Source organism: Saccopteryx bilineata, chromosome 1 (assembly GCF_036850765.1).
Source record: "Saccopteryx bilineata isolate mSacBil1 chromosome 1, mSacBil1_pri_phased_curated, whole genome shotgun sequence".
Classification (NCBI taxonomy): domain Eukaryota; kingdom Metazoa; phylum Chordata; class Mammalia; order Chiroptera; family Emballonuridae; genus Saccopteryx; species Saccopteryx bilineata.
Genome location: NC_089490.1, coordinates 333,892,902 through 334,019,291, shown reverse-complemented (window position 1 = coordinate 334,019,291; position 126,390 = coordinate 333,892,902). Strand labels below are relative to the sequence as shown.

Sequence of the window (126,390 nt, the reverse complement as noted above, 5' to 3'; positions counted from 1 at the left end):
GGCGCAGTGGATAGAGCGTTGGACTGGGATGCGGAAGGACCTAGGTTTGAGACCCCGAGGTCGCCAGCTTGAGCGCGGCTCATCTGGTGTGAGCAGGAGGCTCACCAGCTTGGATCTAAGGTCGCTGACTCCAGCAAGGGGTTACTCAGTCTGCTGAAGGCCCACAGTCAAGGCACATATGAGAAGGCAGTCGATGAACAGCTAAGGTGTCGCAACGAGAGACTGATGATTGATGCTTCTCATCTCTCTTCGTTCCTGTCTGTCTGTCCCTATCTATTCCTCTCTCTGATTCTCGCGCTGTCTCTGAAATTTAAAAAAACAAAAACAAAAAAAACCCCCCAAAAAACCAGGTGGATGCTTTATTCACTGAGGTCAACACAGTCAAGATTTTTGTTTTCAAAGATTTTATTTATTGATTTTAGAGAGAGAGAAAGAGGGAGGGAGGAGCGGGAAGCATCAAATCATGTGGTAGTTCCTTCTTGTATGTGCCTTGACCAGACAAGCCCAGGGTTTTTACTTGTTTATTTATTTATTTACTTTTGTACTCTTCCGAAACTAGAAGCCAGGAGGCAGTCAGTTAGACTCCTGCAAGAACCCAACTGACCAGGATTCACCCAGCAAGCCCACCAGGAGGCGATGCTCCGTCCATCAGGGATGTCGCACCCATTACGGCTGGAGCCACTCTAGCGCCTGAGGCGGAGGCCATGGAGTTGTCCTCAGCGCCGTAGATCAGGGTTTTGAACTGATGACCTCAGCTTTCCAGGTTCATGCTTTATCCACGGCACCACACAGGTTAAGCAAAACTTAAGATTTTTAATAGGTAATTAGGCTTTTCTATTTATTAAATTAGTACCATAAAGATAGCACTCTAAATAGAAAACCTGTGCTATTACATATGTTAAATTAGTGACAAAGTTGTACATATACTAAACTTGGAACAATACAGAGTAGATTAGCATGGCCCCTGCACAAGAATGACACAAAAATTCATGAAGCATTCCATAGTTTAAAGAAAACTAGGGCCTGACCAGGCAGTGGTTTGAAACTCCGAGGTCACCTGCTTGAGTGCGGGCTCATCTGGTTTCAGCAAGGCTCACCAGCTTGAGCCCAAGGTCACTGGCTTGATGAGCAAGGGGTCACTTGGTCTGTTGTAGCTCCCCGGTCAAGGCACATATGAGAAAGCAATCAATGAATAACTAAGGTGCCACAATGAAGAATTGATGCTTCTTATCTCTCTCCCTTCCTGTCTTTTTGTCTCTATCTGTCCCTCTCTCTGTGTCTCTCTGTCTCTATCACACACAAAAAAATAGGGACAAAGATTTGCCGGGGTACCGCCCCGGGGTAGATCCAGGGGTCCCACAGGAATGGACAGTGTCAGCACGAAACGAGTTAGAGAGCCAAATTCTTTTTTTTTTTTAATTTTTATTTATTTATTTATTTATTTATTTTTTATAGAGACAGAGAGTGAGTCAGAGAGAGGGATAGACAGGGACAGACAGATAGAAACAAAGAGAGATGAGAAGCATCAATCATTAGTTTTTCACTGCATGTTGCAACACCTTAGTTGTTCATTGATTGCCTTCTCAAATGTGCCTTGACCGCAGGCCTTCAGCAGACCGAGTAACCTCTTGCTGGAGCAAGTGATCTTGGGTTCAAGCTGGTGGGCTTTTGCTCAAACCATATGAGCCCGCGCTCAAGCTGGCGACCTCGGGTTTCGAACCTGGGTCCTCTGCATCCCAATCTGATACTCTATCCACTGTGCCACCACCTGGTCAGGCGAGAGCCGAATTTTTTTTAGCTCATCAACCAAGCATCTGTGCCAATGGCTAGTATAGCTTTATTTTTATACACTTAGTTATAATTACATGGTATGCAGAATACATTGAAATTATAATCATATGGTATGCGGAATATATTGATTAACACTTATTTTTGCTTTAATATGAGTAAATATTCCAGGAAAGGGTTAGTACATTTCTTTAAGCTATGAATCAGGTGGTAAGTCATTAAATACAGTTTTACAATAACTTGAGCAGCAGCAACAATATTGGCGCAAGCTTCTAAAAAGACCCTGTTGATTTTGTCTTACTTAGCAACCTATTGTCTAGTAAAAATTATGTTTGTCTACTATTTTCATCTATTAGTAATCCCAACTATTATTCCCAGAACGTTCCACTACCTGAAGGCTAGGTATGTGAGAGGCATGGGAAGTTTTTCTATTCTTCTATAATGTGTAAAGGACTAGGGGGTAAAGCAATAGAATAGGTAAAGGCTGAAAGGTGCTTTTGTGTTTAGTCTCTGTTTCCTATGAGTCACAATCTATACTTCCCTAATATAATTTTTAGGAGGGAGATTTTCTACAATCTAGCCCCTTAAGGGGATATCATAGCCAGCCTCTTATGTCTACAGGCCTAGGTAAGGGGGTTTATAGGTTTTTCTGTGGAATTCACACCCTCTGTCTCATTTCCAGCGAAATTACTGTGAATCTGCAGGGAAAGCACGATGCTATTATCCCTGTGCCATAAATGAAAGCACACACCCCCAGAAACAGGGAGGAAGAATAACCAATTGAATCCAAGAAGTTAAAAAGGGGGAAGTATCGTTGCACCTCTTCTTCTTTGCTATGACTGTGTCAATCAGCAGATGTTGATCTTCTTTGCTGTGACTGTGTCAATCAGCAGCTGTTGATCGGCTTTCAACAAAGATTCTTCTTGAACAAACTTTAGTCAGGCTCCCCTGAGCCCCCCTCTATATTAGGTCTTGTCCTTGAGTCTAGTTATAGCAAGAATTCTGCTAAGTCAGTTTAGAGAGAATCCTCTACCCTTGATAACTGATCACACTTGATATCTGATCAAATTCCTTATTCCCCACCCTTGATCTATATGATGACTCTGGCAAATGTTGGGTTAGGAAGAATTCCTCCTATCCTGGATGTCTCCTTTGGTAAGTTTTCATCCAGCAACATAGGGGAGTAAAGACATCCCTCTATCCTCCTTATTTATTTATGTATTTTCTTTGTAATAGAGACACAGAGAGACAGACAGACAGGAAGGGAGAGAGATGAGAAGCGTCAATTCTTCGTTGCAGCACCTTAATTGTTCATTAATTGCTTTCTCACATGTGCTTTGACCAGGGGGCTATAGCAGACCGAGTGACCTCTTGCTCAAGCCAGCGACCTTGTGCTCAAGCTGGTGAGCCTTGCTCAAATCAGATGAATCTGCGCTCAAGCCGGCGACCTCGGGGTTTTGAATCTGGGTCCTACACGTCCCAGGCTGATGCTCTATCCACTGTGTCATTGCCTAGTAAGGCTACCCTCCTAGTTTTAATAGCTGCATCTATGAAATAAACTGCAAACAGGCAGGTTAACAAGAGAAAAGGTATACAAATTTATTAAATTTTTATATTACATATACAGGGGCATCACATGGGGAAAAAGTGAATACCCAAAAGAAATAGTGAGATCTGAGACATCATACCATCTCAATAGGGGAAGGAGAAGAATGAATGTATGCCACATAGAGGAGAGCAAATGATATTTTTGAAAAATAAATGGACCCTTAGAATAGATGAGAGACAAAACAAACAAAAAGTAATAGGAGATAGATTATGACAAATTTTGGGTGTGGTGTGGAGTTCTCATCTCCCCTTGTTTTTAAAAAGTTTTTACAGATATTTATTTATTTATTTATTTGAGAGGGTGAGAGAGAGAGAAACATTGATTTGTTATGCATTCATTTGTTGATTCTTGTATACACACTGACCGGGGATTGGATGTGCAACCTCAGTGTATTGCAGTGGTTCTCAAACTTTTTGAAGTTGAGGCGCACTTAAAATCCTACAAATAATTGTAGGTGAACTATATACAGACTTCTGAGAAATATGTTATAATAATTAAGTCAAATATTAAAGGAAAAGAATATCAAGTCCAAGTGTGCTTTTATGGTAATTAAACAAAATAAATATGACAAAATTAAATTAATTCTGACATTAAAAAAGTTTTATGTTGGCCTGACCTGTGGTGGTGCAGTGAATAAAGCATCGACCTGGAAATGCTGAGGTCGCTGGTTCGAAACCCTGGGCTTGCCTGGTCAAGGCACATATGGGAGTTGATGCTTCTAGCTCCTCCCCCCCTTCTCTCTCTCTCTCTCCCTCTCTCTCTCCTCTCTAAAAATGAATAAATAAAATTAAAAAAAATTTTTAAAAAAAGTTTTATGTTACATTTTTGAGTTATGCTTTTTAAAATTCGTACAAAAGAGGGGTTAAAAAATAAAAAAACAACAAAAAAGTTATCTTTTTATATATATAGATACATTCTTAGTAAGATTTAGTAAATTTGGCTGGTCCCAGTGTGAATGTGTTAAGTTTTTTCATTCTTGCATTTATGAGAAACATGAGCCTGATGTGTCCTAGCCATTTCTTCAATGTTTGGGCATATATTTAAAAGGCAAACTCTCATTTCCTCGTCAATACATTAAAGAATTCCACTCTTTTTACTCTTAATTGTATTGAGTACAGAAAACCCCCACCATACATATTATCTTAACTTTACACCAAACAAAGGATAGAAGAAACTTGCCTCTAGTCTTTCTGGGGAACATGGGGATTAATGTAAACAATCCAGCACCACAGCTTTACAGCCTTTTGCAACCTAATCAGGCAAGTGAGGTGGGGGGGTTGGGCAGACTCTCAGCTTATAGCCAATTCCCCACCCCTCTGTCCTGCAAAAATCTAAACTCCAAAAACCCTGTTGGTTTTTTTTTTAATTTTATTTATTTATTTTTAGAGAGGAGAGAGAGACAGAGAGGGAGAGAGAGGAGAGACAGAGAGAGAGAAGGGGGGAGGAGCAGGAAGCATCAACTCCCATATGTGCCTTGACCAGGCAAGCCCAGGGTTTCGAACTGGCGACCTCAGCATTTCCAGGTCGAAGCTTTATCCACTGCGCCACCACAGGTCAGGCCTTGTTGGTTTTTTGGTCCCCAACAGGCACATATTTCTCTGGAATACTGTAGGGTGCACCTGGAAATCTAGGGTGCGCCAGTGCGCCCTGGCACACACTTTAAGAACCACTGGTGTATTGGGGCGATACTCGACCTATCTGAGCTACCTGGCCAGGAAATAATCTCCTTTTTTGTGATGAGAGTCAGTCTTTCCCTGGTGATGAAACTCCTAGAAAGAGGATTCATGACAGTTGAGTTCCTTTTGGAGGATCTGTCTTTAAGCAGATAAAGGGAAACTCATAGAGAACTTCAGCTCAAAACAACTAATATACCCAAGCAGCATATTGTGGATGGCATGTCCTGAACACATTTGCTCCCACTCTGCTACTTGATTATAAATCACCTCCTGTCCTTGCTGTATTCAGAGTTGAGCCCTATTTCCTACTTTATCTTTTTTTTTTTTTTTTTTTGTATTTTTTCGAAGCTGGAAATGGGGAGACAGTCAGACAGACTCCTGCATGCGCCCGACCGGGATCCACCCGGTATGCCCACCAGGGGGCGATGCTCTGCCCATCTGGGGCGTTGCTCTGTCGCAACCAGAGCCATTCCAGCACCTGAGGCAGAGGCCATGGAACGATCCTCAGCGCCCGGGCCAACTCTGCTCCAATGGAGCCTTGGCTGTGGGAGGGGAAGAGAGAGACAGAGAGGAAAGAGATGGAGAGGGGTGGAGAAGCAAATGGGTGCTTCTCCTGTGTGCCCTGGCCAGGAATCGATCCCGGGACTCCTGCATGCCAGGCCAATGCTCTACCACTGAGCCAACCGGCCAGGGCTTATCAATCCTCTTGACATGTATTACAATAGCCTTGAATAAAATTCCTACTGTTTCAACGGGTGTCAGAATTTTTTTTTTTTTTTACAGAGAGAGGGATAGACAGGGACAGACAGACAGGAATGGAGAGAGATGAGAAGCATCAATCATTAGTTTTTCGTTGCACATTGCGATACCTTAGTTGTTCATTGATTGCTTTCTCATATGTGCCTTGACCGCGGGCCTTCAGCAGACCGAGTAACTCCTTGCTCGAGCCAGCGACCTTGGGTCCAAGCTGGTGAGCTTTTGCTCAAACCAGATGAATCCACACTCAAGCTGGCGACCTCAGCATCCCAGTCCGATGCTCTATCCATTGCGCCACCGCCTGGTCAGGCAGAAAATTTTTTTATTGATTGGTTTTAGAGAGACAGAAAGAGAACAGAGGGAGGGAGAGAGAGAAACAGTCATTTTTTTAAAAAATTAAGTTTTTATTCTTTTTATTTTTTGCAAGAGAGACAGAGAGAAGGACAGAAAGAGAAACAGAATGGGATAGACAGATGGGAAAGAGAGAGGAGAAGCATCAATCCTTTTTTTTTTTTTTTTCTGTACCCTTGTGGAACTTATATTCTGGTGACTAGATGCTAAGCCTTTTTCTGGGGAACTTATTTACAATCATTAAATTCTTGTGGCAAAAAACCATATGACATAGCTACTATGACAATCTCCATTACCGGTGAGGAATGCTAGGGCTCAGGGAGGCCTCATTATGTGCCGGAGTTCACAGAGCAAGGGAAGGGCCACAGCTTGAACCCCAGCGACTGACTCTAGGGACCAAGCACTTAACAATAATGCTCATGGTTTCTAAACTGTGTGCCAAGGTACCCCAGAAGGCCACTGTGAACTAAAACCCACTGCAGGAGCTTTTAATTTTTGAGGAAAACACAGAGACACATATCAGATACCACATAAACTCCCGCTAGTAAGTTGTTCGGAACTAAACTAATAAATCGAGCCTGTAGGTGTTTCTTTTCATGCAGCAGCATGGTGAAATAAGACTAATATTTCTAGCAAATATTGTGCTAAAGGCAGTGTGAACTGAGACAGCTTGGGAATTTCTGTTCAATGCCTCTCTAGGCCATATGCTCTTACAGGCAGCATGGCACATAGTAGGCACACCAAAATGTTCGTGGAATGGATGAATGAAGAGTAAAACATAAGTAAATGGGAGATGTACATGTGGCTCAGAGCCAAGATATAGGTCAGTGGCAGGGACAACGGAGAGAGAAGATGGCAGAAGAGGGTATAACACTTGGGGGAGAGAAGTGAGGGGGATATCACACGGAGGCAGTAGAGTGAAGTAGTAAAGCCTGTGTTCTCTGAAGCCAGACTACCTGGCTTTGAATCCCAGCTCTGCCACAGACTAAGTGCGGTCTTGGACAAGTTACTTCACTTCCCTGGGCCTCAGTTTTCTCATCCATGAAATGGAGTTAAAGTAAAATTGTTGGCACAGCTCAAATGAGTCTACATGAATAGACTCCTTAGAATAGTGTCTAAGCACATAGTATTTGTTATATATGGGCTGTCTGCTATTATTATTATTTGGGTTCTATTCAACCAGGTTTATTTTTTCTAAGAGAGAAGATTAGTAGTCCAGTTGGTGGCAGCTAGGGTGACACATTGCCCTAGTTTGCCTGAGATGGAAAGGTGTCCCTGGAGAAGAGTCTTGCAGTGCTAAAACTGGGGGAAGTCCTGGGCAAACTGGGACAAGCTGGTCAGCCTGGTAGCAGCTCATCTCTTTATTCCCCCTGGAAGTTTGACTGTAGGCTTGTTCCTGGTGCAGGACAGGTCACTTCCCTGGCAAGTCCAGAGGAGGTAACAGTGAAGGAGTCAGGTTGGTTTGTTTATTTTTCTTTCTTTTTTTCAGGGACAGAGAGAGAGAGAGAGTTAGAGAGAGGGATAGATAGGGACAGACAGGAATGGAGAGAGATGAGAAGAATCAATCATTAGTTTTTTGTTGCGACACCTTAGTTGTTCATTGATTACTTTCTCATACGTGCCTTGACCATGGGGCTATAGCCGACTGAGTAACCCCTTGCTCAAGCCAGTGACCCTTGGGTCCAAGCTGGTGAGCTTTGCTCAAACCAGATGAGCCCGCGCTCAAGCTTGTGACCCCGTGGTCTCACACCTGGGTCCTCCGCATCCCTGTCCTATGCTATATCCACTGCGCCACCGCCTGGTTAGGCATCTCTCCAAGTTTTAATAAAAGTCTTTAACAATATTTTTGCTTTGTTACAGATAGCACGCATGCTGAAAAACATTATATTTCCTGTGTCTTTTATGTAAATGTTCAGCACTTTTCTAATGTTATGACTAGTAGTTGATGCCTTCACCCAGCTCCCACAGATCCCAGACATGTAGTTTAATTTGGTTTGGAAATGCTTTAGTTGAATATCCTTTATTTGTAAGGTGATATATATATATTTGTTTGTTTGTTTTGTTTTTCTGAGAAGCAAGGAGGCAGAGAGACAGACTCCAGCATGCTCTGAACCAGGATTCACCTGGCATGCCCACTAGAGGGCGATGCTCTGCCCATCAAGGGTGTTGCTCTGTTGCAACCAGAGCCATTCTAGCACCTGAGGCGGAGGCCATGGAGCCATCATTAGCGCCCAGCTAACTTTGCTCCAATGTAGCCTTGGCTGCAGGAGGAGAAGAGAGAGATAGAAAGGAGAGGGGGAAGGGTGGAGAGGCAGATGGGAGCCTCTCCTGTGTGCCCTGACTGGGGATCGAATCTGGGACTTCCACACACCAGGCCAATGCTCTACCACTGAGTCAACTGGCCAGGGCTGTAAGGAGATATTTCACAAATATCTTCAACAGAAAAGGGAAGTATGTTTATCTCTGCCCGTGAAAATGTCATACCAAAGCACATCTTACTTTCTCAGTAGCTAATGCCATACTAGTCTCATATCTCTGTCACCAACTAAAGAGTACTTAGCATGCCTGGCACATTAGAAGAGTTCAACAAATAACTGCCAATTAATATTAAGACCTGAACTATAATTTTCCGGCTTTTTTTCCTTTAATTTATTAATATTAGAGAGAAAAGAAGGGAGACACACACACAGAGAAAGAGAGAGAGAGCGAGAGAGAGAGAGAGAGAGAGAGATTTGTTTTTCCACTTGTTTATGCAGTCATTCGTTGATTCTTGTATGTGTCCTAACCTTGGACTGAAACCTACAGCCTTTGCATACTGGGATGATGCTAACCAACGGGACTATCTGGCCAGGGCTTATTTTTCTTGAATCTTCATGGCAAAAACTAGTTATTTTGTCCTACCTTTGCTTTATCTTAATTTTCTTATTCTTTTTTTTCTCATAGTTCCGTTAAAGCATCTTCTTGATAACCAATGAATGCACAAATAAATCGGTCAACAAATCAATGTTTCTCTTTCTCTTTCCATTCCTCTAAAATCAATAAATAAAAATTAGAAAAAAGAGTGACTTGCAATCTGCAGATAATGAAAGAATAACATTCTCTTTTTTATTTTTATTTTTATTTTTTCTTTTCTTTTTTTTTCATTTTTCTGAAGCTGGAAACAGGGAGAGACAGTCAGACAGACTCCTGCATGCGCCCGACCGGGATCCACCCGGCACGCCCTTTTAAAAAGTTCTTTATTCATTTTGGAGAAAGAAAGAGGGAGGGAGAGAAACATTGATTTGTTGTTCCATTTATTTGTGCATTCTTTGGTTGATTCTTTTTTTTTTAAGTTAGGTATTTTTTAAATTTTTTATTTTTTACAGAGACTGAGAGTGAGTCAGAGAGAGGGATAGACAAGAGACAGACAGACAGGAACGGAGAGAGATGAGAAGCATCAATCATTAGTTTTTCATTGCGCATTGCAACACCTTAGTTGTTCATTGATTGCCCTCTCATATGTGCCTTGACGGCGGGCCTTCAGCAAACCGAGTAACCCCTTGCTGGAACCAGCGACCTTGGGCTCAAGCTGGTGGAATTTTGCTCAAACCAGATGAGCCCGCGCTCAAGCTGGCGACCTCAGGGTCTTGTACCTGGGTCCTCGGCATCTGAGTCTGTCGCTCTACCTACTGTGCCACCACCTGATCAAGCTTATTCTTGTATGTATCCTGATGGGGGATCGAACTTGGCAACCTTTGTGTGTTGGGACCACGCACTAACCGAGTGAGCTGGCCAGGGCAATATTCTTCTTGTTAAGGTATCATGCAACAGTAATTCTGTATACAACTTTACGGAAGGGATACTGGTTATCCACTAGGTGATATATTTGGTTTAAAAGAGAAAAATTATGTATCTAATAGGCCTTTAAGAAATTGTATGTGTTGACCAGGCAGTGCTGAATGAATAGAGCACCATCTAGGATTCTGAGGACTCATGTTTGAAACCTCAAAGTTGCTGGCTTGAACATGGGTTCACCAGCCTGACACAGGGTCATCTGCCTGAGCTTGGGATCACAGACAAGACCCAGAGGTCGCCGTCTTGAGCCCAAAGTTTGCTGGCTTGCTTGAGCAAGGAGTCACTGGCTCAGCTGCAGCCACAGGGTGAAGGTACATAGGAGAAACAATGAATTAAGGTGCCACAATGAAGAACTGATGCTTCTCATCTCTCTTCCAGTCTGTCTCTCTATACATACAGTGCTAAAAATAAAAAAAATTGTATGTCCTTTCCAAGCTCATTTTTACAGATGAGGACGAGACCTCAAAAAATAAGTACTCACCACCAAGCTCTAACAGTTAAAAAGAGCACTTTGGGCTGTAACTCCTTGGGAGTCTAAAATCATTATAATTTTAGTCTATTCCTACTTCATTCAACCTTACCCAATATTAGCACCAACTGGGTTGGGATAATCATTCACAACAATAAATATTCATCAAGAATTCACTATGATCGTCCACAACCGGACTTGGAAGCGCTTTTAACTCCACCCGGAGCTAAGATACCCGAAGAAGTCTACCTGGTTCAACAAACAAGACTTCGAAGAGGAGGGGTTTGAAGGAGGCGGATCCAGAAAACCCAGCGCGAGAATAACCCCGGCGCATGCGTACTTCTTAGCCGGTAACTTCCATTTGTTAAATGGGGGAGGCAAGTGAAAAGCAGTCTACAGTTTTTGAACTTCTGCTGTTAAGCAAAAATTAAATTGTGACCAGTTTCATACATAACTTGAGAGCCTTATTCCCCGAGTTCAAAATTAAGGACATTTGGCATACACCACTAGCGTAAGAAGTTACTTCTCGTATCTTCCCCGTCCCCTGGGACACTGGTGGTCTAGTCCATCCACAGACTTTCGAGTCCTTTCAGCGGGTCGGTGATCGAAGGATTCGGCCAATTGCGACTGAAACGTCTTTGGAAGGAGGAAGGGGGTGAGGGAGCATCCCTTTGCGTTCCGCCTCTCCTTTTTCGAGGCGGTAGTTGGGAAGGGACACCTACGAAATACTGCCGTCGAAAGCCAACGGTTCACATCTCGCCGTGGAAACTGCCCGGAGGGCGGCGGGAAAAGGGCAAGACGGGAGCAGGGGAGAGGGAAGGAGCCAGGAAGCCGCGCGGGAGGGTGCGCGCGCGCGCGCGCCCCTTTTTCAGCAGTGTGGCGGGGTCGCACGCACGCCCGCCACGGCGGCTGGGCGCGGTTTGCGACGGTGGGGGAAGCGGTGGAGGTGGCGGCGGCAGTGGCAACTTTGCGGCAAGCTCTGGCCGGGCTTGCTTGACGGCGGTGTGGCGGAGGCCCCGCCCTAGGCGGCAGGAACCTGGAGGGAGGCGGAGGAATATGTCCGAGAGGGAAGTGTCGACAGCCCCGGCGGGAACAGACATGCCTGCTGCCAAGAAGCAGAAGCTGAGCAGCGACGAGAACAGCAACCCGGACCTGTCTGGAGACGAGAATGTGAGTGGAACCCTGAGCAGTCCCCACGGGACTCTGGGGTGGAAGTTTTAAATTCTTTTTAAACTGTAGGGGCGGGGGCGGGCGGGCGGCTGTTGGGGGAGGGAGAGGTGTCACTCTCTGGTCGGGAAACGCGGGCGTGGAAGAGAAAATCTCTACGGGGATTTTGAGCTGGGGCGGTGAGCCAGCAGAAACTTGGCGGAGAGTGGTTTAAGGGAGCGCGGTGGGCGGAAGGTCTGCTCAGGATCCTTTTGCGTGGATGGAGCGTGTTTGGGCCTTTAGGAGATTTGAGGGTAGTGCGGAGCTGAGATTCTAGTAATTTAAAAGGCAAGTGAGAGGTTTTCCTGAGAAAGTCGGAAGGAGAGGCCAACGTGTGTTATGGACATTTACAGGAATTTAGGGACCGTGCCACTCCTAGACCTTTCCAGGCTGCTGAATGGTAAGAGTAGATACTAACTTAAGGGGTTTCGGTGACTCTCTTCAAGGGGGTTTTGTGTCTGCCACTCGTCCTGTCCTTGGAGACGGGGTGCGCTGGACCGTCAGTCTTGTTTTTCTTGAGCCGAATTGAGAGGATCATCTTTTGACTTGGAGGGGAAAACCACCCTTGAGGACGGAATGAGAGAATGAACGTTTACTTTTTTGAAAGTTTTTACTGAGATGAGGGGGACAACCGGGAAGATTTTAGGTAACTGTGGTAAAGATAGCTTTCTTTAGGTGTGGACTCATAACCTCGCAAGTGTTGGATGTTTTGAAATTAAATTAAAACAAAAAACAAACTGAAATGGGTCTTGCTAATCATCTATTCCCGACTATGTTTAGGTGAAATGCCATTAATAACCGAATTGACATTTTCTTTTTTTTTTAAATTTAAACATTTGATTTTTTTAAATTAAACATCAGATAAGCAAACGACAAGTCAAAGAAAGTTCAATTTTTTTTCTTTTTTCTTTTTTTTTTAAGATTTTATTTATTCATTATAGAGGGGAGAGAGAGAGAGAAGGGGGGAGGAGCAGGAAGCATCAACTCCCATATGTGCCTTGACCAGGCAAGCCCCGGGTTTTGAACCGGCAACCTCAGTGTTTCCAGGTTGACGCTTTATCCACTGAGCCACCACAGGTTAGGCACATTTTCAGTTTTGTGTTTTATTATATCCAATGAGGTCAGCAAAATGTTTGGATAGTTAAAGGTTATTACTTCAAAATGTGAACCCCTTTCATACTATATAGCAGTAATAGCTGAATATGTTTTTTTGTGTTTTTTTTTTACAGAGAGAGGGATAGACAGGGACAGACAGACAGGAATGGAGAGATGAGAAGCATCAATCATTAGTTTTTCGTTGTGGGTTGCAACACCTTAGTTGTTCATTGATTATTTTCTCATATGTGCCTTGACCGCGGGCCTTCAGCAGATCGAGTAACCCCTTGCTTGAGCCAGCGACCTTGGGTTCAAGCTGGTGAGCTTTTGTTCAAACCAGATGAGCCAGCACTCAAGCTGGCGACCTAGGGGTCTCGAACCTGAGTCTTGCGCATGCATCCCAGTTGGACGCTCTATCCACTGCGCCACCGCCTGGTCAGGCCTGAGTATCTTTTTTTTTTTTTTAATTTTTTAAATTTTTTATTTATTCATTTTTTAGAGAGGAGAGGGAGAGACAGAGAGAGAGAGAGAGAGGAGAGACAGAGAGAGAGAAGGGGGGGAGGAGCTGGAAGCATCAACTCCCATATGTGCCTTGACCAGGCAAGCCCAGGGGTTTTGAACGGGCGACCTCAGCATTTCCAGATCAATGCTTTATCCACTGCGCCACCACAGGTCAGGCCTGAGTATCTTTTTTAAATCTTTAAAATGTTATGGGAGGGTAGTGTAAGTTCTTCATTTTCTCATTTGCCTAGTTTTAGGAATAAATATAACATCTTACGCACCCAGTTCTTAAATTCTACATCTCACTGCATCAGTGATTGAAGCATATATATGGCATGGTATCATGACCAAAATTTTCACCCAAGAGATGGGAAAATAACTCTTGGAGATAGAAGAAAGATTTAGGAGATTGTCAGTTTATGAGATTTGGACTTGAAATTTCTTGAAAGTTTAGGTGTTGAATGTTACTTTAAATTTTTTTTTCCTATTTGTTCATCCCAACCTTATTGCAAGTATACTGTGTAAATTAACATTTTTGACTTTTCATTCTATTCCTTTTAGTCTATTTTATTTCTGCTTTTTCTAAAATTTTCTTTGGGCAGATTAAGTTACTAATAAGAGCACAAACTGGATCCGAATGTTAGGTTTAAGTCTTCACTGTACCTTACCGGTTCCTTGACCTTGAGCAAGGTTTTTGACCTAAATTGCCTCATCTTATCTTAGAAAAGGAGATATTAATTGTGTTTACCTGTCTTTGTAACATTCATAAGGATTAAGTGAAGTAGTTGTATAGGTAAAGTGCTTAAAAGAATGCCTGCCTCATAGTAGATGTAACTATTCAAATGTTAATTGTTGGAATCCACGGGAGTCCGAAAGACCAGAGTAACAGGCTTTATTGAAAGGAAGAAAGGAACCCTGCGGGGTGGGCACTTCTCCTGGGGGAGAAAAGCACCGGTTACAGATTAGGGGCGAGTTATATAGTGTTTGGGAGAGCCTGAGGGGATACTGAGGCAAAAGTCCTGGTATGTCCAGAATGCTCCTCCTTGGGGGCTTGGAGCATGGGGGTGTTGAATCAAAAGTCCTGGTGTGTCCGGAGCCCCTCCTTGGGGCGGCTTCTCAGCTTTTTGGAATTCCTCTGTCTCAGGGGCAATAGTCCTGTAAGGATGAGGTCTGACAGATAAGCGGAACATCAAGAGGGCAGTTTGGAATTCACGTATCTATCATTTATAACAGGGGTCTCCAAACTACGGCCCCGCGGTCCACATGCGGCCCCCAGAGGCCATTTATCCGGCCCCCCGCCGCACTTCCAGAAGGGGCACCTCTTTCATTGGTGGTCAGTGAGAGGAGCATAGTTCCCATTGAAATACTGGTCAGTTTGTTGATTTAAATTTACTTGTTCTTTATTTTAAATATTGTATTTGTTACCGTTTTGTTTTTTTACTTTAAAATAAGATATGTGCAGTGTGCATAGGGATTTGTTGATGGTTTTTTTTATAGTCCGGCCCTCCAATGGTCTGAGGGACAGTGAACTGGCCCCCTGTGTAAAAAGTTTGGGGACCCCTGATTTATAACTATTATATTTTGATCACGTAGCCTGTGTTTCTGACCCTTCCACATACTAAATAACCAGACAGAAATATAATGAGAAATATCAGTAATTTATTTAGAATGAGATTTTCAGGGGACCAAATAAACAGAAAGCTTCTTTTTGCAGACTCTTAAAAGGGAATACATTTGTGCATGACAAAGCTATTCACAACCAGATGATTGGATTAAACCCTTTTGGTTCCTCCAACTTTTTGTTGTCTTGGACGCCTTAATGAATTGTGTGAAGTCTTCTCAGAATAACATTTTTTTTTTTTTTTTCATTTTTTTTTCTGAAGCTGGAAACAGGGAGAGACAGCCAGACAGACTCCTGCATGCGCCGACCGGGATCCACCCGGCACGCCCACCAGGGGCGACGCTCTGCCCACCAGGGGGCGATGCTCTGCCCATCCTGGGCGTCGCCATGTTGCGACCAGAGCCACTCTAGCGCCTGGGGCAGAGGCCACAGAGCCATCCCCAGCGCCCGGGCCATCTTTGCTCCAACGGAGCCTCGGCTGCGGGAGGGGAAGAGAGAGACAGAGAGGGAAAGCGCGGCAGAGGGGTGGAGAAGCAAATGGGCGCTTCTCCTGTGTGCCCTGGCCGGAATCGAACCCGGGTCCTCCGCACGCTAGGCCGACACTCTACCGCTGAGCCATCCGGCCAGGGCCTCAGAATAACATTTTTAAATGTATAAAGTATAGTGAAAAGGTTACAAGATTGATAAATTCTAAAACATTGTAAGATATTTTGAAGATTTGAGATTTGTTTCAATAAAGTACTTTTTAAAGTGTTTAAATAAGTGCTTCTTCATTAACACCTGAAGCGACTAGATCTAGCAGCAAGTCTGAATAATGGGCATAGAGAATTTTTTGAGATCTACAATCTTAATGTGATATAACAATAAATACCTGATTTCCATTGGTGAGAGTTACAGCTACAGTAACACCAACATGTATATTACCTGTCTGTAGTAGAAGGAAGTATTAAATTTCAGATAAAGATGGTGAAAATTAAAATGCCTATTTTGGGGGGGAGGAGCATTTCAATCATAGGCCCCCTGAATTCATCCAAGGACTCTAGACAAGGTCATAGGTAGGAAAGCAGTAAGGGAAGGGAATAGAGAGAGCCTTGTTTAAAAATGAGTTTAGAAAAAGCGAAGGACGGCAGTGGTTTTATGCTCAAGGGAATGACAAAAAGGCCAAAAGCAGGTGGGGAAAGAATGGTGTTTTTGAGTACAGGTTAAGGAAACCTGATTTGTTACTGTTAAGTGAATCAAAAATTTGAACATATTTGCCTGACTGGGCGATGGCACAGTGGATGGAGCGTCGGACTGGGATGTGGAAGACCCAGGTTCGAGACCCTGAGGTCGCCAGCTTGAGCGCGGACTCAACTGGTTTGAGCAAAAGCTCACCAGCTTGAGCCCAAGGTTGCTGGCTCAAGCAAGGGGTTACCTGGTCTGCTGAAGGCCCACAGTCAAGGCACATATGAGAAAGCAATCAATGAACAATTAAAGTGTTGCAACACCCAACGAAAAACTAATGATTGATGCTTCTCATCTCTCCATTCCTGTCTGTCTATCCCTCTCTCTGACTCTCTCTCTGTCTCTGAAAAAAAAAAAAAATGAACATATTTACAGTTTTTAAAATTTATTTTTTGAGGAGTACTTGATAACATTAACTTCAGATATACAACATAATGATATGATCCTTTATACATTGTGAAATAATCATCACAATAAGTCTAGTTAACATCCTACATTTTTAAAAAGGCTTTATTTATTGATTTTAGAAAGGAGAGACAGAAAGCAGGGTTGAGGTGAGGACCAGAAAGTGTTAACTGGTAGGTGCTGCTTCTTGTATGTCTTGACCAGGCAAGCTTGGGGATTTGAACCAGCACACTCAGCATTCTAGGTCCATGCTTTACCCACTGTGCAAGCACAGATCAGGCAACATTTAACATTTCATTTTACATGTATCTTGTTGAACATTTTTTAAGAGAGACAGGGACAGGAAGAGAAAGAGTTCAGAAGCATCAACTTAGTTGCAGCACTCTTAGTTCATTGATTGCTTCCTTGAAGAGGGGGGCAGACCTCCAGCTGAGCCAGTGACCCCTGCTTAAGTTAGCGACCTTAGTTAGGCTTCAAGGCAGATCCCAAGCTCAAGCTGACAACCCTGCAACCCCGTACTCAAGCTGGTGGCCTTGGGGTTTCAAACCTGGGACCTCAGCGCCCAGGTCAACATTCTATCCACTGTGCCACCACCTGATCAGGAGCATTTTTTTTTTTTTTTTTTTTTTTTTTTTTTTTTTTACAGAGGCAGAGACAGGAACGGAGAGAGATGAGAAGCATCAATCATTAGTTTTTTGTTGCGCGTTGCGACTTCTTAGTTGTTCATTGATTGCTTTCTCATGTGCCTTGACCGCGGGCCTTCAGCAGGCCGAGTAACCCCTTGCTGGAGCCAGCAACCTTGGGTCCAAGCTGGTGAACTTTTTGCTTAAACCAGATGAGCACTCGCTCAAGCTGGCGATCTCGGGGTCTCGAACCTGAGTCCTTCTGCATCCCAGTCCAATGCTCTATCCACTGCGCCACCACCTGGTCAGGCTGATCAGGAGCATTTGGTTGAACTTTTTAAGCTCTTATGACTGTTTCCCAAAAAAGGTCATGTGACTATAGAGTACTTAGCTTCTGGAAGAGAACTAATGGTTGCCTGATAAAATCCGAGGACTGAATCTGGAGACTTGTCTTTTGCTTAAGTAACCTGTGGCAAGATCAAAGGACAAATTATTTTCTTTCCTTGTTGGGCAAATGAAGATGGTAGTGCCATATCTGCTGCACAGTATTCATACTAGGAGGAAGGGCCTAGGTAGAAACCAGACCTCTATACTTTAATTTTAGACACTCAGTAGAGGTTTGATTTTAGTACCTTGCCAGTGGCTCAGTATGTAGAGTGCTGGTCTGGCATATGCATGTTCCCTGTTTGATTCCTGGTCAGGGCACACAGCAGAAGTGACCATCTGCTTCTCTTCCCCTCACTCTTCCCCCTTCTCTCCTTTTCCCCCTCATAGAGCCAGTGGCTCAATTGGTCCAAGCCCCAGGTGTTGAGGATAGCTCAGTTGGTTTGAGCATGTCAGCCTCTGGCACTAAAGATAGCTCAATACTTGAGCACTGGACCTAGACCAGGTTGCCAGGTGGGTCCGGTCTGGGTGCATGCTCAAGTCTGCCTCACCATCTCCCTTCCTCACACCTAAGGGGGAGAAAAAAGGTTTGATTTTAACTTAAAGATAAAATGAGTCTGGCCTCTGGTGGCACAGTGGATAGAGTGTCGACTTGGAACACTGAGGTCACTGGTTCAAAACCTTGGGTTGCCCTGTCAAGGAACATATGACAACCAATGAACAGCTAGAGTTTGAAGCAGTTATTTCTTGTTCTCCCCACCCCCATAATGTTAATAATAATAAAAAAAAAAGATAAAATCAAAAGGTTGCATTTCCATTTGATTCCATCTTGATTTGCCTGTGGGGCAGAAAGGTAAATTAAGTGGTCAAAAGTAAAGGAAGAGTAAATTGCTACAACCATTTTTGAAAAACTATGTGTTTAAGATATTACTTTAAAAAATCAAGTACAAAAATATTTTTAAGTATGTCTTCAAGATGTTAGGGGAAGAAATATTACTGGTTTTGGTGTTCCATATAAAGCTAAATGTGAGAATCATTAATGCAAATTGTGTGATTACATTTTAATGATACATTTGGTATATTAAGCTAAAAAACAGTGGAGGGGGGAGTAAAAAAAATGCAGTGTGTGCTGTTGACAGTGTTTTGTGATGCTTCTTATTTTATTTTATTTTATTTTATTTTTTACAGAGCCAGAGAGAGGGAGAGACAGGGAGAGACAGACAGACAGGAACAGAGAGATGAGAAGCATCAATCATCAGTTTTTTGTTGCGCATTGCGACACCTTAGTTGTTCATTGATTGCTTTCTCATATGTGCCTTGACCGCGGGCCTTCAGCAGACTGATAGTAACCCCTTGCTTGAGCCAGAGACCTTAGGTCCAAGCTGGTGAGCTTTTGCTCAAACCAGATGAGCCCGCGCTCAAGCTGGCAACCTCGGAATCTCGAACCTGGGTCCTTCCGCATCCCAGTCCGACGCTTTATCCACTATGCCACCGCCTGGTCAGGCGTGATGCTTCTTTTTTTAAAATTTTATTTATTTATTCATTTTAGAGGGAAGAGAGAGTTAGAGAGTGTGTGTGTGTGTGAGAGAGAGAGAGAGAAGGGGGGGAGGAGCAGGAAGCATCAAATCCCATATGTGCCTTGACCAGGCAAGCCCAGGATTTTGAACTGGTGACCTCAGCATTCAGGTCAACGCTTTATTCACTGCACCACCACAGGTCAGGCTGTGATGCTTCTTGATTAGCAGTTGAATGCGAGAATATAAAGAAGCTGGTGAATAAATGTGTACTAGTTTTCTTATTTCATTTCTCTAGTGTTAAAAGATAATCTTAAGAAAAAGGTAAGTTAAAAATTTTACTCATGTGAGGGAACCAGGCAAGTGTAAGTGAAACAGTACAGATTTATGAGGATTAAAGGGATGTAGAGGTGAAATTGCGGATAGAAACAAAAACTTTTTTTTAGTGTGGAAAGGAAGACATTTTGAACCTCTACCTTTAGGGACAGAAATTGCACTGCTAAATTATCCACATCTTGAGAAAGAGATACAGGGGTTTTCAAAGGCAACTAAGAGGTCTGTAATCTGAGAACATGGAAGAATGTGCTGTAGATCAGTGGATTTTACCTTAAATTGTTTCTGGTGCACCAGAAATTTCGTGCTGGTCCATGAAGGAGTTAACCATTTTGATGTTGTATGAAGATTATAGACTCTATATATAATCTATAATCTACATAATCTATAATCTTTCACAGACTGCCAGTTGAAAACCTCTGCTATAGATAATGCATAGTTTTCCATTGAAACCCAAAATTGTTTTCTGTGCTAGATTTTAACTGTGTAAATACAACTGAAAGGTGGAGAAAAATTGGGAGAGCGAAAAACAGTGATTTCAGCTTTACAACTGAACTTAATATTTTACATTTTTATATCTATGAAGGCTGATTACATTTACATCAAATGACAATTCAGGGTTTTTTGTTTGTTTGCTTTAGTTTTTATTTATTGATTTTAGCAAGAAAGGAAGTGGGAGAGAGACAGAGACAGGAACGTTGATCTGTTCTTTTATGTGCCCTGATTGGGGATTGAACCAGCAACCTTGGCACTTTGGGATGCTGCTCCAACAAACTGAGCACCTGCTGTGTGCCATCTTTCTACCTTTTTTTCTTACCCCCCAGATAATCAGAGTATTCCAGAATAATTGTGTATTTCTTTAAAAGGCATGCCATTTTGCTAAGTACTGCTTGCATTTTTGAAAACCATCCACTGTATTATGCCTTTTTAAAAAATTTTATTTATTGATTTTAGAGAGGAAGGGAAACATGAATCTGTTCCTGTATATGCCCTGACCAGGGATTGAACGCACAACCTTTGTGTATTGGGATGATGTTCTAACCAACCCGAGTATCTGGCCAGGGCCCATATAATGTTTTGTTTTTTTTTTCTGAAGTTGGAAATGGGGAGGCAGTCAGACAGACGCCCGCATGCGCCCAACCAGGATCCACCTGGCATGCACACCAGGGGGCGATGCTCTGCCCATCTGGGGTGTGCTCTGTTGCGACCAGAGCCATTCTAGCACCTGAGGCAGAGGCCATGGAGCCAACCTCAGCACCCGGGCCAACTTTGCTCCAATGGAGCCTTGGCTGCAGGAGGGGAAGAGAGAGACAGAGAGGAAGGAGGGGGGGTGTGTGTGGAGAAGCAAATGGGTGCTTCTCCTGTGTGCCCTGGACAGGAATCGAACCCGGGACTCCTGCATGCCAGGCCAATGCTCTACCACTGAGCCAACTGGCCAGGGCAGTTTTTAAAAATATATGTACTGATTGATTTTAGAGACAGGAAGGGGGAGAGAGAGACAGAAACATCGATCTGTTCCTGTATATACCCTGACTAGGGATTGAACCCACAGCCTTTGCGTATGGAGGCAACACTAACCAACCAAACTCTCCAGTCAGGGCAGTGTGTGTGTTTGTGTGTGTTAAAGACTTTATTGATTTGTTTGTGAGAGAGAGGTCAAGATCATAGTTGCTTCACTTGAATTATTCATTGATTGCTTTTCATGAGCCTTGACCAGGATTTCCAACCTGTGACTTCAGTATTCCATCCAGGTCAATGCTTTATCCACTGTGCCACCACAGGTTGGATTTTGTTTTTAAGTAAATTTTTTTTAATATACTTTGTGCCACTCTAGTTCATTTTATTTATTATTTTGACAGAGAGAGAGAGAGAGTCAGGGAGAGGGACAGATAGGGACAGACAGGATGGGAGATGAGAAGCATCAATTCTTTGTTGTGGCACCTTAGTTGTTCACTGATTGATTTCTCCTATGTGCCTTGACCCAGGGCTACAGCAGAACAGGTGACCCCTTGCTCAAGTCAGTGTCCTTTGGGCTCAAGCTGGTGACACTGGGGTCATGTCTGTGAGTTCACGCTTAAGCTGGTGACCTTAGGGTTTCAAACCTGGGTCCTCAGCATCACAGGTTGATGCTATATTCACTGTGCCACTGCCTGGTCTGGCTACTTAGGCTTTTAAAAAAATTTTATTTTATTTTTGTATTTTTCTTCTATTTCCTACTTAGGCTCTCTTATACTTCTTATCTAACAATACCTTCTGGAGAGAGCTATAAAGGACCAATGTGTTGCCTGACCAGGCGGTGGCGCAGTGGATAGTGCGTCGGACTGGGATGCAGAGGACCCAGGTTCTAGTCCCCGAGGTTGTCAGCTTGAGCATGGGCTCATCTGGTTTGAGCAAAAGGCCCACCAGCTTGAACCCAAGGTCACTGGCTCCAGCAAGGGGTTGCTCGGTCTGCTGAAGGCCTGCGGTCAGGGCACATATGAGAAAGCAATCAATGAACAACTAAGGTGTTGCAATGAGCAATGAAAAACTAATGATTGATGCTTCTCATCTCTCTCCGTTCCTGTCTGTCTGTCCCTATCTATCCTTCTGACTCACTGTCTCTGTAAAAAATAAATAAATATGTCTTTAAAAAAAAAAAAAAAAGAAAAGGAGCAATGTGTTGTTATTTAAAGGCTATGTTGTTATTACCATTTTACTGATTAGGTTTTTGTTATATTTTTGCTGCAATATCAGATTTCCACAAATCCTAATATGTAGATTTTGGTTTTCATCCTTTGGAGATAGGAATAAAATTTCCTGCCCTGACTGTGCTTGTTCAGTTGATTAGAGTGTCATCTGCATATGCCAAGATTGCTGGTTTGAAACTAGTCAGGGCACATACAGGAATCAACTAATGGCCTTGCCTGTGGTGGTGCGGTGAATCAAATGTCGACCTGGGACGCTGAGGTCGCAAGGTTGGTTCATAATCTGAGGTTGCCCCATCAAAGCACATATGAGAAGAAGGTATAAGTGGATGCTTCCTGCTTCCCCTCCTCACCTTTCTGTCCTCTCTAAAATGAATAAAATTAAAAAAAAATTGAATCAGCCAATGAATACGTAATGAGTGGAACAACAGATTGATGCTTCTCTCTCTCAAATCAGCCAATAAATAGAATTAAAATTTTTCTCCCATTACTGCAGGATTTATTAGTTATTTCTTTAGGTCCTTCAGTAACTGATCAGTAAAAAGTCATTTGCTACTTAAGTACAATGTTGCTGTTTTATGTAATTTTTTTCTAACTTACTGCTTACAGGATGATGCTGTCAGCATAGAAAGTGGTACAAACACTGAACGCCCTGACACACCTACAAATACACCAAATGCGCCTGGAAGGAAAAGTTGGGGAAAAGGAAAATGGAAGTCAAAGAAATGCAAATATTCTTTCAAATGTGTAAATAGTCTCAAGGTATGTGCAGAAAGACGAATCCTATTGGCTGTTAGGCAGCAGAATTATTTCTCATTTTATGCTCAAGATACTCTGTCAAGTTATTTTCAAATGACAGTACTTTGAAATTTTGTTTTTGTAGTGAAGGCTGCATAATTATAATCCATTCCACATTTGTTTAGCTTTTTCTGTTTTGTCTTAATGGGTAATTCCTAGTACTGCAGGTTGTTTTTTATTTTTATATTCAAATGTAAGGTTTTGGAAAATGTTACTCTTCATATTTTTTTTTTTTTTTTTTTTTTTTTTTTTTTTTTTACAGGGACAGAGAGAGAGTCAGAGAGAGGGATAGAGAGAGACAGACAGACAGGAACAGAGAGAGATGAGAAGCATCAATTATCAGTTTTTCGTTGCGAGATCTTAGTTGTTCATTGATTGCTCTCTCACACGTGCCTTGACCGCAGGCCTTCAGCAGACAGAGTAACCCCTTGCTCAAGCCAGCGACCTTGGGGTCTTGAACCTGGATCCTCCGCATCCCAGTCCAACACTCTATCCACTGCGCCACCGCCTGGTCAGGCACTCTTCATATTTTGATAAAACTTAAAAATACAAGCCACTTCTGAGTACCGTAATGTTACTAAAAAGAATTGAAGGTGACTCATTAACCTTGAGCCAGCATAAATTGAAACAGATGTCTTTCTTAGTTTCTGCCATTTTAAAAATATTGAACTCTTCAAAAAAAAAAAAAAAAGCCTAAGAAAAAAATAAATAAAAAATTTCTCTTATATTTTGTTTTATTTGTAATTGTTTTCAAAGAAAATGTATAAATTACTATGGCTATGTGGAAATTATTTTTCTGTGTAACAAAATTCAGATTATACTGTTAAAGGAATATATATATATTTTGTTTCCAGTTTTTTAGAGAGACAGGGATAGATAGACTGAAGGGAGAGAGATGAGAAGCATCAACTCATACTTGTGGCACCTTAGTTGTACAGTGATTGCTTTCTCATATGTGCCTTGACTGGGGGGCTCCAGCCAAGCTAGTGACCCCTTGGTCAAGCCAGCGACCTTGGGCTCAAGCCAGAGACTTTGGGGTTTTGAACCTGGGTCCTTAGCATCCCAGACTGACACTCTATCCTCTGTGCTACCACCAGGTCAGGCCTCAGTATGTATTTTTTAAAAAGGTATTGCCCATTGTAGTTTCATGTTAATGTATAGTTACATCAACCTATTTTTAGATAGTGTATTGGGAAGGTTGTTTTAATTGTCAGTTAAATATTTTGATTAGCCTGACCTGGTGGTGGTGCAGTGGATAGAGCGTCGGACTGGGACGTGGAAGACCCAGGTTTAAGACCCCGAGGTCACCAGCCTGAGCCCAAGGTCACTGGCTCAAGCAAGGAGTCACTTGGTCTGCTGTAGCCCCCTGATCAAGGCACATAAGAGAAAACAATGAACAACTAAGGTGCTGCAACGAAGAATTGATACTTCTTATCTCTCCCCCTTCCTGTCTCTGTCCCTCTGTGTGTGTGCGTGGGGGTAAATAAATAAATAAATATTTTGATGAAATATTTCAAAGCTTAAAGCTATGGATTTTCAAAAGGTATGAATTGGAAGTTGTTAGACTTTACAAGTGAAAAACAGTGACTTAAAGTGAATATAAAAGTTATTCAATCCAAGAGATTGCCAGTAAAATCCTGAGACTGAAAAAATAACTTGGTTAACAAAAGTTAATATTTGTTATAATCAGTCTTGTAGTAAATGAGTTTAGTTTATGGACTCTCCTGGCCCACCATTGTTAATTGCCCCCCCCCCCTTTTTTTTAAGGAGAGAGACACAGATAAGGACAGATAGGAAAGGAGAGAGGAGAAACGTCAATTCTTCTTTGTGGCACCTTAGTTTTTTTATTGATTGCTTTCTCATATGTTCCATGACTACGTGGCTGCAGCTGAGCTAGTGACCCCTTGCTCAAGCCAATGATTATGCAGTCATGTCTGTGAGCCTATGCTCAAGCCAGATGAGCCTGTGCTCAAGCCAGTGACCGAGTGAGAAGTCAGTTTATGTGTGATAATTACAAAATAATGGCTTTCATTTTGGAAAAATGTTATAAGGGGGATGCCCAGTTTACCATTTTGGGTTTCTAAAATATATTTTTCTTATGATTATTTTATAGGAAGATCATAATCAACCATTGTTTGGAGTTCAGTTTAACTGGCACAGTAAAGAAGGGGATCCACTAGTGTTTGCAACTGTAGGAAGTAACAGAGTAAGTGTTAAGGGATCTGTTTGCTATTTTGGTTTGATTATTAGAGTCTGATTTTAAGATAATATGTGTAATGATTTTGATATAAATTTTGTATAGCCAATTTGACATAATTCCTTTATGTAAAAATGAAGCATTATAGATTTCACTTATTAACCTCCAATTGTTCATGAAACAGGTATCTGTTAATATTTTGTTTTAATTTGTTTTGAGTGGTTGAAAGAATTTATTTATATGTTGCTCCTTTGGAAGTGATTTTAGTTTATCATTCTAATTTGGACAAGAAGTTTGTGATTTCTTAAAAATAAATATAGTTCCGTGGACAAGGCCCACCAGGGGTGAGGACAGTGAAGACGCAGAGACCCGACTCCGGGGACCAGGTTCAGTGACGCAGATCCGTTTTATTCAGGAAGTAAGCTAGCTTATATACATGGGTTCAGCCTATAGGGTGTTACAGCATGTTCCTCAAAGCCAGTGGCTGAAAGGTTAGGAGCTGCCTGGTTGGCGCTGAGTTACTTCCTTACAGTGGGCGAGCTCCCTCCTGGGTGTGCCTAGGAGGGTTTCAGGAGCTGGAGTGTTCTCACAGCATTGCATCAGCCACAGCTGCTAGGAATGTGCTCTGCGCTCTACCTACATAGTTCCTCTCTACAAATGCAAAGCATAAATCCAGTGGACATATATATAATTATTGATAGTATTTTAATTATTTGCAGTAAACATTTGGTTTTGTTTAAGGAAGTGAAGAGTATCTTGAATTGAGAAAGTGCATGGATAAAACCATGCTGGGCACATAAGTGGAAAACAGGAAAATTTCCTTGTGCTTCCTAGAAAATCTCAGGAGTTTGTTAAATTGAAATCACTTCAGGGAAAAAATGTTCCTCTGAGTCTTAATCGGTAACATTCTGGGTATTCATTAGTACTGTAGTAGGAGTTAGGAAGAATAATCCAGAAATAGATTGGTATGTTCAGAGTTTTTTTTAAGCGAGAGGAGAGGAAATGGACAAGAGTTCCAAATGCGCCTATCCGGGGTCCATGTTCCCGTCTGGGGCCAGTGCTCAAATTAGCTGAGCTATCCTCAGAGCCTGAGACTGATGCTGGGACCAGCTGAGCTATCCTCCGCGGCTGGGGCTGTCTCTCAAACCAGTGGAACCACTGGCTGTGAGAGGAGGAAAGGGAGGGGAAGAGAAGATGGTCGCTTCTCATGTGCTCTGACTGGGGATCTAACTCTGGACATCCCCATACAGGGCTGATGCTATATCCACTGAGCCATCTGGCTAGGGTTTTTCTTTTTGGGGGGGTGCAAAAGGGAGAGACAGACACAGAGATAGGAAAGGAGAGAGATGAGAAGTATTAACACGTAATTGTTGCAATTTTATTATTCATTGATTGCTTCTCAGACTGTGCCTTGATGGGGCAGCGGGCAGGGCACTCCAGCTGAGCCAGGGACCTTTGGCCTCAAGCCAGAGACCATGGGATCATATTGATGATCCCGTGCCCAACCTGGGAACTCAATGCCCCAGGTGAATGCTCTAACCACTGGACAACCACAGAATATAACAATTTATTATAGGGTAATTTACTTTGGAACAATTATGTCTAAGTAGATAGACTGCACAGTAGTTTTGTATAAACTCTCCACTAAAGACTCCTGATTCTATATTGTTTTTATAATATAACTCAGGTACTATTGATTGACAAGACAAAGGGACAAAGAATATAGCAGTACCAGGGATCATACTTCCTGGTGGTCAGTGCTGTCATCAGTTTGATGTTCATAGTGGACATTACTAACAAAAGTATTACGGTTACATTTTAGGGAACACAGATAATCATTAACTATAAGGCTTTTATATGCTTACTATAAGAACGGTGAGGTTGGTCGAAGGTCATAGCATGAAAGGATGCAAAGATGAAGGAGGTTTTTGTTCACATCTATAACTATTCAGTTATATTTGTTTTTTGTATCTTAGTGCTGGCATTCTGTTCTCTGTCAAAATTAACTTGAAAACAAGGGGGGTTAGTATTATAATATTTAATATATTCTGGAAATTATGTAATGCCTTAGACTTTATAATGGCTTCCTTAAAGGAGCTATTTTGAAACAATGGTTTTTATAGCTACAGTTCTCACAAAAATATGTTGAAAAGCAGAAGTATGCCTGTCTGTATTTGAGATAAAATGTATTTTGTTTTCATTAGGTTACTTTATATGAATGTCACTCACAAGGAGAAATCCGGCTATTGCAGTCCTATGTGGATGCTGATGTATCCTTTCCTGAGTTTTCACTATTTTGGGCTAAAGGAACTGACTTTCAATAAATACACTGGAAAACATTTCTAAATTAATTTGTTCCCTAAAGTTATATTGTTCTTACCTTAACCAATGCTATTTCTTCACAACTACCCAAGAGATTTCTGGTATCTAATTGTCTAGTTTTTCTAGTCCCTAGAAATCAGTTGTAGGGTGGACATAAGGGAAGGTGATACAGTTGTCTGGAGAGGAGTACTGGAAATCCAATAATAGAAGTGATGAATAGCTAAAACCTGCTGCTATATTACTGATGAACTTGAGTTGATCTGAAGCTAGGATTGGAAGTCATACTAAAAGTATTTTATCAACAAAGCCTATAGGGAAAAATACACATGTTCATTTAGCAAAGAAAATACTGCAAAACAGGGATTTATAAAGAAGATTTATTTAAAAAGCCAAAGAGTTAGATAGGAAAGCTTGGTACAGCCTCTGGGCCTGGCCTTCTCTGTTTGTTTTTGCCTTTTTTATTGAGGTAATGGGTCATTCAGCTGTTTTTGTAAAGTTATTTGGACACAACCATGCCCATCATTTACATATTATCTGGCTGCTTTCAAAACAGTTAAGGTATGCAAACAGCTAAAGAGTAATCAAACTTGAGTGGAAGGACTAGTTTTGTTTGATCCTTTGGTATAGATTTTAGACCTAAAAATCTTCATTATTTAAATTTGGTAAAGAAAAATAGGAACTTCTATGTCAAAAGCTTAAGCAGTCTTCTAGAGGTTTCTATGTAGTGTATTGTAATTGTTGACATGTTTACTTTTCAAAAAAACATTACTTTTCTTAACCACCATTTTGTAGGCTGATGAAAACTTTTACACTTGTGCATGGACCTATGATAGCAATACAAGCCATCCTCTGCTGGCTGTGGCTGGATCTAGAGGCATTATTAGGATAATTAATCCCATAACAATGCAGTGCATAAAGGTGGGTTTTCTGGTTATATTGTAGATCTGATTTCTTTTGAATTCACAGCTGTGAAAACTTGTCATGTTGAATTTAAAACTAAAGGAATCAGTGCCTACAATTTCCAATTTGATTTGTATTTTGCTTATTTCATCATTTAGACAAGTCTTTTGAGAACTTTGTTACATTTGGATAATGCAAATTAAGGAATAAACGGGATATTTTTATTATTTGCAATGTTATTTTTTCTTCTGTCTTGCCTTATTCCGAGAGGCTCTAAATGAACAGAAGAAAAGTGTGTCCCTTTTTCAGCACACCCTAAGCGGTATAGAGGCAAGGGCATTTTGTAGAGGACTGAAACTTGAAGCCTTGGAAGTTGATGCTAAGTTTTATAAATCATGATAGAAGTTTTTAACACTTTGGGCGCAGTAGAATCACCCGAAAATCTTTCAAATCTCTTGCCCCTGCTAATCCAATCAAATCCAATTAACCGCAGGTGAGACTTCGGCATCTTTTTTTTTAATTTAGAAATTAAATTTAATGGGCGACATTCATCAATTAGAATGCATAAGTTTTAGATAAACATTCCTATAGCATTTGAACTATTGATTGCGTTGTGTGCCCATCACCCAAAGTCAAATCATTTTCCATCACCATATGTTTGTCCTTCTTTAGAGCATTTTTAAAATTTATTTACTTATTTATGTATTGATTTTAGCCAGAGAAGAAGGGAGGGAGAGAGACAGGCACACCGAGCTGTTCCTGTGTGTGCTCATTTAGCAATTGACCGGGAATCGAACCTGCAGCCTCCACTTTGGGCTGATGCTCTAACCAGTGGAGCTATCTGGCAGGGCTAGAGCATTTTTTTTTTTAAGTGAAACTAGTTTTCCATTAAGAATATTGAATAATAATTTGTATTTTCTTAGTAAAATTTATTCTGATCAAATAGTTTACAATAGAATTTATTTTTATATGAAAGGTCATGTTTTAAATTTATTGTAGCACTATGTTGGCCATGGAAATGCAATCAATGAGCTGAAATTTCACCCAAGAGATCCAAATCTTCTCCTGTCAGTGAGTAAAGGTAAGAAAGGGAAATGATTATATTTTAAGGGACAAACTGTTCTAAGGAAAAAAGCCAAATTTAAAAAAGAATTTATAATAGTAAGTTTTGTTAGGAAATTGTCACAGGCTACATTAGCATCCCCAAATCAAGAATTGGGGAAAGGGAACATGAAATGTACTGTTACATCAAACAGAAGTAAAACAATTGGTACTATTAGTTATATTACTATTGTTTACCATATTGCATTATGATAGTTCTAGAACTTGATCCTCAGCTGAAGTATATTTTAAATTTTATTAATTTTAAGTGGCACACCATCAATTGTATGTTTAAGAGTTAAGATTTGCAACTATTACTCTGTACAGTCATGTAATAAGAAATAATGCATCTGAAAGTCCATGTTGCCTTTTATATGAAAGCTTTTATTTTATAATCATGTGCAACTATTACTCTGTTCAGTCATGTAATAAGAAATAATGCATCTGAAAGTCCATGTTGCCTTTTATATGAAAGCTTTTATTTTATAATCATGCCCTATAGAATTCCTTAAAATGCAGTTGTCTTCTGCATAAGCTGTTTGGTTTATTTTCCATACCTCTTTTAGCATTGCCTTGCTCTGTATGCCTATATCAGCAGCATACTTTTATTCTGGTTCAGACAGGCCTCTGAATCATTTCTGACAGCTCTGAAATGATGAGTCGTTCTTAATTGCTACATTCTGTTCTTGATTGTCCTTACTTTTTTCACTTCTACATTATAATCAAATTTATTTTCTTGTCAAATATATACCCCCCCAATCTGCTCATATTAAACCTCTTATGGAAAACTATTTATTTATATATAGATGTATTTTTTTTTTTTTTTTTTTTTGAAATTGACACCTAAGCACTGATAGCTTTTTCTTTATAACAGTAGTTGGGCTCAGGTATTCTTTTACAAGTAACAGAGGCCATAATGCCTTACTTGTTCTAAATATTCATAACTTTTTAACTCTGCTCTTCCCCCATTGTGTCAGAAAGAGGTTTTTTTTCATTTGTTTTTTTTTTGGTGAGAGAGAGAGAGGGACAAATAGGAAGGGAGAGAGATGAGAAGCCTCAATTCTTTGTTGCAGTGGCAGGGTGCTGCAGCTGAGCCAGTGACCCTTTGCTCAAACCAGCAACCTTTTGGGCTTAAGACAGTGACCACTGGGTCATGTCTATGATTTCATGTTCAAGCCAGTGACCCCACGCTCAGGCTGGTGACCTCAGGGTTTCGAACCTGGGTCCTCTGCATCATAGGCTGATGCTCTGTTCAATGCGCCACTTCCTGGTCAGGCTATTTATTTATTTAGGACAGAGACAGAGTTAGAGAGGGTCAGATAGGGATAGACAGACAGGAAGGGAGAGATGAGAAACATCAATTCTTTGTTTTGGCATCTTAGTTGTCCATTGATTGCTTTCTCAAATGTGCCTTGATGGGGGCCAGGGCAACAGCAGAGTGAGTGACCCCTAGCTGACGCTAGTGACCTTGAGCTCAAGGCAGCAACCATGGGGTCATGGCTATAATTCCACGCTCAAGTCTGACCTCATGCTCAAGCTAGTGAGCCTGCACAGATGAGTCTGCACTCAAGCTGGTGACCTCGGGGTTCCGAACCTGGGTCTTCTGCATCCCAGTACAATGCTCTATCCACTGCGTCACCTGGTCAGGCAAAATCAAGTCATTTTTATGACAATAATCTACTATATACCAACATAATGTATTAGTGTAATATAGTATGTACATTGTAAACAATAATAAGTACATGTAATCAATGTAGTGTGTTAATATTCATGTACAGTGTGAACATTGTTATAGTTCATTTTACATGGCATTTATATTGTTGTACATTATTTTGTTGCTGATATTTAGTGGAAAAAGATTGCTTGAATTACAGTTATAATTTTTAAAAGGTCTGTAATACTGTAAAATTATGTCGAGATATGTAGGTTTATTATTGGTTTTACTGTAGAAATCTTCTAAATCTGCTCACTCCTCTTTCACATATAAATGGATACAGTGGAATTATGTCAAAGACCTGTGTTGTTTTTTTGTGACAGAGGGACAAACAGGAAGGGAGAGAGATAAGAAGCATCAGTTCTTTGTTGCGACTCCTTAGTTGTTCATTGATTGCTTTCTTATATGTGCCTTGACCAAGGGTGGGGGGGGGGGCTATAGCAGAGTGAGTGACTCCTTGCTCAAGTCAGTGACCTTGGTCTCAAGCCAGCTACCATAGGCTCAAACCAGCAACCATCGGGTCATGTCTATGATACCACGCTTAAGCCAGCGACCCCACACTCAAGCCAGATGTGCCTGCGCTTGAGCCTGAGACCTCAGGGTTTGTAACCTGGGTCCTCTGCATCCCAGTCCAACACTCTATCCACTGCGCCATCTGGTCAGGCTGTATTTTCTTATCTCAAAACATATCTTTATCAAAAAGGATATTATTTAAAGGAAATTGGGTAAATAAGTTAAAAAAAATTTTAAGATCATAAATATTTTTATTTCCTAAAAGTTTGTGCTAGCCCTGGCTGGTTGGCTCAGTGGCATCGGCCTGTAGTGTGGAAGTCCCCAATTTGATTCCCAGCCAGGGCAGGCAGGAGAGGCACCCATCTGTTTCTCTACCCTTCTCCCTCTCCTTTCTTTCTTTCTCTTCCCCTCCTGTAGCTAAGCCTCCATTAGAGCAAAGTTGGCCTGGGTGCTGAGGATGGCTCCATGGCTTCCACTTCAGGTGCTAGAATGGCTCCAGTTGCAATGGAGTAATGCCACAGATGGGCAAAGCATTGCCTCCTGGTGGGCTGGCCAAGTGGATCCCGGTTCAGCACAAGTGGAAGTCTGTCTCTCTGTGTCCCTGTTTCTCACTTCAGAAAAAATACCAAAAAAAAGTTTGTACTATACCTAGGCAAATCTGTTTGTGACGTAAATATAGAAGTGATACGGATCTATTCTTTACTTTGAATAAGTCCAAACTTGTAATTTTTATTTCTTTAAAGAGGTTTTGAACATCCACAGTAAATGAGTGATAAAAAATTCATCTTAGTTTTTTTGTCTGTACTAGATCATGCTTTACGACTATGGAATATCCAAACGGACACTCTGGTGGCAATATTTGGAGGTGTCGAAGGGCACAGAGATGAAGTTCTAAGCGCTGTAAGTTGAAAGCTGCAGGGCAGTGACTTCCAGGTGGACATAACTATGAGCAATCTGCCTGGTACTCTTTCCTTACGAGAAAGCATGTGTTTTTTTCCCCATATAGCCTGACAGGCAGTCATTTCATTTACATGTGATATGCAGGGTTTTTATGTTACAGGTGAAGAAATAAAGCAAGTAGGGCTCTTTATGTTTTACTTGTTCACAAGCATTGGTTTGTACCAGTGCCTGGATCTCATGAAAGAATACTATGAACTTGTTTTTTCTGTTTCCTTTATTGATCTAAACTCACCAACTTAACATTTGTTTTGCCGTTTCTTGGTATTAAAGGGTAAACTAGTTAGCCATGGCCTAGCCAGGTAGCTCAGTTGCTTAGAGTGTCATCCTGATACTCCAAAGTTACGGGTTCAATCCCTAGTCAGGGCACATACAAGAAGCAGCCAATAAATGCATAAATATACTGCTCACAAAAATTAGGGGGTATTTCAAAATGAATATGAAGCGATTAAATATCCCCTGATTTTTGTGAGCAGTAGAAATGGAACAGATTGATGTTTTTTTTTCTCTTTAAAATAAAGGGAAAAACCTAGTTAGCAATTAAGAAACTGTCTTTTATTTGCACTTGAAATATGTTATTTTTAGAAAGTGTTTTATTGTACTTAAACTGAGTTTTAGATAACTTTTTAAGGGTATGTTGTTACATTTACAATTTTATTTTTTTATATTTACTCATTTCAGAGAGGAAAGGGGAGCGAGAGAAACATCCATTTCTTCCACCATTGATTTATGCATTCATAGGTTGATTCTTTATATAACTATTGATTGATTGATTGATTTGAGAGAGAGAGAGAGAGAGAGAAACATGGATTTGTTGTTCCACTTACTTACACATTCATTGGCTGACTTGTATACGCCCTGACTGGGTTTCAGACAAGCAACCTTGGTGTATTGTGAGGATGCTCGAACCACCTGAGCTACTCAGCCAGAGCCATATGGTCTCTTATGATGATACGTGTTTTTACTTATTTACTTTTAAATTTTATTTATTGAGTCTAGAGAGAGAGAGAGAAACATTGATTTGTTTTTCTACCCATTCATGCATTCATTGGTTGATTCATGCATGTGCCCCAAAGGGGATCGAACCTGCAAACTTGATGTGTTAAGGTGATGCTCTAGCCAACCAATCTGTCCACAGCGTGAAGATAATAAATGTTTTCAGTTTGGTTTCAGATTTTTACATTTTGTAGCTTTATTTATGTTTTATTTGTAGGTTATCTAATTGTTTTACAGCTATTCAGTTCTTTTTCGTTAAGCTATGTAAAGGGGCATATTTTAAAGCATATAGCATTTTAATTGGAGTTACTAAATACTCCTATAGTTGCAGCTGGTATGATTTTGTGAAAACCTTAAGATACTCTGCCAACTTGGAGTTTCTAGGACTTGCAGTAGCATTCTCCTTTTGGTTTTATGTGTGAAAAAGCCAAGAATACTATTTATTAAGAATTCTAATTTAGAGCTACTGGCTTTAATAGTTGACTATTATAAGGTAATTAGGAAAAGTAGCAACATCTAGATTTGTGAATTCATTAAATACCAAACCTAGAGCTCTTAGACTCTTATAAAACAGTGCTCATGATTAATTCAGAGTTGGATTAACATATACTTTACTTACTAGGTTAGTAAGGAAAGTTTCTTTTTTTTTCTTTTTTTCTTTTTATTTTTTATTTTATTTTATTTTTTTTACAGGGACAGAGAGAGTCAGATAGAGGGATAGATAGGGACAGATAGACAGGAACGGAGAGAGATGAGAAGCATCGATCATCAGTTTTTCGTTGTGACACCTTAGTTGTTCATTGATTACTTTCTCATATGTGCCTTGACCGCGGGCCTTCAGCAGACTGAGTAACCCCTTGCTCAAGCCAGTGACCTTGGGTCCATGCTAGTGAACTTTTTGCTCAAGCTAGATGAGCCCGCGCTCAAGCTGGCAACCTTGGGGTCTCGAACCTGGGTCCTTCCGCATCCCAGTCCAACGCTCTATCCACTGCGCCACCGCCTGGTCAGGCAGGAAAGTTTCTTAAGTATTCTCTATTCTGGTTTCTTAAAATGAAAACAGATAACAGTCTGTATTTCTTCTCTATAATATGGTAGTTCACTATTAGAAGGATTGATATGTGAGATTTTTATTAACTCATGAACCTCGCGCTAAATTAAATAGCATCTTTGTGCTAGTGTCTCAATCATGAGGTAAGGTGGAATAAGGTTGTTACAATAGATCATTTGTTAGGTGCCAATTAACAATAGTAAACAGCAAGTGATAAACTTTATAAACTTATTTTCTTTTTAAGACATTTAAAAAATGTATTTCAAAAGGGAGCGCTAAGACCAATATGACTAAAGTTTTTGACTTAGGTTTACAGATAAAGTATCAGTTGTCTAAGGACTCATGGTAGCTTCACATATATTTTCATTGCTTTATTAGGTCAGTTTCATTGCATTATTAGGGTTAGACAAAAGCAATACAACTATTCAGGTATTTGTCATATCTCAGCATTTAATTTACCTTCAAAATCAAGCAAAGGAAATATTTTAAAGGTTATTTTCAACATGGGTAAGTGAAACTCAAAATGTTAGTGTGGGTGGTTTGAAATATACAATTTTTACAATGCTGTGCATTAGGTGAAAACTGAATAGTATAATTTGGAAAAATATTTAATTTAAGCTTTTTTGTTTTACATACAGGATTATGATCTTTTGGGTGAAAAAATAATGTCCTGTGGTATGGATCACTCTCTTAAACTTTGGAGGATTAATTCAAAGAGAATGATTAATGCAATTAAGGAATCTTATGATTATAACCCAAATAAAACTAACAGGTAACGTTTGTGGCATATAAAACAAGTATATATATCATGCTGTTGAAAAGATGAGTTTTACTTTTTCAAAATTGTTGTATAAGTTCCTAACACTAAGTTTAGAAGCCCCTCTTTAAAAACTTTGTATACCATAAAAATTACTTTCAGTGGAGGCTATTTATTTATTTATTTTCCTTTTATTGAATTTCTGGGGGTGACACTGGTTAATAAAATTATACAGGTTTTAGGTGCACAATTCTACAGCACATCATCTGTAAAGTATTGTGTGTTCCCCACCCTAAATTAATCTGCATCCATCAACAACCCCCACACCCTCCTCCACCTACCGGAAGTCATTTATTATATTTAATCCAGTGTATTTGTGGTTCATTTTCCAAAATTCCCTTTAATCGTGTTTTCACTAACTTAGTAGCACATTTCACTTATTTTTATTTAGGCATGCATATGGTGGGGCTTTTCATTTATAAAAATTTTAAGCCTCATAAACTTACTGTGGAATAGAGCAAAGGACCCTTCAGAAAAATGTTACTGGCATAATTAGTCAACAGTGCAAATTTTAATTCAAGATAGTAAATCTTGTCATTTAAATAGGGTTCCTAGCTTTAATTCATGTTAATAATATAATGCTTCCTCCTAATTGCTACTCATTTCATTAAATAGAGAAAATTACAAAGTGGAGCCTTGCTCCTTTGGGACTAAGAGGTGGGAACCCTGTAGTTTTCTCAGTATAATTGAAATGCCTCAGTTCTTTCTTTATGTCTCTGTATGTTAACTTTATTTGCACTTATTTTCAGCAAAGAGCTAGAATTTATTTTATGCTTATCAAGCCAGACTAATAATAATAGTTAGTTAAATTCGTACCTATCACTAAATGTTTCAACACACATTCTTCAAACCTCAGTGGCCTCGAAGGATTAGTACAACTTTCAGATTTATATTTTAAAACACTAAGAGCTAGTACAGTGCTAAATTTATGTTTTTATATTTTTAGTAGCTCTGGAATACATAGAAATTATATTTCATAGTTTATAGATAATAACAGTGAGTTATGCTGGTCACTCCTCTCTCCTTGAGAGGTTTATCCAAAGGATTAATAATGTATATTTGATTTAAAAGCGATTAACATAATTATAGCAGAGTTAAGAATTTATATCAGATCATTAATATTTTAATAGTGATCCCAGAATTTGTATTGGAAGGAATATTAGAAAAGATTCAGCCCAACACCCTCCTTTTTTTTTTTAATTAAATGAGAAGAGGGGAAGAGAGGAGATAGTCCCCTACATGTGCCTTGTCCAGGATCCACCACCCAGTAACCCCATCTGGGGCCATACTCAAGTACCGAGCTATTTTTAGCGCCTGAGGCTGATAGGCTCAGACCCACCAAGCTATCTTCATATGCTTAGTGTATGGGGAAGAGAAGGGAGAGAGGTAGAGAAGCATATGGTTGCTTCCCTTGTGTGCCAGGACCTTTTTAAGTGAATGAGAGAGAGACAGACAGAAAGGGAGATGAGAAGCACTGACTTGTAGTTGCATCATCAGTTGTTCACTGATTGTTTCTCATGCATGCCATCACAAGGTGGGGGAGGGGTGTCCAGCCACGCCAATGACCCCTTGCTCAAGCTAGCGATTTGGGGCTCAAGTCAGCAATTATGGGATCATTTTGATGATCTCACGCTCAAGCCGGCAACCTTAGGGGTTTCTCACCTGGGATTCAGCATCCCAAGTCAACACCAGTCAGGCCAACCTGACATCCTTTTTGCATATGTGAGAAAAGTAGAGAGTAGGTGTGATTTGCCCAAGACATAACTAATTCATGGCATATCAAACTTCTACACAGTTATTTTAGTACACAAAGTGAATCATTCTAAATTAGAAACGTTAGGTATACTTTTAATTAACTGCAGAGTTGGTAGCAACTTCTAGTTTATGGTCTTCACAGAATCATTTTTAAGGAAAAAAATGGCACCGTATTTTACTCCTAAATGCAGGAAAACTCTAGCTAGTGTCAGATTCCTATCAGGTACCATTTTCAGAAATTTTTGCTCAAGGCAAACTCACATGTAATCTCTTTAGCAGCCTTTGGAATGATGTGTCATTGTTCCTAGAAAAATGACTATCTTTTGAAATAACCCTGATGTGTTGACTTTCATAGACTTAATATTTTAAAGGCTTGAAGATGTAGCTTTGTATTTTCTATGAAAAACTTTCAGCTCTGTAATCAGATGTTTTTGCTTATTATTGGTTAGGCTAGCCAGAATTAGTTAAATCTGGCCTATATATAGTATAGTAAGGTAGGAAACTGCAATTTTTATAAATGAAATTTCATAGGAGAAATACAAAATTGAATTGAGAGCCGATAATGAAAAAAAATAATGAAACAAAAATGGCATAAGACTTTAGCTATTCATAGTTGGACAAGAAGGTATTCAGTTTTTCTAGGAACAAAAAAACCCCAAACAAACCAATAGTCATATTTTATTTTTCAAAGTTTTATAAATCCAAAAATAAAAATTAGTGTGAATCTACTATACTTTTTTCTCTTAACTTTTGACATTTCCATTTCAGGCCATTTATTTCTCAGAAAATTCACTTTCCTGACTTTTCTACCAGAGACATACATAGGAATTATGTTGATTGTGTGCGATGGTTAGGTGATTTGATACTTTCCAAGGTATGGTAACTGCTGTTAAGCTGTACTTCCATTGTTTGTGTGAGATGGATCTTTTTAGGGAGTACGGTTTTTTAATGCAGTTTGGTTAATTGGATGGCAGATGGGAAGTTTTTGGTTTTTTTTATTTTGTTTTTATTTTTAAGTCTTAAGATACTTTGATAGGTTTGCAAACTTGTTATAGGCATAAAACATCCCGATGAATTATCATTTGTGTTTCAATAAAAAAAATGTTAATTTGTAAGATATGGTGATTTCCAGTGTTATTGTTAAATAACCAATATCTAAAGCCAGTAGTAGCTTTATTTTGTTTGTGTCCATTTCAGTTAAACTTACATATAGAAACAGCTGGAGTTGGCTCATGGGCTGTAGTTTGCCAACCCCTCTTCTAGCATGTTGATTTATATATATTTATATATTTTTTTGCTGATAATTTAGAGAAGTTGTTGGTGATGTCATCTTGAACATTTAGGATTGTCAATTTTGGAGAAATTGCTATCCAGTTTCTTTTCTTGTGTGGATTTCAGGGCATTTCACGTTTTCTTGGGCAGAGCCTGATTTATTTTTTTCTTGACCTTGTAGATAGTTTTACCTTTTTAAAAAAACTTTTGATCTTGAAATTAGATTCACAAGAAGCTTAAATACAGTACAGAGAGGCCCCAAATTGCCCGTCACCCAGTTTCCCCCAATGGTTACATAACAATACAATATCAGATATAGGAAATTGATATTGTACAATGTGTGTGTGTCATTTTATCACGTGATTTTGTCATTTCAAGAATGTTACAGTGTGGGGGCCTTTTACGATTGGCTTTTTTCACTCATAATGCCATCCACGTGTGTGTATCAGTACTTTCCCTTTTTATTGCTTAGTAGTATTCCATGGTATGGGATGCATCAGTTTATTTAGTCATCCATCTATTGTTGGATATTTTGGTCCTTTCCAGATTGGGGCTATTACAAATAAAGCTGCTAATAAACAATCGTGTACAGGTTTTGTGTGGACTTACTTAAGTTTCATTTCTCTGGGATAAATGCCTAGAAGGGCAATTGCTGGGTCATGGTTAAGTTTGTTTAGTTTTTTAAGAAACTGCCAAACTATTTTCCAGAGTGGCCGTGCCATTTTACATTCCCACCAGAAATGTAGGAGAGATCGAGTGTCTCGGAATCTTCGCCGGCATTTGGTATTGTCACTATTTTTTATTTTAGCTGTTCTGATAGGTGTGTAGTGATATCTCATCGTGGTCTTAATTTGCATTTCCCTGATGGCTAGTGATGTTGAACATCTTTCATGTGCTTATTTACCATCCATATATCCTTTCCTATGATGTCTCTTCATATCTTTTGCTCATTTTCTAATTGGATTGGTTTTTTTTTATTTTTACTGTTGAGATTTGAGAATTCTTAATATATTCTAAATATGAATCCTGTGTCAGATATATAGTGTGCAAATATTTTCTTCCACTCTGTAGCTTTTCATCTTCTTAACAAGGTCTTTTCAGAGCAAATGTTTCTAATTTTGCTTAAGTTCAATTTATTTTTTAAAAGAAAATTTTTATGGATCATGCTTTTGATGTTTAAATTCGCTTTACCAAGCCCATAGATCCTAAAGATTATCTCCTGTGCTTTCTTCAAAAAGTCTTATACTGTGTTTTATATTAAATATATGATCCATTTAAAGTTAATTTTTGTATGAGGTTTTAGGTAGTTTATTTTTGCATATAGTCAGTCAATTGTTTTGGTACCATTTATTGAAAGATTATTCTTTTTCTTTTGAATTGCTTTTGCACCGTTGTCAGAAATTATTTGGCCCTACTTGTGTGAGGCTGTTTCTCATTTTTCTTTTCCATTCCAGTACTCCACCACTGCTACATACAAACTTTTGGTTACTCTAGCTCTGTAGTAAGTCTTAGAATAGGTACAATGATTTCTTCCATTTTATATTCTTTTTCAAAATTATTTTAGTTATTCTAGTTACTTTGCCTTTTCATATAAACTAGAATAATCTTGTCTACATTTATAAAAAAGTCTTACAGGCATTATTTTGGGGGGAGGGAGGATTTTCCTCAGATATGTGTTAAATTTATGTCAGCTTGGTGGCAAATTACTATCTTTACTCTGGTTAGTCTTCTAATCCATGAATATGGTATCTCCATTTATTTAGGTCTTTGATTTTTATGACTAGCATTTTGTGGTTTTTAGCATACAAGTTCTGTATCTGCTTTATTAGATTTAGATCTTAATATTTCACTTTTTTTTGAGTGAATACAATTGGTATTTCTAATATCTGTGTGTTCATTGCTAGTATGTAGAAATAGTTGATTTTTGCATATTAATCTTGCTTGAATCCTGTAACCTATCAGATGTTACTCTAGGAGTGCTTTTTATTAATTACTTGGGATTTTCTACATAGACCATCTTGTCGACTGCAAATAAGGACAGTTTTATAGCTTTCTTTGTGATGTGGATGCTTTATATTTCCTTTTCTTGACTATTACACTGGCAAACTTCCTATACTGTGTTGATTAGCAGTGTTCAGAGCATCCTTGACCTATTTCTGATATTAAGGGGGAAAATATTTTAGTTTTTTACAAGTATGCATATTAGCTATGTTTTTTGTAGATATTCTTATCAAGTTGAGAATTGCCCACTTTTCCTTTTTTTTTTTTTGCATGAGAGAGGGACAGAATAGGGACAGACAGGAAGGGAGAGAGATGAGAAACATCAATTCTTCATTGCACCACCTTAGTTGTTCATTAATTGCTTTCTCATATGTGCCTTGACCCCCGGGGGCTCCAGCAGAGTGAGTGACTCCTTGCTCAAGCCAGAGACCTTTGGGCTCAAGCCAGTGACCATGGGGTCATATCTAGGATCCCACACTCAAGCCAGTGATCCCATGGCTCACGCTGGTGAACCCACGTTCAAGCTGGTGACCTCAGGTTTTGAACCTGCGTCTTCTGCGTCCCAGTCGGATGCTCTATCCGCTGCGCCACCTCCTGATCAGGCTTCCTAATTTTTTTGAGGTTTATTATGAATGGGTGTTAAATTTTGTTTAATAGCCTATTAATGTAGTAGGTTGCGTTGCTTGGTCATTGATTATTGATATAGCCTTGTATTTCTGGAATACATTTATTTGGTCATGCTGTATAATTCTTTTAGAAGTTGCTGAATTCTCTGCTAATATTTTGTTAAAGATTTTTGTGCCTGTATTCATAAGGTATGATACTGATCTGAAGTTGGGAGTCTGCCCTCCTATTTTCTTGAAGAGATATATGGAATTGCTGTCAGTTCTTTGATTTAATTCTCCAGTTAAATCATCTGGGCCTAGAATATTTTGAGGGGGAATTTTTTTTCTTTTTCTTTTCTTTTTTTTTACAGAGACAGAGAGAGAGTCTATCTCAGAAAGAGGATAGATAGGGACAGACAGACAGGAACGGAGAGAGATGAGAAGCATCAATCATTAGTTTTTCGTTGAGACACCTTAGTTGTTCATTGATTGCTTTCTCATATGTGCCTTGACCGTGGGGCTACAGCAGACCAAGTAACCCCTTGCTCGAGCCAGTGACCCTGGGTCCAAGCTGGTGAGCCTTGCTCAAACCAGATGAGCCCGCGCTCAAGCTGGCGACCTCTGGGGTTTTGAACCTGGGTCCTCCGCATCACAGTCCGACGCTCTAGCCACTGCGCCACTGCCTGGTCAGGCTTGAGGGGGAATTTTAAAATAAAAAATTTAATTTCTTTAATAGTTAAAGGTCTACTCAAATCAACTATTTCATATTGGTGAGTTGTGGTAGTCTTTGCTGTTTGAGGAATTGGTCCATCCCATTTAGTGTAAAATATGTGTATGGGGTTGTTTGTAGTATTCCTTTATTGTACTTTTGTTATCCACGAGGTTTTTAGTGAATAGCCTGCGTTTCATTCCTGAAATTGGTAATGTATGTCTTCTTTTTGTCAGTCCTGCCAGCATTTTGCAGAAAGAAAGGCTCGTTTCTTTTCTTCTGTTTGCTGTGGGTATATTTTATTCTTTTACTAGTTTCTTTTTTTTTTTTTTAAGATTTTATTTATTGAGAAGAGAGAGAAAGGGGGGAGTGGGAAGCATTAGCTTGTAGTAGTTGCTTTTTGTGTGCACGTTCACCAGGTGAGCCTGGGGTTTCAAACTGGCAACCTCAGCATCCCAGGTCAACACTATATCCACTGTGCCACCACCAGTCAGGCTACTAGTTTCTTTAGGGATCTTAGATTGGTGACTTGAGGCCTTTCTTAGGTTATTCATTTGAGACTTTTAAAAAATTTTACTTAACTGATTGATTTCAGAGAGAGCAGTACATCAATTTGTTCCACTTATTTATGCATTTATTTGTTAATTTTTATATGTGCCCCGACTGGGGATTGAACCCACACTCCCACACTTTGACCAACTGAGCTACCTGGCAAAGGCTTTGATTTCTACCTCGATTCTATTGCCAGAACATACTCTTTATGATTTTGATTTTTTATAATTTTTAAACAAGGTTTGATTTATTGATTTTACTTTTTTTTTTTTTTTTTTGTATTTTTTTTTTGTATTTTTCTGAAGCTGGAAACGGGGAGAGACAGTCAGACAGACTCCGGCATGCGCCCGACCGGGATCCACCCGGCACGCCCACCGGGGGCGACGCTCTGCCCCTCCGGGGCGTCGCTCTGTTGCGACCAGAGCCACTCTAGTGCTTGGGGCAGAGGCCAAGGAGCCATCCCCAGCGCCCGGGCCATCTTTACTCCAATGGAGCCTCGGCTGCGGGAGGGGAAGAGAGAGACAGAGAGGAAGAAGAGGGGGAGGGGTGGAGAAGCAGATGGGTGCTTCTCCTGTGTGCCCTGGCCGGGAATCGAACCCGGGACTTCTGCACGCCAGGCTGACGCTCTAACCACTGAACCAACCAGCCAGGGCCGATTTATTTATTTTACAAGTGAGGGCAGGGAGCAAGAAGTATCAACTTATAGTTGCTTCACTTTAGCTGTTCTTTAGTTGCTTCCCATATGTGCTTTGACTGATAAGCCCAGGGTTTCAAACAGGCGGCCTCAGCATTTCAGGTTGATGTTTTATACACTGTGCCACCACAGTCTAGCTTTTTGGGTGTTTTTTTTTTTGTTTGTTTGTTTTTAATGATGTATTGATTTTAGAGAGAGAGAGAGATGGGGGTGGAGGAGCAGGAAGCATCAATTTATAGTACGTAGTTGATTCTCATACGTGCCTTGACTGGGTGAGCCCGGGGTTTTGAACCGGCAATCTCAGCATTCCAGGTCGATGCTTTATCCACTGCGCCACCAGGTGAGGTGATTTTATTACAATTTTTTGAGATTTGTTTTATCCTATTTTGGGTGTGTTTCATGGGAGCTTGAAAAGAATGTATTCTGTTGGGTGGAATGTTTTGTAAATATCACTTAGATCCTTTTGGCTGATGGTGTAGATGTATTTGTTTATATCTTTGTTTATTTTTCTACTTGTTTTATTATTGAGAGATGGATATTGAAGTCTCCAGCTATAATTGTGGATTTTCCCCTTTCAGTTCTACAATTTCTTGCAGCTCTTTTGGTTGGTGCTATACACTTACCATTGCCATGTGTTGGTGGCTTGACCCTTTATCCATCTCTGTCTGTAGTAATTTTTGTTTTGAATTTTCCTTTATCTGGTTGTAACTTAGTCATTTTTCCTTCTCTTTGATTTTTTGCATGGTATATCCTTTTTTAAGATTCTTTTATTTATTTATTTATTTACAGACACAGAGTGAGTCAGAGAGAGGGATAGACAGGGACAGACAGAAACAGAGAGAGATGAGAAGCATCAATCATTAGTTTTTCATTGCACGTTGCAACACCTTAGTTGTTCATTGATTGCTTTCTCATATGTGCCTTGACCGCGGGCCTTCAGCAGAGTAACCCCTTGCTTGAGCCAGTGACCTTGGGTTCAAGCTGGTGGGCTATTGCTCAAACCAGATGAGCCCGCGCTCAAGCTGGCAACCTCAGGGTCTTAAACCTGGGTCCTCTGCCTCCCACTCCAACACTATCCACTGCGCCACCGCCTGGTCAGGCTCTAACTTTTTACTTTTAATCTACATATTATATCTGAAGTGAGTTTTTTCTTGTAGGTGGCATATATTTGGGTCATTTTTTTAAACCCACGCTGTCAAACTTTTAGTTGGTATTTTTAGACCATTTATATTTGAGCCTTAACATATCAATTATTATAAGATGTCTGCCATTTAATTTATTTTCATGTTTTATTTTCTGGAATTTTTTCTGCTAACTTCCTATAGGTTATATGAACATAGTTTAGAAATTCATTTTGATTTGCTTATAGTATTTTTGAATATATTTCTTTGTATAGATTTTTTTGGTGTATGGGCTAGATGTTACTCTATATATGATGTATAAGTTATACACATTGAACAATATGGTGGTAAAGGATTCTGGCCCCCCACACAGTCAGAACTCTGTATAACTACAGTTGGTCTTCTGAATATGCGGATTCCCAACTGCAGATCCCTTCTTTTATCATTTCCTTTCTGTTCATAAGACTTCCTGTAGACATTCTTTTAGGGTAGGTCTGCTGGTGACAAATTATCTTAGTTTTTCATAGTCTGAGAACACCCTCATTTCCCCCTTCATTCCCTCTAGGTCAGCGGTTCTCAACCTGTGAGTCGCAACCCCGGCAGGGGTCGAACCACCAAAACATAGGGTCGCCTAAAGCCATCGGAAAATACATATTTATTATTATACAGTACATTTTTAAATAAAATATGTATTTCTGATGGCTTTAGGCGGCCCCTGTGTTTTGGTCGTTCTACCCCCGTCGGGGTCGCCGACCCACAGGTTGAGAACCGCTGCTCTAGGTATAGTCACTATATATAGGATTTTGTGTTGCATTTCTTAATTTATTTGTTTGTTTATTTATTTATTTATTTATTTATTATTAAGCCAGAGAGGGGGGTGAAACTGGAAGACAGACAGGAAGGGCGAGAGATGAAAAGCATCAATTCTTGGTTGTAGCACCTTAGTTGTTAATTGTTTTCCATTATGTGCCTTGACTGTAGGGGTGTGTGTGGGGGGGGTGACTCCAGCAGAGTGGATGACCTCTTGCACAAGCCAGCAACCATGGGGGTCATGTCCATGATCACACGCTCCATCCAGCGATCCTGTGCTCAAGCCAGATCAGCCTGCTCTTGAGCCGGTGACCATGGGGCCTGGAAGCTGGGTTCTCTGCTTCCCAGGCTGTCACTCCATCCACTGCACCACCAACTGGTCAGGCGAAGCATTTTTATGATGGCTGCTTTAAAATCTTTGAGCTAACATTTATGCCATCTTTTGTTGGCATCTGTTTTCTCATTGAAGTTGAGATTATTATGTTTTTTGGTATGACATTCTGAACTCTGGATCTTATTTAGATCTCCTATAGCAGGCTTCCTCTGATAAATTTTCAGCTGGGGAAGGGGAGTGCTGCCTCATAACTGGCAAGTAGCGAGGGAAGTTCCTGTTCCCTACTCTTGTTGACTTGGTGATGGTGTTTTAGTACTGCTGGGAGGGAGTTCAGGCTTTCCACTGCACCTCAGGTGGCACTACCCTAGCTGAAGAGACTGACAGGAATCATTACTGCTGCTCAGGTCGGTTCCACCTGACACTGCAGGGGGTAGGTGTCTCTTCTTGGCTTCCTCTAATACCACTCCAGACAGAGAGAAGGAGGGGTCACCTTATTACCATAAAGGGCAGAGGGAATCAGGTTATTACATACTGAGATGCTTAGTTACCACCTGAGAAGCGTTTCCCCACAGGCCTTTGCTGGTTCATATGGGGGCAGGTCCATAGTTTTTTCTATAGTATTTGGCTATAGTAGAACATTTGTCTGAAAAATTTCTCTCTTGCTAGGTTGCCATTTCCTGGTCTCTTGTAGAGAGCAGAACTTTGGGGGTGAGAGGTTGGGTTATTTTGTTGTTGTTATTTCTGTGTTTGTCTTCACCCATTAGAGTTGTTAAATTGCTGACTTTCCCAACATCTAGCCGGAGATACATAAATGAGGGAAAAGAAAACCAGGCAATTCAATTTCCTGCATGTCCCAGGATTCCTAATCAGTTTGCTTCCTCTCTTCCTTTCATACTTTCAAGTTGTACTTAGTGGGACAAATAGAGAAAAATATATCTTCTGTTATTTTGCAAGTAAACTGTAAAGTTTTTGCTCTTAGAACTTAATCAAATATAGGAAAGGATTCCTGGGAAGCTGAAATGAATGAACTATTATATGGGTGGTCTCAAATCTGGCTCTGGATCAGAATCATTGGGAGAACATTGTAAAAAATAGATTCCTAGACCTTACCCCACAGATTCTAAATCTGGTACAAGGACCTAGGAATGTAATTTTGAAAAGATCTTTTAAGTTATTTCGAGTGCAGCCATTAGTATGGATAAATTCTTTTTATTTCCCTTTGCTTTAATTCTCCATGATGGGATTACTAGGATCTTTTACCATTAGTCAGTTAGAAGCACTTGAACATCTATTTTACACTTCTGCTTCTTCCTTTTATCGCAGAGAATCCAAATCTCAGAGATTCTGACTGAGTAGGGCTGGGGCCAAGATGAGTTGAGAAAACTGCAGGCTATCAGCTCATTGTGCGCTTAGTTAAGAGTCATCAGACTAGGTGATATCTAAGATACTTCAAAGAACTTGTAAACATACAGCCCTAGGATTTTACATAAAATAAAAAAGGCAGAGAAAAAAAAATTGTGTTGTTCCCTCCCTAATCTTACCTTTGGCCCTGCTGTTAAACTGTTTTAAGTGCCAGTTAACACCACAGGGTGGCCTGTGAAACATACCAGCCACTCTTCACAGACACCTGGAATTTTCAGCCCTGGCTGCTCTTGAGGTTCACTGTAAGGTGTTCAGCAGCATCTCTGGCCTGTATTCAGTAGAGGCCAGAGACATTGCAAGATGTCCCTTAACTGGCAAACCATGGACCTACACAGTGATCTGAATAATGCCCACTATTTTGCAAATTTTCTCCCATTTATTCTTTACCACTTGCTGCTTAAATAAAATGTGTGGAAAGATTCAAAGTTAGAGGATAAGGGAAGTTATAACTTGGCCTGTTTCAATCGCATCCCCATATCAGTGTCTTAACACTAAACTGCTTTTATGCCTTGTATATAATCTGATCTCTAAGGCCCTTTCTATGAATTCATTAGCTTTCATATGACATCTGTTGAGTACCTACCATGTTGCACAAACACTGGGGATAAAGGATTCATAGTTAACCAGGTAAAGGGAACCACATGGGGTTAGCACTGAAATCAGCAGTTGGGAATAAGCAGGAGCCTTATTGAAGAACCATGCATTCTCATACAGTATTTGTAAATTTTACCTTAGCTATAAGGTAGACTTGAAGTCTCTGGATACTAAAGTATCTAGAGCTGAATTTAGTTTGGTAGGGAAGAGAAATTGTGACTTCCAAAATGAATTGTCTCCAGTGTGATACTTTTTTATTGTTAAAATCTGTTGATAGACTTCTTGTCCTCAAATGTGCACATATTTATATAAATATAAATATAAATGAATGTATGTCACTATACTTAATGGATAGATAACCAGGTTCTATGAGCTGTTGATTCTAAAATTATTATATAGAGAAAAGGCTTTGTTTCAATACTTAAAATTCAGTTCTACAAGTAATATTTCTTTCATCTCTCTTTTTTAAAGTCTTGTGAAAACGCCATTGTGTGCTGGAAACCTGGCAAAATGGAAGATGATATAGATAAAATTAAGCCCAGTGAGTCTAATGTGACTATTCTTGGGCGATTTGATTACAGCCAGTGTGACATTTGGTACATGAGATTTTCTATGGATTTCTGGCAAAAGGTAGAAACATTTTTACATTTTGAAATTATTTGACTTAAACCTATGTTAATTTTAGTTTTCTCTGTTGTGCATCTGCACTGTTTCCTTTAAGAATCTATACCTTGATGTTCTGTATTATTGCTTTGGCCTTTGATATTTATTCTATCCTTGTGGCTCTGAACACCATCTGCATTGGTTTTTATAAATGAAATTGACAGGTGGCAGTGGTGGCAGTTAGGTGTTTTTCACATCTCATGTTTTGGTGATAAGTTATTTTTATGTGGCTTTTTCTCAGAAAAAGTTCAAAAAAACCCAACATTGGAGATAGAGACAAAATACTAGTTATCTAAAATTTTAAAGAAATTTAGTGTTAGGATTTTGTGGTAATGAATAATCTGAGCAATTCACAAGAAAGCTTTTGAAAGAGCTTTCTGTAGCTTTTGCTCCATTTCTTTAAGGCAGAATAAAGAGTACGTGTGTATAGTGTAAACTAGAGCATGCCTTCTTAATTTATTCAAGACACCTCTGTGAAGTGTTAGTTGCTCATATCCCCACTTTCAAATCAGAAATATAAGGTACAAAGAAGTAATCAAGAGCTTAACTAGAGGCTAGAGCTGAGGTTTTTCAAAAATATGAAAGATGTTTTAGCATTGCTTGAAATCTTTTAAAGTATTTTAATAATTTGGTGTTTTTAAAAATATATTTATACAGATGCTTGCATTGGGTAATCAAGTTGGCAAACTTTATGTTTGGGATTTAGAAGTAGAAGATCCTCATAAAGCAAAGTAAGTATTTGGAAAGTTTTATTTATCATTTCTGCCTTCATATTTATAATGTTATGCCAAAAATAGAGGAGGTAATTTATACTTGAAACGACATTTTCAAGTCATTTGTGCCATTTACACGTCTCTGAGTATTTTAAAATATTTTTTAGTCTTAATGATTGTTTTTTTATAAGTACCTTGACAACAAGTTATTACTTCTTTTTATATATTATTTGGTGCCTCTTTAATTGATAACCAAATTTTATGAAATTCAAGATTGAGGTCTTAGTGAAGTATATTTTGGTTTCAAACGCTTTCTGTATGATTTGGAACATCTATTCATTTTCTAATTCATTGCTTTAAGTTAGATACTGACAATATTATCTATCTATGATATTTAACTTGTCCTGTTTTCTCTCTAGATGTACAACACTGACTCATCAGAAATGTAGTGCTGCTATTCGACAAACCAGTTTTAGCAGGGATAGCAGCATTCTTATAGCTGTTTGTGATGATGCCAGTATTTGGCGATGGGACCGACTTCGATAAAATACTTTTACTAATTGAATTAGAATGTGTTTTCTGTGTATAGTAGAATCAAATGTATCTTGCTAGTAAGGGCACAATAGTTAGAATTGTCTTTCAGCATACAATCAGGCTGAGCTGAATGTAGTGATGTTTACATTGTTTACACTCTTTGTACTGTCTCCTGCTCAGACTCTACTGCTTTTAATAAAAATTTATTTTTATAAAGCCACGTGTTATTTTAGTTTATTTTCATCGTGATGAATAGAAATATTGGAATAAAATGCCTTATCTTTTTGTAATGATAATTTGTTTACTTAACTGGAGAAAGCTATATAATGTAATAATAAGTAGTAGTTATGTTTAAAATTTTGTAGAGTTGTAATGGTACTGTTTTAATAACTTATCTTTATGGTTAAAAGCTATTATTGCCATTCAGCCCTGGCCAGATAGCTCAGTTGGTTGGAGTATCATCCTGAAGCACAGAGGTTGACAGTTTGATTCCTGGTCAGGGCACATACAGAAACAGATTGATGTTCCTGTCTCTCTTTCCCCCTTCCTTGTTTGCTCACATAAATAAATAAAAAAATTAAAAAAAAACAAAAGATAATATTTATTGCCATGCAGTTTACAACTTGGCCATTAGTAATCTTAGTGGACATATTACTAGAGCAAGGTAGGGCAGGACATAGAAGGTCAAACGTAGTAGGTTGAAAGTGAAAGAAATGGGGAGTATGTTTGTATAGTGAGTTACTGTTCCCTCTTCTAGAAGGATATTTATTGGATAAGAGAAATAAATAGATTGACAAGGTCTTAGGGTTGAGGGTAGTTGGTTGTTTTGTTTATGTTTTGCTTATGATTATGGACAAGAAATAGTAGCAAGAAATAGCCTAGTACACAAATCTGTACCTCTGATTATTTCCTTAGGCTTATTTATCAGAATTAGTTACTGAATGAAACGGTATTTTTATTAAGGTTGTAACTATTCATTTGCTCCAGCATTATATGTTAGTGCCCATTGCAGTTTAGTTTTTAGTTCCTGTGTATATCTCTGTGTAGCTCAGAGGACAGCAAAAGTTTTCTGTAAACAGCCAGATAGTGAATATTTTAGGGTATGTGAGCCATACAGTCTGTCATGTCAACTCTTGCTGCTGTAGTGGGAAAGCAGCCTCAATGTGGAAAGGAATGAGCCTGGCTGTGTTCCAATAAATTATAAAAACAAGGATATTAGTTATTAAAATGGAGAACCTTTAATGAGGTCCTAATGTTGAAAATTTAGGCCAACCAAATAGCTCACAAAGATAAACAATGAAACAGCCTGCTCTGTTAGTTGAAGCAATGCACAATATACAGAGACCACCAAAGACTTCAGATTTTGTAATTATCAGAGACTAAAAGAGCCTCATTTAAAAATGTTCTCTGCTCATTCCTTGCAACCATTTCAGTTATCACCTAATATACTGTAAAATTTACTTGTTTGTTGCATTTCTGTCCCACTTTGATGTAGGCTTTATGAGGGTATAGTTTTTTTCTTTTTTGAGAAAGTGAGAAACATCAACTCATAGTTGCTTCACTTTAGTTGTGCATTGATTGTTCTTGCATGTGCTTTGACTGGGGATCAGACCAGACCTTGAGCCCAAGTTGAGCCAGTGACTTCTTGCTCAAGCTGGTAACCTCAGCATTCCAGCTTGATGCTTCATCCGCTGCGCCACCACTGGTCAGGCAATGATGTAGTTTTGTTTCACATGTGTAACTCTAGCACCTAGAACATGGTCTTGTACATATTTTTTTTTTTTAATTTTTTTTTTTTATTTATTCATTTTTAGAGAGGAGAAAGAGAGAGAGAGAGAGGAGAGAGAGACAGTGAGAGAGAAGGGGGAGGAGCTGGAAGCATCAACTCCCATATGTGCCTTGACCAGGCAAGCCCAGGGTTTCCAACAGGCGACCTCAGCATTTCCAGGTCGACGCTTTATCCACTGCGCCACCACAGGTCAGGCGGTCTTGTACATATTAGGTGCTCAGTGAATATTTGTTGGATGAAACACTTAAAAAATAAAACATGGCAATCACAAAAATGAAGAAGCAATAAGAGGCTCTCAAGACCAAAAGATTTGGAAAAGAGGCCTTGACCAGTTGGCTCAGTGGTTGAATATCAACCTGGCATGTGGAAGTCCTGGGTTCAGTTCCCAGTCAGCACATGGGAGTAGTGACCATCTGCTTCTCCCCTGCTCCCCCTTCTCTCTCTCTCTCACCCCTACCCCACAGCCATGGCTTGATTGGTTTGAACTCATCAGCCCCGGACTGAGGATGGCTCCCTACACCCTCCATCTTAAGCTAAAAACCGCTGGGTTGTGAACATGGCCCCAGTTGAGGGTTGCCGGGTGGATCAGGTCAGGGTGCATGTGGAACTCTTACTTTCCTCCTCTCACTTAAATTTAAGAAAAAAAGATTTGGAAAACTTATTTTTTAAATTAATTTTTAGAGAAAGGACGGTAGAAACATCAATTTGTTGTTCCACTTACTTATGCATTCTTTGATTCTTGTATGTGTCCTGACCAGGGATTGAACCTGCAACCTTGGTATACTGGGGCAGTGCTCTAACCAACTGAACTTATCCTCCTGTGCCTGGAAACAACTTTTGGAAATGAAAAAGTAAATTGGTGAACTAAACTCAGTGGATGGGTTAGTTGATTAGATACAGTGCATAGAGATAAGTGAACTGGAAGACCTACTAAGAAATTATTAAGAGTGTGGCAGAGAACCAAATGGAGAATAGGAGGAGTTAGAACTATAGAGGATAATATGAAAAGGTCTAATGATATATTTGGAGATTCAGAAAGAAAAAGGCAATATTGGAGAATTATTTTACTTTATGCCATAACTAAGAATGTCATGCGGGCATGTATGATAGAACCAGGAGGTAGTTGGTGGTTTTAGCATCTTCCTTAACTAAAGTCATGTCAACTCCCACCTTCCATTGCAACCATAATCACTAATGTGCCAGTCGCTTAAGTCTCTACCAAGCCCAGACCTGCTCCCTGATATGTTACGTCCCGAGAAAAAGTCTCCACAGTTTATTTCAAGTTGGACTAAAGGCCAACTGATGCCATATCCCTATTGTACCTTTTGTGGTCATGTAAGGTGCTCACCAGGACAGCAGAATTTCCCCAAGTTGCCTACAGCACAAATTGTAGGACAAAATGTGTAAATCTCTGGATGGTTTTGTTTCCTGAACAAGGGAAACCAAGGATTGGTATCCCTGTACTGTGGGTCTCCCCAGGGGCTAATGATCTAAACTCCCTCTGCCAGTCATTTACCGTGACTATTCCAGTGCTTTGATGAGCCATGAGTTCTCCCATTTAATTACATGTGACGGAGTCCCCTTTTTTTCCCTGGGATTGTAATTGCACTTCGGAGAGTGAAGACACTTGATTGTGCAGTTAGCTTGCCAGGACCTCCAGCCAAAGTGGACAACAAACCCTGTTCAGCTGAAGTGTTAAAGCATTGTGACATTTGTTCTAGTGCTAAAGACGAGCTTTATTAATTTGCCAGGGCCCCAAGCCTCTTGTTTAAAAAGCAGGAAATGGGTGGCATCAAAAGTACTGAAAAAAAGCTTTTTCCTCTGATTTCTTTTGCAGAGTACAGGGGACCCTGTACTGGCCCTGCCTGAGGCTGACCTGAGGTCCTGTGCCTTTTTCCAGCTGCCCCATCTGACATGGGATCTTCGTTGACAGATTCTCAGTTCTAAATTATTTAGTCTTAGTCAAGACTAAATAATTAGTCTTGGTTTCTTTGGTCCATTTAAGTAAAATGAATAGAGCAATTTTGCATCTTCCACATTTTCCCCCCAAAGGAATATAATTTTTTTTTTAATTTTTTTTAACTTTTATTAACTTTTAGAGAGGAGAGAGAATGAGAGAGAGAGAGAAAGAGGGAGAAGGGGGAGGGAGGAGCAGGAAGCATCAACTCCCATATGTGCCTTGACCAGGCAAGCCCAGGGTTTTGAACCGGCAACCTCAGCATTCCAGGTCGATGCTTTATCCACTGCACCACCACAGGTCAGGCAAAGGAATATAATTTAGTGTTTGTTTCAACAACAGTTAATAAGGGAGATGCTGGGAGCCACGGTGCTCTATGGGGAGGGGACCTAAGTCTGAAGATTTTGAGGCAGAGAAAATAGATGGTTGCTGTTGCAGAGCAAACAATGGGCTAAGAAAGGGCTGGGATGTGGCTTGGTGGTTTTGGAAAAGGACTGGATAGAAATTAGATGATTTTGAAGTTGCTTTTTTAAGCTAATGCCTGAGAAGGGCAGAGGTCTAAAAAATTAATGGTTACCTTGTCCAGAAATGCTTAAAGAATTAAAATGCTAATTGAAGCAAAGGGGGGAATCAGTTGGCTTAACTGCATCTTCAAGCTTGGATAAGGTATCTTCTAGGACAGTAATTTAAAATATTTTTTTTCTGAGAGGGAAAAATCCTCCCATCAATTTGTTGTTCCACCTATTCATGCATTCATTGGTTGTTTGTATGTACCCTGACTGGGTATTGAACCCTCTTTGGTGTATTGGGATGATGCTCTAGCTAACTGAGCTACTTGGCCAGGACCTAGGACAGTAACTTTTTCTCTCTCAAGATTTTATTTATTGATTTTAGAGAGAGAAAGAGGGTGGGGAGGATTGGGAATCATCAACTTGTTGCTGCTTGTATGTGCCTTGACTGGGCAAGCTTGGGGTTTTGAACCAGCGACCTCAGCATTCCAGGTCTATGCTTCATCCACTGCACCACCACAGGTCAGGATAAGACAGTAATTTTTAAACTTAAAAAAAAAAAAATGCAATCCAAAGTAGGAAATAGACTACATATATTACATGCCAGTCTCACACAAAGTGTTCTATGAAACAAATTACTTACATTAGATGTAATCTGAAATTTTCTTTTTTTGACAGAGACAGAGACAGGGACAGACAGGAAGGGAGAGAGATGAGAAGCATCAATTCTTCATTTTGGCATGTTAGTTGTTCATTGATTGCTTTCTCATATGTGCCTTGACCTGGGAGCTACAGCAGAGCGAATGACCCCTTGCTCAAGCCAGCAACCTTGGGTATCAAGCCAATGACCTTTGGGTTCAAGCCAGTGACCATAGGTCATGTCTATGATCCCTTGCTCAAGCTTGAGCCCGTGCTCAAGCCGGCAACCTTGGGTTCAAACCTGGGTCCTCTGCATCCTACTTCGATGCTCTATTCACTGTGCCACCGCCTGGTCAGGCTTCTTCCTTTTTCTCTTTGATTTTTTTTTAATGCAATGTAACTCACTAAATCGATTTCAGAACCCAATAATGAATCTCAACCATTTGAAACACACTGATCTAGGGAAAATGAGTCTAGATGGCTTTTACCAAGGACTCACACTGTCTGATATACAAGTATATGTAAAAAGTGCTACATGGGCCTGACCAGGCGGTGGCGCAGTGGATGGAGTGTGGGACTGGGATGTGGAGGACCCAGGTTCAAGACCCTGAGGTCGCCAGCTTGAGCGCGGGCTCATCTGGTTTGAACAAGGCTCACCAGCTTGAGCCCAAAGTCCCTGGCTTCAGCAAGGGGTCACGTGGACTGCTGTAGGTTCCCCAGCCCCGCCCCGTCAAGGCACATGAGAAAGCAATCAATGAACAACTAAGGAACCGCAACGAAGAATTGATTCTCATCTCTCTCCCTTCCTGTCTGTCTGTCCCTATCTGTCTCTCTCTCTCTGTCTCTCCCACAAGAAAAAAAAAATGCTACATGGTTTCTAACCACAGAACATAGCTCTAACACTATTACTTTGTTTACTTTCATTTATCACCTGTGGATTTCCCCTGCTGTGATTTGTAGAAAATTACTATCATTTTGGAATTGAACTGGTAGATTTAAAAAAGATTCTTGGTATTTTGTGGTTATTTTCTGATGCAGAGCAGTGCTTCAGATGAATAAAAGCAGACTCATTTCACCTTTTGTTTCGTTTTATGCCAGGCTGACGTGAAGTATAAAAAGTTGTGTGATTTGTCACATTTTGTGTAATGAGTGAGGGAGGGTGTATATATGTTTAATTCTAAAATTATTGAATTGAGTTTCAGAAAATCACTGGTTGTGAGAAATATATAGGACTGCATTAGCCATTATTTAATTTAAAAAAAATGTGATGCAAAATTGCTTTTGAAACTGCTAAAATTTTGTATTAAAAATGTTTTGGTGCTATGGTCTAGTGGCTCAGTGGAAAAGCATTGTCCTGGCGCACAGAGGTTGCAGGTTTCCTTGTTTTGCTTTGTTTTTGAGAGAGACAGGAAGGAAGAGAGATGAGAAGCAGCAACTTGTAGTTGTGGCATTTTAGTTGTTCACTGATTGATTCTCATACATGCCTTGACCAGGGGGCTCTAGCCGAGCCACTGACCTCTTGCTCAAGCCAGCTACCTTGGGCTTCAAGTCAGTGACCTTTGGGCTTAAGCCGGCAACCATGGGAGCATTTCACTAATCCCATGCTGAAGCCAGAAACCCACTCAGGCTAGCAACACCACACAGGCCAGAGAAGCCTGTGCTCAAGACAGCGACTTCAGCGTTTCATACCTGGGACCTCATTGTCCCAGGTAGATGTTACATCCTTTGTGCCACCACTGGTTAGGTTTCTTTTTATTTTTCTAAGAATTTATCTATTGATTTAAGAGAGGAGAGAGAGACAGAGGAGTTGGGGGAGAGCAAAACACATCGACTCATAGTTGCTTTTCTTATGTGCCCCGGCAAGCCCAGGCTTTCAAACCAGCAACCTCAGCATTCCAGGTCGACCCTTTATGCACTGTGCCACCACAGGTCAGACAAGGCTGCAGATTTGATCCCCAGTCAGGGCACATATGAGAAGCAGTCACTGAGTACACAACAAAGTGGACCAGTAAGTTGATGCTTCTCTCTCCCTTCTCCCTCTGAAATCAGTGGAGAAAAAAAGGTTTGGTTGGTTGTGCTGGCTTTTTTCTCAGGCTGTTCTCTTTGAAGTCTCAAGATGGTTGCTACAACTCCAGGTGTCATTTTCAGGTATGTCAATGTACAAAGAGAGAAAGTGATCATCTCTTCATGTGACTTTCTTAAGACCAAGAAACCTTCCCCAGAAGTCCCCAGCAGACTTCCACTCATTGACTAGAATTGGGTTATAAGGCTGATTCTAAACCAATCATTGCAAAGGGAATGAAAAGTTTTTAAAAATATACTTTTAAAATTTATTGATTTTTAGAGAGGTAGAGGGAGAGACAGGCAGGCAAGCAGACATCGATTTTTTTTCCATTTATTTATGCATTCATTAGTTGATTACTACATGTGCCCTGACTGGGCATCATGTAACCTAAAACCTTGGCTTATCAGGACAACTGCTCTAACCCACTGAGCTACTCGGCCAGGGCAATGCCAGTTGTTTTGGCTGTTTTTTATTTCCTATGAAAATTCACATAGAAAAAATATATTTTAATAAAACTCCCGTTAATTAAGCACTGCCAGGTTCTTAAGCGTTTTGTGTATATACTAATTCATTTAAGTCTCACATCAACCCTAGGAGAGAGGCACAAAAAGTTTTACTTTACAAATAGAGACAATAAAGCCCAAATATATATAACTTGGTCACACTTTTGCAGCAAGTTAAGTGGGGGAACTAGATGAAGCTGGAAAAAACTACAAAAATGTTGATAGAAAGTTCAAAACAGTCGATTAAACATTAGTACTGAGCTACTGCGTAGCAGAAATAAACCCGATTTGGATTCGGGCTATAACTAATACTGCTGTGTAAAGATTTGGGGCTGGTCACTCTGGGTAGTTTCCTCGCCAAGAAAATGAAGACAACAATGCCTACCTTACTGGGTTTTTGTAAGGATCTAGTCAAGTGATGATTGCAAAAGCACACTGTGAGAAACATCCCTCAGCATTGGATTCGGAAACTTGGGGTCCTGACCATCAATCCAAACATGTAAAAAAGGCTCCTGGCGCTTTTCCCGGAAACCCGCGCAGGGCCCTCTGGGACTCGTAGTCTTGTATTGGCTCTGGTCCACCTTTCTCTCTTATTGGGGCGGCTGGATGTAAGCCCCGGAAGTACTTGTGACCTAAGACAGTCCTGATTAGGAAGAAGAGGTCAGAGGTCGCGGCGCGGAAGGTGTTCCCGCCGCTGGCAAAATCGCTATGTAGTGGCGGTACTGGAGCCCTCCTGTGTGTTCTGGAAGGTTCTTGGCCTCCACTTTTATAGCAGACCCTGGACTTGTAGTCGTGGCTTCGGGTCCCTGTCGGCTGAGTGGAGTCGCTGCTGCCGCCATGTTTGGCTGCTTGGTGGCGGGGAGGCTGGTGAGGATGGGGCCGGGACCCATCAGTCAGGGGGCTGGACACTGATGGCAAAGCTTTGGGAAGGGCTAGGCGTGCGGGTTGGAAGGGTGCGGGGGAAACCCCTCTTGTCTACTTTGCAGCTGAGCATGGGGAGTTGGACGCTGGGTGTTGGTTCTGTTCTGTCCGTAGTCATTTGAGTAGTCGCACATGAGCTGCCGTGTGTGGAGCCGGCATTACAAACTGGGGAGTGCACGCCTTTTGTCCGTTTCTCGTCATTTCAGCCTTTTGTCTAGCGCCTCTTGGCAACTCAGTCTTAACCCTCACAACTTGTGAGGTAGTTATTAACAGTTGACCCATTTTGCAGTCGAGGGAAGCTCAGGCGGCAGAGTACGCACTCGCCTAACCTCGTAGAGTGAGTTCGATGTAGTTCGGCATTTGAATCTAGGCTGAAGCGTCCTGTTTATCAAAAGATTAAGGTGCTCGGGCAGTGTTTATGTGCTGGGACTTTTTGGAAGGGCTCTAGTAAAAATAGACTTAAAGTAATTGTAAGTTGGCTCTTAGACACTTAAGTGTGAGCCAGATCAGAGGTGACTCTGGGAAGATGTGAGCCGCTTGTGTCCTTATAAGGTCGGAAGCGATAATAACCTCACTTGCTGGAATATTAGAATTAAATGAGATCAGCACCTGGAATTGTTCAGGAATAACCTGGAAGGGGTATTTTTGCTTGCCTCATCAAAAGCACATAGTCATTTCAGATTTGACTCCATTCACTCGGATTTCTTAACTTTTTTTTTTCCGCTCTGCTTTGTTAAATGTTGCAGCCCCTCTGTTGAATGTTAAGTTTTTCCTGAGTTTTTGATAATATATTGTATTTTGTACACAGTTCTAAGGAATCACAGAGATAAATTGGAGACAACTGGCCTCAGAAAATTTTTTGTTTGTGTTTGGATTGATTGGGAGGCCTATTTGGTGATGGTGCTAATTGGTAATACTGGTGAGATAACTTGATTCCCTGCTCATGATAGGAAAAATGGAAGGACCAGCCTGGGATGAGTGTGGGACAGGGATGAATAAGTGTTTATTTATGTTCTTCTTATGTTTCCTAATGTTGGTCAGATAAGTTTGTAAATATGATGTATATGTTTGCTCACTTATAGTTTTGCATTGAGGGCTGGTCAACGCCAGATATAGTGGTCTGAGAGGTTGCAGTTGCCTTCCTGATTGGGAGGGGCCATTGTCTTGCTAATGGTTTACTGGAAGAGAGATTCTGCCCGACCACTGAGAAGTGCAGGAGGATTTCTTTTTTTTTCTCCTCTCCCTGATCCCTTGCCCTCCGTGGGAAAAGCAGGTTTTTCTGCGTTTCCCTTGGCTTTTCTTGTGGCTTGCCTGTCTTGGTGAGACACCAGTAAGCAGAATGGCCCACCATCCTCCGACTCCGCCATTTCTTTACCATCTGCCCGAATCTCATGAGAACCTGCATGTGAATGGCCAAGATAGAGGCACGGCCCCTGGCCATAACCTCTTTTTCCATTTTTTTTAAGTGTTTGTTTTACTGATTTTAGAGAGAGAGAGACAGGAACATCTACCTGTTCCTGCATGTGCCCTCTCTGGGAATGGAATCAGCAACCTCTGTGCTCTGCTTCAACCTATAGAGCTATCTGGTCAGGGCTGCTTCTCTATATTTAAACAGGGTTTTTAATTGTTGGAAATCTTCAGCAGAGGGAATCGGAGCTTGACATTAAGAACACATCCCTGAGTAGGACACTTGAAAACCATGTCAACACAAATTAAAAATGAAAGTAATAATTAAAAAAGAACACTCATCCCTTGTATTGTAGAATTGTGAGCCTGAAACCTGTATAATTTTATTAACCAATGTCACCCCAATAAATTCAGTAAAATAAAGAAAAAAAAGGGAATACATATGCTTGGTCTCTTGGGAACAAATTTAGGGCAATTGATATTACTTTATCACTGACACATAGATGCAATTACATAACAGCATATTTTTTCTTAAGTGTCTTTGTAGTAGTACATAGAATATTACAGAGGAAAAGGGTGAGCATTTTAGTAATAACCAGCAAATATTAGGAAAACAAAAGGTGCATTCTAGGTAATGACAATTGACTAGAGTCTTTGGAACTACTGGTAATAATTCAGATTTGGTGGTTTGATGAATGGAAAGGCAATAGCAATTTGAAAAAACCATCCTGGCCTGTGGTGGTGCAGTGGGTAGAGTGTCACCCTGGAACACCGAGGTTGGTTCGAAATCTGGTCGAGGCACATACAACAAGCAACCAATGAACAGCTAAAGTGAAGCAACTCTGAGTAGATAACTTTTGTTCCTTCTCATTCTCTCTCTCTTCTCTGTAAAGTCTTAAAATCTTAAAAAATATATATATAAAAAGTAAAAGTCAGCCTATTGACCAGAGTGACTCAAAATTTTGATACTTCTTTTTGCTAATGGATGTGGTATAGGAATTATCAATAATTTTATTAAAAATTGTGTATAAAATGAATTTTCTTTGTGAAAGATTTCTTAGACTTCAAAATAAGACCATATTTTATATATATATACAGTGGTACCTTGAGATGCAAATAGACCAACATACGAATTTTTTAAGATGCAAGCTGCGACTCGGTCTGTATTTTTATTTGAGATCTGAGCGAAATTCCGAGATACGAGTCATGATTCTGGGAGCTGCCGCTAGTTGGCGCCTTGGCTCATGGGTCCAGTATTGGCAGTTTGATTTACGAGTTGACTGACTTACGAGCTTGGTTACAGAACGAATTAAATTTGTTTCTCAAGGTACCACTGTATATATATGTATACACACACACACACACACGCGCGCGCACACATATATACATACATATAATTAGTGAGAGAAAGAGAGACAGGAAGGGAGAAAGATGAGAAGCATCAATTCTTCATTGTGGCTACTTTGTTCACTGATTGTTTCTCATATGTGCCTTTATGGGTCAGTGGGAGGAGGGCTCCAGCCCAGCCAGTGATCCCATGCTCAGGCCAGTAACGCTGCACTCAATCTGGTGAGCCTGCACTCAAGTTGGCAACCTTGGGGTTTCAAACCTGGGACCTCAGCATCCCAGGTTGACACTTATCTACTGCGCCACCACCAGTCTGGCTCTTATTCTATAAATTGATGTTCAATTCTAGAACAGAAAATTAGATTATGAAATGAGTTGAGGAAACTTAGAAGTTCCCACTTAGCACATTCAAGGTAGGACTTTTACATTTTTTAAATTTTTTTAGATTTTATTTATTGATTTTTGGAGGTGGAGAGAGATAGAAAGAGAGGGAGAGTGAGAAAGTGGGGAGAAGCAGAAAGGATCTGCTTGTACTAGTTTATGTGCCTTGACTGGGCAAGCCCAGGTATTTGAACCGGCAACCTCAGTGGTCCAGGTTGACACTTTATCCACTTCATCACCACAGGTCCGGTGGATTTTTACATTTTATATATACAGTCTCTTCTCATTAGTTGGAGTAGTTGTGTTCTATAAAGTCACTATAAACACTGAATTGGTAAATACTAAATCATCACCCCTAGGGGAATTTTAGGATCCTGCAAGCATGTGATCACAACTTTTTTTTATTTTTTATTTTTATTAAGTGAGAGGAGGGAGGCAGAGAGACAGGTTCCTGCATGCGCCCAGACCAGGATCCACCCAGCAAACCCTTTACAACAGCGGTTCTCAACCTGTGGGTCGCGACCCCAGCGGGGTCGCCTAAAGCCATCGGAAAATACATAATGCATATCAGGTATTTACATTCCAAATCATAACTAGCAAAATTACAGTATGAAGTAGCCACCAAAATTATTTTTTGGTTTGGGGTCACCGCAACATGAGGAACTGTATTGCGGGGTCACGGCATTAGAAAGGTTGAGAACCACTGCCTTACGAGGTGATGCTTTGCCCATTTGGGGCAGTTGCTCTGTTGCTCAGCAACTGGGATATTTCAGTGCCTGAGGTGAGGCCATGGAGCCATTGCCTAGGACCAACTTGCTCGAACCATTTCCAAAAGAGTGGGTGTGGGAGAGTAAGAGAGAAGGGAGGGGGAGAGGTGGAGAAGCAGATGGTCATTTCTGTGTTCCCTGACTGGGAATCAAACTTGGGACTTCCACACGCCTGGCTGATGCTCAACTGCCGAGCCAGCTGGCCTGGGTGCAGCTGGTCACAATTTTATCGGTCTTGTTTTATGTGTATTTCTGTATAAAGACATTTAGTATGTAATGTTGATTTGGTAACATTGGACTTAACCAACAGCACTCTTAACTCATGTCTGAATGAAAATTAGTTAACACCTATTTGCTCAGTAAGGCACCTAACAGCCTTCTTGGGCTTTAGGAATGCTATTTCAGGTGGGCCTTTTTAAACAGTCAAATCAAACCTGTGGTGGCCCAGTGGATAAAGCATCTACCTGGAATGCTGAGATTGCTGGTTCAAGACCCCAGGCTTGCCCAATCAAGGCACATACAGGAAGCAACTATTACCAGTTGATGCTTCCCACTCCTCCCCCCTTCTCTCTCTAAACAGTCAAATCACCAACAAAAATATAAACAAACAGGGTACTAAATAGACTCTGAAAAGTACACTTGTTCCCAGTATGAGAGCTGAAACCAGAAAGCACAGTGTAGTTTTGTTCTGCAGCTGGGAACATGTGCATCAGGCAACTCAAATTTTTTGCTGCTTTGAAAGTGCAACGTGCTTGATCTGTGGTGGAGCAGTGGATAAAGCATTGAGGTTGCTGTTTCAAATCCTTGGGCTTAACCTATTCAAGGCAGGTCCAAGAAGGAACTACTACAAGTTGATACTCTGGCTCTCCCCTACTTTCTTTCTCTCTCTCCTCTCTAAAAATAAAATAAAATCTTTTTTTTAAGTGCAACAAAGAATGATTTGGGAGTTATAAATATATTTCAGTGAGGAGACAAATGAGCAAGTATGGAATCTGCAAATAATGATTCACTACTGGTTTGCTTACCATTTTATTTTATTTTTTAGAAGATTTTACTGATTTTTAAGAGAGGAAAGAGAGAGAGGCAGGGGGAGGAGCAGGCAGCATTCACTGGTGGTTGCTTTGTGTATGTGTCGTGAAGGGGCAAGCTGGAGATTTCATGCTGGTAACCTCAGCGTTCCAGGTTGATGCTTATACACTGCTCCACCACAGGTCAGGCTTGCAGAGGCTGTTTACATCTAATTGAGAAGATTGAAGTTTGGTGGTGTGTTTTGAACAATTTTTCATTTTTTAAATAACATTCTGAAGCTATTGTGACTTACTTTTGTAAGTAAAATACTTTCAGGGGACCTCTGAAATAATTATATTTTTAAAAGATTAATGAAATCATTTTAAGGCTTAAGTATTTAGGTTGCAAGTTTGATCCCCAGTCAGGGCACACCCAAGAATCAATCAATGAATGCATAAATAAGTGGGACACCAAATCAATATCTACCTCCCTTCCCTTTCTCTCTAAAACCAATTTATAAAATAAAAAATTTCTTTTAATTAGCGAATCCTATCAAAAATAGGATGTAACACCTGACCAGGTGGTGGTGCACTGGACAGAGTGTCGGACTGGGATGCAGAGGACCCAGGTTCGAAACCCCGAGGTCGCCAGCTTGAGCACAGGCTCATCTGGTTCGATCAAGGCTCCCCGAGGTTGCTGGCTTGAGCAAGGGATCACTCGCTCTGCTGTAGCGCCCCCCCCCCCACCGTCAAGGCACATGAGAAAGCAATCAATGAACAACTAAGGTGTCGCAATGAAAAACTGATGATTGATGCTTCTCATCTCTCTCCCTTCCTGTCTTTCTGACCCTATATGTCCCTCCCCCCCCTTTAAAAAAAAATTTTTTTTTTTAATTTTTCTGAAGTGTGAAGCAGGGAGGCAGAGAGACAGACTCCCACGTGTGCCTGATCGGGGATCCTGTTAGCCCACTAGGGGGCGATGCTCTGCCCATCTGGGGCGTTGTTCCGTTGCAACCAGAGTCATTCTAGCGCCTGAGGTGGAGGCCACAGAGCCATCCTCAGCGCCCAGGCCAACTTTGTTCCAATGGAGTGTTGGCTGTGGGAGGGTAAGAGAGAGATAGAGAGAAAAGAGGGGGGGGGGAGGGTGGAGAAGCAGATGGGTGCTTCTCCTGTGTGCCCTGGCCAGGAATCGAACCTGGGACTTCATACACCAGGCCTACGCTCTACCTCTGAGCTAACCTGCCAGAGCCAAGGCTAAGTATTTTTTGATTCCCTATTTTTAATATTTTTAAGTTTTCAATTACAGTTGACCTACAACATAGTGAAATCATATATAGCTATTACAGTATTGACTGTATTTCCTTTGTTGTGCTTTATGAAAGGCAGAAAATGCTGGATGAACCAAAAATATGAGGCTAGTGTGTTCCAAAAGAAAAGTTTATTTTAAAAGTGTCTGGATCCTAGATACAAGTGAGCTGAGACCAGCAAAAGAGTGTCAGACTAGCTGTAGAAAAGCATTAGATACAGTGGTTTACTGCAGGCACTTGGACATTCTTAGATTAGCATATCCAGGTTGGTTATGGTTACCTTGGTTATAGACTGTCTCCTTTTCCTAACCCTCAGGCCCCTCATGATGGCCTTGTCTCAAGGATACTTTTCAGAACCTCCCCAGGGTGGAGTGAGTTGCTTAAGGAGAGGGGGAGGTTGGGTGAGGGAAGTGTTAACTGAAAAAAGTTGCCTTAGTGGAAGTTAGGTGAGGGAAATTTGAGTTTTAAAGGAGCCAATTTAACGCTAACACCTTACATCCCTTTTTTTTTCTTTTTTTGGTGACGGAAACAGAGAGAAGGTGGGGAGGGACAGATAGGGTAAGAAAGACATGAAGGAATAGAGATGAGAAGCATCAATTCTTCACTGAGGCACCCTAGTTCATTGATTGCTTTCTCATATGTGCCTTGATGGGGGGGGGGGCGCTACAGCAGAGCGAGTGATCCCTTGCTCAAGCCAGCAACCTTGGGGAGCCTTGATCAAACCAGATGAGCCTGTGCTCAAGCTGGCAACCTCGGGGTTTCGAACCTGGGTCCTCTGCATTTCAGTCCGACGCTCTTGTCCAGTGCACCACCACCTGGTCAGGTGTTACATCCTATTTTTGATAGGATTCGCTATTTTTTTTTTTTTTTTTTTTTGTATTTTTCTGAAGCTGGAAACGGGGAGAGACAGTCAGACAGACTCCTGCATGCGCCCGACCGGTATCCACCCGGCACGCCCACCAGGGGGCGATGCTCTGCCCCTCCGGGGCGTCGCTCTGCCTCAACCAGAGCCACTCTAGCGCCTGGGGCAGAGGCCAAGGGGCCATCCCCAGCGCCCGGGCCATCTTTGCTCCAATGGAGCCTTGGTTGCGGGAGGGGAAGAGAGAGACAGAGAGGAAGGGGGGATGGAGAAGCAAATGGGCGCTTCCCCTATGTGCCCTGGCCGGGAATCGAACCCGGGTCCCCCGCAGGCCAGGCCGACGCTCTACCGCTGAGCCAACCGGCCAGGGCCAAGAAATTTTTTTTTATAAATTGGTTTTAGAGAGAAAGGGAAGGGAGGTAGATATTGATTTGGTGTCCCACTTATTTGTGCATTCATTGATTGATTCTTGGGTGTGCCCTGACTGTGGATCAAACCAGCAACCTTGGCATATTGGGATGATGCTCTGACCAGCTAAGCTACTCAACCAGGGTGGGATTTACTATTAATATTAGCATTCTATCTGATATATTTGGTAATTCTATAATTAGAATCTCATTAATTCAGCATTATACTTGGTATAATGACTATAGTTGACTAAACTTGGTAACAGCTTATAGCAATACTATAAGGGCTATAAAAACTCATCAAACTATTGAACTAAGACGAGTTTCTTATTTTTTAGGTGCAAACAGCTGCACAACAAGTGGCAGAAGATAAATTTGTTTTTGACTTGCCTGATTATGAAAATATCAACCATGTTGTGGTTTTTATGCTGGGGACAGTCCCATTTCCTGAGGGAATGGGAGGATCTGTCTACTTTTCCTATCCTGATTCAAATGGAATGCCGGTATGGCAACTCCTAGGATTTGTTACCAATGGGAAACCAAGTGCCATCTTCAAAATTTCAGGTCTTAAATCTGGTAAGAATAATATACTGCAATAGTTTCATAATTAAATTGTTTTCTTTATTGGAATAACATAGAATATGGCTTTATAAAATTTTTATTATACCTTTTCTGGTTGCTAAGGTAATATATAATACATATATTTTTAATTAGGAGACTGTGAAACATTTGAAAAATAGTAAGCAGAAGACCTTAGCTTGTCACTCTCCTATATTCTGCTCCTGGAGAGAACCACACACTGTTCTCTTTGTAGGGTATATACCATTGTAAAGGGATTTCTCTGAATTAGTGGGTATTTAGTAAATAATAAGAGGAATCTTGTCATAATTTGTAATATGCACATCTGTGTTTTAAATAAACAGGTACTATGTAGACTCATAAAGGAAATGAAATGGGAGTCATTTTTTTCTGTGAAGACATTTGAATGCTTAGATTTGATTACTCCTTCAGTGTTCTTCTCTTGGTTGTATTGGCGTTGCAGATTTTAGACCTTAGTGGGACAGAGTCCTTGCTTGGATGCTTTTGAGTTATTTTGTGAAGAAATGTGAGAATAAAACTAGATACCATTTACTCCCGTTGAATCTCTGGTTCCCTTGAAAATCTAGAGAAAACAGACATGGAAATTCTCAGAATATAAATATACATTCTAGAGATTGTCTGTCGAGTCCAAGGAAAAAAGTGTATTTAGGAAACATATTTATGTATTTAATAAACATTTGGGTATCTGCTGTGTGGATTTAAAGGTAATTTAAATTCTTGCCTGATATAGCTCACATTCTTATAAAGGAAGATAGTTCTGTATACCAGTAATTAGTAGGGTGTAAAGTTGTAGTGGATGTTTGTACACAGTGCTGAGAGAGAATAGGGAAAAGAGCAATTAACTCTTAAATAGATTAGGAAAGGCTTCCTAGAGGAGGTGATATTGGATCTCTTGGGAACATAAGTAGAAGTTGATCAAGCTGACAAGAGGCCTATTGGGCGTTGTTTTCTAGATGGAGGAAATATGGACATAATGATGAAAGCTTGTGGTGTGCTCAGAATGGCACAGGCAGGATGTATAAAGATAGGAATAGGCAGGCACAGATCATGAGAAGCTTTAAGTATCAACTGCATCATTTGAATTTAATAGGTCAGCAGTTTTAAACATGCTTATATTACAAACTTATTTGATAGTATTATAAAAAGTGTGTGTAATATAATAGAAACATTAAAATTTTTTATGATTGATTTTAGAAAGGAAGGGAGAGAGAGAGACAGAAACAGACAGAAACATTGTTCTGTACCTGTATGTGCCTGACCAGGGATTGAACCCACAACCTGTTTTTCGGGAAGATGTTCTAACCAATTGAGCTATCCTGCCAGGGTGAAACAGTAAAGTTTTTGCAAGTACTCTAAGCCCATTCATGTATCTCTCTCCTGTAGTATAGAAGAGCCAGTGAACAGCTTTAGGCAGGGGAATGATATGATCAGATTTAGATTTAATCTGAGGATTGTGTGCATTACTGTTAGCTGGAGCTGTTCTGTTCAGATGATGGGCTGTTAGCTGCTATTATTTTATGTAGTTGAAATTGTACAGGAAGAAACTGGAGAGAGTAATATATGAAGCTAAAAACTGTTTAGAATTGATGACAGATACTAATCTCTAGATTTCAGATACAGGACAAATCCCTAGAGTCCTTCTCAGTGAGTGTTCTGTGAGATAATTATCCTTAGTCTCTAAGGCAGTTGTTCTTAAAGCCTGACTCTAATCAACAGCATCAACATTAGCAGTGCCTGGGAACTTATTGAAAATGTACATTTTTGGTCGAACTCCAGATATACTGAATCAGAAACTAGATAGAATCTAGTTGTCCGTATTTTAAGAAGTTTCCTAGGTGTTTGTGGTGCATGCTCAAGTTTGAGGACCACTGTTAGGGCATCCACTGCATGTACGGCTAGTGCTCGACTTACGACCACGATTGGTTCTGACAGACTGGTCATAACACAATTTGGTTGTAACTTGAGTAGGCTATATGTACAGTACTGTGAAGTGATGTTATAAAAATCGTTGTCATTTTATCATAATTTTCTTTCATTATTATATTTCATAATTTTCTTTGTTCATTTTATGCCATTTGTATCATCTCTACACCATTTTGTTTCTTATTTTTACATTCGTCAGGTTTAAGTAAAACACTATACTACCAGTACAACTGGTTTAATATTTGCAAAGACAGTTTCCTCTTGGTAGATAGACATCTTGGGAGGGGTTTGATGAAAAATATCCGAGACACAAAACACAATTTGCTGTACCAAGTCTGGGATAACAGTTGAACTGGTGCACGCGGAGATGGTAGTGCTGTGGGAAGCTGGTCCGCACTGTCATACGCCCAGCTGGGCAACGCTTGCACTGCCAGACACGGAGCAGTCATGGCTAGCAATTGTGGTCTTAAAGTCAAATGGTTGTAAGTTGCATAGGTCGTAAGTCGATCAATATTTGTATTAAATTACTGCCTCTTTTATATACTGCATGGTATTAGTTCTAAACAATCTGTGGAAGAGTTAAGAAAATAGTCAGTCTTGCCTTGGCCTGATAGCTTAGTTGGTTGGAGTGTCATCTGTAAAGCCAGTGGCCATGGCCATTATTATAGTCACCTGGCCCATGCAGGTTTGCATTAGATTCGGACGGATGGTAATGAAACAGTGGAGCCAAGAACTGGTGGGCCATTAGCTTTAATCCTAGTTTGCACCTGGCAGGTGAGAAATACACACAGTGTGTGTGAGAAAACACTTCCCTTTCCATTCAGAGCACCCAAAGCCACTGACTTAACCGAGTTTCCTAGAATCAAAGGTTCCTGCCTCACCAGCCTTCTTCACTCCTGTTCCCCATCTCCTTCTCTCTGCACAAACTCTGCACAAACTGGCTTCTCCTTCAGCACTCCGCCATTTTGGCTGCTTCTCCTCTCCTCCACGTGGCCTTTCTCTGCTTTCTTCCTGCATGGGCTCCTCTGCCCCATTTTATAGTGTAGAAATCAAAACCTTTAATCCAATATACAAACAAGGAAATCTCTGATACAAAGTCACTTATCTGAGGCATGATGGGATTTCTCATGAGACTGCACCACCCCCTATCATGCAACAGTCAAGGGCGTGGGGAAAAGCTTAGTCTTAAAACTAAGCCTTAGACTATAATGACTCTGCATGCTTATAGCCTGTCCCCCACACCCAATGCAAACTATAAGCAAACAAACATATATATATATATTTATAAACTCATTTGACCAACAGTCATCCCAATATGCAAAGGTTATGGGTTCGATCCCTGGTCAGGGCACATGTAGGAACAAATGGATGTTTCTGGCTTGTCTGTCTCCCCCCACCTCTAAAAAAATTAATAAGTAAATTAAAAAAAAATAAAAAATATTCAATCACAAATCACTTTTTTCTTCTGTGGCTGTGCCTAAAAATACTAGACAGTCTATAAATAGAAAACATAGACAATTGTAAAACCAGTAGCCACGGCCACCAACACAGCCGGTGCAGGTTCGCATTTGATTTGAACAGACGGTAATTAAACAACAAAGTCGAGAACTGGTGGGCCATTAGCTTTAATCCTAGCTTGCACCCAGCGGGCAAGAAATACACACAGTGGGAAAGTACTTCCCTTTCCATTCAGGGCTCCCAAGGCCACTGACTTATCCGAGTTTCCTAGAATCAAAGGTTTCTAGCTCACCAGCCCCATTCACCTCTGTTCCCCATCTCCTCTCTGCACAAACTGGATTCTCCTTCAGCACTTTGCCATCTTGGCTGCTTCTTCTCTCCCCCATGTGGCTTATCCTCTGACATCATGTAAGCCCCCTACTTGTTCCCCCAACCTGTATGTGATCAAGTGTATGTAACTAGCCTCAGAGCTATATTCGAGGCTACACGATTTGGGTTAGCTATACCCTGTGTAAGTCATATGCAGCCGGCTTATTAATAAATCTTCTCTTAAAAATTTTTCTTATCCTGCCTTGGTATTTCTACATAACTCGTGGAATTAAGGTGTGCTACTTTACAATTAAATTACAGAAGAAAAAAATACCTGCTTGTGTTGTTAAAACTTTGTTGTAGATCTCATTCCTCAAGTAAATATTGAGCATCTATTTCAATCAGTATATAATTTTCAGATTGACGACTGTTCTCAGTGGGATCTTCTTATATGTGTGTGTGAATGTTAAAATCACTTCAAGACAGTGTTAAAAGGAAACATTAGCCTGACCTGTGGTGGCGCAGTGGGTAAAAGCATCGACCTGGAACACTGAGGTTGCCAGTTCAAAACCCCAGGCTTGCCTGGTGAAGGCACATGTGGGAGTTGATGCTTCCTGCTCCTCCCTCTGTTCTATCTCTTTCCTCTCTCTGTGTCTCCTCTCTCTAAAAAAATGAATAAATAAAATGTAAAAAATAAATAAATTGTAAAATGAAACATTACAGCTGAGATAACTGAAAATGGCTCTGAAATATTAGACTGGAACATGAATTTGAAGTGTGAATATTTATACTTCATAGGGTGGGATGAAAGTGGGAGGATGGAAATTGCATTTGCAGATGATTAAAATCATAAAAATATGCATTGCATCTTCAAGGGACAGTGAGGAGGAGACTTAAAGGTGGCATGTTAGTCTTTCGTTTGGGAGATAAGGGGATGGGGAAAGGTTTTAAGGCCTAAAAGGAAAAGTGGAGCTGTTGTGTGATGGTCGGTCATGCTGTGTGGGGTTTAATTCTTTTTTCTTCTGGTAGGCAAGTGTTTGAGCAAGAGAATAATATTAAAAATGTTGTTTTAGGAAAATCATTTCTGGGATGGCTTGGAGAGTCTTGTGGAGATTAGAGCCAGAGAAGTCAGTTAGGAAGATTTTATAATGATTAAAGAATGTGCAGTGCACTGTGCTAGGCTTTCACTTGTATTTTTAATCTTTTGTTTTGTTTTGTTTTTGTTTTTGTATTTTTCCAAAGTTGGAAATGGGGAGGCAGTCAGACAGACTCCCACATGTGCCTGACCTGGATCCACCCGGCATGCCCACTAGGGGCGATGCTCTGTTCCCCCTCCCCCCCCACCTCCCACCCCCGCATGCCCACCAGGGGGCAGTGCTCTGCCCATCTGGGGCTTTGCTTTGTCACAACCAAAGCCATTCTAGCGCCTGAGGCAGAGGCCATGGAGCCATCCTCAGGGCCTGGGCCAACTTTGCTCCAATGGAGCCTTGGCTGCGGGAGGAGAAGAGAGAGACAGAGAGGAAGGAGAGGGGGAGGGGTGGAAAAGCAGATGGGCACCTCTCCTGTGTGCCTGGCCGGGAATTGAACCCGGAACTCCTGCATGCCAGGCTGATATTCTACCACTGAGCCAACGGCCGGGGCCTGTATTTTTAATCTTTAACAATAACATTTCGAAGTGGGTATTATCAGCCTGTGGTTTTCAAAAGGTTAGATGTCAGAGAAATTTAATATTTTGTTCAGAGAAGAACGTTTGTTAACTTTTAGGCAGTATGTGTATCTGCCTCTTTCAATTGTTTGGTAATACCATAATTTATTTAACAAATATCTCTTAATGGAAATTTGGGTTGTTTGTATATTTTTTATTGTTTTATTAGAAATGCTACAATAAATATTCTTACACATATCTTTGTACATATTTTCTAGCACTGTATTTCTGTAGAAGAAACTCCTAGAAGTGGAACTGAATTCCCAGAGTAATATGGCCTTTAAAACAAATGGTATAGGAGGCCTGGAGTTTAAAGGGTACTGAATGTGGATAGGTTGATTTTCGTGGCAGTTTTTAGGAAGTTATAATAAAGGTACAGTGTTCTTGGTACTACATACATAAAAAAACTAATAGACTATATTCTTGCCAAGTAAGTATATACAGAGTAAGCCATGAAATATTAGAATGGAAGGCCCTAAAAATCATTTAGTCTAATCCTTATTTTACTGTTGAGACTCATAAGATCTGGAAAGGTTTGAGTATTCCTAAATTAGAGCAGAAATTAAGTCTAGAGTCTAGATACTCATTTTTAGTTTAGTATTGTAAGTTCTTAGGTGTTTTCCTTTCTCAAAGTAAGTATAAGGAGAAAACTACAATCAAATTCCTTTCCAAAGCCCTGGCCAGTTGGCTCAGTGGTAGAGTGTCAGCCTGGCGTGCAGGAGTCCCAGGTTCGATTCCTGGCCAGGGCACACAGGAGAAGCGCCCATCTGCTTCTCCACCCCTCCCCCTCTCCTTCCCCTCTGTCTCTCTCTTCCCCTTCCGCAGCCAAGGCTCCATTAGAGCAAAGTTGGCCTGGGCGCTGAGGATGGCTCCATGGCCTCTGCCTCAGGCGCTAGAATGGCTCTGGTTGAGACAGAGCAAGGCCCCAGATGGGCAGAGCATCGCCCCCTGGTGGGCATGTCGGGTGGATCCCGGTCGGGCACATGCGGGAGTCTGTCTGACTGCCTCCCTGTTTCCAACTTCAGAAAAATACAAAAAAAAAAAATTCCTTTCCACCTGACCAGGTAATGGTGGTGTAGTGCAGGGGTCCCCAAGCTTTTTATACAGGGGGCCAGTATACTGTCCCTCAGACCGCTGGAGAGCCGGACTATAAAAAAAACTATGAACAAATCCCTATGCACACTGCACATATTTTAAAGTAAAACAAACGGGAACAAATACAATATTTAAAATAAAGAACAAGTAAATTTAAATCAACAAACTGACCAGTATGTCACTGGGAATTATGGGCCTGCTTTTGGCTAATGAGATGGTCAATGTCTGGTTCCATATTTGTCACTGCTGGCCGTAACAACTGATACTACGGGCTTCCGGAACCGTGACGCGTGTGTCCCGCGTCACCGGAAATAGTACTATACGTGAGTGGTGAGTGACGCAGCGCTTTGCGGCACCACCACATACAGTACTCTTACTGACCACCAATGAAAGAGGTGCCTCTTCCGGAAGTGCGGTGGGGGCCAGATAAATGGCCTCAGGGGGCCGCCGTTTGGGGACCCCTGGTGTAGTGGATAGAGCATTGGACTAGGATGTGGAAGAAGACCCAGGTTTGACACCCCGAGTCAGTGGCTTGAGCGTGGGGTTGCTGGCTTAAGTCCAGAGGTCGCTGGCTTGAGCAAGGGGTCACTCATTCTGCTGTCGTGTCCCGTCACACCACTTCCACCATCCCGTTCAAGGCACATATGAGAAAGCAATCAGTGAATAACTAAAGTGCCGCAAAAGAATTGATGCTTCTCATCTCTCTCCCTTCCTGTCTCTCTCTGTCTCAAAAATAAAATTTCTTTCCATTGTTTAAGGGATATATATGGTTCATATTGTAACAGCTGTTTTCTGCCATTTTTATTTGATATTATTTCATATGGGTTATGAAATTTTAATGTATTCAAAAAGTATTAAATGTTTTCCCTGCCTTCCCCCCCCCCTTTCCTTTACTGTTAACTAAGTAAAGTGAGAAACAGACATTTTCATCTTCAGATGGGCTGGAGTGGGAACAGAATATGAGCTATTTGTTTATTTATTTTAGATTTTATATATTGATTTTACAGAGAGGGGAGCAGGGAGGTCACGAGAAGTATCAACTCACAGCTGCTTCACTTTAGTTGTTTATTGACTGTCATATGTGCCTTGACCTGGCAAGCCCAGGGTTTAGAACTGGCGACCTCAGCATTCCAGGACGGCGCTTTATCCACTGCACCACCACAGGTCAGGAAAGATTTTTATTTTTATTTAAAAGGAAAATGTGACATGAGTTTCAGAAACCCTGATATAGAGATACTGTCCTTCTTTCTACTAGTACTGTATAGTATTTTGTTGGTAAACTACAGCTTGATTACCTATTCCTTGTCAGGCCTTTTGGCCCCCCCACCCACCCACCCAAATCTCTGAAGATACTTTATATTTGCAGTTGTTTGTTGCTAATATGTAGATGTACAATTGATTTAAGAATTTTTTTTTTATTATTTAAGATTTTATTTATATTGCCTGACCAGGTAATGGTGCAGTGGATAGAGCATCAGATTGGGATGCAGAGGACCAAGATTTGAAACTCTGAGGTCGCCAGCTTAATTTTTTTTTTTTTTTTTTTTTTTTTTTTTATTTATTCATTTTAGAGAGGAAAGGGAGAGACAGAGGGAGAGAGAGAGGAGAGATAGAGAGAAGGGGGGAGGAGCTGGAAGCATCAACTCCCATATGTGCCTTGACCAGGCAAGCCCAGGGTTTCGAACCGGCGACCTCAGCATTTCCAGGTCGACGCTTTTATCCACTGCGCCACCACAGGTCAGGCTGAGGTCGCCAGCTTAAGCACGGGTAGCCAGCTTGAGTGTGGGATCATAGACATGACCTCCTGGTCGCTTACTTGAGCCCAAAAGTTGCTGACTTGAACCCAAGGTCGCTAGTTTGAGCAAGGGGTCACTCGGTCTGCTGTAGCCCCGTGGTCAAGGCACATATGAGAAAGCAATCAATGAACAACTAAAGTGCCGCAATGAAGAATTGATGTTTCTCATCTCTCTCTTTCTGTCTGTCCTTCTCTCTGTTTCTCTCTCTGTCACTGTCATACACACACACACACACACACACACAAAGGATTTTTATGTATTGATTTTACAAAGATAGGAGAGAGGGGCGGGGAGCGAGAAGTATGGTTACTTCACTTTATTTGTTCATTGCTTGCTTGTTGCTTCTCATATATGTCTTGACTGGGCAAGCCCTGGGCTTTGAAATGGCAACCTTAACAGTTCAGGTCTGCACTCTTATCTACTGCGCCACCACAGGCCAAGCAATAATTTAATTTTTGTTAGGGCAGTTTTAAGTTTACAACAAAATTGAGAGGAGGGTACATAGGTTTCCTGTATACCTCTGCCCCCACACATGCATCGCCTTTCTCATTATCAACATCATTTATCACAGTGGTACATTTTTTTTATTACAAAGGATCAATCTACATTGATACATAATTACCCAAAGTCCACAGTTGTACATTCTGTGAGTTTAACAAATGTATAATGACATAAATAAATATAATATCTAAGAATATTTTCACTGCCTTCAAAGCCCTCTGTGCTCTGCCTGTTCACTTTCCCACCCTGTCCTTACTCCCAGCAACCACTAATTTTTTTTTCCTTTGACGTCATAGTTTTGCCTTTTCCAGAATGTCAGATACAGAAAGATTGGTTTCTTTCAGTTAGTCATATGCATTTAAGGTTCTTTCATGTCTTTTCATGGCTTGATAACTCATTTCCTTTTAGTGCTGAATAATATTCCCTGTCTGAATGTACCACAGTTTATCCACTCACCTACTGAAGGAGGTCTGGGTTGCTTTTAAGTTTTGTCAGTTATGAATGAAGCTGCTATAAAAATCCATATGTAGGTTTTTGTGTGCGCAGAAGTTTTTTAGCTTCTTAGGCTAAAAACCAAGGAATAAAATTGCCAGTTTTTGGTGTTGTCAAATAATTGATTTTTATATACTGACTGTATCCTGAAGGATGAAGGAAAGGTAACACATGAGTGGGCAAAACTGTTTATTGTGAGTGTGTGAAACTGTTTATTCTTGTATTATTATTTATTAATTACATATTTTTTCATATGAACAACTGTAAATCTACTTTTGCATACCCCTGTATATAAACTATCTTGCTAGCAGCTTCCTAGGGTTGTTTATATAGATGATAATATCTGTGGAAAATACATTTTACTTCTTTCTGTCCAATTTTTATGCCTTTTATTTTTTTTTATTGTTTTATTATATTACCTCAGTCTTCTTTGAGCATCATGTTGAATACAGTGGTACCTTGAGATACAAATTTAATTCGTTCTGTAACCGAGCTCGTATGTCAGTCAATCCATATATCAGACTGCCGATACTGGACCCTTGTGCCAATGTGCCAACTAGCAGCAGCTTCCCGAATCAGGACTCATATCTCAGAATTTCGCTTGGATTTCAAACAAAAATATGGACCGAGTTGCAGCTCACATCTTAAAAAATTTGTATGTTGGCCTGTTCGTATCTTAAGGTACTACTGTACAAGTAATAGAAGGCATAGGAATTATTCTCTCTTCCTGTATTTTATAAGTTGGTAAAATTGATGAATTGGCCTTCTCATCAATATGAAATGCTCTTTATCTCTGATAATGTTCCTGACTTGAAGTCTACTTTGTCTAAAATGTATATAGTTCTTCCAGCTTTCTTATGATTAGTGTTCATGTGCTATATTTTTTCTATATTTTTACTTTTGACATAAATCTATGTGTCTCTCTCTCTCTCTCTCTCTTTTTTTTTGTGACAGAGACAGGGAGAGAGGCAGAGGGATAAACAGACAGGAAGGGAGAGAGATGAGAAGCATCAACTGTTCATTGTGGCTCCTTATCTCCTTAGTTTATTGATTGCTATCTCATATGTGCCTTGACCAGGGGGCTACAGCAGAGCAAGTGACCCCTTGCTCAAGCCAGCAACCTTGGGCTTCAAGTCAGTGACCTTGGGCTTCAAGTCAGTGACCCCACGCTTAAGCCAGTGATCCTGCACTCAAGCTGAATGAGCCTGCACTCAAGCCAGTGACCTCGGGGCTTTGAACCTGGGTCCCAGTGCCCCAATTTGATGCTGTATCTACTGCACCACCATCTGGTCAGGCTATGTATCTCTTGTAAACAATAAATAGGTGCTGCCCTGGTCGGTTGGCTCAGTGGTAGAGCGTCGGCCTGGCGTGCGGAAGTCCCGGGTTCAATTCCCGTCCAGGCACACAGGAGAGGCGCCCATCTGCTTCTCTACCCCTCCCCCTCTCCTTCCTCTCTGTCTCTCTCTTCCCCTCCTGCAGCCAAGGCTTCATTGGAGCAAAAGATGGCCCGGGCACTGGGGATGGCTCCTTGGCCTCTGCCCCAGGCGCTAGAGTGGCTCTGGTCGAGACAGAACGATGCCCCAGATGGGCAGAGCATCGCCCCCTGGTGGGTGTGCCGGGTGGATCCCCGTAGGGCGCATGCGGGAGTCTGTCTGACTGCCTCCCCGTTTCCAGCTTCAGAAAAATACACAAAAAAATAATAATAATAATTAAATAAATAAATAAATAGGTGCTGCCTCCTTTTTTTTAATCCCTTTTTATAGTTTGCCTTTTAGATGAAGTGTTTAGCACATAAATATTTAATGTTATTGATATGGTTATTTTAAAATTTTTCTTAAAATTTTTTTTAAATTAAATATTTTTAATTTTTTTTCCCTTTTGAGGGGATCCTTCATTTGGATTGAGTATTTTTTAATTCTTATTTCTTCTGTTGGTTTTAGTTACTTATATTTATATTAGTTTTTAGTGGTCCCACTGGGTATTATAGATTATAATACATAGTTCACTTTTCACAATGTTCTATGATTAGTATTTGTGGCAGACCAGCGTGGCTCATAATTCCAGGTCTTGAGGGAGAACGGTACGGAATTAAGAAAAGAGACTCATTAAGAAAAAAGGATGGGATTGGGAGGCCTCTTCAATGCTGATGGCAATATCTGAGTGCTCCATAACCCCCAGTTTGCTTTATTATATAGCCATATTCAAAACAAGGAAGTCCTTGTTACAAAGTTACACATCTGAGGCAAAAACAAGAACTCTCCCAAGGCATAAACAGGAGTCTCCCCATCATGCATAAGTGAAATCAACCAACTTCTGAACAAAGAGTGAGAGGAAGGGCATGTAAATTGCTTCCAGCAACTTAAGGAAGCAAGTGAAGTGGGTGCAAATACTCAGCATCATAGCCAGTATGGAGGTGGAGGGGGGAGAATTTAGCCTTTTGCTAAGCCTCGAATTTACAAGGCTTTTTGCCACTTGCAGTCTACAACAAATATTAACAAATATTTATGTTTGACAATTATGACCCCGGATTTGGTCATTTTTAAAGGACTGCATCTTCACTTTTCCTTGCTATGTCAATCTACTCCTCAGTGAAATTCTGAATATAATGATAAAAACCTTAGGGCAAAAATCACATCTTAGTGATTTATTTTAGGTTAAAGATATTCATCTCCATTCTCATCATCTTTGTACGAAAGTTCAGCATTAGTAACTCTTAATAGAATGTGAGAGAGAGATGTATAATAGGAAGCCAAACGGACTATTATAAAAACTTAGCATATATTCCTCAAAGTTAAGAATTTTACTCTCTTCAAGAGCAGAGGCAAGAATTATTTACTCACCTTTGTTTTGACTTTATCTGGTCTAAAGACGTATTTCATGATCAGATTCAGGTTGTACTGGGAATTTTCTCAACGGATTTGATCTTTAACTTTCTCAGAGAAGTCTTCTGGGTGATAGGTTGCTTTTTGATGTTTGTCCATCTCTTTAACACAGAAGGTACCTGTAGTTAGAATTAGGTATCAATTTTCCGCCTACATTTAAATAGTCCTAGTTCTATGATATTAGTATTGTTAGATATTACAGTACTTTTCATATTTTTATCTTCAGATATCTTACCTGACTTCTGAAAGTGGTATCTATTTTTAATAGTATCATTAAACTGTCTGTAAGATATAGTAGTAGGTCAACTGAGTTCTGGTGTCTACTTATAATCACTTAAATATGTATATGTGATAAAACCTGTAATAACCATGAATTATGATATGTTATATAATATTACCTTTAAGAAGTTTTGGTTCATGATATACAAGAAACATAAGTACAACATATTTTGAATTACGTTTAAATTTTTGGTTCTGAAATTGAGAGGTAGAAGCAGCTACTTACCAAAAATATGTAACCGAAAGAATTTAAATTATACATATTTATGCGTGTTTGTATGCAAAGTTAAATATTTGTAGAGTTCATATACAATTTGAAGAGCTTGTTAAAGCCTCATCTACTTATTTTTTATATACACAGAGTTCAACTTAAAACCTTCCTTTTCTCTGTAGGTTAACTAATTGTAAAGTGTTTCGAGAGGCAATGAGACAATGAATGGCTCAATGTCAGTCAGGGAGAATTCCAGTGACATCTGCAGTAGAGAATTATGTGGAAGTGGGAGACAGAAGAGGCCAAGATTGGAAGAGCAGGTGGGGGAGTAGGACATTAGGTCAGATATAATAAAAACATTTATGTGGAATTTAACAAATATTCTTACTGTGTTTATAGTACTTTAATATGTGGTTGTATTTAATAGAAGGAAAAGAGATAGTTGATTAAATTGCCTATGATCTAAAGAAGAGGATTATATACTAGATATTCATGTGAATAATGTAGAATGATGAATGTGGTAGAGCTTTGTAGAATATTCTTTTTTTTTTTTTTTTTAAGTGAGTGGCAGGGAGGCAGAGACAAACTCCCGCATGAGCCCGACTGGGATCCACCCAGCAAGCCCCCTACCTGGCAATGCTCTGCCTGGCTGGTCCACTGCTCCATTGCTCGGCAGCCAAGCTATTTAAGCACCTAAAGCAGGCCATGCAGACATCCTCAGCGCCAACGAGGCTCAAACCATTCAAGCCATGGCTGCAGGAGGGAAAGAGAGAGAGAGAGAGAGACAGATATGGGTGGTGGGGGTGGAGAAGCAGATGATCACTACTCTTGTCTGCCCCGCCCAGGAATTAAACCCTGGACTTCCACACACCAGGCCAGCGCTCTACCACTGAGGCAACCAGCTAGGGCCTAGAATATTGTTATGAGAAAAGACTAGTTAGTATTTTATGTTTCAGGCCTTCAGAGTAAATGAAGCATTTTTTGTGGTAGGGTTTTACCTTATATTTTTGGCCAAGTCCCTACTGTAAGGTTGTGTTAGTTTGAAATGAAATTCTAAAATTTTTTTGCATTAGGGATTTAAAACATTATTTTGAAATAATTTTATAATTAGAAAAACTTATATGAATAGTATAAAGAATTTCTTACATTCTTCTCCCATATTCATCAGTTTTGCTGTTATTTATCATTATTTGGAGATTTATATATGTATGTATGTATGCATATAAATTTTTTCCCCTAAAACTTTTGAAAATAACTTGTAGATATCATGCCCCTTTACTCTTTTTTTTAAATTATTTTTTGTATTTTTCTGAAGTTGGAAATGGGGACGCAGTCAGACAGACTCCCACATGCGCCTGACCGGGATCCACCCAGCATGCCCACCAGGGGGCGATGCTCTGCCCATCTGTGGTGTTGCTCTGCCGCAACCAGAGCCATTCTAGCGCCTGAGGCAGAGGCCAAGGAGCCATCCCCAGTGCCCGGGCCAACTTTGCTCCAATAGAGCCTTCGTTGCGGGAGGAGAAGAGAGAGACAAAGAGGAAGGAGAGGGGGAGGGGTGGAGAAGCAGATGGGCGCTTCTCCTGTGTGCCCTGGCTGGGAATCGAACCCGGGACTCCTGCACGCCAGGCCGACGCTCTACCATTGAGTCACCCGGCCAGGGCCCCATGCCCCTTTACTCTTAAATACATCAGCATGTATTTTCTAGAACAAAGATATTTTCTTTTATAATAGTCTAATTTTCATATTCAGCAAATTTAATACAATATTCTTGTCTAATATACAATCTGCATTAAAGTATTGCCAGTTTTTCCAGTAATGGCTTTTATAACAATTCCCCCTCTCCCTTCATCTAGAATCCAGTCAGGATTGTGAATTGCATGTCGTTTTATTTTAGTCTTCACTTTGCCACAGTTGCTCAGCCTTTCTTTGTCTTCCATGATATTGATAGTAAAAATACTCATGAAAAAACACGTAGCACCAAAGAAGTATTTCTAAGAAATGTTAAAATTATAGTTTTTCATAATCATCGTATGAATTTCTTTTTTATAATTCTGCTCTTTTCATTTTGGACATGGTGCCATGTTTTAATGCCATTGCTTTGGCTTGCTTTACATATGAATATTGTGGTCTCCTTTCATTTCATTTAGCTTTAGTTGCCAGGAAGATCCTTTTAAACTTATTCGAGTTTTCATTTTAAATATGGGTTGAGCTTGTCAAGAGGATTAGAAAGGACAAAACATGCTCAAGATGTTACTATTATTCTGTTGACGTGAAGTGCAGCTAGTGAGCCAAATGGGAACCTTTTACTTCCTGACATTTTTTTTTTTTTTTTTGTATTTTTCTGAAGCTGGAAACGGGGAGAGACAGTCAGACTCCCGCATGCGCCTGACCGGGATCCACCAGGGGCGGACGCTCTGCCCCCCAGGGGGGGTGCTCTGCCCCTCCGGAGGGTCGCTCTGCCACGACCAGAGCCACTCTAGCGCCTGGGGCAGAGGCCAAGGAGCCATCCCCAGCGCCCGGGCCATCTTTGCTCCAATGGAGCCTTGGCTGCGGGAGGGGAAGAGAGAGACAGAGAGGAAGGAGGGGGAGGGGGTGGAGAAGCAAATGGGTGCTTCTCCTATGTGCCCTGGCCGGGAATTGAACCCGGGTCCCCCGCACGCCAGGCCGACGCTCTACCGCTGAGCCAACTGGCCAGGGCCTACTTCCTGACATTTCTTGACTTGCTTTCTTGAAAGATGTATTTTGAAGTAACTAGTGGATTAAACTCAGTTAAGAGTTCTTTCATACTATAGAATTTGTTATAAACAAGTAGGATAATTAACTGTAATGAGCATCAGCTTTGGGGCTTGATAGACCTGTTTTGAATCCTGGTGATACTTGTTACTAGCTCGGTAGTTTTGTGTTTTTGTGTTTTGTTTCTTTTTTTTTGTGACAGAGACAGAGAGAGGGACAGATAGGGACAGACAGACAGGAAGGGAGAGAGATGAGAAGCATCAATTCTTTGTTGTGGCACCTTAGTTCAGTGATTCCTTTCTCATATGTGCCTTGACCAGGGGGCTACAGCAGAGCCTGTTGTTACCCCTTGCTGAAGCCAGCGACCTTGGGCTCAAGTTGATGAGCTGTACTCAAACCAGATGACCCCGTGCTCAAGCTGGCGACCTCAGGGTTTTGAGCCTGGGTCCTTTGTAACCCAGTCTGACACTCTATCCACTGTGCCACCACCTGGTCAAGTTGGCTGGGTAGTCTTGACTCAGTTATTTTTACCTTAGAGGAGAATTCAGGTAAAATGTACTTACAGTGCAGGTGTTTCTTTGAGCATTAGATAATGAATGCAAAATGCAGAATGGTACCTGGTGCATAGTTGATGCTCAAGAAAAGGTTACGTCTGACAAGGCAGTTGCCCAGTGCATAGAGCATTGACCTGGGACACTGAGGATCCAGGTTTGAAACCCCAAGGTCGCCAGCTTGAGCACTGGCCTATTCATCTTGGGTACAGTCTCACCAGCCTGAGTGCAGGGTCGCCACCTAGAGCATGAGATCATAGACATGAGCCCAAGGTCGCTGGTTTGAGCTGGGTGTCACTGGCTTAGCTGGAGCCCCCTGGTCAAGGTACAGTATGAGAAAGCAATCAATGAACAACTAAAGTGCCATAACAAGCTGATGCTTCTCATCTCTCTCCCTTCCAAAAAGGAGAAAAAGAAATCAGTTATTATGTTTTTATAAAATTATAGAAAGACAGCTTTAGGAAGGGATCTTAAAAATCACCCAGATAATGAAAATTGCAGGAAAGCTAAGAGACTGTTACTGCCCCATTTAGGGTATAAGTTCCTTGAGAGTAGGGACTATTTGTATCTTTTATATTCTGAGTGTATGGAACACAGTGATGGACTTTAGATGCTTTCCAAAATATGGCTTGTTTAAATATATTTCAGATATCCAAATTCTAGACATGCTACAATGTCAAGTTCATCATTTTATGTGGTTTAAAATATTATTGATAAACTTTTGAGAGTTACATAGCTCTTATAATATAAAAAAATATAATTTTACACTTATCAGGTTTTTAGTAGAAATAAGCAAAGAGGTTTTAGAAAAGGTGAGGGAAAAGTAGGTTTACAGTTGTGAGTATGTGAAAGTTTATTCTTGTATTATTTATTTATTTACTTTTATTTTAGAGAGGAGAGGGAGAGAGAGAGAGAAAGAAAAGTGGTGGGGGAGGAGGAGCAGGTATGTGCTTGACCCGGCAAGCCCAGGGATTTGAACAGATGATCTCAGCGTTCCAGGTCAGTGCTTTATCCACTGCGCCACCACAGGTCAGACATAATATTATTTATTAACTATTGTGTTTTCTTTTTCTTCCCTCCCTCCCTTCCTCCCTCCTTTTCTTCCTTTTAAGCGAGAGAGATAGAGAAACAAGGACAAACAGACAGGAAGGGAGAGAGATGAGAAGCATCAACTCATAGTCAACGGCACCTTAGTTGTTCATTGATTGATTGCTTTTTTATATGTGCCTTGATCTAGGGGGGGAGCTCCAGCTGAGCCAGTGACCCCTTGCTCAAGCCAACCACCATGGGCTCAAGCCAATGACCATGGGGTTATGTCTATGATCCCATGCTCAAGCTGGTGACCCTGCACTCAAGCTGATAAGCCCACACTCAAGCCAGGTGACCTTGGGGTTTTGATCCTGGGTCATCAGTGTCCCAGGCCAATGCTCTATCTGATGCTCTATCTACTGCACCACTGCCTGGTCAGGTTAATCATTGTGTTTTTCATATGAACAACTATAAACCTAATTTTGCCCTACCCCATATATATAATTTCTAAATATTTATATTCAATATTAAGAATGTTTTCTTTTTTATTTTTTTTAAGTGAGAGAGGAGGGGAGGTTATGAAACAGACTCCCGCCTATACCCTATCCTGGGTCCACCTGCCAACCCCTATCTAGGGCTGATGCTGGAAACAACCAAGCTATTTTTAGTACCCGAGGTTGACATGCTGGTATCATCCGAGCCATCCTCAGCGCCCAGGACAGATGCTTGAACTAGTTGAGCCACTGGCTGTGAGAGGGGAAGGGAAAGAGAAGGAGAAAAGGGAGGGGAAGAGAAGCAGATGGTCATTTCTCATGTGTGCCCTGTCTGGGGATTGAACCCAGGACGTCTGCACTCTGGGCCAACACTCTATCCACTGAGCCAATTGGCCAAGGCCTAAACAGTCATGTTTAGTGAGGTGTGTGTGTGTGTGTGTGTGTGTGTGTGTGTGTGTGTGTGTGTAATGAAGCACAGTAAATAAGTTTTTATTGATATGCTTGGAAATTTAAGAAGAGTTTTGGTACTTGCATTGAGTATTCTATTTATTAGGAATTGTATTGTTACAGAATTTTATTCTTTATTATTTGTTTAAATATTTCATAGTCATAAAGACAGCAGGTAATTTCCAAATCTGTGTATTGAATGATTTTCCCCCTCTTATCAGACTAACTTTTCTGGTTATATCTTATGTAGATTAATAAAATTGGCCTATACTTTCTATGTGTAAGTAAGCTGGCACTTATAGGAACAGATTTATACTTGTTATATTTTAAAGGGTAAAATGTAAAATATATTATAAAATATAAAGGGGTAAGTTTAATATTAAATATCTTTCATGAATAAATGGCAAATTTCTTTTTCTTCTTTAAAATTTTCCATTGAATTGAGAGACAAAGGGAGAGGGAGAGAGAAACAGAGAGCACACGAGAGAGAAGTATCAACTCGTTCCACTTAGTTGTTCAATTTTTAGTTGTGCACTAATAGATTGCTTCTCTTAGGTGCCCTGACCAGGGATCGAACCCATGACCTCGGTGCACCTGGGTGATGCTTAATCCACTTAGCCACCCAGCCAGGGCATTGGCAGATTTCTGTATTGCCTATTTGATAACAGATCATCAGATGTTGAATCGGGTGATCCATGACATTCAGTAAAATATGCCATGCTGTTTATTAGTAATAATGGCAATTTAAAAATCTTTAGCAGAATAATCAGAAAATGATAAAAGTAATTATAAAACTTAGTCTTTCCTAACTTTCTCTCTCATTCTGTTTATTTCAAATGGAAATTTAATCACAATATTTTATTTTAATAAAATAATTTTAATATGTTTAAATGGGCTGCATTTTAATGAGTTTTAGAAAGGTAACTTTCTGGTAGGAAAAATTTTAGTTTTTACATTTTTTAAATTGATTTTTAGAGAGAGAAAAGGAAAGAGAAACATTAATATGTTCCACTTATTTATGCATTCATTGGTTGATTTCTTTTTTTTTTTTTGACAGAGACTCAGAGAGAGGGATAAATAGAGACAGACAGAAAGGGAGAGAGATGAGAAGCATCCATTTTTCATTGTGACACTTTAGTTGTTCATTGATTGCTTTCTCATATGTGCCTCGACCATGAGGACCCCTTGCTCAAGCCAGCGACCTTACGATCAAGCTGGTGAGCTTTGCTCAAACCAGATGAACCTGCACTCAAACTGGTTACCTCAGGGTCTCGAACCTGGGTCCTCTGCGCCCCAGTCTGATGCTGAATCCACTGCGCCACCGCCTGGTCAGGCCTTTGGTTGATTCTTGTATGTGCCCTGACTGGGAATCAAACCCACACCTTGGAGTATCAGGATGACACCAATCAACTGAGCAACCCAGCCAGGGCTTATTCTTTGTTAATATAGTAAAAACTAGGTAGCTTTTTACATTTATTTGAAAAGAGGCAAACTTGCATATACCAGAACTTTTTTGAGCATGTAGATCAGAGAGGTTCTTTACATATTTACAAGGAATTTGTGTGGGATACAAGTTCAACTTAAAATATATATGTGGCGTATGTTACTCTCTTTTAGGAGAAGGAAGCCAACACCCCTTTGGAGCCATGAATATCGTCCGAACTCCTTCTGTTGCTCAGATTGGAATTTCAGTGGAATTATTGGACAGCATTGCTCAGCAGACTCCTGTAGGCAATGCTGCTGTATCCTCAGTTGACTCATTCACTCAGGTAATGCAATGCACATTTTATTGTTTTCTAAAATAATTTTTAAAATTATATTTTATACTTCAAAAATTTGGCTGCTGGTAGAGAACATGTAAAAATGAAGGTAAACATACCATATGATATAAGTTATTATCTTCTATGGATACTTTCAGTTTTCTGCTATCAATATTTTAAAAATTTGTCAATGCCTTTATGAGACTTACATTTTTATAGTGGTAAAAATGGGTTTATTTATAAATTTTTCTCCTTTCCTCCCATTACTGTGCTAGACTGTGGCTATAGAGTTGTGAACCTGATGAGCAGGATTCTTGTCTTCCTGGAGCTCAAAGGGATATAATTACCCTCTGTATGGCAGTGGCCTGAAGGGGAGGAGGAGCTAGGCAGAGGTAAAACTAGTACAAAGGTTCAAAGTAGAAATCTGTTATGTTTAAGGAGTGATAGGAAGGTCTTTGTGGCTGGAGTAATATGAGCAAAGGTGAGACATGGGAGATGAGGTTGGAGATTATAGGGTCATGGCTGCAGGATAAGTCAATGGGACCTCATTGCCTTTTGTAAGTAGGCTTATATTGTCTTTGGAGGAGAAAACATAAGGAAGAGTTTTGAGCCTGGCTGGAGCCAGGCTTGAAACCCCAAGGTTGCCAGCTTGAGTGCAGGTTTGCTGGCTTGAGTGTGGGATCATCAACATGGTCACTGGCTTGAGCCCAGAGGTCGCTGGTTTGAACCCAAGGTCGTTGGCTTGAGAAAGGGGTCACTGGCTTGGCTTGAGCCCCCAGGTCAAAGCACCTATAAGAAGCAGTCAGTGGCCTGGCCTGTGGTGGCGCAGTAGATAGTCAACCTGGAATGCTGAGGTTGCCAGTTTGAAATTCTAGGCTGGCCGGGTCAGGGCACTTATGATAAGCAATCAATAAACAACTAAAGTGAAGCAACTATAGGTATGAGTTGTTACTTCTCTCTCCCCCTCCTCCTGTCTCTGTAAAATCAATAAAAAAAAATCTTAAAAAAAAAAGAAGCAATCAACAACTAAAGTGACACAACTATGAGTTGATACTTTTCATATCTCTCCTGTCTGACTCTCTCTCAAGAAACATAAAAAAAAATTAAAAAATGAGTTATGAGCAGAATAATAATATGATCAAACTTATATTTTAAAAGGCTCACTTTTTTTTTATTTTATTTTTTATTTTTATTTTTATTTTTTTTTCATTTTTCTGAAGCTGGAAACGGGGAGAGACAGTCAGACAGACTCCCGCATGCGCACGACCGGAATCCACCCGGCACGCCCACCAGGGGCGACGCTCTGCCCACCAGGGGGCGATGCTCTGCCCATCCTGGGCGTCGCCATGCTGCGACCAGAGCCACTCTAGCACCTGAGGTAGAGGCCACAGAGCCATCCCCAGTGCCCGGGCCATCTTTGCTCCAATGGAGCCTTGGCTGCGGGAGGGGAAGAGAGAGACAGAGAGGAAAGCGCGGCGGAGGGGTGGAGAAGCAAATGGGCGCTTCTCCTGTGTGCCCTGGCCGGGAATCGAACCCGGGTCCTCTGCACGCTAGGCCGACGCTCTACCGCTGAGCCAACCGGCCAGGGCAAAAGGCTCACTTTTTAATCTTTGGAAACTAATGGGGCAAAGGTGCAAGGAGGAAGATCAGTTAGGATGCTCTTGTGAAAAAAATCTATATGAGAGATGATGATGACTTGAACCAGGGGGTTTGGGAGCTAGAAGTGGAGGTGATGAAATGTAGTTGATTTCTAGAGACAATTTGAAGATGGAACAAGTAGTGTTTCTTGGTATGGATCACATGTGAGGTCTGAGATGAAGAGAGACATTAAACTATTGATCCAAAGATGTTGGCTGAAAGCCTGACCTATGGTGGTTCAGTGGATAAAGCACCAACCTGAAATGCTGAGGTTGCCAGTTTGAAACCCTGGGCTTGCTTGGACAAGCAAGGCACATACAAGAATTGCAACTACTACAAGTTGGCATTCTTGCTCCTCCCTTCTTTTCTCTCTCCTCTTTCTAAAATTAATAAATGAAATCTTTTTTTTTTTTTTTCCTGAAGTTGGAAATGGGAGGCAGTCAGACAGACTCCCGCATGCGCCCGACCGAGATCCACCCTGCACACCCACCAGGGGGCGATGCTCTTGCCCATCTGGGGCATTGCTCTGTTGCAACCAGAGCCATTCTAGCGCCTGAGGCAGAGACCACAGAGCCATCCTCAGTGCCCGGGCCAACTTTGCTCCAATGGAGCCTTGGCTGCAGGAAGGGAAGAGAGAGACAGAGAGGGAGGAGAGGGGAGGAGTGGAGAAGCAGATGGGCGCTTCTCCTGTGTGCCCTGGCTGGGAATCGAACCCGAAACTCCTGCACGCCAGGCTGACGCTCTACCACTGAGCAAACCGGCCAGGGCCTAAATGAAATCTTTTTTAATTTATATTTTAGGTGAGAGGAGGGGAGATAGTGAGGCAGAGACTCCCACATGTGCCCCAGCTGGGATCTACCCAGCAACCCTATCCAGGGCTGATACTCAAGTACTGAGCTATTTTTAGTACCTGAAGCTGATAAGCTCCAAGGGAGCTCCTCGACACCCAGGGCCACGCTCAAACCAATTGAGCCACTGGCCATGGGAGGGGAGGAGAGACTGAAGGGGAAAGGAGTGGAGAAGCAGATGGTTGTTTCTCCTGAATGCTCTGACCAGGAATTAAACCCGGGATGTCCAAACACTGGGCCGACAGTCTATCCACTGAGCTACTGGCCAGGGCCCAATTTTTTTTTTTCTTTTTTCTTTTTTTTTTTAAAACTCTAATAGTATGTTGTTATATATCACATCATGTATACTTAGGTTTCCTTTCGGGTTCTCCTATTCCTATATAATAGTTTACTTGCCTGTCCCTTTGTCAGTAAAAGTTTTAATGTTTGGTAGTCCAAGTTCTATCTACTAGTCATCAAAATAGGCTTACATATTCTTCATAATAATTTTAATATTATCTTGTTGAGTTCCATGAAAAACCTTGTTGGAATTTAGTTGGAAATAACATTGGATTTACAGGTTTAATTTTGGGAGAATTGCTGCCATTTTCACGTTGAGTCTTCCTATCTGTGAACATGTTTTATCTTTCCAGTGAACATGGTACATAGGTGCACAGGTCCTTTCATTGTTTTTTTGGTTTTTTCTTTCAAGGTTCTTAGAATTACTTTCCACAAGTTTTATTATCAGCTTGTTTAGCCTTTTTTTTTTTTTTTTTTTTTACAGAGACAGAGAGAGAGTCAGAGAGAGGGATAGATAGGGACAGACAGACAGGAACGGAGAGAGATGAGAAGCATCAATCATCAGTTTTTTGTTGTGACACCTTAGTTGTTCATTGATTGCTTTCTCATATGTGCCTTGACCGTGGGCCTTCAGCAGACTGAGTAACCCCTTGCTCAAGCCAGCGACCTTGGGTCCAAGCTGGTGAGCTTTGCTCAAACCTGATGAGTCTGTGCTCAAGCTGGCGACCTCGGGGTCTCGAACCTGGGTCCTCCACATCCCAGTCTGATGCTCTATCCACTGTGCCACCGCCTGGTCAGGCTGTTTTAGCCTTTTTTAAAAAATATTTTAAAGTCTTCCTTCCTTCCTTCCTTCCTCCCTCCCTCCCTCCCTCCTACCTTACCTTACCTTACCTTACCTTACCCTTACCCTTACCCTTACCCTTACCCTTACCTTTCTCTCTCTCTCTTTCTTTCTCTTTCCCTCCCTCCCTCCCTTCCTTCCTTCCAATCGATGACAAGTAACCAATTGTTCCTTTATTAAATTTTATCTTTTCAGCAAGGAAAAAGACTTCTTCGAGAAAATAGGTTTATTTGAGGAGATGAGCATAATCGATATAGAAGTGGAGATAAATAAAGATATTTTGAAGGAAAAACATCTTTTTCGCCCTGGCCGGTTGGCTCAGCGGTAGGGCATCGGCCTGGCGTGCGGGGGACCCGGGTTCGATTCCCGGCCAGGGCACATAGGAGAAGCGCCCATTTGCTTCTCCATCCCCCCCTCCTCCTCTCTGTCTCTCTCTTCCCCTCCCGCAGCCAAGGCTTCACTGAAGCAAAGATGGCTCGGGCGCTGGTGATGGCTCCTTGGCCTCTGCCCCAGGGCTAGAGTGGCTCTGGTCGTGACAGAGCGACGCCCCGGAGGGGCAGAGCATCGCCCCCTGGTGGGCAGAGCGTAGCCCCTGGTGGGCGTGCCGGGTGGATCCCGGTCGTGTGCATGCGGGAGTCTGTCTGACTGTCTCTCCCCGTTTCCAGCTTCAGAAAAATACAAAAAAAAAAAAGAAAGAAAAAAAAACCAAAACATCTTTTTCCCCAAAAGGAATGTTAGGAACAAAATTTTTGGTAACAGAAATTCTTCAAGTCATAAAGAAGGTACTAAAGGCAGTTCTTATGATTTTGTGCCATAATGTCATTTTATGACCTCCCTTAACTTTTAGTATTTGACTGTCTTAGAACTTAGTCTTTAAAACCAAGGTAATGCAGGAAATTTATTTATTTATTTATTTATTTATTTGCTAGAGAGAGACAGAGACAGACAGGAAGGGACAGATTTGAGAATTATCAACTTGTAGTTGCAGCTCCTTAGTTGATTGCTTCTCACATGTGCCTTGACTGGGGTCTCCAGCTGAACCAGTGACCCCTTGCTCAAGCCAATGACCTTGGTCATCTAGCCAGAGACCTTTGGGCTCAAGCCAGTGACCATGGAGTCATGTCTGTGATCCCATATCGCGCTCAAACTGGAGAGCCCCCGCTTAAGCTGGGGAACCCATGCTCAAGCTGGCAACCTTGGGGTTTTGAAGCTGGGTCCTCAGTGTCTCAAGCCAATGCTTTGTCCACGGCACTACTGCCTAGTCACGCAGGAACATTTTTTTTTTAATGTTTACTTTATTGATTTTAGAGAGAGGAAGGGAGAGGGTGAGAGAGATAGGAACATCTGCTCCTGTCTGTGCGCTGACTAGGGATTGAACTGGGAACCTCCACGCTTCAGGATGACGCTCTAACCAACCAAACTATCTGGCCAGGGCATGAGAACATTTTAAAGTTAAACTATTAAGGTCTAAGTGGAGTAATTAGCATAATACACTAATGAATCTATTCATTATTACTTTTTCAGTTCACACAAAAGATGTTGGATAACTTCTACAATTTTGCTTCATCATTTGCTGTTTCTCAGGCCCAGATGACACCAAGTCCATCTGAAGTGTTCATTCCAGCAAGTGTGGTTCTGAAATGGTATGGAGCATTTTCTTCCTCTAATATTTTGGATTTTGGTTACTATATATGTATATTTTTGCCTGTGAATGTATTTCTTCTTTGACATTTCAACATTCTTTTATTGTGAACATCAGACATTAACATTTGCATGCTGTTATAAAATATTATGATAGGATTCAGATTAGGAATGGCTCTTACCTTACATATTCTTGTACAGTAGTCATTTTGAATATATAAAGACACGAAAATAAAATTGCCTGTTTATAATAGACCACAGTTAAGGAGTGTAAATTTTTTTCTATTTTGAATTATAACTGCCATATATAAGGCTTGAAATAGCAATAAAAACTAATTTATTTTTTATATAAGTTTAGAAAGTCTTGATCTAAAGTAAATGTGTATAAGGCATCACGGTGGTGTGGACTGCACCCTGTACATGAATGACTGATAAATATATTACTTTAAAAAAAATTATTGATTTTTTTTTTTTTTCATTTTTCCGAAGCTGGAAACGGGGAGGCAGTCAGACAGACGCCCGCATGCGCCCGACCGGGATCCACCCGGCATGCCCACCAGGGGGTGATGCTCTGTCCCTCTGGGGCGTCGCTCTATTGCATCCAGAGCCATTCTAGCACCTGAGGCAGAGACCACAGAGCCATCCTCAGCGCCCGGGCCATCTTTGCTCCAATGGAGCCTCGGCTGCGGGAGGGGAAGAGAGAGACAGAGAGGAAGGAGAGGGGGAGGGGTGGAGAAGCAGATGGGCGCTTCTCCTGTGTGCCCTGGCTGGGAATCGAACCCCGGACTCCCGCACACCAGGCTGATGCTCTACCGCTGAGCCAACCGGCCAGGGCTTTTTTTTTTTTTTTTTTTTTTAAAGAGAGCAGAAGATGGGGGGGTGGGGGGAGATCTGTTGTTTCACTTAATCATGCATTCATTGGCTAATTCTTGCATGTGCCCTGACTGGGAATTGAACCTGCAACCTTGGTGCATTGGGGTGACACTCTAATCAACTGAGCTAACCAGCCAGGACAATTGATAAATATATTTCCCCAACTTTCCTCTGTTTCTACGTATTTTCTAGGATTTGTTTTCCACTTTGACTATCACAGTGATGGAGGAATGCACAGGGAGTTTGTTGAGGGGTGGTGGCATGGTGTGCGTGGATAGGGCTGAAATGTTAGATTTGAGTTTTGTTATAATGTAGCTATAAGTTCTTGAACAAATTACTCTCATCTGTTTATCTGAAATGAGGAAAGAGGAGTTAGATTTGATTTTTTTTTTCCTTAGGTCTCTTCTAGCTCTCAGATTTGCAGAAGAAAAAATTTATTATCATTTGTGCTGTTTGATGCAAACCAGTTATACTTAAATCACTATGATTGCTATCTTTTTATAAACTAACAGCTAAACTTTTTAGTGTTTTACCTTAGTTTTTTAGAACTGACATGTATAATTGTTTGCTTTTTGGTAAGTCATTTGGCAAATTATGAAAGATTCTATTTTAATTTTCTTATAAATATGTTTTTTGTTTTGTAGGTATGAAAACTTTCAAAGACGACTAGCACAGAACCCTCTCTTTTGGAAAACATAATTTGAATAAAGTAATTTTTAATGGATTCAGAAATTTGTCATGTTTTGCAGATAAATGACTCCATTTAAAAGCACGAAGTCAAAAGGATCATGACACCTAGTTTAATACTGCTTAGTGACTGTGAAGCTTGGTTAAAATCTTTATAAAAAATTAAAAACATTGAAAAATGAAAATATGTTCCTCATTAATGACTTTTCCCTTTTAAGCCTAAAATAGTATTCAGAGGCAAAACATTTTGTTTTGGCTATGACTTATTTTTACTTAAAAATAAAACAGATTCACAACCATAGTGTGCCAAATGCCATTGCATTTATAATTTTTATTTAGTTTTATACTAGTTGGTTAGAATAGTTAACTTAAAATCAACTACATCAAAACTTGGGGTAATTTTTGAAAACATCAAATATACACAAATATGGAGAACTGTGTTCAATTAGTATTGGATAAGAGTATAGGTTTTTTCAGTTAATATAGGTTGGCTGTCAGTTTTTACATCTGCAAATTCATACATTTGTATTTCTTTAATGCTAATAACGATTGATCACTGATGAATCATGTGACGACGTGGCTTGCTACACAGCAGTATTTAAGCCTATGCGCAGAATGCATCAGCCAACGGTAATAAAATTAGTAGAAGCAGAATGATCATTCTTTTTACTAGAATGCAAAGCCGGGAACTTAGCTACAGAAAACATGTCCCTGAGTCCAGCCGGGTCTAGTCTAATTTTCCTTTAGCTTACTCAAAGACTGCTCCATATGTCCAGCTGTCTTCATATAGCTACAACAGGAAGTATTCACTAAATACACACTGGCCCTTGGTTCACTGAGAGGAAATAAAAGACTATGTGATTGTCTATGACAGTTGTGGGTAGTAAATGTAAACTGGTTTGTTGGGTTTCCACAGAGAGTAAGTCAAAATTTGAATCACCTTTCATATCAGTGGATAAGTCAAAATGTAGACCACCTTTTCTGTTGAAGTAGGCAGTCTTGCACAGTTTGCATAAAGAGAGTCAGTTATTTCTTCTGAGAGTCCTCTTGATTAGCTAATAACTGGTTCATTTTGGAAGTCTCTGGTTATCCTCAAGAAAACACTACTATGGAGAGAAAAGGGCCTCTTCAATATTTCATGCACATAAGACATGTTTGGGTTTAGGAAGTGGATGAGGATTTATACAATCTGAAGAGAAACCAGAGTATTAGGTGGATGAAAGCCTGGTGTTGACGAAACTAATCCCTGATGAGTTACATATAATATTGGGAATAGAGATATATTTTATCATAAACAGGAACGAACCAGTAATTGTTTCTTTGAGGTGGGCACATTCTCGGGAGTTGAATTCCTGCATAGAAGTCTGGAAGATCTTTGGAGAAAATGCGTAGTGCAGGGAGAGTACCTTCAGCATTTGTTCCCTCCCCTGGTGAGCTTGGTTCTGCTATAATGATAATAGCAGGAGTAAAGTCCCAGTTTTTACAGGAATAAACATTAGAGCCTAACCAGGCGGTTATGCTGTGGATAGAGTATCAGACTGGGACGAGGAGGACCCAGGATCAAAACTTGGAGGTTGCTGGCTTAAGTGCAGTGTTACCTGGTTTGAGCACAGGCTCACCAGCTTGAGCGAGGGGCCGCTGGTTTGAGCATAGGATCATAAACATGACCCCATGGTCTCTGGCTTGAGCCCAAAGGTCGCTGGCTTGAAGCCCAAGGTTGCTGGCTTGAGAAGGTGTCACTCACTCTGCTATAGCCCCCTGGTCAAGGATAATGAGAAAGCAATCAATGAACAACTAAGGAGCCACAATGAAGAATTGATGCTTCTCACCTCTCTCCTGTCTGTCTGTCTGTCCCTATCTATCCCTCTGACTATCTCATCAGAAAAAGAAGAAAAAGAATGAATATTAGAAAAGGGAGTAAAAGGAGAATGAAGAGTGGGGCAAATTATGAGGAAAATTCAAATAATCAGAAGGGATGGCTTGGAGGATATTGATCTCAAGAATTTTAAGAACAATTATTCAACCTTTTACAGTGGAATTTGACAGATTCAGAGAGTAGTTATGGTCTGAGAAAACTCATAAAAAGTTTTGCATTTCTTTTTTTATTTTTATTTTTCTTTTCTTCTCTTTCTCAGCAGGGGAGGAGAAAGATAGATGGTAGTGGTGAATAAGAAACAGGATTTTGCGAAGGGAGGGGAGGGGGCTCTCAGAGAGAAGAGACCCGAGCACAAAAGAGGTCCGCAGAGGGACCAGAGAAAAGTCCTGAGAGAGGGGCGCCCCCGGGGGTCAGGCAGGAGGGAAGGAGAGTTGGGAGTCCGTGGAGAAAGAAAGATTAGGAGTGTAGGTTTTAGGTGAGGTTTCTCTGGCCAGAAAAAGGCCTGTGTGGTGGAACAGGCGGCACAGAGATTAAGGACTGGTGCGTGAATAACTAGAAGCCATGTATGTAAGAGATCTCCAATCAGTTCCCAGCTTTATTGGCGATAGTTAAATTGGTGAGGGTGTAACACCGAAAGTCCCTTCAGGAGGCTAATTCCTGCTACAGCGGAGAAGAACACTTTTTCCTTCTTTAGGGAGGGAGATTCCTGTGCCCCCACAACCACCTTCAGTCCTCGGAGTGGTCATATTTGAGTATCAGCGTCCCAAAACTCAAGCTCTGGCCATGGAAGAATAAAGTGGATGTGGTCGGGATGTCTCCACAAGCATACGCACTCCGAATGGAAAGACTTCCCTGACGTAGCTACGGTTTCGGACAGGGAGTCTCGGTGGAAAGAACTGAGGGGAGGCTGGAGGCAGGGGACTTACCGCGCCGTGCACCAAAGTGGGTGGAAGGTCAGAGGTCCTGGTTCTTTCTCGGAGGGGAAGGGGAAGAGGAGCGGTCCTTGCGGACTTCAAACTCCTCCTGGGTTTTCGGCACCAAAATGTAAGGTATTTTTCCTGCAGAGAAGGAAGGAAGGGGGTCAGAGCCACAAAGGGTGGAATAACAAAAGGCTTTATTTAGTACAGAGCGCATCCTGCCCGGTGAGGTTCCCTGGCCCCAAGGAAAGATGGAGGCCAGGGAAGTCACCAGTTTTGCATTTCATAGAGGATTAAGAATAAAATGAAAAAGATATGAGTCTACTATATTAAGAAACCTGTGGGGCCCTGGCCAGTTGGCTCAGTGGTAGATTGTCAGCCTGGCGTGTGGATGTCCCAGGTTCAATTACAGTCAGGGCACACAGGAGAAGCAACCATCTGCTTCTCCACCCTTCTTTCTTTTTTTAAAAGATATTTATTTATTTATTTATTTATTTACAGAGACAGAGAGTCAGAGAGAGGGATATATAGGGACAGACAGGAACGGAGAGATATGAGAAGCATCAATCATCAGTTTTTCGTTGCGACACCTTAGTTATCCATTGATTGCTTTCTTATATGTGCCTTGACCACGGGCCTTCAGCAAACCGAGTAATCCCTTGCTCGAGCCAGCGACCTTGGATCCAAGCTGGTGAGCTTTGCTCAAACCAGATGAGCCCGCGCTCAAGCAGGCAACCTCAGGGTCTCGAACCTGGGTCCTTTGCATCCCAGTTCGACGCTCCACTGCGCCACCACCTGGTCAGGCCACCCCTCCCTCCTTCACTTTTCTTTTTCCTTTCCTGTAGTCATTACTCAATTGGAGTGATTGGAGCAAGTTGGCCCCAGGTGCTAAGGATGGCTCCATGGCGTCTGCCTCAGGCACTAAGAATAGCTCGGTTGCTGAGCCACAGAGCAACACTCCAAATTGGCAGAGCATCCCCCTGTAGGGGGCTTGCCAGGTGGATTCTGGTCAGGGCACATGTGGGAGTCTGTCTGTCTCCCCTCCTCAATAAAAACAACCAAAAAATCTGTTGGATGATTTTCAGGAAATGTCAAACCATAATAAGAAAAAGAAGGTAAAGGAGCAAAGGTATCAGAAAATCAGCCTTTTTTTGTTTTGTTTTTTGTTTTATTTTACTTTTTGCTTTGGATGGGAGCTGTCCACTTTTTCACTTTTTCTCACCTATTTGTCTTAAGGGTCTTTCTCCAAAGATGTTGGCTTCTGAAGGATTCCTGAGAATCACTGGTTTCAAGGTCCTGATGGAGTGGTTGTCTAGCAGTCTGGAGAAGATACTTGTGGTTTAGCTGGGAAAAGGAATCCAGGAATCAACATCTTGGGAATTTTACTGCCAGGCTAGTTGTTACAGCAGGGGTCCCCAAACTTTTTACACAGGGGGCCAGTTCACTGTCCCTCAGACCGTTGGAGGGCCGGACTATAAAAAAAACAACAACTATGAACAAATCCCTATGCACACTGCACATATCTTATTTTAAAGTAAAAAACAAAATGGAAACAAATACAATATTTAAAATAAAGAACAAGTAAATTTAAATCAACAAACTGACCAGTATTTCAATGGGAACTATGCTCCTCTCACTGACCACCAATGAAAGAGGTGCCCCTTCCGGAAGTGCGGCGGGGGCCAGATAAATGGCCTCAGGGGGCTGCATGTGGCCCGCGGGCCGTAGTTTGGGGACCCCTGTGTTACAGTATCTGATAAGCTGATTTTCATTGAGGGCAGTTTTTCTCTGATGTCTCTTCAAGAAGACTAAATTTGCTACAGATTGAGGGTGTTAAAGACATTGATGTTTTTGTAGAATGGATGAGCGTGGAAACATCTATTGAGGTATAGCACAATTTATAAGATTATTATAAATTATAATTATTATGAGACTACAAACATTATGGGCAATGATTGTGCCTTAGAAGGCCTGTAATAAGTATATCTTTTTGTAGACATTTAATGTATCAGTCTTGACATGAACATGAATGTGTTTCTTTTTACTTGAAAAGTAGTTACTTGCTAAGGTCTGAATGTGCATGTTCCCACAAAATTCTTACATTGAAATTCTAATGCTCAATGTGATGGTAGTAGGAGGTGGGGCCTTTTGGATGTGATTAGGTCAGGAGGGCAGAGCCCTCATAAATGAGATGAAAGTCCTTGGGAGAGCCGGGAGAGTTCCCTTGCCTCTTAAAAACTGTGAGGCAAGTCTGTAATACACAGAAGAGGGCCCTCCCCTGACCACGCTGGCATCTTGATCTTAGACTTCAGCCTCCACAACTGAAAAATTTCTGTTGATAATAAGCTTTCTGTGGTATTTCGTTATAGCAGCTTGAATGGATTAAGATACATTGAAACATTTTTTATTAACAGATTTTACTCATGCATAGTTTAAAGAAGGTTGAATCTTGATTTGTCAAGATTTATTTTTAAGTTCAGTCTTTTGAAGAACTTTTAAAATAGTTTTGATTTTTTAAATTTTTATTTATTTTTAGTGAGAGAGGAAGGGAGAGCGAGAGAGAGACGGGAACATCAGTCTGTTTCTGTATGTGCCCTGACCAGCAACCTCTGTGCTTCAGGACAATGCTCTAACCCAGTGGTCCCCAATCTTTTTTGGACCACAGACTGGTTTAATGTCAGAATATATTTTCACGGACCGGCCTTTAGGGTGGGACAGATAAATGTATCACATGACCGAGACAAGTGTCAAGAGTGAGTCTTAGAGGAATCTGGTCATTTTTTAAAAATAAAACATCATTCAGACTTAAATATAAATAAAACGGAAATAATGTAAGTTATTTATTCTATCTCTGCGGACCGGTACCGGTCCACGGCCTAGGGGTTGGGGACCACTGCTCTAACCAACTGAACTATCTGGCCAAGTCCTTAAAATGTTTTTTTTTTTATTTTTATTTATTTATTTATTTTTTGTATTTTTCTGAAGCTAGAAACGGGGAGAGACAGTCAGACAGACTCCCGCATGCGTCTGACTGGGATCCACCCGGCATGCCCACCAGGGGGCGACGCTCTGCTCACCAGGGGGCGATGCTCTGCCCCTCTGGGGCATCACTCTGCTGCGACCAGAGCCACTTTAGCGCCTGGGGCAGAGGCCAAGGAGCCATCCCCAGCGCCCGGGCCATCTTTGCTCCAATGAAGCCTCCGCTGCGGGAGGGGAAGAGAGAGACAGAGAGGAAGGAGAGGGGGAGGGGTGGAGAAGCAGATGGGTGCTTCTCCTGTGTGCCCTGGCCGGGAATCGAATCTGGGACTTCTGCACGCCAGGCCGATGCTCTACCACTGAGCCAACCGGCCAGGGCCAAAATAGTTTTGAATCAATTAAAATTTGCAAAATTCCAAACAAACTTAATTTCTTCTATTTTTTTCATAAGATGAGGGAAACCCAAAGAATTTAGACAAAAAGAGACATCTTAACCATTTTGTATGCCTGGATTGGGGAAATACAAAATTTAGGAGTTGTCAAAGGAGATAAGACCATAAGTTAAGAATATCTAAAGGCAAGAAATGGACTCAGCCAATATCTACATTCAATATACTAGGAAAAAAATAACCATTTATCATCTGTGCCCAGTGGATCCATTTAAAAAATATTTCTAAGTTATTTTTTGAATAACTTACAGAAAAAAAGAAATAATAAGGAACTTTTTAATAATTTAAAATAATGAGAAAACAGGAAACTGAAATATGTGTTTTATATTTCCATAGTTTTTGTTTTTTTTGTTGTTGTTTTTTTTACAGAGACAGAGAGTGAGTCAGAGAGAGGGATAGACAGGGACAGACAGACAGGAACAGAGAGAGTTGAGAAGCATCAATCATTAGTTTTTCATTGCACATTGCAACACCTTAGTTGTTCATTGATTGCTTTCTCATACGTGCCTTGACCGCGGGCCTTCAGCAGACCGAGTAACCCCTTGCTGGAGCCAGAGACCTTGGGTTCAAGCTGGTGGGCTTTTGCTCAAACCAGATGAGCCTGCGCTCAAGCTGGCGAGCTCCAGGTCTCAAACCTGGGTCCTCTGCATCCCAGTCCAACGCTCTATCCACTGCGCCACCACCTGGTCAGGCTATTTCCATAGTTTTGATGATATATGTACCTGATAAGGGCATTGTCTTCTGAATGTCACCATGCATAAGTTGTTGTATATGAACTTGGGACATAACAATCTTGTAAATGTCTCTAGATTTCAAATACATTGCTAATAGGCTCTCCCTTATTTCTGGTTCTTTTTATTGCATCGTCAGAATGCAATACATAAATAATTGAAAACTGACAGCAAATATTGAAGAAATGACTGTCTTGGCTCCATATTTATAAGACATTTTCTTTTTTTTTTTTTTATTAAGTGAGTGGCTGGGAGGCAGGGAGGCAGAGAGATAGACTCCCACATGCGCCCCAACCGGGATCCACCAGCAAGCCCCTTACATGCCTATGTTCTGCTCATCAGGGGCTGCTACTCTGTTGCTCGGCAACCAAGCTATTTCAGCACCTGAGAGGAGTCCATGGAACCATCCTCAGTGCCCAGGGCCAAATAGCTTGAACCATTTGAGCCTTGGCTGTGGGAAGGGAAGAGAGAGAGAGAGGAGGGGGAAGGATGGAGAAGCAGATGGTCATTTCTCCTGTGTTCCCTGACTGGGAATTGAGCCTGGGACTTCCACACGCTGGGCTGACACTCTGCTACTGAGCCAACCAGCCAGGGCCAGACATTTTTCTTTTTAGAGTTATAACTGCCAATTAAAGTGATCAAATAATTTTTTTTATTTCTACATCTTCTATTTCCATAACTTTTGCATATATACCTGTTTTAAGCATTTGCCTCTTAAAAACAAACAAACCAAGAACATTATTGAGATGTAATTCATATGCCATCAGATTCACTCAGTGCTGAGACCAGCTCGGCAATGGGTGTGCACGAAAGGAAGGCACTACAGGACTTAAGAGAAAACACACAAGACACAACATAGAGAAAAGATGGGTCCAGTCTCTAGGACTGAGAGCCCAGATCTCTGCAGCCTCATTGTATTTATTTGTTTCTGTAATCATGAAGCAAATTAGCAAAGCCTGGGTTAAATTAGCAGAGCATGGGTTCAGGTGCAGAAAAGGATGATTAACTAACACTTTTCAGGTATGCAGGAAATGGCTATAGGGATCAGCTACTTCCTTAAACAATCTCATCAGTGCTTGCTTGGACAGCGTTCTGACCCCAGAGGACTTGGTGTTCCAAAGTCCATAACAAAGACTTGTTTCAGGGCAGCATCTAATCTCTGGCCATTTTCCTACAACTCAGTGTACAATTATTGTTTTTAGTATTTTCACAGGTTTGTGTAGCCATCATTACAGTCTAATTTTAGAACATTTTCATCCTGCCTAAAAGAAATCCTGTACCCATTAGTAGTTAATCCCTAGCCCTCAGCACCCCCCCCAACCCTACCCCAGCCCTAAGCATACTAATTTGCTGTCTATGGATTTGCATTTTTGGGATATTTTATATACATGGAATACAGTATTCCATATGACTGGCTTTTTTCACTTAGCATAACCCTTTCAAGATTCATTCATGTCACAGCATGTATCAGTACCCACTCTTTTTATTGTTGATGATACTCCATGTCTGAATATATCACATTTTATCCATACATCAGTTGATGGACATTGGGTTATTTTCACTTTTTAGCTATTATAAATTAATGTTACAAACATTCATGTACAAGTTTTTGTGTGGGTATATGCTTCATTTCTCTTGGATATATACTGAAGAGTGGAGTTAATTGGGTCTATGGTTACTCTGTTTAACTTTTTGAAGAACTGTTAAACTTTTCCAAAGCCATTGTACTGTTTTACATTTCCATCAGCAGTGTATGAGGGTTTCAGTATCCCCATATACATATACTTGCCATCATTAGTTATTGTCTCTTGATTATAGCCATTCCAGTGGATATAAAGTGGTTATCTCAATTCTTATTTGTAGGGGTTTTTGTTTTGTTTCATTTTTAGTGAGAGAGACAGACAGACAGACAGGAAGGGAGCGAGATAAGAAGCATCAACTTGTAGTTGTGGCACTTTAGTTATTCATTGATTGCTTTCTCATATTTGCCTTGACTGCAGATCTCCAGCCAAGCAGTGACCACTTTCTCAAGCCAGTGACATTGGGCTTCAAGCCAGTGACCTTTGGGCTCAAGCCAGTGACCATTGGGTCATATCTATGATCCCATGCCCAGGCTGGTGACCTCACACTCAAGCTGAATGAGCCCGTGCTCAGCCAATGACCTTGGGGTTTCGACCTGGGTCCTCAGCATCCCAGGCTGACACTCTATCCAGGGGTTGGGAACCTATGGCTTGCAAGCCAGATGTGGCTCTTTTGATGGCTGCATCTGGCTCACAGACAAATCTTTAATAAAAAAAATACTAACGTTAAAAATATAAAACATTCTCATGTATTACAATCCATTCATTTCCAACTGCTCATGTTCATGGTTGTGGGTGGCTGGAGCCAATCACAGCTGTCCTCTGGGACAACACCAAATTTTTATTGGATAATGCGTAATGTACACGGATCATTGTATGGCTCTCACAGAATTACATTTTAAAATATGTGGCGTTCATGGCTCTCTCAGCCAAAAAGTTTCCCAACCCCTGCTCTATCCATTGTGCTATCAGATGGTCAAACTGATTTGCAACATTAGAAAATTTTTTTTAATGTTTATTGATTTTAGAGAGAAGGACATAGAGAGAAAGACAGGAACATCAATCTGTTCCTGTATGTTCCCTGACTGGATCGAACCGGCAACTTCTGTGGTTCGGAATGATGCTCTAAGCAACTGAGCTATCCAGCTAGGGCTGATTTGCAACTCTTTAATGACTAAATGATGTTGAGTATCTTTTCATGTGCTTATTGGCCATTTCTTTATGTTCTTTGGAAAAATGTCTATTCAAATCCTTTGCCCATTTTTCAGTTGGTTTATTTGTCTTTTTAATGTTGTATTGTAAGAGTTCCTTATGTATTTGGGATACAAGTTCCTTCAATAGATGTATGATTTGCAAATATTTTCTATCATTTTTATGTTGTCTTCATTTTCTTGATGACAGTATTAGTTGTAACACAAAAGTTTTTAATTTTGATGTGTTCCAGTTTATCTTTTTTTTGTCATTTATATGTTTGGTGTCGTATCTAAGATGTGTTCACTGGTGAAGTCTACCAAACATAAGGAAGAAATATATGATTATCTACAATCTCTACCAGGAGACAGAAGCAGTGGGACTACCTCCTAACTAATTCTGAGCCTAGCATCATCCAAATACCAAAACCACACAAAAGGATTACAAGAAAAGAAAGTACAGACCAGTATTTCTCATGAATACACATGCAGAAATTCTCATATTAGCAAATTGAATTGAACAATGCATAAAAACAATTACACACTTTGGCCAGATAACTCCATTGGTTAGAGCGTCATCCCAAAACTCGAAGATTGTGGGTTCGATCCCTGGTCAGGGCACACACAGGAACACATCAATGTTTCTATCTGTTTCTGTCTCTCTCTCCCCCTTCCTCTGTCTGAAATCCATAAATTAAAATTTATTTATTTTTTGCATTTTTCTGAAGCTAGAAACAGGGAGGCAGTCAGACTCCCACATGCGCCCGACCGGGATCCACCCAGCATGCCCACCAGGGGGCAATGCTCTGCCCCTCTGGGGCATCGCTCTGTTGCATCCAGAGCCATTCTAGCGCCCGAGGCAGAGGCCACAGAGCCATCCTTAGCGCCTGGGCCATCTTTGCTCCAATGGAGCCTCTGCTGCGGGAGGAAAAGAGAGAGACAGAGAGGAAGGAGAGGGGGAGGGGTGGAGAAGCAGATGGGCATTTCTCCTGTGCCCTGGCCGGGAATCGAACCCGGGACTCCTGCACGCCAGGCTGACACTCTACCACTGAGCCAACCGGCCAGGGCTAAATTAAAAAAAAATTTTTTTTTTCTTTTCCATTTTTCTGAAGCTGGAAACAGGGAGAGACAGTCAGACAGACTCCCGCATGCGACCGACCGGGATCCACCCGGCACGCCCACCAGGGGCGACGCTCTGCCCACCAGGGGGCGATGCTCTGCCCATCCTGGGTGTCGCCATGTTGCGACCAGAGCCACTCTAGCGCCTGAGGCAGAGGCCACAGAGCCATCCCCAGCGCCCGGGCCATCTTTGCTCCAATGGAGCCTTGGCTGCGGGAGGGGAAGAGAGAGACAGAGAGGAAAGCGCGGCGGAGGGGTGGAGAAGCAAATGGGCGCTTCTCCTGTGTGCCCTGGCTGGGAATCGAACCCGGGTCCTCCACACGCTAGGCCGATGCTCTACCGCTGAGCCAACCGGCCAGGGCAAAAAAAATTTTTAAAAAGAATTATACACCACCATAACAAAGTCAGATTTATCACAGGTATGCAAGTCTCATTTAAATTTGAAAACCAGCTAATGTAATTCATCACATCAATAAACTGAAGAAGAAAAACCACATTACAGTAATATACAGAAAAAGCATTTAACAAAATTCAACACTTGTTCATGGTAAAAACTCTCATCAAACTAGGAATAGAGGGAAACATCCTCAACCTGATAAAGAACATCTACAAAAATTCTATATAACTAACATCATATGTAATTTTAAGGAACTAGAAGCTTTCCTGCTAAGATCAGGAACAAGGCAAGGATGTCCTTGCTTACCACTCTTTTTTTTTTTTAGCAAGAAAGAGAGAGACAGACAGGAACAGACAGGAAGGGAGAGAGACAAGAAGCATTAAATCATAGTTGTGGCCCTTAGTTGTTTGTTGATTGTTTTTGCATATGTGCCTTGACCAGGGTGCTGTAGCTGAGCCAGCGACCCCTTGCTCAAGCCAGTGACCTTGGGCTTCAAGCCAGCGACCTTTGGGCTTAAGCCAGTGACCATACGGTCATGTCTATGATCTCATGCTCAAGCCATTGACCCTGCGGTCAAGCTGGCGAACCTGCGTTCAAGCTGGTGACCTCGGGGTTTCAGACCTGGGTCCTCAGCGTCCCAGGCTGATGCTCTATTCAGTGTGCCACTGCCTGATCAAGTTCTCACCACTCCTTTTCAGTATTATACTGGAAGTCTTAGTTAATGCAACAAGAAAAGGAAATAAAAGGCATACTGATTGGGAAGGAATAAATAAAACTCCTTGCAGATGATATGGTCATCCATGTAGAAAATCTGAAAGAATTGACAAATTCACTGGAACTACTACGTGATCATAACAAGATTGCACGATACAAGGTTAACACACAAAAGTCAATTGCTTGCCTATATATTAGCAATGAGCAAGTGTAATTTGAAATGAAATACAATACTGTTTACATTAGCACCCCAAATTGAAATACTTAGGTAGAAATCTAACTAAACGTGTACAACATCTATATGAAGAAAACTACAAAACTAAGGAAAGAAGTCTAAGAACTAGATAAATGAAGAGATATTTCATGTTCATGGATAGGAAGATGAAATTTTGTCAAGATTCAATGAAATCCCATTAAGATCTCAGCAAGTTAGTTTATGGATATCAACAAACTGATTCTAAATTCATATGGAGAGGCAAAAGACCCAGAAGAGCCAATTTAATATTGAAGTAGAAGAACAAAGTTGGAGGACTGGTAGTACCCAATTCCAAGACTGACTTACTCTAAAACTACAATGATCAAGACTGTGGTATTGGCAAAAGAATAGACAAATAGATCATTGAAACAGACTAGAGAGCCCAGATATTGACTCTTAAATACAGTCAATTGTTAAAGGAGCAAAGGCAATATAATAGAGCAAAGATAGTCTCTTCAACAAGTTGTGCTGGAACAACTGAATATCTACATGCCAAAAAACGAAATTACAGCCTGAATAGTGGTGGCGCAGTGAACAGAGAGTGGACCTGGAATGCTGATGCCATTGGTTTGAAACCCCGAGGTCGCTGGCTTGAGAATGGGCTCACTAGCTTGGAACAGGGGCTCACTGGCTTTAGCATGGTTTTGCTGGCTTGAGCATGGTGAGATCATCTACATGATTCCAAGATCACTGATTTGAGCCCACTGGTCACTGGGTTGAAGCTCAAGGTCTCTGGCTTGAGGAAGGGGTCGCTGGCTCGCCTTGAGCCTGAGGTCCCATCCCCAGTCAAGGCATATATGAAAAGCAATCAATGCACAACTAAAGTGAAGCAACTACAAGTTAACGCTTCTCATTCTCCCTCCCTTCCTCTCTTTCTCGAAGTTCTATAAAGGTCTAGTCTTTCTCTCTCTCTCTCTCTCTCAAAAAAAAAAAAAAAAAAAAAAAGAATCTACACAGATCTTACATGCTACACAAAAATCAATCTAAAATAGGTTATAGACCTAAATATAAAATGCAAAACTATAAACTGCTAGAAGATAACAAAGGAAAAAAGTCTAACCTTGAGTTTGGCAGTGGCTTTTTAGATATACCAAAATTATGATCCATGAAGGCAGTGGTAGTCAACCTGGTCCCCGCCGCCCACTAGTGGGTGTTCCAGCTTTCATGGTGGGCAGTAGTAGAGCAACCAAAATACAAATAAAAAGATAGATTTAACTATAGTAAGTTGTTTTATAAAGATTTATTCTGCCAAACTTAGCGAAAATCCGACATAAAGTACTTGGTAAGTAATTATTATTATATGCTTTAACTTGCTGTAACTCTGCTTTATAAATTTTATAAAGTAAAGTTACTTCCCTACTTTATAAATCACCATTACTGTGGAACCGGTGGGTGGTTAGAAAATTTTACTATTAACAGAGATACAAAAGTGGGTAGTAGGTATAAAAAGATTGACTACCCCTGCCTGAAGGTAATACTTGATAAGTTGTTAGCAGCCATTAAGTAGGTTTTTGTTTTTTTAAAGATGCTCATCTTTTTTTTTTTAATTTTATTTATTCATTTTAGAGAGGAGAGAGAGAGAGAGAGAGAGAGAGAGAGAGAGAGAGACGGGGGGAGGAGCTGGAAGCATCAACTCCCATATGTGCCTTGACCAGGCAAACCCAGGGTTTCGAACCGGCGACCTCAGCATTTCCAGGTCGACGCTTTATCCACTGTGCCACCACAGGTCAGGCCTAGGTTTTTGTTTTCCTGTTCCATATAGGTTCTTTGTGTATACACTAGACCTTTACAGAATTTCTAGGTGTTTTTACTAACAGGTTAAATGAGTGTTCCAAAGTTAGGCAGGGAACAGGCATTGGTCTAGTGAATTCTCTACTCTGTCTTGTTCAAGAGCAGAGGAGAACCTCATTGCATAAGCCATTAGATAACAGAGTATCTCAGTAGAAAATTTCCATGCTTGTCTTCAGCCCACAGAACAAAGAAATTTTAGCCTCTAGTTTCTTTTGGGTTCCATAAATGCTCTTGTAGGATATACTCACTGAACGTGTGCATATATGTGTTCTTTCTGCTTCCCCTTCCGTTTGAAGGGGACAGGTTCTGTAAAGTGGGGGAGAGCAGTGGGAGTCCACCGAATGCTTCCCAGCTGCAGCTCCTTTTCTCCCCAAATGCCTCCAATTAGTGTGCTATTGTGAAGATAAATTTCCAGCCTAGGACTACGCAACCTCTATTAGAAATGTCTAATCTTCCTGTTGATATTTGCCCTTTTCTTTTTCTCATTTTCATTTCAGAGGACCTTCCTATTAAACGCACATGGCTCTGCTTAATCTATCTGAAAATCTAACTAAAGCTAGGATTTAAGTGTTTCTCTGTAATCCTTAAATTTGTTCCCTGATAATAAGGTGGGAAGTTGGGTAGCCTTATATTATGCCACCACTCTAGTCTGACATTTAGTTGTTTTACAAATTGTAAGCAGACGAGACTACAGATACTGACTTGGGCTAACTTAAGGGAGAGGGAGTCATTGAAGAGTAATAGGAAGTTCACAGAATAGTGGGAACTGGGAGAATCAGACTTGGAAATGGGCAGGAATCAAGGGGGCTGTGGAGGGCTGGGCATTAGAAAGCCTGGCAGGCCTCGTAAAGCAGGCTAGTGAGGAGAACACACCAACCTTGCAATGCATCTATTCCAAGCTTTCCTGTTTTCGCTGTGTCACTGGTTCAACAGGCTGGGCCCAAGAAAGCATCTGAGAACTGAGCTTGGGTTGCGTGTCCTGCTGAGTCAGGGAGGGTAAGATCTGTTTTCTTCAGCTTTGGTAATGGAATGTGGTCACCAGGAATTACTGCACCAGAGATTACACACACAGCTGGTGTGCAAATTCCAAAAGGAAATCTGGATGCTCTTAGGGTAGCCGAAACAGAGCAAATGCCCACCAGAACTGTGTTTTCAATGGACCAGTTGAAATGCAGGAGAAAGGGATTTAGAAGTAAGAATGGAAGGAAACAGAGAGGAAGGTTAAAAAAAATAGGAGTAGGTAAAAGAGTAGTAAACATTTCCTCAAGAAAAAATTGTTGGCAATAGATATATTTACACATAAATCATGGTGGTTTTTTTGTTTGTTTTTTGTTTTTGTTTTTTTTTTTTATATTTCTGAAGCTGGAAACAGGGAGAGACAGTCAGACAGACTCCCCCGCATGCGCCCGACCGGGATCCACCCGGCACGCCCACCATGGGGCGACGCTCTGCCCACCAGGGGGCGATGCTCTGCCCATCCTGGGCGTCGCCATGTTGCGACCAGAGCCACTCTAGCGCCTGGGCGGAGGCCACAGAGCCATCCCCAGCGCCCGGGCCATATTTGCTCCAATGGAGCCTTGGCTGCGGGAGGGGAAGAGAGAGACAGAGAGGAAGGTGCGGCAGAGGGGTGGAGAAACAAATGGGCGCTTCTCCTGTGTGCCCTGGCTGGGAATCGAACCCGGGTCCTCTGCACGCTAGGCCGACGCTCTACCGCTGAGCCAACCGGCCAGGGCCTGTTTTTTTTTTTCCTCACATGATCTTTACAGCTCTGGGAACGCTCATCTTGGTGACTTACACTTATAGTCAGCCTCTTTCACCACTAGGTGGTGCTTTAATGTATGTATAGTGTGACATGTATCCTGGGGAAGTTCCCAAACACCTGTTGGTTACAAAGTGCTTTTGCGTAATAATCATTTAAAAAATATTGAGCTTCTATTGGCGATGAGAAGTCTAAGCCCAGAATAGAGACACCTAGCCTCTCTCTACAGATAGGGAGAGCAAGGATTCCTAATAACTGCTGAGGCTTGGGCACAAGGACAAGATAATAAACAGGAGTGGAATTTCAACTTAACCATTAAAGAGGTACAGGCTTGAGAAAAAGCACAGTGCCTTTTAGGAATTGCAGGTGGTAAATTGGGAATGGAGACATGGAGAGTATTTTAGGTGGAGGAAATAGGATGAACAAAGGTGAGAAATATGTTTGCATAAGTTTAGATTCAACTATGGCTATTTAATTGTTTAGCTTATTATTTGGTTCATATGACTTTTGTAACCTATAACCCGGGGGTCCCCAAACTTTTTACACAGGGGGCCAGTTCACTGTCCCTCAGACCGTTGGAGGGCCAGACTATAAAAAAAACTATGAACAAATCCCTATGCACACTGCACATATCTTATTTTAAAGTAAAAAAACAAAACGGGAACAAATACAATATTTAAAATAAAGAACAAGTAAATTTAAATCAACAAACTGACCAGTATTTCAATGGGAACTATGCTCCTCTCACTGACCACCAATGAAAGAGGTGCCCCTTCTGGAAGTGCGGTGGGGGCCGGATAAATGGCCTCAGGGGGACGCATGCGGCCCGCGGGCCCGTAATTTGGGGACCCCAGCTATAATCTGAACTTGGAAAAGTGAGTTGTCTGTTTAAAATAACCAATCTGATTCTATCCTATGGAATTCTCACTGCTTTCCTTAGCCAATTCTTGTCCTCTAGCTTCCCATTCTTCCCTCCCTCCCTCCCTCCCTCCCTTCCTTCCTTCCTTCCTTCCTTCCTTCCTTCCTTCCTTCCTTCCTTCCTTCCTTCCTTTCTTCCTTCCTTCCTCTTTCCTTTCTTAAAAGATTGTATTAATTGATTTTAGAGAGAGGAGAGAGAGAGAGAGGGAAAGGCGGGGTGAGCAGGGGAAGGAGTGAGGAGCACCAACTTACCGTTGCTTCTTGTATGTGCCTTGACCAGGCAAACACGGGATCTCGAACCAGCAACCTCAGCATTCCAGGTCCACACTCCATCCACCACACCAACACAGGTCAGGCTGCTTCCCCATTTTCTTGTCCTTTATTTTTCTGTGCTAGAGCTGTATTAGAACAGACTCATTGCAAACAGGTGTTACATTTAAGTATCCTGAACCCCAAATATTTATGGAACACCTATACTGTATATATAAAATAAGAAAAGGCCCATACCAAATAGAACTGATGTATTCATTCTGTTTGTATCTTATCCTATGATTTAAGCTAGGGGTCCTGAAACATTTTACACAGGGGGCCAGTTCACTGTTCCTCAGACCGTTGGAGGGCTGGACTCTAAAAAAAACTATGAATAAATCCCTATGCACACTGCACATATCTTATTTTAAAGTAAAAAAACAAAACATGAACAAATACAATATTTAAAATAAAGAACAAGTAAATTTAAATCAACAAACTGACCAGTATTTCAATGGGAACTATGCTCCTCTCACTGACCACCAATGAAAGAGGTGCCCCTTCCGGAAGTGCGGCGGGGGCCGGATAAATGGCCTCAGTGGGCCGCATGCAGCCCGCGGGCTGTAGTTTGAGGACCCCTGATTTAAGCAATTGTTATTATTGTATCCTTATTATCCATCAGAGATGTATTAACACTTTACATGTTATTTCATTCAGTCCTTAATACAACCTGGAGTTATCATGATCTCCATTTTACTAATGATGGAACTAAGAGTCAGAGGAATTAAATAGCTTATTCAAGGTTTCCGGAATAGAAAATTAAAGGCCTAGGGCTTAGTTTTCCATGATTTGCTTCTTTACATCATTCAGGTCTCTGTTCAAATGTAATCTCCGAGAAGCCTCTCTACACTAGCCTCCTCGCTCTGAATCCAATTGTCCTGCCTTGTAGTTATTTGTAGTGCTCACCATTACACTATATTTTGTTGTCTGTATCTCCCATGAGGCGACAATCTCTTGAGAGCGGGCCCTTGACTGTTTATTATCCCACTGTGCAAAACACAGCCTAGCACAGAATACATATTCAACAAATTTTTGTTGAAGAATTGACTCGCAAACCAAAACTCTTAGCCACTATGCTATACTGTATTGTGTCCCTAAACAGGATCAAGAAGGTTTAATTTTTAAATGTCCTGATACCAAAGACTATGCTTGCTGAGCAAAGCTTGTGCATGCAATATGCTAAATAATATGTGCACGACTAGTCCACACTTTTTAAAAATTCAAATTTAATTTACATTGAGTAAAATAAATCTGGAGCATGTATGTATTTTTTACAGATGTGTATCTTGTGCAATCACCACCTAAGTAAAAATGTAGAGCCCCCAGGGAAACTATTTGTGCTACCTCCTGGTTGAAACTCTATGTCTCAGAGATAAGTTGTTTGTTTTTTTTTAAGAGAGAGAGAGAGAAAAAAAAAAGAAAGAAACAGGGACAGACAGGAAGAAGAGAGGTGAGAAGCATCAATTCTTTGTTGCAGCACCTTAGTTGTTCATTGATTGCTTTCTCATATGTGCCTTGACCAGGGGGCTACAGCCAAGCCAGTGACCCCTTGCTCAAGCCAGTGACCTTGGGCTTAAACCATGACCTTTGGGCTCAAGCTAGCGACCTTTGGGACATGTCTACGATCTCATGCTGAAGCTGGTGATCCCATGCTCAAGCTGGTGAGCCCATGCTCAAGCCAGCGACCTTGGAGTTTCGAACCTGGGTCCTCTGCATCCCAGTCCAATGCTCTATCCACTGTGCCACCACCTGGTCAGGCTCAGAGGTTAATTTTTCTGATTTGTATAACATACATGAGTTTGCTGGTTCTTCAGCTTTATTGAAATGTAATTTATAGATGTGGAGTGACGTCACGGAAATGGCGCCGTGAGAAGCGCGTCCGACAGCTCTCCCCTAAATCACAACAAATTTATCAACTAGAAACAGAAAAATTTATCCTCGGAACATTCCGGAGTTCCACACAAACTGAAAGCGAAAGGACTGTTATCACTTGAATCTGAGAGACGAGGGTGTGGAGGAAGCTACCGCAGCGACGCTCATTCAAGCCGCCAGGGAGTGCGCCTGCGGTGAGTCAGCCCATATACTTGGGAACCGCGAGCAGCTGCGAGCCGCCAACGCGAGCCGCGAGCGGCCGCCATGAGCCGCCGCTGCGAGCCGCCACGAGCAGCCGCGCGTGCGCGGCAGGTCCAGTTGAGCACCGCTGACGTTCCCAGCGGCCCGCACACTGCGAGTGGGGGTCGCCGGCCACCAGTGCCCGGAGCGCCCCATTCGCGCGCGTGCCTTGGGCATTCCACGCGCCCAGGGCGCCCTGCTGGCCCGCACACCCAGGGGGCTCCATTATCCTGTGCCTGGTGCGGTCCAGCCGCCAGCGGCGGGGCGAGCGGGAGAGGCTTGGGAGATTCTCTCCGTGGGCGGGGCACCTCACCCAGCCATTCAAGCTAACAATCAAGCGTTGGGGGAGGGGCGCGCGCAGGCAGCCTAAAATACCTTCGGAAACACAGCTGCGACCCAATCACTGAAATTAGCTTAACCCATGAAATCTGCGCACCCTCGGTTCTAATTGATAAGATCTCTCTCAGTTCAGCGATCCAAGACAAGAGGCGTGATATTTTTTAGTGCCTCTCGCTAAAGGGGCGGGGGCAACTTCTGATTGATAGAGCCTCCATATTCAGGGATAAACGCTAACAAGAAGGACTTGGCAGATAATAAGGTCTATACTACACTAGTCGTAAGCAGAGACTAGTGCCTCTTCTTCCCTGCAAAAACAGGCTACAAAGTGTGGAAAGCCTGGGTTGAGAGGTCCAACTAAATGATAGGCGCTGATCAGTCACCTTGACAACAATTGACTCCCACCCCCGCCTGATTACACTGGAGGCCCTGACTCTCAGAGCCTTTCCCAAAGCCTTGCACTGAGTGGGGATAGAGTGGGGATTTCCCAGCTCTTACTCCCCAGGCAGAAGCAGTTGCAGCCTTATAGCTGGATCACCAGGCTGCTAATTCAGAAAGGGGGGACTAGGAGAGAGAATCCAGGAAAGCAAACTCTCTCATCGTTGGATCCTGCAAACGCCAACAAGCCTTTACTTCCAGCAAGACTAAAGCCAATTATATGACATTGCCATAGAATCCCATCAACTGCAAATCCCTACCTAAGAGTGACACAGGGGCAGAGCCTGGGGTACAGAGTCACCGACTAGGAAGAGGGAGAGAAAAGAAAAAGGAAGAAGTTAACCTCTCAAAATCAAGAAAAACCCACAGACTTTACAACTTGATCCACTAATTTTTTTTTTTTTGTTGTTGTTGTTTGTTTCTTCTATCTTTTTGCCTTTATTTCCTCCACCTCGGTCCTTCTATTCTCTGCCCATCTTATGCTTCCCCTTTCTTGAACTACACTACCCATGAGTGTTGCATTTTATTTTTCTTCTTCATCCTCACCCTCCTTTAAGGTTATACTCCAAAACACTTAACTCTCACTCTCTCCTCTTTTGTTTTTTTTTTGTCTTGCTTTATTTTGTTTTTTTCTCCTCCTATTTTATTTCTTCCTTCGTTTTTCTCTTTTTCTTATTTTTTCCTTTCTATTCGTTTTTTCTTTTCTCATTTTACTTTCCTTCCATATAATCCTCAATCACGAACAACTTAGTTAATTTGGGACTCAAGGCTTTTTTTTGGCTTTATTTCTCTTTTTTGCTTTTGTTTTTTTTTTTTTTCTCTTGTTTGTTTATTTTTGTGGCATTTTGGGTCCTCCCAACCCAAGGTCTCCATTGTATTTAGTCTTTGCTCCACTTAATACAACAGATTTTTACTTATTATTTTTATTTTTTCTTCTTTATTATTCTTTTTTGGTCCTTTTTTCTGATTCCCTCTTATCCCTCTCATTATATCTCTTAGTTGACCATCACTTACAAGCAAATCATCGTATGCTTGTCTAAGATTTTCTTCCTTTTTTTTTTTTTTTTTGCATTTAGTAGGTCCCTACTCCCTTTTTTTGCCCCTTGAACTCTTCACCCCAAATCAGGCCCTCCATTATAGGCACGGTATTTCCCTGAGGAGGGGAGAGGAGGGAAAGAGAAGAGAGAAAAAAAAGGGGGAAATAATAAATTATTACTGTTTTTTTTTCTGGGGTGTTTTACCCTTTTTTTTTTTTTCTTTTTACTCTTTATTAATTCTAATTAGTGCTATCAATAAGACCACCCTCAGATGCCGATAAGAAAGAGGAAATCGAATATTATGGATACAAAAGAAAGAGAGGTAACACAAATAGATGTGGAAAAATCTATGGAGAAAAGACTTAACATATTGGAAGCCTTGGAGCTAAATGACAGAGAATTTAAACTAGAAATCTTAAAAATACTCAGAGATATACAAGAAAACACAGAAAGGCAATATAGGGAGATCAGAAAACAACTCAATGAACACAAAGAATATATTACCAAGGAAATTGAAACTATAAAAACAAATCAAACAGAAATGAAAAACTCAATTCACGAGCTGAAAAACGAGGTAACAAGCTTAGCTAACAGAACAGCCCAGATTGAAGATAGGATTAGTGAAATAGAAGACAAACAACTTGAGGCACAACAGAGAGAAGAAGAAAGAGACTCAAAAATAATAAAAAATGAGAAAGCCCTACAGGAATTGTCTGACTCCATCAGAAAGAATAACATAAGAATAATAGGTATATCAGAGGGAGAAGAGAAAGAAAATGGAATGGAGAATATACTCAAACAAATAATAGACGAGAACTTCCCAAGCCTGTGGAAGGAACTAAAGCCTCAAATTCAAGAAGCAAACAGAACACCAAGTTTTCTTAACCCCAACAAACCCACTCCAAGGCACATCATAATAAAGATGACACAAACCAATGACAAAGAAAAAATTCTCAAGGCAGCCAGGGAAAAGAAGAGTACCACATATAAAGGAAGGCCTATTAGATTATCATCAGATTTCTCAGCAGAAACTCTACAAGCTAGAAGAGAGTGGACCCCAATATTTAAAGCCCTGAAAGAGAGGAACTTTCAGCCAAGAATACTATACCCATCAAAGCTATCCTTCAAGTATGAAGGAGATATAAAAACATTCACAAATACAGAAAAGATGAGAGAATTTATCAACAGAAAGCCCCCACTCCAGGAAATACTAAGGGGGGTTTTCCAACCAGATTCAAAGAACAAAAGAAAACAACACCACAAGTAACAGCTCCACCAAGAACACAATAAAACCAAACTTAAACTGTGACAACAAAGGAAAAAAAGGGGGGAGAGGATGGAGATTAACAGTAGCAAAGGATGATGAAGTGCAGAAATACTTATAAGATAGGGTACTACAATGAATATGGTAGGTACCCTTTTCATTACTTAATGGTAACCACCCTTGAAAAAACCACCACAAAAACACTTGACTTAAAAAAGGTAGCAACAGAAGAAAGAAGTATGGAACACAAACAAACAAAAACAAATGATAGAAAAACAAAAGAGAAGAATCAAACTAGATACAAAACTAACAGAAAGCAATTTATAAAATGGCAGTAGGGAACCCACAAGTGTCAATAATTACACTAAATGTAAATGGATTAAACTTACCAATAAAAAGACACAGAGTAGCAGAATGGATTAAAAAAGAAAATCCAACTATATGCTGCCTACAAGAAACACATCTAAGCAACAAGGATAAAAACAAATTCAAAGTGAAAGGCTGGAAAACAATACTCCAAGCAAACAACACCCAAAAAAAAGCAGGTGTAGCAATACTCATATCTAATAATGCTGACTACAAGACAGAAAAAGTACTCAGAGATAAAAATGGTCATTTCATAATGATTAAGGGGAAGTTGAATCAAGAAGACATAACAATCCTTAATATATATGCACCAAACCAAGGGGCACCAAAATATATAAGACAGCTACTTATTGACCTTAAAACAAAAACTAACAAAAATACAATCATACTTGGAGACCTCAATACACCGCTGACGGCTCTAGATCGGTCATCCAAACAGGGAATCAATAAAGATATAGTGGCCTTAAACGAAATACTAGAACACCTGGATATGATAGACATCTACAGGACACTTCATCCCAAAGCGACAGAGTATACATTTTTCTCTAGTGTACATGGAACATTCTCAAGAATTGACCATATGTTGGGCCACAAAGACAATATCAGCAAATTTAGAAAAATTGAAATTGTACCAAGCATATTTTCTGATCATAAAGCCTTGAAACTAGAATTCAACTGCAAAAAAGAGGGGGAAAACCCCACAAAAATGTGGAAACTAAACAACATACTTCTAAAAAATGAATGGGTCAAAGAAGAAATAAGTGCAGAAATCAAAAGATATATACAGACAAATGAAAATGAAAATACGACATATCAGAATCTCTGGGATGCAGCAAAAGCAGTAATAAGAGGAAAGTTCATATCACTTCAGGCCTATATGAACAAACAAGAGAGAGCCGAAGTAAACCACTTAACTTTACACCTTAAGGAACTAGAAAAAGAAGAACAAAGACAACCCAAAACCAGCCGAAGAAAGGAGATAATAAAAATCAGAGCAGAAATAAATGAAATAGAGAACAGAAAAACTATAGAAAAAATCAATAAAACAAGGAGCTGGTTCTTTGAAAAGATCAACAAAATTGACAAACCCTTGGCAAGACTCACCAAGGAAAAAAGACACAGGACTCAAATAAATAAAATCCAAAATGAAAGAGGAGAGATCACCACAGACATCATAGAAATACAAAGAATTATTGTAGAATACTATGAAAAATTATATGCCACCAAATACAACAATCTAGAAGAAATGGATAAATTCCTAGAACAATACAACCTTCCTAGACTGAGTCATGAAGAAGCAGAAAGCCTAAACAGACCAATCAGCAGGGAGGAAATAGAAAAAACTATTAAAAATCTCCCCAAAAATAAAAGTCCAGGCCCAGATGGTTATACTAGTGAATTCTATCAAACATTCAAAGAAGACTTGGTTCCTATTCTACTCAAAGTCTTCCAAAAAATTGAAGAAGAAGCAATACTTCCAAACACATTTTATGAGGCCAACATAACCCTCATACCAAAACCTGGCAAGGATGGCACAAAGAAAGAAAACTACAGACCAATATCTCTAATGAATACAGATGCTAAAATACTAAACAAAATACTGGCAAACCGAATACAACAACATATTAAAAAAATAATACATCATGATCAAGTGGGATTCATCCCAGAATCTCAAGGATGGTTCAACATATGCAAAACGGTTAACGTAATACACCATATCAACAAAACAAAGAACAAAAACCACATGATCTTATCAATAGATGCAGAAAAGGCTTTTGATAAAATACAACACAATTTTATGTTTAAGACTCTCAACAAAATGGGTATAGAAGGAAAATATCTCAACATGATAAAGGCCATATATGATAAACCATCAGCCAACATCCTATTAAACGGCATAAAACTGAGGACTTTCTACCTTAAATCAGGAACAAGACAGGGTTGTCCACTCTCTCCACTCTTATTCAACGTGGTGCTAGAAGTTCTGGCCAGAGCAATCAGACAAGACAAAGAAATAAAAGACATCCATATCGGAAAAGAAGAAGTAAAGCTATCACTTTTTGCTGATGATATGATCCTATACATCGAAAACCCGAAGGACTCCACAAAAAGATTATTAGAAACAATAAACCAATACAGTAAGGTCGCAGGATACAAAATTAACATACAAAAGTCCATAGCCTTTCTATATGCCAACAATGAAATATTAGAAAACGAACTCAAAAAAATAATCCCCTTCACGATTGCAACAACAACAAAAAAATACCTAGGAATAAACATAACAAAGAACGTAAAGGACCTATAAAATGAAAATTACAAAGCATTGTTAAGGGAAATCGAGAAAGATACAATGAGATGGAAAAATATTCCTTGTTCTTGGATAGGAAGAATAAATATAATCAAAATGGCCATATTACCCAAAGCAATATACAAATTTAATGCAATTCCCATCAAAATCCCTATGAGATTTTTTAAAGAAATGGAACAAAAAATCATCAGATTTATATGGAACTATAAAAAACCCCGAATAGCCAAAACAATCCTAAGGAAAAAGAATGAAGCTGGGGGCATTACAATACCTGACTTTAAACTATATTATAGGGCCACGATAATCAAAACAGCATGGTATTGGCAAAAAAATAGACACTCAGACCAATGGAACAGAATAGAAAGCCCAGAAATAAAACCACATATATATGGTCAAATAATCTTTGATAAAGGGGCCAACAACACACAATGGAGAAAAGAAAGCCTCTTCAACAAATGGTGTTGGGAAAACTGGAAAGCCACATGCAAAAGAATAAAACTCGACTACAGCCTGTCCCCGTGTACTAAAATTAATTCAAAATGGATCAAAGACCTAAATATAAGACCTGAAACAATAAAGTACATAGAAGAAGACATAGGTACTAAAATCATGGACCTGGGTTTTAAAGAACATTTTATGAACTTGACTCCAATGGCAAGAGAAGTGAAGGCAAAGATAAATGAATGGGACTACATCAGAATTAAAAGTTTTTGCTCAGCAAGAGAAACTGATATCAAAATAAACAGACAGCCAACTATATGGGAACTGATATTTTCAAACGACAGCTCAGATAAGGGCCTAATATCCAAAATTTACAAAGAACTCATAAAACTCAACAACAAACAAACAAACAATCCAATAAAAAAATGGGAAGAGGACATGAACAGACACTTCTCCCAGGAAGAGATACAAATGGCCAACAGATATATGAAAAGATGTTCAGCTTCATTAGTTATTAGAGAAATGCAAATCAAAACTACAATGAGATACCACCTCACTCCTGTTAGATTAGCTATTATCAACAAGACGGGTAATAGGAAATGTTGGAGAGGCTGTGGAGAAAAAGGAACCCTCATTCACTGTTGGTGGGACTGTAAAGTAGTACAACCATTATGGAGGAAAGTATGGTGGTTCCTCAAAAAACTGAAAATAGAACTACCTTATGACCCAGCAATCCCTCTACTGGGTATATACCCCAAAACCTCAGAAACATTGATACGTGAAGACACATGTAGCCCCATGTTCATTGCAGCACTGTTCACAGTGGCCAAGACATGGAAACAACCAAAAAGCCCTTCAATAGAAGACTGGATAAAGAAGATGTGGCACATATACACTATGGAATACTACTCAGCCATAAGAAATGATGACATCAGATCATTTACAGCAAAATGGTGGGATCTTGATAACATTATAAGGAGTGAAATAAGCAAATCAGAAAAAAACAAGAACTACTTGATTCCATACATTGGAGGAACATAAAAATGAGACTAAGAGACATGGACAAGACTGTGGTGGTTACCAAGGGTGGGGGGGGGGAGGGAGGACATGGAAGGGAGGGAGGGAGAGAGTTAGGGGGAGGGGGAGGGGCACAGAGAACTAGATAGAGGGTGACGGAGGACAATCTGACTTTGGGCAAGGGGTTTGCAACATAATTTGATGACAAAATAACCTAGACATGTTTTCTTTGAATATGTGTACCCTGATTTATTAATGTCATCCCATTACCATTAATAAAAATTTATTAAAAAAAAAAAGAAATGTAATTTATAGCATGTACACTTGCATTTCTTTTGATCATAATATTTTGGAGATTTATCTATGTTGTGCATATCAGTAATTTCTTCTTCTTCTTTTTTTTTTTTTTTGTATTTTTTTGAAGTTGGAAACGGGGAGGCAGTCAGACTCCCACATGCGCCCAACCGGGATCGACCTGGCACGCCCACCAGGGGGCGATGCTCTGCCCATCTGGGGCGTCGCTCTGTTGCAACCAGAGCCATTCTAGCACCTGAGGCAGAGTCCACAGAGCCATCCTCAGCGGCCGGGCCAACTTTGCTCCAATGGAGCCTTGGCTGTGGGAGGGGAAGATAGAGACAGAGAGGAAGGAGAGGGGGAGGGGTGGAGAAGCAGATGGGTGCTTCTCCTGTGTGCCCTCACCGAGAATCGAACCTGGGACTCCTGCACACCAGGCCAACGCTCTACCACTGAGCCAACTGGCCAGGGCCTTTTCTTCTTCTTTTTTATTGTTATGCCATGGTCCATTGTATAAATACGCCCTAATTTGTTTATCCATTTACCTGTTCTTGGATGTTTAGGCTGTTGCCAGTTTCTGGTTATTAAGGATAAAGCTGCTGCCTGACCAGGCAGTGGTGCAGTGGATAGAGCGTAGGACTGGGATGCGGAGGAACCAGGTTCGAGACCGCGAGGTCTCCAGCTTGAGTGCAGGCTCATCTGGTTTGAGCAAAAGCTCACCAGCTTGGACCCAAGGTCGCTGGCTCCGGCAAGGGGTTACTCAGTCTGCTGAGGGCCCGCGGTCAAGGCACAAATGAAAGAGCAATCAGTGAACAACTAATGTGTTGATGCTTCTCATCTCTCCATTCCTGTCTGTCTATCCCTGTCTATCCCTCTCTCTGACTCTCTCTCTGTCTCTGTAAAAAAAAAAAAAAAAAAAAAGAATATAGTTGCTGTAAACATTTTTGTACAAGCTTTTACAGACATATGCACTCAATGTGTTATTTAGGGGAAGATATATCATACTTAGGAGTGGAATTGCTGCACCCTAAGATAGGTGTAGGTTTAGCTGCTTCTACTTGTCCTCCTCCTCCTCCTCCTCCTCCTCCTCCTCTTCTTCTTTCTTTTCTTTCTTCTTCTTTTTCTTCTCCTCCTCCTCTTTCTCTTCCCCGTCTTCTCCTCCTCCTTCCTTTCCTTCCTCCTTCTCGTCCTCCTCCTCCTCCTCCTTCTTCATCTTTCTTTGTCTTTCTCCTCCTCCTCCTTCTTCCTTTTTCTTCTTAGAAGTATCTTTTCAAATATTTTTCCAACTTTAAAAGCTTTTTTATTGACCTGTAGAGTTCATTACATGTATGGATACAATCCTTTATCAACTATATCAGATATATGTATTGCAAATATATTCTCCCACTTTGTGATTTGCCTGTTCAGTTTCATACTGATGTGTTTTGATGATAGAAGTCTCAATTTTAATGAAGTCAAATTTATCAGCTTTGTCTTTTAAGGTGAGTGCCATTTCCGTTGTGTTGAAGAAATCTTTGCCTATCCCAGAGTTGGGAAGTTACTCTCCTATGTTTTTTTCTAGAGCTTTATATTTTAGCTTTCATATTTAGTTCTATGATCCATCTTGAATAAATTTTTGAGTTAGGTGTGAGGTAGAGCTTATTGTTTTTCCCTTATGAATATGCAGTTGTTGAAGCACCATTTAGTGAGAAAGACTATTATTTCCCTGATGAGCTGTAAGGATATTTTTGTCATGAACTAAATGACTCTATAAGTAGAAGTGTATTTCTGGACTCTGTTTTGTTATGTTGGTCTATTTGTCTATCCTTGCACCAATACCCCACTGTCTTAATTACTGTAGCTTTATAGTAAGTTCTTGAAATCTGACAGTATAAATCTTCCAAGTTTATTCTTCTTGAAGTTTTTCTTGACTGTTTTAGGTTCTTTGCATGCTGTATAAATTTAAGGTTTACACTTATATATGGTCAAATAATTTTTGATAAAGGGGCCAACAACACACAATGGGGAAAAGAAAGCCTCTTCAACACATGGTGCTGGGAAAACTGGAAAGCCACATGCAAAAGAATGAAACTGGATTACAGTTTGTCCCCTTGTACTAAAATTAACTCAAAATGGATCAAAGACTTAAATATAAGACCTGAAACAATAAAGTACATAGAAGAAGACATAGGTACTAAACTCATGGACCTGGGTTTTAAAGAGCATTTTATGAATTTGACTCCAAAGGCAAGAGAAGTGAAGGCAAAGATAAATGAATGGGACTACATCAGACTAAGAAGTTTTTGCTCAGCAAGAGAAACTGACAACAAAATAAACAGACAGCCAACTAAATGGGAAATGATATTTTCAAACAACAGCTCAGATAAGGGCCTAATATCCAAAATTTACAAAGAACTTATAAAACTCAGCAACAAACAAACAAACAATCCAATAAAAGAATGGGAAGAGGACATGAACAGACACTTCTCCCAGGAAGAAATACAGATGGCCAACAGATATATGAAGAGATGCTCATCTTCATTAGTTATTAGAGAAATGCAAATCAAAACTACAATGCAATACCACCTCACACCTGTTAGATTAGCTGTTATCAACAAGACAGGTAATAGCAAATGCTGGAGAGGCTGTGGAGAAAAAGGAACCCTCATTCACTGTTGGTGGGACTGTAAAGTAGTGCAACCATTATGGAAGAAAGTATGGTGGTTCCTCAAAAAACTGAAAATAGAACTACCTTATGACCCAGCAATCCCTCTACTAGGTATATACCCCAAAAGCTCAGAAACATTGATACGTAAAGACACATGTAGCGCCATGTTCATTGCAGCATTGTTCACAGTAGCCAAAACATGGAAACAACCAAAAAGCCCTTCAATGGAAGACTGGATAAAGATGTGGCACATATACACTATGGAATACTACTCAGCCATAAGAAATGATGACATCGGATCATTTACAACAAAATGGTGGGATCTTGATAACATTATATGGAGTGAAATTAATAAATCAGAAAAAACCAAGAACTACATAATTCCATACATTGGTGGGACATAAAAGCGAGACTAAGAGACATGGACAAGAGTGTGGTGGTTACCAGGGGTGGGGGGGAGGGGAGGCGCGGGAGGGAAGGAGGAGAGGGGGAAGGGGAGGGGGAGGGGCACAAAGAAAACTAGATAAAAGGTGATGGAGCACAATCTGACTTTGGGTGATGGGTATGCAACATAAGTGAATGACAAGATAATCTGGACATGTTTTCTTTGAATATATGTACCCTGATTTATTGATGTCACCCCATTAACATTAATAAAAATTTATATAAAAAAATTAAGGTTTAGTCTGTCAATACCCACTAAATATTCCTGCTGAGCATTTGATCAGGTTTGCATTAAAATTTACACATCAAATTGGTGGAAATTGACATTTTTGTCAATATTTAGTTTTTTGATTCATAAACATGACATAGCTCTCCATTGATTTAGGTCATCTTTATTTTCTCTTTATAGTACAAACTCACAATATTTTATAGTTTTCAATATTAGCTTCATGGAACTTTTCTTTAATATGTTCCAAGGTATTTAATTATTTTTATTTTAATATAAGTGGTATTTTAAAATTTTTATTTTGTGATAATTTCTTGCTAGTATATTGAAGTATGATTTTGAAATGTCCTTTTTATCTAGAGAGTTTTTTGCTAAATTCACATTAGATTTGTTGGTATTAGGTTTTCTGCTTTTACAATCATGTAATATTTAAATAAACATTGTTTTAATTTTTGTTTTCAATCTTATACCTTTTATTTCTCTCTCTAGTTTTATAACACTATCTAGGCCCTCTAGTACAATAGGTGAATAAAAACTGTTGTCCTGCCTGACCTGTGGTGGTGCAGTGGATAAAGCATTGACCTGGAACACTGAGGTCGCCGGTTCGAAACCCTGGGCTTGCCTGGTCAAGGCACATATGGGACTTGATGCTTCCTGTTCCTCCCCCCTTATTTCTCTCTCTACTCTCTCTAAAATAAATAAATAAAAAAATCTTAAAAAAAACCTGTGGTAGTGTACATCCTTATCTTGTTTTTGACCTTGGGGAGTAAACTTTGACAATTTTATTATTGAAAATAATGTAGGATTTTATTACTAGATAACCTTTTTAAGATCAAGGAACTTTTCTTCCATTTATACTTTGTTGGGAATTTTTTTTCTTAAATCAAGAATGCATATTTTAGCTTGACGGGGCAGTGGTGCAGTGGATAGAGCATCCGACTGGGATGCGTAAGGACCCAGGTTTGAGACCTCATGGTCGCCAGCTTGAGCGCAGGCTCATCTGGTTTGAGCAAAAGCTCACCAGCGTGGACCCAAGGTCGCTGGCTCAAGCAAGGGGTTACTCAGTCTGCTGAAGGCCCATGGTCAAGGCACATATGAGAAAGCAATCAATGAACAACTAAGAAGTCGCAATGCGCAACGAAAAACTAATGATTGATGCTTCTCATCTCTTCATTCCTGTCTGTCTGTCCCTGTCTATCCCTCTCTCTGACTCTCTGTCTCTGAAAAAAAAAAAGAATGCATATTTTATTAAGTATGCATTCTTTATCTACTGAGATTATTAAGCTTGCCCCCATTTTTTATTCTGGTAATGTGAATTATACTGATGGAACTTTTAAAATTTAAACTATTCTTTTAGTCCTGGAATAAACCCCTCTCAGTTATGATGTATTATGTATTTTTAGAATTATGTATTGTTTTATCTTAAGTAATGAATTAAAAGTTTACATGAAAATAAGAAGCCATAGATATGTCTTTACAGTAAAAAAATTGATAGAGAGGGACAAATACATGATGATGAAAAATGATTTGACTTTGGGTGATAGGCACACAATGCAATCAACAGTTCAAATGCTATAGAAATATTTACCTGAAATCTATGTACTCTTATTGATCAATGTCACCCATTAAATTTTCTAAATAAATTTTTTAAAAAGGATTGAAAACTGGTGATACCCAACTTGCCAGTTATTGCTTCATGTATTTTGAAGCTCTGTTATTAAGAGCATAAATGTGCTAGTAGAATAATTAGGATTTTCATGTCTTCTTCATGAGCTGAACCTTTATAATGATGAAATGACACTATCTTGGTAACATTCTTTGTCCTGAAATCCAGTGTGTCTGATATTACTGTAACCACTCCAGTTTTCTCTTGATTGGTGTTAGCCCAGTGTACTTTTTCCCATGCCTTTAGTTTTAATCTATTTGTTTATATTCAGAATATGTGACTGTGGTTAATGTTTTCTATCAGTTTCGAACTCTTCAACCGTTGTTTCTCAAATAACTGCACTTATTCTCTCTTCTCTCTGTTCCTAGAACTTCATTTGTCTCCATTTCTCTTGCTATGTTAGGTTCTTTTTACCCATTTTCCCCTTTGAGGTTCAATCTGGATTATTCAAGTTTATTAATCTTGACATAGGCTGTTTTCAGTCTTCCATTAAAATCCTGCAATGAGTTATTTTTTTTTTAGGTTACTTATGAATTATTTAGTTAAGCTTATTTCCCCCAGAACTCTGGGTTACTTCTTTAAAAAAAATTCATACTGAGATAGATTTTATGTAGAATAAACTGAACCCATTTAAAGAGTATACTTTAAAGTGTTGTGATGGTCATATATTCTGTGAAATTACCACCAACTCAAGATACAGAATATTTCCCTCACCCCCCAAAATTTCTCATTCTCCTTTGCAATTTATCTTTCCTTTTGATCCTGGGCTCAGCCAATCACTGATTTGCTGGAGTCACTCTAAATTGGTTTGTATTTTCTAAAATCTTATACAAATTGAATCACATAGTATTCATTCTTTGTGTCTGGATTCTATCAGTTCATGTAATGATTTTGAGGTACATCCATGTTGTTGCCTGTTTCAGTAAGTTCATTCCTTTCCATTACTGACCAGTTACATTGCATGGCTATATACATGCGTCATTGCACATTTTTGGCTCTTGTGAATAAAGCTGCTATGAATATTTGTATGTAACACTTTGTATTTATATACATACAAATCGTGTTGCATATATATATATCTTTCAGGTATATATATTTTTCTCTGTTGAATACTTAGAACTGTAACAGGTGTATATTTAGTTTTGTTAGAAACTGCCAGTTTTTCAAAGTATATCACCACTTTAAAGTCTCACTTGCAGAATATATTATATGTTCCAGTTGCTTCACATTTTCAGCAACACTTAGTAGATGAGTCTTTTTTAACTGTAGCTATTCTAATGTTGTAGTGGTGTCTCTTGTGGTTTTAATAGGTGTTCCCCTGTGCTTTTACCTGCTTATCTGAAATTTGTGTATCTGCCTTTGTAAAATGTATATTCAAATATTTTGCCCATTAAAAAAATTGAGCCGGCCCTGGCCGGTTGGTTCAGTGGTAGAGCGTTGGCCTGGCGTGCAGAAGTCCTGGGTTCGATTCCTGGCCAGGGCACACAGGAGAGGCGCCCATCTGCTTCTCCACCCCTCCCCCTCTCCTTCCTCTGTCTGTCTCTTCCCCTCCCGCAGCCAAGGCTCCCTTGGAGCAAAAGATGGCCCGAGTGCTGGGGATGGCTCCTTGGCCTCTGCCCCAGGCGCTAGAGTGGCTCTGGTTGTGACAGAACCAAGCCCCAGATGGGCAGAGCATTGCCCCCTGGTGGGCATGCTGGGTGGATCCCGGTAGGGCGCATGCGGGAGTCTGTCTAACTGCCTCCCCGTTTCCAGCTTCAGAAAAATACAAAAAAGAAAAAAAAAAAAGAAAAAAAAATTGAACCATCATTGTTATTATTGAGTTTTAGGAAATTTTCAAAATATATATTTGTATGCCAGTTGTCAGAGAATTGTATGGTTCCATGTCTTTCCTTTTCATTTCTTTTTTTTTTGTGTGTGTGTGACAGAGGCAGAGAGAGTCAGAGAGAGGGACAGATAGGGACAGACAGACAGGAAAGGAGAGAGATGAGAAACATCAATTCTTTGTTGTGGTTCCTTAGTTGTTCATTGATTGCTTTCTCATATGTGCCTTGACCAGGGGGCTACAGCAGACAGAGTGACCCCTTGCTTGAGCCAGTGACCTTGGGCTCAAGCTGATGAGCTTTGCTCAAACCAGATGAGCCCGCACTCAAGCTGGCAACCTCGGAGTCTCGAACCTGAGTCCTCCACATCCCAGTCTGACGCTCTATCCACTTGCACCACCGCCTTGTCAGGCCTTTTCATTTCTTAATGGTGTTGTTTTAAGAGTAAAAGTTTTTAATTTTGATAAAGTCTCATTTGTCAAATTTGTAGCTTTTATGATTTGTGATTTTTTGTATACTAAGAAATATTTGCGGCCCTGGCCGGTTGGCTCAGCGGTAGAGCGTCGGCCTAGCGTGCGGAGGACCCGGGTTCGATTCCCGGCCAGGGCACACAGGAGAAGCGCCCATTTGCTTCTCCACCCCTCCGCCGCGCTTTCCTCTCTGTCTCTCTCTTCCCCTCCCGCAGCCGAGGCTCCATTGGAGCAAAGATGGCCCGGGCGCTGGGCATGGCTCTGTGGCCTCTGCCCCAGGCGCTAGAGTGGCTCTGGTCGCAACATGGCGACGCCAGGATGGGCAGAGCATTGCCCCATGGTGGGCGTGCCGGGTGGATCCCGGTCGGGC

At 40.8% G+C, this 126,390-nt stretch overlaps 2 protein-coding genes and 1 non-coding gene across 5 annotated transcripts; all 3 read left to right on the top strand.

The window, feature by feature from the left end:
• The first annotated feature begins 906 nt into the window (after positions 1-906).
• On the top strand, positions 907-1,009 carry LOC136321637 (U6 spliceosomal RNA). Its single transcript, XR_010728782.1, has one exon. It is a non-coding gene; the product is annotated as a U6 spliceosomal RNA (small nuclear RNA).
• Positions 1,010-10,999: 9,990 nt separating this feature from the next.
• Positions 11,000-49,416, top strand: EED (embryonic ectoderm development). Of its 2 annotated transcripts, XM_066248601.1 has the most exons (13): positions 11,000-11,653; positions 22,683-22,835; positions 24,985-25,077; positions 27,273-27,338; positions 28,183-28,308; positions 29,290-29,371; positions 32,427-32,518; positions 35,258-35,391; positions 37,960-38,065; positions 39,172-39,246; positions 47,777-47,935; positions 48,626-48,699; positions 49,101-49,416. In XM_066248601.1, exons 1-13 carry the CDS (start codon positions 11,540-11,542, stop codon positions 49,225-49,227), a joined length of 1,401 nt encoding a protein of 466 aa, XP_066104698.1. In that variant the 5' UTR covers positions 11,000-11,539; the 3' UTR covers positions 49,228-49,416. The 2 variants fall into 2 exon arrangements, with proteins under 2 accessions (XP_066104698.1, XP_066104710.1); XM_066248613.1 differs by lacking the exon at positions 39,172-39,246 and having other exon boundaries at positions 11,006-11,653.
• Positions 49,417-57,318: 7,902 nt separating this feature from the next.
• Positions 57,319-92,189, top strand: HIKESHI (heat shock protein nuclear import factor hikeshi). 2 transcript variants are annotated; one of them, XM_066253698.1, is made up of 6 exons: positions 57,319-57,544; positions 61,156-61,304; positions 65,419-65,656; positions 85,203-85,354; positions 90,476-90,594; positions 92,110-92,189. In XM_066253698.1, the coding sequence occupies exons 3-6, from the start codon at positions 65,506-65,508 to the stop codon at positions 92,162-92,164; spliced, it is 477 nt and encodes a 158-aa protein (XP_066109795.1). In that variant the 5' UTR covers positions 57,319-57,544; positions 61,156-61,304; positions 65,419-65,505; the 3' UTR covers positions 92,165-92,189. The 2 variants fall into 2 exon arrangements, with proteins under 2 accessions (XP_066109795.1, XP_066109794.1); XM_066253697.1 differs by lacking the exon at positions 61,156-61,304.
• Positions 92,190-126,390: the final 34,201 nt, after the last annotated feature.

Coding starts and splice junctions, on each gene's coding strand:
- EED (XM_066248601.1), top strand. CDS start 11,540: ATGTCCGAGAGGGAAGTGTCGACAGCCCCGGCGGGAACAGACATGCCT. Junction 22,836..24,984: donor AATGTGTAAATAGTCTCAAG/GTATGTGCAGAA, acceptor ATTATTTTATAG/GAAGATCATAATCAACCATT. Junction 32,519..35,257: donor GAGATGAAGTTCTAAGCGCT/GTAAGTTGAAAG, acceptor TTTTACATACAG/GATTATGATCTTTTGGGTGA.
- HIKESHI (XM_066253697.1), top strand. CDS start 57,515: ATGTTTGGCTGCTTGGTGGCGGGGAGGCTG. Junction 57,545..65,418: donor GCTTGGTGGCGGGGAGGCTG/GTGAGGATGGGG, acceptor CTTATTTTTTAG/GTGCAAACAGCTGCACAACA. Junction 85,355..90,475: donor CAGTTGACTCATTCACTCAG/GTAATGCAATGC, acceptor TTACTTTTTCAG/TTCACACAAAAGATGTTGGA.